The sequence below is a fragment of the Salvelinus fontinalis genome, chromosome 42 (genome assembly GCF_029448725.1).
Source record: "Salvelinus fontinalis isolate EN_2023a chromosome 42, ASM2944872v1, whole genome shotgun sequence".
In the NCBI taxonomy this organism is placed as follows: Eukaryota; Metazoa; Chordata; class Actinopteri; order Salmoniformes; family Salmonidae; genus Salvelinus; species Salvelinus fontinalis.
Genome location: NC_074706.1, coordinates 23,518,557 through 23,662,735, shown reverse-complemented (window position 1 = coordinate 23,662,735; position 144,179 = coordinate 23,518,557). Strand labels below are relative to the sequence as shown.

Here is a 144,179-nt window from a genome sequence, read left to right as displayed (position 1 = left end):
TTAATAGGATGTCAGTGGGCGGAGCCAGGAGGGTCGTCAGCGAAATGGGACACACCTGGGTTCGGGTGTGACCCGGAATAAATACACCTTTTCCCCATTCATTGAGGACTCTCCATGCAGACACACTGTTGTATTTTGTTTGTGGCGTTTTTTGTGGTCGTTTTTGTTTGCTTTGGCACCTTTCAACACCCCTCATTATCACATCTATGCACACAACCACTCACTTACACTACTGATTACTGACTACACACACCATTAATTGTATTTAGGTTACTTCAGTTAACAAATATACTTTTGTTATTCCTTATCTACCTTTTTGTTACGGACTTCGAGCCGGTTCGTGACAACTTAGCACATCCATGTTTTATTTCTTTCTTAGAGTCTTCGGTGGTTTATCTTTCTTGAGGTTTCTTGTTGCTCGTAGTGTTCATAGCTCTTACTTATACTCAGGCATACCTACCCCAGAAATGACTGTTTCATATACAAGATCCCTAAACAGCAGAGCAATAAGTTCACTACAAAATTTCACAACTCTTTCAAATGTTCAAACACATACCAGAGTTCAACAAGGTCACTACACATCAATCACCAGGACAGATTTATTGCAAACACATGCTTTATCCAAAACAGCGGCACTATCAGGTCACATAATAAGGGAATTTATATGCTTAAAGGTAATGATTAAAGAATTCCACCCTGAAACGTAACTATTAGTGATTATTAGTTTATGTAGCATGTATAATGAATAATTAAAGTACTAAACGTAAGTCTAATAAGGTTCGGTAGAGACATGTGAGGGAGAGAAATGTGTGTGTGTGTGTGTGACTAAGGAGATACCGAGAACAATTCAACTGTGTATGACCTGACCTGACTAGAACTCTGAGAAACTTACGATAGGACAGGGAGTCCTTTCAAGGTTCCTCTAATCTCGGGGGAATGGAACTGTCGGCTTGGTAGTGATAAACAATGGATACAACTCACCTACTGTTCGTGTGTATGCATGTGCGTAGGACATCTATTGTTTGTGTGGAGGTATGTGCGTAAGTAGGGAGTGAGCTATAAAATTGATATCTTTGTATTATGGACTTCAGAGCGCTCTCGGAAATAAACTGTACAACCCTTTTGCATAAGCTGAGTCTTTGCCTAATTATTATTAAACCCAGGGTCTTACAAACCTCGGGGATTGGTCAAAGCTTATTGATTGTTAGTTATTATCATTGGGATTGAAAATTCTCGTGACACATAAGCACTCACTCGATAGTGTGAGAACATCCGGACAGGATGTACATAAATGGGCATAACCACGTGACACATAAAATAGGTCATCAATCACTTTCGGACACATGCCGTCTACTGTATTCTCTCTGATATATCTCAAAGCAATGGCTGGAATTCCATAAAATGTGTTGTGCACAATCAAGACCTCAAGTGGAAGAAACCTATTGATTTGGTGACCACTTGACCTTTCCTCTCGCGCCACCAACATTTCCATTTCCACTTTTACAGCTGCTAATTTTGTAGTTGGTATGTATACTTCAAATCTGCTACTGATTTTATTATTTTGTTTGTTATATTCTATAGATGATCATCTTCATTTATTTTAATTGAAGAGGTTAATGTTTAATATTTAAGATATCCATTAATGAGAAAATTACATTTAAATTACATTTAGACTGTAAAAGATGACCTTTAGCACATTTCTTATAGAGGGTATCAGTCTTGCATCAAAGTGAATTCCACTGTATGCAGAATGTTGCATGCATGTCTGCACAGTGTTATATTTTCACAGCTCACTGTCAGTAAATATCATACAGTAAATATTGGACTCCAAGAGAGTTGCAAGCCTGCAAAGGTAGAGTTATTTAAAGCTTTGAATGGGTCGATTGGGTTCTGGAGGTGTGGTTACAGCAATTGCGCAGGGTTGGTGTGGCCTGTGGTGGTGGGGCCCAATGTGATATATCTTCATGGGGCCCAAAATCCCTGGCGGCGCCCCTGCCTCGACCTATACAGAGGAATGGCAAGAGGTACATTTTGCAGAAAGCAGAGGCTGCGCTGCCTGTCGCAGTCAATATATCTCAGTGCCTGTCACCCATTCTCCTCTGCACGTGTTGAGATGTGTTAACCAGGCCAGAATTGGATCTTGGTTAGTTTTTGGATAGTATGGAATAATTCCCCTGATTCGATAGCTATCTTGCGCAAAGACACAATACCATTGTGTAGCGATTGTACAGTCATTGCATCCCTATGCTCACCCTGTTTGTGTGCGTGTGTTGGCACGTCCCCTGTAATCCTATTGGCTACTGTTGTTCATGGGTATTTCATACAGTGGGCATTTGCCCGGTGATTGTCAGTTCATAAAGGGATCAGAAGGCAGATTTCAACTGACCCAGGTTGATTAAAAAAAAACAATGTCAACAGAAAAAATATTGCTACAGGCGTAATGAAATGGCAGATATAGGACAAACTTTCTAAATACAATTTTTATCCGTTCGACAGGGGTGGATTTTTTTTTAGTCTAACTTTCTTTATTGTGGCAAGTTATGATGGAAACTGTATTTTTCAAATAAATGATGATAGCCAAATGATTTTGAAGGAACACGGGAGCACGTGACATCACTGCGTAACTATAAAGCTCCACTCCACATTTAATTATAAATGCCTACTGCTTGTAAAATCCTTATTTTTTATTTATTTTTTCAACTAGAAAATGTTTCTATGTAGGACAGAGATTGTCCTGACTTTCAAGAATGCATGAATAGCTTCCCTTTGCTTTTCTGGTTGGCTGGCAAGTTTCACAATCCAATTTTTTCAGATCTACAGGAGTTAAAGTCTTGGTATGGACGGTAGCAATACATTGGCACATGATAATTATTATAATATGGCAAATATTAGTAAATTCTTGCATTCTATACATGCTGGTTTTCGAGGGCTATACATAACGCATGAAACAGATTGGTGGGAGGGCATACAGCTGTTGCTAATTTATTAATGTGCAATTTGCTTAAATGGCTAATGGAAACACTTCAACCACTACATTTGTATTCGACACTGTAGGTGTAATCTAGTGACAAATCAAGAAGCCAAACCAATTCTAGACAGTGTCAATAGTGTACAATACCGTTTTGCATTGAAAGTAGCTAGCCTAACCACCTCTTTATCCCCAATAATTTTTTCAGGTGAAGGACATCTCACCGGAGGCCACAAGAGCTTTGTGAAATCAGCAGGACAGAATACATGGTGAGATGACCAACCAATCACTGCTGATGACTGGAACCTTAACCCAACAGGTTATCGTGATAGAGGTTAGTGTAATAGTGTTGCATAAAAAATGTGTTACTTTGTAAATCAAATGTGTCCCGTTTATTTCAGAAATACTCCCCTTAGCTATTCACTTGCTTGCGATAGGGGAGCTTGTGAGACTTCCCTATGACGTTGTTATCCAATTCAACTCATGTACCAGTAATAACCTCCCATCTTCTTGTGTCAGTCCGCAGATGTAGAGGCTGCAGGTCCTGGGGTCAAGCAGGAGAAGTTTGAAGGAGTTTGCTCGCCCGCGGCAAAGCAGAGACACCCAGACTGGAGTTGCTGGAGTGCCCCCTGTTGTCAAGGAGGACCCGCAGCATCACGGAGGTCAGTAATTAACTGTAACACACAGGATCTGACCACAGATTAGACCCAGAGATACTGGGCTGGCCTCCTGCTCCCGGCTCAGAGTATTTTCCACTATTTCACCAGAGCCAAAAGACAGTTCATTCCTGTGGAGATGGTGATTGTGACGCGTTAGACACTGACGTTGATGATCCGTCTTGTTCTTACGCTACAGAGATGGACCCTGGAAACATGCCCTTGAGTTAAGAAACACAGACTGATCATTCTAGAGGGGACTGGAACCGGTACAGTAGTAGTGTATACACTGAAGGGGGCTTAAATAATAAAGGGGAGGTTATAGTGGTAGATGAGGTGACTACAAGTGGAGGGCGACGCTCGTCCCACATGGAATGCAGACAGTCGCCTACAGGGGTTAAAGTTCTCTGTCAATGAGACAGATTTCCGTCATATGGATTCTGGTTTGGAGATGACATGGCCTTATACAGACAAGCATGTCTGTTCTACGAAATATATTCTCAAATCAGGCCCAGCGGCAGGATTAACTCGGCAAGGGGGCACAACTATTTTCACTTGCTGATAACACAGGATGGATAATAATCGATAGTACAATTACACACAATGTATTTGCAGCCACGCACTGCTGTCTTGCCGCAGAAATACAGACTACTGCACCGCTTTACAAACATGGACAATTCATAACTTGGTCGAGAAAATGCAGTTATGACAACGCTACACAGCTACATGCACAAAATGCAATGCAAAACAGTTGCCAATTACAGTAATAACACTTCCCCATGCCAATACAATGCATTTCCAATCGCGGAAAGCAAACAATAATGTACAATGCACTACCACGACTTATCGGTACAATGCAGCTTGGACGCAGCTACCAAGTTGTCTTCCCACAAGAGTGCTGTACTACGCTGCGTATGATAAGAGAAATTAGTATTCCATAGCAACAAGTTGTTTATGGCAACACTAGAGCTACATCGTTACTCAACCATTGGTCAAGGTCTGCCCACCCTCATCAATGTAATGCAAAGCACCTCTTCTAACATATAACACATTAAAAACAATCAGATTATATTATAAACTAAACATTTCCAATCCAATCACAGAAATCAAGCAGTAGACTTGGCAACAACGCCAATAAAGACAATCACATCTACGCCTATTTCTGACATTTGCCACGCATTTCCAAAAACTAGCAAACAACAAAATAATAAAAGCCCAGCCAGGCTGACTGTTCTTACCTAGATTCAAAAGAGTTGCAGCCACCTTGATGCTGTGTTGAACCTCCTCAGCAGTCTCTCATTCCACTCCCCACGGAATTTGCTTGTAAGATCCCTCTCAAAAGCCAGTTGAAAGCTACGCTTTCCTGCTGTGCAACATGCTCCGTCTGTGCTCACAGAACGTTTTTCAATGTTGAAAAAGAGTTCTCGCACATTGCCGTGGATGCTCCAAATGAACATCCCAAATGAACATCCCAGATTCAATGCCATCAGCACAGGCATTGCTGTTGGAGGCCGGGAGTATCTATCCAAAATGTAGTCCATTTTCCTTCTCCAGATCGGCCGATTTCAGTCTGTAACTGCCATGCAACAGTAAACTCAGCTTCCACAACGTCCAGCAGTCATTTCACCTTTTTGACATCCATAAAGGTTTCATTCTCTGGGTGCAAAGCACACAGGGCCTCAACAAGTTGGCTGTTTCGTTAGTTAAATATTGCTGACATTTCTCCCAGTACAGCATCCAGAGTGCTGAAAAACAGTATTTTGCACTCCCTCTCATTACCCTCTTCTTGCTTGTCCATTGTTGTTTTGACCACATATTCTTTCAGATTACTATTCACTACTCTTTGCCGTTTGCTTGGAGCGGGAGTGTCCGTGTGCTTTTATTTCCTTGCAGGAATATTCAAGCCACTCTCTGCCTTTGGACCACATGCTACAAAATGCTGGTTTTCTCCCACAGAACAGGCAGGTTGGTTATTTCCCCATACAAACCTGCACTGGCTCCTCATCACCAAGGTTGTCAGGCACTGATGGAGGCGTCGGTGCTTGTAATATCCTAGTGGTGCTGCTGCTAGGTTCGGTCTTGGAGGCTGCAGGCCCCTCCTCGGGTTGGTTCCCTCCTATGTCACCAGGCTGGAAGAACGTTGCGCAGGTGCCTTTGCTGCTGGGCTCGACGGCCTTGGCCTCTGTGATTAGTGTTGGCTCAGCGGCAGTCTTTTCCCCATTCCGCCGCTTTGATTCGATGCTGCCGTTGTGCCCTGGCAAAGCCACTTTCTAATATCCATCATGCTATCAGTTACCAAACTAACTGTTAGCTTTAGCTAAGTTCCATCCATGAAAGTAAACCTAAAACGGTCAAATTGACCCCGCCCTTCTACTGTGAAGGCCAATCAAAGTTAAATGTGAATGACGTATATATGATGCGTGCAAGGGAGTAGCATGAATGAAGCATTCACAACAAATCTGTTTGGCATAATGGAGGGGACAGATTGTGGGACAGAATAGGGATACAAAACTGAGGGGGAACAATATTTCAACTAAGGGGGCATTGCCCCCTTTTGCCCCCTCGTGGCACCGGGCTTGTCTCAAATATGTTATTTTCTCTTTAAGCTCTGTGCACTGAACAAACATGCATAATTGTTGATGACACTCCGATGTTCAGATGAATGGAATGAAATGGTCTATCAAAGGGCACCACAGCAGCGCTTAACTCAGACTGCGGTGTGTAGCTGCTGGCAAAGTATTTCAAAGCCGCTACTTTATCACTCAGGATGCAACTTTCCAGTGCTACTATTTTGCCTTGTAATGTTATTAAAACAAAATCAGACAAGCCCATAGTAGAATAGTTGACCTATTTACCTACTCGGCTTGTTGTTGTGTGGTCTATGCAGATACAAATATTCCTCTCGAAGCGCATTCAAGTTAGGAGAGTGAAACATGTATTGACAGTCAATGCACAACAATTCTTAATGCAATCACGGGAAAACACTTTTGAAAGCAGTTTTGGCATTTGTAAAAATAAATAAAAAATAAAAAAAAATAGGGGGATTCCAGTTTCCCATTACTACCACATTTGTTAATCTATTCATTGAATTGCGTGTCTGGCATCGTTTTACAAATGCAGTTTTACAACACGAGTTTCAAGCATGGTTTATATGTGGTGGGCCGAAGCCAAAAATAGGAGCGTATTTGTTTTGTAGTTGTCATTAAAACATTTTTATGATGACTATACAATTCGTTGGTACTTTCAATTTTGACAAATTTTCTCATGAAAAGTATATTTCGACACTGTCTGCTCAGACTAATTTGCCAAACTTGGAATCAATCATAACTCGTACATACCACTCTTTATGAAAGCAGCTGATGACCTGCTTCTTATCTACGACGTAAACACTGCCTCTTGTGAAAACGCGAGCAACAGATATAGCTAACTCCCAAAGACTGAAATATGATAAACAGATATTTAAGTGCACTTGAAATATGCAGCATGCCACACAAACTGTTTTGATCGTACGAAGAGTTAACCTCGTTGACCATTTAGCCAATGTATTGAAAGCTAGCCAATGTTTGACTAGCCCAGCCAGCTACTGTAAAATGTGTGTTTCATTAGCTAGTGATCTCTCGGTTAGTGAATTACATGTTTAAATTTGTTTTGGCATGATTATATGTCTCATTTTAAGTAACTAGCTGCAGGCTTAAAGAAACATCCAATCATATAATTTGCATAGAAACCCAAATAAATGTATATAGAAAAATATGTGTGTCATGTACTTTAGAATGGAGGTTTAAAAACGACAGCAGAATATGCATATTCGCCCATACATATGGCATATCCTTACACATATAGCATACCTTGCAATACAATTTCTCTAGAAACAGTTGTACAATGTGCTCTTCATTAAGAAAACCAGAGTTTGATTTCTATACCAGATGAGTTCTCAAATAGCAGGTACCCAATATCATGGTGGACATGCATAATGTTGGATGCATTGGAATATAAGGTATGGCGAATGATAAAGAGCCTGTAGGATTATACAAAAAGCAGTTGGGAAATTAATGTTTGAGTTTTAAACACAATGTTCAGTGAATGTGAGTATACTTAGGTAGTTTACATGATTAACTTTCCTACTAACCTTCTAAAAGTTGACGATGACATGCTTTTCATCATGTATAATGCGTATAAATTTGAACAAAATACAGTGTTTCACCATTTATTTGTATTTATCTTGAATAACAATCTGGCCTTAATGGCCATGTACTCTTATCTCCACCCGGCACACCCAGAAGAGGACTGGCCACCCCTCAGAGCCTGGTTCCTCTCTAGGTTTCTTCCTAGGTTCCTACCATTCCAGGGAGTTTTCTTAGCCACCGTGCTTCTACGTTTGCATTGCTTGCTGTTTGTGGACTTTTAGGCTGGGTTTTTGTATACTCACTTTGTGACATCTGCTGATATAAAAAGGGCTTTATAAATAAATGTGATTTATTGAGTACGGAGACAAATAGCAAAGGTACATCAGGCAGTATTTGGAGTATGTAAATATAGTGTAACCTACCAATCAATGTATATCAAGTGCTGTGGAGGGCACAATCTTACAATGTTGCAGTCCAGACATGAGAGCTTTACCATCTATACCAAAAGCCTGGGCCTCTGATGGAGACTGTAGAACTGTTATCGCCGCATTCTTCAGTATTACCCCTTCTTTCTAGGCGCATGTGTCCAGGCCCTATATGTATATTGAAAGGATCCCACCCTGGTCACCAATGTAGCTGGCCGATGTAGAGAGAGGCAAGGACCTTAGCAGAATGCAATCTAAAGCTTGTGTGGTCCAGAGACAAACTCTACCATCTTTGGCAAAAGCCATAGAATTGTCCACATTCCATGTTAAAATAGTAATATAAAACAAATTTGTCACCTGTCAGACGCGAGCTGCTGTGGAAGAGGAACAGATATAGCTAGCTCCCAAAGACTGAAATAAGATAAATATCTGTTTGAGTGCACTTGAAATATGTAGCATGCAATTCGAATTGTTTTGTTCGTATGAAGACTCCATTGACAATTTAGCCAAATTATTGAAAGCTAGCCAATGTTTGACTGACTAGTCAAGCCAGCTACTGTAAATGCCAATTTGTGTTTCATTAGCTAGCAGTCAGTGAATAGCAGTGGTGGAAAAAGTACACAATTATCATACTTGAGTAAAAGTAAAGATACCTTAATAGAAAAGTACTAGAGTAGAGGTGAAAGTCACCCAGTGAAGTACTACTTGAGTAAAAGTATTTGGTTTGAAATATACTTAAGTATCAAAAGTTAAATGTAATTGCTAAAATGTTACTTAATTATCAAAAGTAAAAGTATAAATCATTTCAAATTCCTTATATTAAGCAAACCAGACGGCATTATTTCCTTGCTTATTTTAATTTACGGAAAGCCAGGGGAACACTCCAACACTCAGACATTATTTACAAACGAAGCATGCGTTTAGTGAGTCATCAGATCAGAGGCAGTAGGGATGACCAGGGATGTTCTCTTGATAAGTGTGTGAATTTTATCATTTTCCTGTCCTGCTAAGCATTCTAAATGTAAAGAGTACCTTTTGGGTGTCAAGGAAAATGTATGGAGTAAAAAGTACAGAATTTTCTTTAGGAATGTAGAAAAGCAAAAGTTGTCAAAAATATAAATAGTAAAGTACAGACACCCTCAAAAACTACTTAAGTAAAAATACTTGAAAATATTTCTTAAGTACTTTAAACTACAGGTGAATTGCACTTGGTTGATCTCTTGGAGCAGGACACAGGAGAGCTGAATAGATCATGTGAGACAAGAATTAATCAAATAAATCGCAGCAAAGCAATGTAGTTTGTGATAGAAAATGAATATCCTGACAGACTGAGGCAGGCTGCTCTGCAATCATCCTGTTATTGACAGGGATAATGTGGCATTTCTTATTTGTCAGTATGAATGAAATTAGTGGGTCCTGCCTTGATGACTGTATTAGATTTACAGTACTTGTCCTATAGATTTTTGTCTTCTTAAACTATTACCTAGAATAAACTGATAGCTGTATTGCTAGCACATCATGCCAGGAAAGGGGCGTTTTAGCTATCTTCTCCTGCTAGCTACATCTAACGGTCTGGGAGGAGAGAACACTACCACTCAACACCCCCTACAACTGTTCTGCAGTAAAACCTCGCAATCCCAAATATTTCTCTGCCGCTGCCACCATAACCTCTATTTTCTGCGACTTTAGATCAATTTATGCAGTACAATTGACAACCATAGCTATGAATGCCAAGAAACCTACCTTACTGAAGCACATATTATTTCCAGCACTCTCTTAGTTTCTACCTACTCACAGAAATCCTCTCAGGATCCCTCACCCTGTACCCATCTTCCTCAGCCACTCTCTTCACTGCTTCAGCATGTTTTTTTTTAATGTAGGAATGTAGGGATTTGACAGCAGAGGCATTACAAGGAATCCTGTCGATTTAATGCTCCATCCTCACAGGCACCTGAGCCTTTTAAGGGATGGGATTTGAACTGTGACTGAAAGAGTGGAGTGGTATCTTGATGTATTTTTTGTATGATCTCAGTTTACCCCCTTCCCGCAGTGGCGTGCCGTGGGCCTGGGGCCTTCAGTGAGGTCCTACACAGTCCCACCCGAATTAATCCACCTCTTATTACCATCATTATGATGCCATGGCTCTAGACACTATACATTTAGACAGAAACACAGTATAACCAGGCGTTGCGTCACCTTGAAATTGACAAAAATTGACATTTTTGGGTAAACAGTGTTTACCCAAAAACATGACACAATCAATGAGTCTTTTCAATATTTCCCTATTTTTCTTCACCTTTTCATTGTGCAGCTCCGTTGCCCTGCACGCTTGTTCGTTGAGCTGTAGATCCACTCGGGTGTCCCCAAAAGTTTTCAAAAGCACCATTGCTTGTAAGTACTTTGGTGTCTCGTTGCTGCCTTGGTTAGACAACTCAAGTTTGCAAAGCCAGAGTGGCTCCAAACACAAAATCGATCACTTGCAAATAATAGGCATTCCCAGCAGTACAGTTTGCAGTGCTTCTCGGAGCCTGTGAGCCATTGATAGCGCTTGTAGTTGGAACTTTGAAAGTGGCGAACAAACCCCTTTCCCGCCTGTGACAGGCTTTGTAGCGTCGGCGTCGGGCGACCTCTCCTTACAATGTCTAACTTTTCTTGAAAAGTTCGTCTTGAGAATGGCGTTATAATTATATCCTCGACCAAATCGATATCTTCTCCTCCTTCTGCCATTGTGGGTTGAAAAAACAGCTTAGTAGTACGCAAATTAATTTGTTTATCAAATTCAGTTTCCTAGTTCTGAGGTTCTGCATAGACCTGCCCATAGGACCTGCCTCTCAATATTGGTAATCCAATCAAAAGACGTGCACGCACTACGCCTGCTAGCTGGCTCCTGTGTAACACTGGAGCCAGCCAGCAGGCGTACAATAGCCAACTCTAAAGCTGATTGGTTGACACTAAATTTTCATTTCCATTCACTTTAAGCTACAGCACTGTTGATTCTGAAGGCCTGAGGGCAGATTTTAGACCCCTGGCAACACACGATGACTGAATATGATTGGATAAAAGATCTAACATAAAAACCAGCCCTCCAAATCTCAACCTGGGGCTGGAAGCAGTGCAACCAAGAGGAAAGCTATGAAATGAAGAGTATAACTCTTACTCTGGGGAATAATTTAATACATATTTGTGGGAAAATATATTTAAAATTGTTTTATATTCTGATGATGTTTAGGCCAGCAGAGAAGGCCACCACCACTACCTTCCCGCAATGGAATATTTTGTTTCAATACCCCGTACAGTAGGTGGAGGTAATGTACCACAATAGGTGTAGTTTGCTATAAAACCTTAAAGAAGAAGAAGATTTGATGTGTAACATAATAAGCAGTACCGTAATTCAAAGACCAGCGCGCATATCCTTCTCATTTAGCCACACCCTTTGAGCTATTACGCCACCCAATAACATCCTTTCTCTTCAGTGTAAACGGAAGTGAACAGTGACCAAGAAGAATTTCCACATTAGCATTTTTATTGTTCCTATTAAGACGTTTATTGACAACATGGAACTCAAAATATGACTCATTTAACTGCACAGCATCACATACTTACCCCATGTAGTCTTTAATTCGCGTTGGAGGCAGGACTTGGTTGATATAATTTTTTTTAGGTAACGCTAGTTAGCTGCTAACAATGGCTGACTGTATGGTTTTTCACACTCAAATAGCCTCCATCATGGAGGTGCTAGCGAATGCAGCCGTAGCAGATATCTGTAAGCTCGTAGACGATGACTATGCAGTGTTTCGTTTGGAAATAACTCATAGCCAGAAAGAAAACAGGGCATTGCGTAGGAAACTACAGCTTCTGGAACTGAAGGTGTCACGGGAGCGCGCAGAGAGGACAACGCGAGAGCGCGTTCTCGCCAGTCGTCCCAGTAGTGTCAAGATCCTCGACCGATACAGAGGAATGGCAAGAGGTACATTTCGCAGAAGGCGGAGGCTGCGCGGCCTGTCGCCATTCATATATTTCTCAGTGCCTTTCGCCATTCATATATTTCTCAGTGCCTGTCGCCATTCATATATTGCTCGGTGCCTGTCTACATTCATATATTGCTCGGTGCCTATCGCCATTCATATTTAACTCAGTGCCTGTCGCCATTCATATTTAACTCAGTGCCTGTCGCCATTCATACATAGTTGAAGTCGGAATTTTACATACACCGTAGCCAAATACATTTTAACTCAGTTTTTTTTTACAATTACTGACATTTAATCCTAGTAGCAATTCCCTGTCTTTGGTCAGTTAGGATCACCACTTTATTTTAAGAATGTGAAATGTCAGAATAATAGTAGAGAAAATAATTTATTTCATCTTTTATTTCTTTCATCACATTCCCAGTGGGTCAGAAGTTTACATACAGTCTATTAGTATTTGGTAGCATTGCATTTAAATTGTTTAACTTGGGTCAAATGTTTCAGGGAACCTTCCACAAGCTTCCCACAATAAGTTTGGTGAATTTTGCCCCATTCCTCCTGACAGAGCTGGTGTAACTGAGTCAGGTTTGTAGGCCTCCTTGCTCGCAAACGCTTTTTCAGTTCTGCCCACAAATGTTCTATGGGATTAAGGTCAGGGCTTTGTGATGGCCACTCCAAAACCTTGACTTTGTTGTCCTTAAGCCATTTTGCCACAACTTTGGAAGTATGCTTGGGGTCATTGTCCATTTGAAAGACCCATTTGCGACCAAGCTTTAACTTCCTGACTGATGTCTTATATATATCCACATAATTTCCCTCCCTCATGATGCCATCTATTTTGTGAAGTGCACCAGTCCCTCCTGCAGCAAAGCACCCCCACAACATGATGCTGCCACCCCCGTGCTTCACGGTTGGAAAGGTGTTCTTCGGCTTGCAAGTCTCCCAATATTTCCTCCAAAGATAACGATGGTCATTATAGCCAAACAGTTCTATTTTTGTTTCATCAGACCAGAGGACATTTCTCCAAAAAGTACAATCTTTGTCCCCATGTGCAGTTGCAATCCGTAGTCTGGCGTTTTTATGGCAGTTTTGGAGCAGTGGCTTCTTCCTTGCTGAGTGGCCTTTCAGGTTATGTCGATATAGGACTCGTTTTACTGTGGATATAGATACTTTTGTAGCTGTTTCCTCCAGCATCTTCACACGGTCCTTTGCTGTTGTTCTGGGATTGATTTGCACCTTTCGCACCAAAGAACGTTTATCTCTAGGAGACAGAACGCGTCTCCTTCCTGAGCGGTATGACGGCTGCGCGGTCCCATGGTGTTTATACTTGCGTACTATTGTTTGTACAGATGAACGTGGTACCTTCAGGCATTTGGGAACTGCTCCCAAGGATGAACCAGGCTTGTGGAGGTCTACAATTTTTTTCTGAGATCTTGGCTGATTTCTTTTGATTTTCCCATGATGTCAAACGAAGAGTCACTGAGTTTGAAGGTAGGCCTTGAAATCCATCCACAGGTACACCTCCAATTGACTAAAATTATGTCCATTAGCCTATCAGAAGCCTCTACCGCCATGACATAATTTTCTGGAATTTTCAAAGCTATTTATAGGCACAGTCAACTTAGTGTTTGTAAACTTCTGACCCACTGGAATTGTGATACAGTGAAATAATCTGTCTGTAAACAATTGTTGGAAAAAATACTTGTCATGCACAAAGTAGATGTCCTAACCGACTTAACAAAAATATAGTTTGTTAACAAGAAATTTGTGGAGTGGTTGAACCTAAGTGTATGTAAACTTCCGACTTCAACTGTATATAACTCAGTGCCTGTCGCCCCGTACCCTGGAATTGGGTCTTGGTCAGTTTTTGGATAGTATGCAATAATTCCCCAGATTACTATCTTGAACAAAGAAACAATATCAAATCCTAACCAGATTAATTAACTGCATTTACTATTATTTAATCAATGAAGGCAATGTGTTGTATGGAACATAATACATTGATCAATAAAAAGTATATCAAGCAGTTATGCTAAGTGTTACCTTACATCCTTACCAATTCTAGACAGTGTCAAAACTGTCAATAGTGTTCAATATAGCGTTGAGCATTGACAGAAGCTGACATAACAACCTTTCCCCCCCATTCACTTTCTCAGGTGAAGGACACCTCACTGGAGGTCACAGGAGCTTTGTGAAGCCAGCGGGACACAATACATGGCGAGATGACCCACCAATCACTGTTGATGAGCTGAGTGGAACCTCAACCCAGCATGTTATCGTGATAGAGGTGAGTGTAGTATTACATAAACGTCTACAATTAAATTGTAAACTAAATTTGGCCCGTTTATTTCAGAAAAGCGCGCCTCAGCTATTTACTTGCTTACATGTACATCTGCCATATGGGAGCTTGTAAGACTTCCATACGACATTGTTATACAATTCAACTGTAGTACCAGTAATAACCTCCTCTCTTCTTTTGTCAGTCTGCAGAGGCTGCAGGTTCTGGGGTCAAGCAGGAGAGATCTGAAGGAGAGGAGGACACACGTCACAGCAGAGACATCCAGGCTAGAGCGTCCCCTGTACCCACGGAGGACCCTACCACCGCCCCAGCGCAACCCAGGACCCGACGCAGGATCACGGAGGTCAGTGGAACGCTGAACGCCGTTCTCAAGACAGAGACAGACACAGAGACTTTAACTGAAACACAAAGGCTAGACACAGGATCTGACCACAGATCAGACCAAGGGAGACTGGTCTGTCACACAGGATTTGATCCTGCTCCTGGCGCAGAGTATTTACTTCATGGTGACCCGAGCCTGAAGATGGTTCAGTCCCATCGGGACTCAGGTGACACGTTCGATGATCCGTCTTGTTCTTACACTACAGAGATGGACCCTGGCAATATGACCTTGGGTTTAGAGATTGATCTATCTAGAGGGGACTGGAACCGGTACAATAGTAGTGTATACTCTGAAGGGTGCCTAGATAAGAAAGGGGAGGGTTTGGTCATAGATGAAGTGAAAGTGGCGTGTGAGGTTCCTTCCACATGGAATGCAGATAATCACCTAGGATACGGACTCTCACAGGGCAGAGGTTTCTTAGATTACAGGAAAAGCTCAGAGACAAATCCAAATGTCGCAACCCACTCCCCTTTACATTCGCTCAGGGATCGTGACACAGTGTCCACGTTGATTGGGCCTTCCGATTCTCGCGGCCACATCCTTTTCGATCAGGTATCGAACTCAAACGACAAGGCTAGAGCTCAGGGAGGGGGAGCCACATCAGGCAATAGTAAAGAGAAACGGTACCTCTGCATGTTCTGTAACAAAGGCTTCAGCTGCCCCCAGAAGGTGGAGATCCACCAGAGGGTCCACACGGGGGAGAAACCCTTCAGTTGTACCCAGTGTCACAAATGCTTCGCCCAGGCTTGTGACCTGAAGAGGCACCAAAGAGTCCACACAGGGGAGAAACCCTACAGCTGCCTCCAGTGTGAGAAGAGGTTCTCCCACCAGCACCATCTGAAGAGGCACCTGAAGGTTCACATGAGATAGACTAGGTGGAGGGCCGAAAAATGTGAAGTTTATTGCTCCCCGTCTAGGGAGGAGCTGATTTTTGTATATGACAGTGTTGGGTTCTGAGAATATGAAAATATACTTATTCATGTCACTGATGGAGTGCTGAGGTTTAGAGGGTCGACACCAGAAGTTAATGGTTATAGGAGGAAGGTATATAGTGTGTGCAATTAAGCTTGGAATGTGTTGAGTGCAGGGAAGCGAATACATGTGGCAGGCATTGATAAGGGAGGAGAGCCATGGATTAGTGATGAAGGGGGGTTGAGGTCAGGTCAAGTCACCTTAAAGGGAAAAATTAAAGTTTATGGCCCGTATCACTGGTGTCCTGCCTAGCAGTATAGAACGATGTTTGTACAGATGGGTCGGAGGAGACTCAGCCTATGAGGAACAGTTAAATATCAGTGCTTGTGTGAAAATGTTTTTGTCTAATGCAGCTGTATTGATCCTCTGGGAAGAATAAACTTGGTTAAGCTTTCATAATGTTCGTTGAGTGTTTTACTCTGAGAATTAGAACCTAACAACAGTAAAACATTATGATGACTATTACATTTGTTGGTACTTTAAATTCTCATAAGTATATTCCATAATTTTGTTGGGCAAATTTTAGAAACTGCTAAACTTTGAACTAATCACATACCCATGGTGATGAAGGCAGCCAATGGCCTGCATCTATCTACGACTGCGTCTATCTAAACACTGCCTCTTGTGAAAACGCAAACTGCTGTATGATATAGAGGAACAGATATAGCTAACTTCCGAAGACTGAAATAAGATAAATATCTGTTTGAGTGCACTTCAAATATGCAGCATGCAACACCAATTGTTTTGATCGTATGAAGAGGTAACTTCAATGACCGTTTAGCCAATTTATTGAAAGCTAGCAAATGTTAGTTTGACTAGCCTAGTCAGCTACTGTAAATGTCAATTTGTGTTTCATTAGCTTTCTTTGTCAGTTAATCCAATTTTTTAAATAATGTTTTGTCTCATTTCAAGTAACTAGCTGCAAGCTTAAATAAACAATCGTATAATTTGCATAGAAACCCAAATAAAAGCATGTAGATAGAAAAATGTGTGTGTCATGAATGCTAGAATGGAGGTCTAAAAATGACAGCTGCATATGCATATTAACCAATACATATAGCGTACCTTTCATTACATCTCCTCTAAAAACAGTTGTACAATGTGCTTTGCCAGAAGATAACCAGAGTTTGATTTCTAAACCAGATGAGTTCTCAAATTGCAGCTGCCCAATCTCACGGTGGGAATGCATAATGTTTGATCCATTGGTATGGAGAATGATAAAGAGCTTTTAGGATTATAGAAAAAGCAGTTGGGAAATATGTTTTAGTTTTTTATAAGTTTCAGTGAATGTGAGTATATTTAGGTGGTTTAAATGATTAACTTTCCTACTAACCTTCTAAAAGTGGACAGTGCCAAAATCTTGCCAATCCATTCATTATTCTACTAACTATGATTGAATGTGAGACAAATTTTCCATAATGTATGTTTCGTGCATATACAGTGCCTTCGAAAAGTATTCAGATCCCTTGAGTTTTCCCACATTTTGTTACGTTAGCCTTATTTAAAAATATATTGAATTAATGTTTTTCTTCATCAATCTACACACAATACCCGATAATGAAAAAGCGAAAACAGGTTTTTATACATTTTTGCTAATAAAAAAATTTAAAAGCTGAAATACCTTATTTACATAGGTATTCAGACCCTTTGCTCTGAGACTCGAAATTCAGATCAGGTGCATCCTGTTTTCAATTGATCATCTTTGAGCTATTTCTACAACTTGATTGGCGTCCACCTGTGTTAAATTCAATTGATTGGACATGATTTGGAAAGGCACACACATCTATATAAGGTCCCACAGTTGTTAGTGCATGTCAGAGCAAAAAACAGAAATTTCCAGAAGGACAACCATCTCTGCAGCACTCCACCAATCAGGCTTTTATGGTAGAGTTGCCAGACGGAAGCCACTCCTCAGTAAAAGGCACATGACAGCTCGCTTGGAGTTTGCCAAAAGGCACCTAAAGACTCTCAGACCAAGAAACAAGATTCTCTGGCCTGATGAAACCAAGATTGAACGCTTTGGCCTGAATGCCAAGCGTCACATCTGGAGGAAACCTGGCACCATCCCTACGGTGAAGCATGGTGGTGGCAGCATCATGCTGTGGGGATGTTTTTCAGCGGCAGGGACTGGGAGACTAGTCAGGGTCGAGGGAAAGATGAACGGAGCAAAGTACTGAAAGATCCTTGGTGAAAACCTGCTCCAGAGTGCTCAGGACCTCAGACTGGAGCGAAGGTTCACCTTCCAACAGGACAACGACCCTAAGCACACAGCCAACCCGATCGAACATCTCTGGAGACCTGAAAATAGCTGTGCAGCGACACTCCCCATCCAACCTGACAGAGCTTGAGAGGATCTGCAGAAAAGAATGGGAGAAACTTCCCAAATACAGGTGTGCCAAGCTTGTACCGTCATACCCAAGAAGACTCGAGGCTGTAATCACTGCCAAAGGCGCTTCAACAAAGTACTACTTATGTAAATGTGATATCTTTTTTACATTTTTTTTATTTTAAAAAATAAAAATGTGTAAACATTTCCAAAAACCTGTTTTTGTTGTCATTATGGAGCGTTGTGTGTAGATTGATGAGGGGAAAAATAATTTCATCAATTTTAGAATAAGGCTGTATTGTAAGAAAATGTAGAAAAAGTCCAGAGGTCTGAATACTTTCTGAATGCACAGTACACCCGAACAAAGAACACCGTCACAAATAGTGTTCCACCATTTATTGATTATGGAGACAAATAGCAAAGGTGTCTCAGTATCTAAATATAGTGTAACGTATCAATCACAGACATACAATGTTTGTCCAGAGATCTTTTACCATCTATGCCAAAAGCCTGGGCCTCTGGAGACCGTAGAACTGTCATCAACACATGCTTCATTATTACACCTTCTTTAGAAGCATTTGTGTCCAGCCAATTTATTGAAAGCTAGCCAATGTTTGACTAGCCAAAGCGTATCGAAATGATCCCACCCTGGTCACCAATATTGCTGAATCAAATCAAATGTTATTTGTCACATGGTTTGTAAACAACAGGTGTGGACCAACAGTGAAATGCTTACTTACAGCCCTTCCCAACAATGCAGAGAGAGAAAATAGAGAGCTAATAGAAAAATAACGGAAATGTGTTAAAAGTAATAAATATACACTCTGAAAACCAGCTCCTCCCTCGACAGAAGATACTGTAGTTTGCTAAAGCCCATCACATGTACGCACTTTGGGAAGAGGTTCTGGGAGACGAGCTACCTCAGGATACACCAGCAGAAAACATTCCACTATATAACATAGAAAGTAGGGCTGGGAATTGCCAGGGACCTCATAAGATATTATCACAATACTTAGGTGCCGATAAAATATTTATCACGCTTCTCACAATTCAATATGTATTCCGATTCGATATTGCGATTTGATGTTCCAAACGTATTGCTCACTATATGTCTGCTGCAGAGATAGGAGAGAGCATGAGAAATTGAGTTCTGATGAATCAGGGAAATAAGTGCTGAAAACATGTTGGCTCACTATTTAAAAAGAAGATGGAGAACAAGCTATAGGATGAAAAATATTGGGAGTTTTTGCGCAGGTACAGCCGACTAGCGCCAGCTGAAGCTACCTACAGTAGCAAAAAATGTATAATAATAATAAAAAATATTCTTTTTTTATTTATTTTTAAAAATCAGTAATTGGAGTCAGATATTGATATAATATTGTCCCAAAATTATATTGCAATATGTAACTGACATGTTAAGCAATATGTAACGTGATTTGTAATCATTCCAATCATTAAAGGACAAATGTTAATATCTATTGTTGTCAACAGAAAAGATCCACAGATGCATTTGGAATAATGAGAGTAACAGATTTCAGTGTTGAATATTCCTGAGTAAAATATTGCGTCCAGACATTTTGTGATATATAAGCCAGCGGTCTATGGCACTGCATCTCAGTGCTAGAGGCGTCACAACAGACAGTTCGATTCCAGGCTGTATCACAACCGGCCGTGATTGGGAGTCCCATAAGGCGGCGCACAATTGGCCCAGCATTGTCCGGGTTAGGCCATTATTGTAAATAAGAATTTGTTCTTAACTGACTTGCCTAGTTAAATAAAAATCTATTAACACTAAAAAGTCTGTTACATCAAATAAAAATCAAATGTATTTATAAAGCCCTTTTTACATCAGCAGTTGTCACAAAGTGCTATACAGAAACCCAGCCTAAAGCCCCAAACAGTAAACAATGCAGATGTAGAAGCACGGTGTCTAGGAAAAACTCCCTAGAAGGGCAGGAACCTAGGAAGAAACGTAGAGAAGACTGAGGGGTGGCCAAGCCTCTTCTGGCTGTGCCGGGGGGAGAGAGTACATGATCATTAAGGCCATATTGTTCTTCAAGAAGTTTGTACTGTGTAGGCTATATGATACTCACAAATGCCTTTATCATTACTTCTATTCAACTACTTTATTTTTATGTGTAAATGAATGCAGTTTCATCAAGTTCATGCAGATTTTTAGTTGAGACATTGGTGTGGTTTATATATTGTGTATTTAAAACTTTTCATTCTAAGACATTCATTGAGACTCTCTTTAGTATACATCACACCCTATTCTGCATATACCCGACAGTGCTTTTTAACCAATATATGCTTACTAAATATACCCACACACTAACAAACACCTACTGTACACGTCAAAATAGTTTAGTCAGGTTTGTCTGATAATGACTTATCATAGCTGACTTTTTTACCCACAACGTCATATTTATGTCCACCATAATGGGTTTAACAATGAAGTCATTCTGTAACTACAGTACATGTAGTGAGGATGGGTAAACACTCCATGTTGAAAGTGTCTGTATACGTACCTGAAGGAGTGTATGTCTGTGTAATCTGTATCACCTGTCTCTTCTAGGAGGAGGAGGGTCCAGAGGTGCTGCTGGTGAAGAAGGAGGGGTGTGAGGAGGGTCTGGGGAACCCTGAGGGGAACATGGTCATGGAGGACAACCAGACTACACCTCCTCCTGAAACCACAGAGGAACCAGCTGAGCAGCACAGGACCACACACAGTCTCACTGAGGTGAGCCCACTGTGAACTACTGTCTGAATGATATTAGGTCAGAGCTCGTATCCACAAAGCCTCTCAGAGTAGGAGTGCCGAACTAGGATCAGTTTTTCCTTTTAGATCATAATGAATAAGACAATATAGACAGATGGGGACCTGATCCTCGATCAGCACTTCTACTCTGAGACTACCCTGGGGCCGTAGCCACAAAGCGTCTCAGAAAAGGGCATAGGGATTTGGTTAAAACCTGTTTTAAGACAACAAAAAACCTCTAAGCTCAGAATAGTTTTTAGGATGATGTTTAAACACTGGTAAGACCAACTCTGAGCCAGGAGTAAAATCAACTCTTAAAAGTTTCTCAGCTGGTAATCATGACAGTTTGAGGTACCATAATGGAAAGATAGTGGTGACGCTCATTGACATTGTTATAGGCCCTTCCCAACAATGCAGTGAGAAAGAAAATAGAGAAATAATAGAAAAGTAATAACAGAATAATAATAAATACAGAATGAGTAATGATACATGGGGTACCAGTACTAGGATAATTGAGGTAGATATGTACAAATAACTAGGAATGAAGTGACTAGTCAACAGGACAGATAATAAACAGCAGCGTATGTGATGAGTCAGAAAAGTTAGTGCAAAAAGGTCAATAAAGATAGTTCAGGTAGCTATTTGGTTAACTATTTAACTCACTATTTAACAGTCTTATGGCTTTATGGATAGAAGCTGTTCAGGGTCCTGTTGGTTCCAAACTAGGGCTGTGGCGGTCACGAAATTTTGTCAGCCGGTGATTGTCAAGCAAATAACTGTCGGTCTCACGGTAATTGACCATTAATTAACATAAACGCTCGTCGGATGTGGCAGGGCTTGCAAACTATCACAGACTACAAAGGGAAGCACAGCCGAGAGCTGCCCAGTGACACGAGGTTACCAGACGAGCTAAATAACTTCTATGCTCGCTTCGAGGCAAGTAACACGCATGAGAGCATGAACTGTTCCAGATGACTGTGTGATCACGCTCTCCGCAGCCGATGTGAGTAAGACCTTTAAACAGGTCAACATTCACAAGGCCGCTGGGCCAGACGGATTACCAGGACGTGTACTCCGAGCATGCGTTGATTAACTGGCAAGTGTCTTCACTGACATTTTCAACCTCTCCCTGTCTGAGTCTGTAATACCAACATGTTTCAAGCAGACCACCATAGTCCCTGTGCACAAGAACACTAAGGTAACCTGCCTAAATGACTACCGACCCGTAGCACTCACGTCTGTAGCCATGAAATGCTTTGAAAGCCTGGTCATGGCTCAACACCATTATCCCAGAAACCGTAGACCCACTCCAATTGTATTCTGCACCAACAGATCCACAGATAATGCAATCCACACTGCCCTTTCCCACCTTGACAAAAGGAACACCTATGTGAGAATGCTATTCATTGACTACAGCTCAGCGTTCAAACACCATAGTGCCCTCAAAACTCATCACTAAGCTAAGGACTCTGGGACTAAACACCGTCCTCTGCAACTGGATCCTAGACTTCCTGACGGGCCGCACCCAGGTGGTAAGGGTAGGTAACAACCCATCCGCCACGCTTATCCTCAACACGGGGGCCCCTCAGGGGTGCGTGCTCAGTCCCCTCCTGTACTCCCTGTTCACGCATGACTGCACGGCCAGGCACAACTCCAACACCATCATTAAGTTTGCTGATGACAACAATGGTAGGCCTGATCACAGACAACGATGAGACAGCCTATAGGGAGGTCAGAGACCTGACCATGTGGTGCAAGGACAACAACCTGTCCCTCAACGTGATCAAGACAAAGGAGTTGATTGTGGACTATAGGAAAAAGAGGACAGAGCACATCCCCATTCTCATCGACGGGGCTGTAGTGGAGCAGGTTGAGAGCTTCAAGTTCCTTGGCGTCCACATCACCGAACAAACTAACATGGTCCAAGCACACCAAGACAGTCGTGAAGAGGGCACGACAAAACCTATTCCTGTTATTATCTATGCATAGCCACTTCAACAACCCTACCTGCATGTACATAATTATCTCAATTACCTCGACACCGGTGCCCCCGCACATTGACACATTGACTCTGTACTGGTACCCCCTGTATATAGCCCCACTATTGTTATTTACTGCTGCTCTTTAATTTTTTGTTTTTCTTATCTCATACTTTTTAAAACTTTTATTTTTTTAGGTATTTTCTTAAAACGGCATCGTTGTTTAAGGGCTTGTAAGTAAGCATTTCACTGTGAGGTCTACAACTGTTGTATTCGCCGCATGTGACAAATACAATTTGATTTGATAAACACATTTAGCATCTCCTGGCTTCCACACAAGGCACTGATGCAGACCTTTGGAACATCTACATTTTAAAAAGTTGAATAAATTCATGTAATATAGCCTACACCTTCACAACCAATCCATTATTTATTTTAGACAGGTCAAAAGAAGTATGATATGAAGAAAATGTAGTGTATTTCAGAAGAACAGAATAGCATGTCCTTATGTTAGGTCCTGATCTGGATATGCCAAATGGCTGTGGGCTACACTAGTTCATTTAGCAGGCAATATTTGCTTAGAATTCCATGGCATTATTTTATAGTAACAAGAATACAATTGAACAAAGCTGAATAAAATAGAAAGGATATTTTCTCCAAACGATTTGAGGGAGTGCGCACATGCGGCTATTCTGTGTTGAGCTGTTAACAAATTAATAGGTACTCCTCTATGCTTAATTTAGAGTTATTAATGTATCTTTAGTTGTTCTACAAACGTTGGGCTGTATGTTTTGATTTGTAATACATTGTAAGGCTGCATGATACGACTCTAACGATGATATGAAAAAAGTTGCTTGAAAGGCATGTGCTCTGCTTTGTTTTTTTGCGCAGGCTGTACACACTTCGTCAGTCTCTTATTCACAATTTGAGAAGCAACTTGTAATGCCTCGAATTTCCCGGTGGCATCCCCTTTGTGTGGCCATAATGCGCCCTAACAAAAATCCATGCCTTTTGCAGCCCTTCTCCCTGAGTGCTGCCTGCTCTGAATCACTCACACGGCTCTCCATCACCTGATCTGGTCTTTCTCACAGGCTACAAGTGAAGACAGACACGTCGGGGACGCAACTTCGCACGTCCTTATCCAATTCGGAAGTGCATATTGAAGATATTGGAAGAACTGTCCACATTTACTTTTCGTCAGCTAACAAGATGAGTAGGCCTAACGTACAGCAAAAGCTCTAGCCTATGTCAATCTACTATCGCCCATAGTACAAAAGTTGGTCTATTATATTCTCTGCAAGAAATAAATATTCCAAACATAGTCTGGGACAGTTGTGGGATGCGATAGATCACAAATTAATACAACCACTAGCATCAAAAAACTTTAGGTAATGCGTACACGGCAGTAGGCTATAAGCACAAATGTTACATTAGCGGAAAACACCATTATCAAAAGTGATCACAAATGCGATTATGCATGTAATGCTTTTTATTTTTATATTTTGTTATTATTATTTTTTTTACCCCATTTTCGTGGTAGTTAGTCTTGTCTCATCGCTGCAACTCCCGTACAGACTCGGGAGAGGCAAAGGTCGACAGCCGTGCGTCCTCCGAAACACAACCCAACCAAGCCACACTGCTTCTTGACACAATGCCCACTTAACCCGGAAGCCAGCCACACCAATGTGTCGGAGGAAACACGGAGGAAACTTTCACACATTAACAAGTCCACTACAGCAAATGAAAGATAAACTTCTTGTTAATCTACCCATTGTGTCCGATTTCAAAAGGGCTTTACAGTGAAAGCACAACATATGATTATGTTAGTTCAGAGCCAAGTCAAAAAAACACACAGACATTTTTCCAGCCAAAGAGAGGAGTCACAAAAAGCAGAAATATAGATAAAATGAATCACTAACCTTTGATGATCTTCATCAGATGACACTCACCGGACATCATGTTACACAATACATCTATGTTTTGTTCGATAATGTGCATATTTATATCCAAAAATCTCAGTTTACATTGGCGTGTTACGTGCAGTAATGTTTTGATTCCAAAACATCCGGTGATTTTGCAGATAGCCACAGAAATCCCAGAAATACTCATAATAAACATTGATAAAAGATACAAGTGTTTTACATGGAACTTTAGATAAACTTCTCCTTAATGCAACCGCTGTGTCAGATTTCAAAAAAACTTTACGGAAAAACTACACCATGCAATAATCTGAGTACAGCGCTCAGAGACCAAAACAAGCCATACAGGTACCCGCCATGTTGTGGAGTCAACAGAAGTCAGAAATAGCATTATAAATATTCACTTACCTTTGATGATCTTCATCAGAATGCACTCCCAGGAATCCCAGCTCCACAATAAATGTTTGTTTTGTTAGATAACGTCTATAATTTGTCCAAATACCTCCTTTTTGTTCGCACGTTTAGTTCCAAAATCCAAATTGATGACGCGCAGGCCAGATGAAAAGTCAAAAAATTCCATTACAGTTCATAGAAACATGTCAAACGATGTATAGAATCAATCTTTAGGATGTTTTTAACATAAATCTTCAATAATGTTTCAACCGGAGAATTCCTTTGTCTGTAGAAATGCGATGGAACGCAGCTAACTCTCACGGGGGCGCGCCTGAGTGAGCTCGTGGCACTCTGCCAGAGCCCTGACTCAATCAGCTCTTATTCCCTCATCCTTCACAGTAGAAGCATCAAACAAGGTTCTAAAGACTGTTGACATCTAGTGGAAGCCTTAGGAAGTGCAATATGACCCCATAGACACTGTATATTGGATAGGCAAAACTACAAACCTCAGATTTCCCACTTCCTGGTTGGATTTTTTTCTCAGGTTTTTGCCTGCCATATGAGTTCTATTATACTCACAGACATCATTCAAACAGTTTGAAACTTCAGTGTTTTCTAATCAAATCTACTAATAATATGCATATCTTAGCTTCTGGGACTGAGTAGCAGGCAGTTTACTCTGGGCATCTTATTCAAGCTACTCAATACTGCCCCTTGCCATAAGACGCTAAAGGCACAGTCAACATAGTGTATGTAAACTTCAGACCCACTGGACTTGTGATACAGTGAATTATAAGTGAAATAATCTGTCTGTAAACAATTGTTGGGGAAATGACTTGTCATGCACAAAGTAGATGTCCTAAACGACTTGCCAAAACTCTAGTTTGTTAACAAGAAATTTGTGGAGTGGTTGAAAAATGAGTTTTAATGACTCCAACCTAAGTGTATGTAAACTTCCGACTTCAACTGTATATCATTCACAAGTGATAGGCTAATATTGTCACTCATCAGTCTATTCTTGATATAATATTGTCTTTACATATACTAAATAAAATATGTGTAAAATTTGTTTTGATTTAGAATGGACCATTATCATGCACCTGTATCAAAACAGGGGCAGCGGAAAAAATACATGTCATCTATGCACTTAAATAGCGAATGGAGGACGTTTTTCCCCGTGGTTTATTTTCATGCCAGCCACATAAGCTATACTCCTGTTGTAAATATTAGCAATGTGCCTAATATTAGGAAAGTTAAGAAATAAATATAGTAGGCCTAGCCTATAGAAAGCTGATGGGATCCTCCTCTTTTTATGAGGCCATCACTGTTTTCTCACAGTCTGCTTTAAACATGTAGGTATTACAGACTGGGTCAGGGAGAGGTTGAAAATGTCAGTGAAGACGCTTGCCAGTTTGTCAGTGGATGCTCTGAGTACGCGTCTGGTAATCCATCTGGCCCTGCGGCCTTGGGAATTTTGTGAATTTTCTTGTTTGCTTATGGCTCTATACAGCTCGTTGAGTGCGGTCTTAGTCCCATCTGTTTGTGGTGGTAAATAGACAGCTACAAAAAATATAGATAAACTCTCTTGGTAAATAGTATGGTCTACAGCTTATCATGAGATATTCTAATTTAGGCAAGCAGAACCTCGAGACCTTAATTTTAGAGATTGCACCAGCTGTTGTTAACAAAGAGACATACACCTCCCCCTTGAGCTTACCGGATGCTGCCGTTCTGTCCTACTGCTGCATGGAAAAACCAGCCAGATGTATATTATCCATGTTCTTCTTTAGCCAAGACTCAGAGAACCATGGGTTATTACAGTTCTTCAGGTGCCGTTGATAGGATAGTCTCGAACGGAGCTTGCCCAGTTTGTTTTCCAGTGATTGTACGTTCGCCAATAGAGCGGAGGGTAGTGGTGGTTTATGTACTCGCTGACGTAGTATGTCAGGGTGCCCGCATGTTGGCCACTCTTGCACAGTCTATTTATTTTCCGAGTCTCCGGGATTAGGGCCTGGCCTGGGGTGAGCAGTATGTTCGGCTCCTCTGACTCGTGGAAGTAGAAATATTCATCCAAATCGAGGTTAGTGATCGCTGTTCTGATATCCAGAAGCTCTTTTCGGTCACAAGAATTAGAATTATGGGGAATAGCACATCGCGATAAGGCATTGCCAGTTTTGGAATATAGAATGCTTCAGACAACCATCAAATGTTGGTAAAATGTAAAATGTTTAATATAATTTTCACCTAATACAATTACTTTGCCTAAACTTAATTCTTGCCTAATATTTTGGCATGCATAACTTTTTTTAACCAATTCTGATGGTTGTTAAAAGCGGAATTATATTAATAGCCTATTACCGTTATATCAATACACACTCGTCACTACCGTTTAACAACTCTAAATCGCTTTGGCACAGTAGGCATCAACTCACTTGCCGATAATGTTGCATAAAACGTTTGAATAGTCTATAATTTCCATCAAACATAATCAAAGTTAACGTAGGCCTTATCATGTGAAAATTCTAGACCTTTCCAACGTTTTGTGCAACATCATCTAGATGCTTTCAATCTCCAAACCTAAAGGCATACCCAATTTAAGTATATTTTTTAAAGCTAGACTGAATGTCTATCAAGATGAAGATGAAATAACAATGTAGGTTATTGAAATAATCAAAAGAAAATTGGGATTATTTATTAGCCTAGGGCTTAAAACAATTTCGGTTTATCATGTGAAATCATTGTCAAAAGCGCAAGAGATACTGTTGCAGGTAGGTCTAGATTATTTCTGGATTGATCATATAGAAATATCAACACATTCTTTCAACAACTCCAAAGTAATTACATATGGTGCAGGAACCACTGACTCGCTGCCCTTTTCTATTATCTAGACACTTGCTGGTAACTCAACTAGTTAGAACAGCTCATGAGTTCTCCTAAATATCTGTAGACTAGGTAGGACTCTTATGACTAAAGATTCTTCAAGCATAGCTTTTATTTTTACCCATAAGAGTAGGAGAACTTTTACTCTGAGACACTTTGTGGATGCGGGCCCTGGTCTTGATTAATTTTGTCTTAAGTGTGGGACCATGTTTTCATTTATTAAACCATTAAAGAGTATCAAGTATTAAACTCAACTAACATGTTTGTATAGTGCTCATAGCAAACTCTCATTGCCCAACCAGAAGATGCTTCATGGCAGGGTGCTCGTATCAGATTTCTTGATCCAACATCCTCTCACTCTGTATCTCTTACAGCCAGTAGACATGGAGGATGGGAAGCCTGATCTGCTGCTAGTCAAAGAGGAGACAGTAGAAGACGTACCAGAGAGCATTGACCTGCTGAGTGGACTAAAGATGGGGGAGCAAGGTAAGAAATAAATACATATAGCCTACATACAGTAATATATCTTCAATGGGAATAGTGATGTGCCTGGCTATTATTTTTTCAGAAAATTAAATCAATACAACAAAACACACAATGTATGAATTTGACCAGGTAATTGACGAAAAAAAATCCATATGTAGAGTTTTCTCTGCCATGTTTTAAAAAAAGTATATTTTGTAACCTCTTCCTTCAGGTGGTTGGCTGGAGGTTAAAAGAGGAGACTGGGTGGCCATCTTGGATTCCCAGACCGGAGCAGCCAAGGGTCGAGGGGACGACATCACCGAGCTGTCCAGGGCCAGAGGCGACATAGTGGAGATCATTGGATGGGACAGAGTCCCTAATGTCGAACTGGGGAACAACACTGTTAACCACAACCCAAAACAGACAGTTGAACGCAAAACAACAGCCAAACTTAATTTCCATGACAACAGACTGGCTGGGACCAGGGTGAGGCGTAGATTTGGTCTACGAGGACGAGGTGGTGTCTGTATGCGGCAGGAGAGAACAGACACAGACTCTGCTAGCGATGCTCCGTCCTGCTCCTATAGTTGTGATTCAGAGAGACTGATGGCGCCTCAGGTTAACCACCTAACAGATGCTGCCTTCAGCCTGCCTTCTATAGGATCTATCAACTGGAACATGGACCCTGCAACAACACAGACACTCCCTGGCCTTCATCCTCCTCACACTCCCCTAATGTTAAACCAGACCTCAGACAATGCCAGTGCCTCAACACTAAATGGCTACACAAGCCCATTGACAAATGACAGTAGTAGAGATGGAATCAGTAAAGGTGGTGGCGCCAAAGAGAAGCGATTCCCATGCTCGTTCTGTGGGAAAGCGTTCAGTTTCCCCCAACAGGTGGAGATCCACCAGAGGATGCACACAGGGGAGAAACCGTTCAGCTGCAACCTGTGCCGGGTCAGTTTCTCCCACTCATCCAGCCTGAAGAGGCACCAGAGGGTCCACACAGGGGAGAAACCGTTTGGCTGCCACCTGTGCCGGGTCAGTTTCTCCCACACGTCCAGCCTGAAGAGGCACCTGAAGGTCCACACGGGAGAGAGGCCGTTCGCCTGTACGCACTGCGAGAAGAGGTTCTCAGAGAGGAGCTACCTCAGGTTACACCAGCAGAAAATGCACACGGGCCATGTATAGTGACATATAATGTAGTATTAGTTTGTTTGTAGTTAATTATGTTGGTTTTGGATGTAGTGGGGAGCTGGATGGGGTGACATGAGGGAAGAATGAGTATGATAAGGCAGAGTAGATGATATTGTGATGGTTGGTGTGATAGTGTCTGTAAAAATGTTTCACTGATGAAGAGTGACAACCTTATCATGGTGTTTGATAATGAGGAAATGATAGTGCCTTAATTCATGTTTACTTGGCATAAAGTAATGCAGCTGTGTGTACTGTAATGTTGAACCTTTTCCAAAGTATTCTCAAATTCATTTTATCAAATAGAAGGGTACCAGATTTACAGAAAATGTCAACTGTTACCATAGTGATACAAGTTATTCTCCATGTCACTAGGGCTGTTGCGGTAATCCAGCATTCATGCGTCATGACCGCAATAAAATTCTATGTGACCAGTCATGGTAATCTCCTTTTAAGTGCTCTGGACATATGTTCGTAGTACCCAACTCGGTAACGATCATCAGGTCGCTAATGGCCTGGTACTCAGGGCTCTATTGCCCTTCTAGCCACTCTGACATCAATGCAAATGTAATCGAAAATCACATTAAACACTTATCATCAAAACAGTATGTGCTTTTAAAACTCACCTCACTGTGATTGATTGATCAATTTGAATAAATTAGTTCAACAACAGGTTGAATCTGAGTGGAAACATTTTTCATAAAAAACTGATAAGATATCTTTGGTACAAAATTGGCCTAGCCTAAATAAAACAAATTCAGAGTCTACATTATAGTGAATTTTTATTTGATTTTGTATAGCCTAGTAATAGTTTTATATTTTTCATAATTAATAGGCTGATATGTTAGCTTTAGCTACAGAATATCTCACCACCATGCCTTTCCATCTCCTCCCCGCTTTCCTTCATGCCATTCTTCAGCGCACAGAGAGGGGAGAGGGGGGCTGTCAACAGTTTAATGAAATACAGCAGACAGTTTCGTTGTGAAAATATGTTACTATCGATGTTCCCTGACAGATTTCACTTGGTTTTCCAAATTAAGCACTGGGTAGCTGCAGGAACAGGATTGGAGTGCCCATGGCATGCAGAGTTTGGGCAGAATATCTATCACATGAAGTAGTTTCCCCGAAATGGGACCAAGCTGCGGGAAAGTGACCTCCATTCGCTATTCGATACGGATGATATGCATTTTCTTCTCTTGCCCCTGTTTCTGCAAATGTGATAAATGGGCCCTTCTAAATCAAAACTCATTTTACATATTAGTTCAAATTAAATTGAGAATAGTCTGTTGAAATAATAATCACTTGATGAGAGCTGGCGAGAACAGCATGTGCAGCCTGAGGCAAGGAACAGAGCACAAGCTTTTTTTTGCGACTTTCTCAAAATCGTCAATAGCCTATCGTCGCATCATGCAGCCCATACCTTTTGATTTCTAAGGCATTCTAAGGTTTGTATCATTCACAACTAAAGTTGCCAAATTACAGAAAAAATGGCATATAGGACCTGTTTCAAATGATGACTTTTATGCTCAACATAGACACTTCATATGCGCACTCATCCGGAATGGGAAAAATATAATTTCTATTTTAAGTTAAATTATAATCTTCTTACTATAAAATCATATAATATAAAATAATGGCATGGGACTTATAAGCATATATTGTCTGCTAAATGAACAAGCCTACAGCATAGCCATAAAATGATTTTTATTTTTGACAGTATACAGTAGGGCAACTCATTCTATTCTGAAATACATTTTCTTCACATCATGTTTCTTTAGACTGGCCTAAAATAAATCATGGCTTTGTTGTGATGGCGTATATTCAATTGATTTATTCTGTATTTTTAAATGTAGATGTTCCCGAAGTTCATTAGCAGCTTGTATGCATGGAGGGCTGGAGATGCTCAATGTGTTTATGTTCATTACTGGTCAATTACCATGAGACCAGCAGGCTTTTGCATGACAACCAGCTGACAAAATGTCATGACCACCACAGCCCTACTCATTGTTTTGTGCAATAAAAAGTACTGTACTTTACATTGTGAGTGTATTACCATTTTGTTGAAATAAAATACAAAATTGACTCTGTGCTGACTGACTTGGTTATTTTTATATTATTGCAGGGACTGAGTTTCCTTTATTTCAGTCGAACCAAAACATACTTAATTCTCGAATTAACACATATGTAAATGTTTTAAATAATTAACTCCAATGGCTCCATATTGTTAGGTACTTGAGTCACAGTGTTAGAGAGAGGCTTGACTGTGGTTTAACATTTTATTATATGTCATGTTTCTGTGTCTACAGCAGAGTTTCTTATATGAACCTTTTTATATGCTCTTTTGTACAATTTGTGTTTAGTCTGTAGTCCATGAGGATCTGCTGATATCTGGTGTTGCTGGCAGGAGAGAGTGGACCTCTGAAACGGCTGGTCACAAACCCAGACCCAGCACCCTGGATCAGGAGCCATCGATCTTCCTTCCCGAGTCGGAACCAGGACCAACCCACGAGGAACAGAGATTCCACCACTACACAGAACACAACCAGTGGACAGGTGACCTGAACAACAGTCCTGGTGGTCATCAGAGAGACGGAGGCTCCAGTCAGGGATCCAGTCCGCAGCCCAGACCCTTCTCTTCACAGTCTCAGTGCAGGGATGGAGCAGGGCTTGGGGCTGATAGAGATAGACCCTCCTGTTCCTATGATACAAACACCACAGTATCCATGATGAACAGAGCAGGTCACCTTAGGCTTCAGCCTTCACTGAGAGTAGTGGGAGACCCCCCTGATGGTAGTCTATCAGGAAGTCTTTATTTTCCTTCAGAGTCTTGTCTAATGCCTGGTGAAGGGGTTCATAGAAGGTCTGGGCTTGGACCTGGGTCTAGCCTTCCTCAGCTACCTCATGGTTACCTCACCAATACAGACAGGGTCAGGATGGGTGGTCACCACAAGAGGTTCCTAGCCTATAACACAGCACACAATCCCAACACCCAAACAATGGCTAGAGGGAGCTCAAAGACTAACCACCTGATGGTGGTGGCTCCTGCTTCTACCCCCTCTTGTGTCATAGGGTCAAAACTTAAGAGGCTAAGCAATAGGACAGATGCTGACAAGCCGTATTCCTGCCCCACATGTGGGAAGAGCTTTGCTGAGGCAAGGTATGTGAAGCAGCACCAGACTGTTCACACCAAGGAGAGGCCCTTCAAATGCAAACTATGTTCCAAGAGCTTCTCCTTCCTGAGTTACCTCATCAGACATAGGTGTGCCCACTAAAGAATTGCTACGAGAAACCGTAGCAATTCTTTAGCTGAAATATTATAGTTATCATGTGAAGTGTCCTGGGCTAAGAGTTTTTATTACTAGGTGCCTCAGTTGAGCATCTGGGTATGCTAACATTCTTACATAATACAGATTTGTTGTTTGGTGTGCTGGCATAGCCGAAACACTATCCTTGAAGTCTAACACTATATGAAAACAGTGCATTCGGGAAAGTATTCAGACCCTTTACTCAGTACTTTATTGAACCACCTTTGGCAGTGATTACAGCCTCGAGTCTTTTTGGGTAAGACGCTACAAGCTTGGCACACCTGGTTTTAGGGAGTTTCTCCCATTCTTCTCTGCAGATCCTCTCAAGCGCTGTCAGGGCGTCATTGCACAGCTTCTGGGACTGAGACTGAGTAGCAGGCAGTTTACTCTGGGCATCTTATTCAAGCTACTCAATACTGCCCCTTGCCATAAGACGCTAAAGGCACAGTCAACATAGTGTATGTAAACTTCAGACCCACTGGACTTGTGATACAGTGAATTATAAGTGAAATAATCTGTCTGTAAACAATTGTTGGGGAAATGACTTGTCATGCACAAAGTAGATGTCCTAAACGACTTGCCAAAACTCTAGTTTGTTAACAAGAAATTTGTGGAGTGGTTGAAAAATGAGTTTTAATGACTCCAACCTAAGTGTATGTAAACTTCCGACTTCAACTGTATATCATTCACAAGTGATAGGCTAATATTGTCACTCATCAGTCTATTCTTGATATAATATTGTCTTTACATATACTAAATAAAATATGTGTAAAATTTGTTTTGATTTAGAATGGACCATTATCATGCACCTGTATCAAAACAGGGGCAGCGGAAAAAATACATGTCATCTATGCACTTAAATAGCGAATGGAGGACGTTTTTCCCCGTGGTTTATTTTCATGCCAGCCACATAAGCTATACTCCTGTTGTAAATATTAGCAATGTGCCTAATATTAGGAAAGTTAAGAAATAAATATAGTAGGCCTAGCCTATAGAAAGCTGATGGGATCCTCCTCTTTTTATGAGGCCATCACTGTTTTCTCACAGTCTGCTTTAAACATGTAGGTATTACAGACTGGGTCAGGGAGAGGTTGAAAATGTCAGTGAAGACGCTTGCCAGTTTGTCAGTGGATGCTCTGAGTACGCGTCTGGTAATCCATCTGGCCCTGCGGCCTTGGGAATTTTGTGAATTTTCTTGTTTGCTTATGGCTCTATACAGCTCGTTGAGTGCGGTCTTAGTCCCATCTGTTTGTGGTGGTAAATAGACAGCTACAAAAAATATAGATAAACTCTCTTGGTAAATAGTATGGTCTACAGCTTATCATGAGATATTCTAATTTAGGCAAGCAGAACCTCGAGACCTTAATTTTAGAGATTGCACCAGCTGTTGTTAACAAAGAGACATACACCTCCCCCTTGAGCTTACCGGATGCTGCCGTTCTGTCCTACTGCTGCATGGAAAAACCAGCCAGATGTATATTATCCATGTTCTTCTTTAGCCAAGACTCAGAGAACCATGGGTTATTACAGTTCTTCAGGTGCCGTTGATAGGATAGTCTCGAACGGAGCTTGCCCAGTTTGTTTTCCAGTGATTGTACGTTCGCCAATAGAGCGGAGGGTAGTGGTGGTTTATGTACTCGCTGACGTAGTATGTCAGGGTGCCCGCATGTTGGCCACTCTTGCACAGTCTATTTATTTTCCGAGTCTCCGGGATTAGGGCCTGGCCTGGGGTGAGCAGTATGTTCGGCTCCTCTGACTCGTGGAAGTAGAAATATTCATCCAAATCGAGGTTAGTGATCGCTGTTCTGATATCCAGAAGCTCTTTTCGGTCACAAGAATTAGAATTATGGGGAATAGCACATCGCGATAAGGCATTGCCAGTTTTGGAATATAGAATGCTTCAGACAACCATCAAATGTTGGTAAAATGTAAAATGTTTAATATAATTTTCACCTAATACAATTACTTTGCCTAAACTTAATTCTTGCCTAATATTTTGGCATGCATAACTTTTTTTAACCAATTCTGATGGTTGTTAAAAGCGGAACTATATTAATAGCCTATTACCGTTATATCAATACACACTCGTCACTACCGTTTAACAACTCTAAATCGCTTTGGCACAGTAGGCATCAACTCACTTGCCGATAATGTTGCATAAAACGTTTGAATAGTCTATAATTTCCATCAAACATAATCAAAGTTAACGTAGGCCTTATCATGTGAAAATTCTAGACCTTTCCAACGTTTTGTGCAACATCATCTAGATGCTTTCAATCTCCAAACCTAAAGGCATACCCAATTTAAGTATATTTTTTAAAGCTAGACTGAATGTCTATCAAGATGAAGATGAAATAACAATGTAGGTTATTGAAATAATCAAAAGAAAATTGGGATTATTTATTAGCCTAGGGCTTAAAACAATTTCGGTTTATCATGTGAAATCATTGTCAAAAGCGCAAGAGATACTGTTGCAGGTAGGTCTAGATTATTTCTGGATTGATCATATAGAAATATCAACACATTCTTTCAACAACTCCAAAGTAATTACATATGGTGCAGGAACCACTGACTCGCTGCCCTTTTCTATTATCTAGACACTTGCTGGTAACTCAACTAGTTAGAACAGCTCATGAGTTCTCCTAAATATCTGTAGACTAGGTAGGACTCTTATGACTAAAGATTCTTCAAGCATAGCTTTTATTTTTACCCATAAGAGTAGGAGAACTTTTACTCTGAGACACTTTGTGGATGCGGGCCCTGGTCTTGATTAATTTTGTCTTAAGTGTGGGACCATGTTTTCATTTATTAAACCATTAAAGAGTATCAAGTATTAAACTCAACTAACATGTTTGTATAGTGCTCATAGCAAACTCTCATTGCCCAACCAGAAGATGCTTCATGGCAGGGTGCTCGTATCAGATTTCTTGATCCAACATCCTCTCACTCTGTATCTCTTACAGCCAGTAGACATGGAGGATGGGAAGCCTGATCTGCTGCTAGTCAAAGAGGAGACAGTAGAAGACGTACCAGAGAGCATTGACCTGCTGAGTGGACTAAAGATGGGGGAGCAAGGTAAGAAATAAATACATATAGCCTACATACAGTAATATATCTTCAATGGGAATAGTGATGTGCCTGGCTATTATTTTTTCAGAAAATTAAATCAATACAACAAAACACACAATGTATGAATTTGACCAGGTAATTGACGAAAAAAAATCCATATGTAGAGTTTTCTCTGCCATGTTTTAAAAAAAGTATATTTTGTAACCTCTTCCTTCAGGTGGTTGGCTGGAGGTTAAAAGAGGAGACTGGGTGGCCATCTTGGATTCCCAGACCGGAGCAGCCAAGGGTCGAAGGGGACGACATCACCGAGCTGTCCAGGGCCAGAGGCGACATAGTGGAGATCATTGGATGGGACAGAGTCCCTAATGTCGAACTGGGGAACAACACTGTTAACCACAACCCAAAACAGACAGTTGAACGCAAAACAACAGCCAAACTTAATTTCCATGACAACAGACTGGCTGGGACCAGGGTGAGGCGTAGATTTGGTCTACGAGGACGAGGTGGTGTCTGTATGCGGCAGGAGAGAACAGACACAGACTCTGCTAGCGATGCTCCGTCCTGCTCCTATAGTTGTGATTCAGAGAGACTGATGGCGCCTCAGGTTAACCACCTAACAGATGCTGCCTTCAGCCTGCCTTCTATAGGATCTATCAACTGGAACATGGACCCTGCAACAACACAGACACTCCCTGGCCTTCATCCTCCTCACACTCCCCTAATGTTAAACCAGACCTCAGACAATGCCAGTGCCTCAACACTAAATGGCTACACAAGCCCATTGACAAATGACAGTAGTAGAGATGGAATCAGTAAAGGTGGTGGCGCCAAAGAGAAGCGATTCCCATGCTCGTTCTGTGGGAAAGCGTTCAGTTTCCCCCAACAGGTGGAGATCCACCAGTGGATGCACACAGGGGAGAAACCGTTCAGCTGCAACCTGTGCCGGGTCAGTTTCTCCCACTCATCCAGCCTGAAGAGGCACCAGAGGGTCCACACAGGGGAGAAACCGTTTGGCTGCCACCTGTGCCGGGTCAGTTTCTCCCACACGTCCAGCCTGAAGAGGCACCTGAAGGTCCACACGGGAGAGAGGCCGTTCGCCTGTACGCACTGCGAGAAGAGGTTCTCAGAGAGGAGCTACCTCAGGTTACACCAGCAGAAAATGCACACGGGCCATGTATAGTGACATATAATGTAGTATTAGTTTGTTTGTAGTTAATTATGTTGGTTTTGGATGTAGTGGGGAGCTGGATGGGGTGACATGAGGGAAGAATGAGTATGATAAGGCAGAGTAGATGATATTGTGATGGTTGGTGTGATAGTGTCTGTAAAAATGTTTCACTGATGAAGAGTGACAACCTTATCATGGTGTTTGATAATGAGGAAATGATAGTGCCTTAATTCATGTTTACTTGGCATAAAGTAATGCAGCTGTGTGTACTGTAATGTTGAACCTTTTCCAAAGTATTCTCAAATTCATTTTATCAAATAGAAGGGTACCAGATTTACAGAAAATGTCAACTGTTACCATAGTGATACAAGTTATTCTCCATGTCACTAGGGCTGTTGCGGTAATCCAGCATTCATGCGTCATGACCGCAATAAAATTCTATGTGACCAGTCATGGTAATCTCCTTTTAAGCGCTCTGGACATATGTTCGTAGTACCCAACTCGGTAACGATCATCAGGTCGCTAATGGCCTGGTACTCAGGGCTCTATTGCCCTTCTAGCCACTCTGACATCAATGCAAATGTAATCGAAAATCACATTAAACACTTATCATCAAAACAGTATGTGCTTTTAAAACTCACCTCACTGTGATTGATTGATCAATTTGAATAAATTAGTTCAACAACAGGTTGAATCTGAGTGGAAACATTTTTCATAAAAAACTGATAAGATATCTTTGGTACAAAATTGGCCTAGCCTAAATAAAACAAATTCAGAGTCTACATTATAGTGAATTTTTATTTGATTTTGTATAGCCTAGTAATAGTTTTATATTTTTCATAATTAATAGGCTGATATGTTACCTTTAGCTACAGAATATCTCACCACCATGCCTTTCCATCTCCTCCCCGCTTTCCTTCATGCCATTCTTCAGCGCACAGAGAGGGGAGAGGGGGGCTGTCAACAGTTTAATGAAATACAGCAGACAGTTTCGTTGTGAAAATATGTTACTATCGATGTTCCCTGACAGATTTCACTTGGTTTTCCAAATTAAGCACTGGGTAGCTGCAGGAACAGGATTGGAGTGCCCATGGCATGCAGAGTTTGGGCAGAATATCTATCACATGAAGTAGTTTCCCCGAAATGGGACCAAGCTGCGGGAAAGTGACCTCCATTCGCTATTCGATACGGATGATATGCATTTTCTTCTCTTGCCCCTGTTTCTGCAAATGTGATAAATGGGCCCTTCTAAATCAAAACTCATTTTACATATTAGTTCAAATTAAATTGAGAATAGTCTGTTGAAATAATAATCACTTGATGAGAGCTGGCGAGAACAGCATGTGCAGCCTGAGGCAAGGAACAGAGCACAAGCTTTTTTTTGCGACTTTCTCAAAATCGTCAATAGCCTATCGTCGCATCATGCAGCCCATACCTTTTGATTTCTAAGGCATTCTAAGGTTTGTATCATTCACAACTAAAGTTGCCAAATTACAGAAAAAATGGCATATAGGACCTGTTTCAAATGATGACTTTTATGCTCAACATAGACACTTCATATGCGCACTCCTCCGGAATGGGAAAAATATAATTTCTATTTTAAGTTAAATTATAATCTTCTTACTATAAAATCATATAATATAAAATAATGGCATGGGACTTATAAGCATATATTGTCTGCTAAATGAACAAGCCTACAGCATAGCCATAAAATGATTTTTATTTTTGACAGTATACAGTAGGGCAACTCATTCTATTCTGAAATACATTTTCTTCACATCATGTTTCTTTAGACTGGCCTAAAATAAATCATGGCTTTGTTGTGATGGCGTATATTCAATTGATTTATTCTGTATTTTTAAATGTAGATGTTCCCGAAGTTCATTAGCAGCTTGTATGCATGGAGGGCTGGAGATGCTCAATGTGTTTATGTTCATTACTGGTCAATTACCATGAGACCAGCAGGCTTTTGCATGACAACCAGCTGACAAAATGTCATGACCACCACAGCCCTACTCATTGTTTTGTGCAATAAAAAGTACTGTACTTTACATTGTGAGTGTATTACCATTTTGTTGAAATAAAATACAAAATTGACTCTGTGCTGACTGACTTGGTTATTTTTATATTATTGCAGGGACTGAGTTTCCTTTATTTCAGTCGAACCAAAACATACTTAATTCTCGAATTAACACATATGTAAATGTTTTAAATAATTAACTCCAATGGCTCCATATTGTTAGGTACTTGAGTCACAGTGTTAGAGAGAGGCTTGACTGTGGTTTAACATTTTATTATATGTCATGTTTCTGTGTCTACAGCAGAGTTTCTTATATGAACCTTTTTATATGCTCTTTTGTACAATTTGTGTTTAGTCTGTAGTCCATGAGGATCTGCTGATATCTGGTGTTGCTGGCAGGAGAGAGTGGACCTCTGAAACGGCTGGTCACAAACCCAGACCCAGCACCCTGGATCAGGAGCCATCGATCTTCCTTCCCGAGTCGGAACCAGGACCAACCCACGAGGAACAGAGATTCCACCACTACACAGAACACAACCAGTGGACAGGTGACCTGAACAACAGTCCTGGTGGTCATCAGAGAGACGGAGGCTCCAGTCAGGGATCCAGTCCGCAGCCCAGACCCTTCTCTTCACAGTCTCAGTGCAGGGATGGAGCAGGGCTTGGGGCTGATAGAGATAGACCCTCCTGTTCCTATGATACAAACACCACAGTATCCATGATGAACAGAGCAGGTCACCTTAGGCTTCAGCCTTCACTGAGAGTAGTGGGAGACCCCCCTGATGGTAGTCTATCAGGAAGTCTTTATTTTCCTTCAGAGTCTTGTCTAATGCCTGGTGAAGGGGTTCATAGAAGGTCTGGGCTTGGACCTGGGTCTAGCCTTCCTCAGCTACCTCATGGTTACCTCACCAATACAGACAGGGTCAGGATGGGTGGTCACCACAAGAGGTTCCTAGCCTATAACACAGCACACAATCCCAACACCCAAACAATGGCTAGAGGGAGCTCAAAGACTAACCACCTGATGGTGGTGGCTCCTGCTTCTACCCCCTCTTGTGTCATAGGGTCAAAACTTAAGAGGCTAAGCAATAGGACAGATGCTGACAAGCCGTATTCCTGCCCCACATGTGGGAAGAGCTTTGCTGAGGCAAGGTATGTGAAGCAGCACCAGACTGTTCACACCAAGGAGAGGCCCTTCAAATGCAAACTATGTTCCAAGAGCTTCTCCTTCCTGAGTTACCTCATCAGACATAGGTGTGCCCACTAAAGAATTGCTACGAGAAACCGTAGCAATTCTTTAGCTGAAATATTATAGTTATCATGTGAAGTGTCCTGGGCTAAGAGTTTTTATTACTAGGTGCCTCAGTTGAGCATCTGGGTATGCTAACATTCTTACATAATACAGATTTGTTGTTTGGTGTGCTGGCATAGCCGAAACACTATCCTTGAAGTCTAACACTATATGAAAACAGTGCATTCGGGAAAGTATTCAGACCCTTTACTCAGTACTTTATTGAACCACCTTTGGCAGTGATTACAGCCTCGAGTCTTTTTGGGTAAGACGCTACAAGCTTGGCACACCTGGTTTTGGGGAGTTTCTCCCATTCTTCTCTGCAGATCCTCTCAAGCGCTGTCAGGGCGTCATTGCACAGCTATTTTAAGATCTCTACAGAGATGTATGATCTGGTTTAATTCCGGGCTCTGGCTGGGCCACTCAAGGATATGCAGAGACTTGTCCCGAAGCCACTCCTGCGTTGTCTTGGCTGTGTGCTTAGGGTCATTGTCCTGTTGGAAGGTGAACCTTCACCCCAGTCTGAAGTTCTGAGCGCTCTGGAGCAGGTTTTCATCAAGAATCTTTTTGTACTTTGCTCTGTTCATCTTTCCCTCGACCGTGACTAGTCTCCCAGTCCCTGCCGCTGAAAAACTGTAGGGATGGTGCCAGGTTTCCTCCAGACGTGACGCTTGGCATTCAGGCCAAAGAGTTCAATCTTGGTTTTATCAGACCAGATAATCTTGTTTCTCATAGTCAGTCTTTTATGTGCCTTTTGGCAAACTCCAAGCGGGCTGTCATGTGCCTTTTACTGAGGAGTAATTCCTTCGACCTCATGGCTTGGTTTTTGCTCTGACATGCACTGTCAACTGTGGGACCTTACATAGACAGGTGTGTGCCTTTCCAAATCATGTCCAATCAATTGAATTTATCACAGGTGGAGTCCAATCAAGTTGTAGAAACATATCAAGGATGATCAATTTAAATCGGATGCACCGGAGCTCAATTTCGAGTCTCCATAGCAAATGGGCTGAATACTTGTAAATAAATAAGGTAAATAAAGGCATTTGTTTTTTATTTGTAATAAATTTGAAAAAATGTCTAAAAACCTGTTTTCGCTTTGTCATTATGGGGTATTGTGTGTTGATTGAGGAAAAGAATGAATTTAATAAATTTTAGAATAAGGCTAAAGTAACAAAATGTGGGAAAAGTGAACACTTTCCAAATACACTGTATATTCCCCCTTTGAATTTGGGTTTTACCTTTGTTCTAGTCAACAAATATAATGTCCCTCCCAACATTATTTTGCATAATCAGGTGGTACCTGTTCCTTTATGTACTATAATTAGGTGATCAAATCTGTTAATGAGAAATCATGTCCTTTTGATATGTTTACTTTTTATGTACTTGTTTATCCTTTAGATCAAAACGTGGCCTCATTTTCCTTCGAACCTATGAAAGGGTTTCGGCTAGATTCCACAGCCACTGTCAAAATTGGCTATATCGTAAAATTGAATGAAAACAAATATGAGCTTTTTGGTCTTAATTTATGGTTCGTTTTAAAATCAAATGTTAATAAGATACATTGTAGAAATAGGCAGGGTTTAGACATAATTACGACTTTGGCTGTGGATACCAGTGACAACTGCTTGAAAGATCCTGATCATGATTCGGTTGGACGTGTAATGTAATAAGCAGTACCGTAATTCAAGAACATCGCGCATACCCTTTATTTAGCCACACCCTTCTATGACGCCTACCAATAACATCATTTATCTTCTGTGTAAACGGAAGTAAATTACGAATAACAATTTACACGTTAGCGTGTTTATTGTTGCTATTTAGACGTTTATTAACACCATGGCACTTAAAATGATTCATTTAACAGCACAGAAGCACATACTTACCCTATGTAGTCTTTAATACACGTTGGAGACAGGACTTGGTGATATCTAGTTAATGCTAGCTGCTAACAATGGCTGACGGAATGGTTTTCCACACTCAAATAGCCTCCATCATGGAGGTGCTAGCGAATGCAGCCGTGGCAGAGATCTGTAAACTCGTAGACGACGACTATGCACTGTTTCGTTTGGAAATAACTCAAAACCAGAAAGAAAACAGGGCATTGCGGAGGAAACTACAGATATTTGAACTGAAGATGGCACGGGAGCGCGTCCTAACCAGTCGTCCCAAAAGTGTCAAGATTCTCGACCGGTACAGAGCAATGGCTAGAGGTATATTCTGCCGAGGCTACGCGGCCTGTCGCGGTTCATATATATAGCTCAGTGCCTGTCTTCTCGTTCTGCACGTGTTGTTGGATAGTATGCAATAATGCCCCTGATTACTTAGCTATCTTGTGCAAAGACACTATCATATTCTAATCAGATTCTTGATGTGCTGCATTTCCTATTATTTACTCAATGTAGACAATGTGATACATGGAACATAATACAACAATAAATAATTAGTATGTCAAGAAGTTATGAGAAGTGTTACCTTAAAATAGCTGCCAATTCTAGACAGTGTCAATAGGGTACAATATAGCGTTGAACATTGACCCTACCGAACTTAACCCCATCTTTCCCCCAATCACTCTCAGGTGAAGGACATTTCACTGGAGGCCACAGGAGCTTTGTGAAGCCAGGGGGACACAATACATGGGGAGATGACCAACCAATCACTGTTGATGAGGGAAGTGGAACCACAACCCAGCATGTTATCTTGATAGAGGTTAGTGTAATAGTGTTGCATAAAAAAATGTTAATTTGTAAATCAATAGCCCGTTAATTTCAGCAAGGCTTTCTTCAGCTATTGACTTGCGTACATCCACATCTACCATAGGGGAACATGTTTGACTTCCCTACGACATTGTTATCCAATTTAGGTAATAGCCTCATCTCTTCTTGTGTCAGTCTGCAGATGCAGAGGCTGCAGGTCCTGGGGTCAAGCAGGAGAGGTCTGAAGGAGAGGAGGACCCACGTCACAGCAGAGTCATCCAGACTGGAACGGCTGAAGTGCACCCTGTAGCCACGGAGGACCCCGCCACAATGCAGCCCAGGACCCAACGCAGCGTCACGGAGGTCAGAGACAGACACAAGTCAGAGACAGACACAGAGACTTTAACTGTAACACAAAGGCTTTTACACACAGGATCTGACCACAGATCAGACCCAGAGCGACTGGGGCTGGGGACACTGGGCTGTCCTCCTGCTCCCGGTTCAGAGTATTTACTTTACGGTAACCCAAGCATGAGGGCTGTTAATTCCAATCCGGACTCAGTTGACGCGTCAGAGACTGGCAATGATCCGTCTTGTTCTTACGCTACAGAGATGGACCCTGGCAACATGCGATTGGGTTTAGAGACACACACTGATCTGTCTACAGGGGACTGGAACCGGTACAGTAGTAGTGTATACTCTGAAGGGTGCCTAGATGAGAAAGGGGAGGGTCTGGTTGTAGAGGAAGTGACTGTGAAAGTGGAGGGCGACGTTCTTCCCACATGGAATGCAGATAGTCACCTAGGAGACTTACACTCACAGGGCAGAGATTTCTTAGATTACAGGGGAAGCTTAGAGACCAATCAAAATGTTGCCACCCACTCACCTTTACAGGCACTAAGGGATCACGAACCAGTGTCCACGTCGATGGGGCATTCTGATTCACACGGCCGCGTCCTTTTCGATCAGGTATTGAAATCAAACGACAGGGCTAGAGCCCAGGTTCAGGAAGGGGGAGAAACATTAGGCGGTAGTAAAGAGAAACGGTTCCTCTGCAGATTCTGTAACAAAGGCTTCAGCTGTCCCCAGAAGGTGGAGATCCACCAGAGGGTCCACACAGGGGTGAAACCCTTCAGTTGCATCCAATGTCCCATGCGCTTCGCCCAGGCTGGCAACCTGAAGAGGCACCAGAGGGTCCACACAGGAGTGAAACCCTTCAGCTGTACCCAGTGTCCCATGTGCTTCGCCCAGGCTGGTGACCTGAAGCGGCACCAGAGGGTCCACACAGGGGAAAAACCCTACAGCTGTACCCAGTGTCCCATGCGCTTCGCCCAGGCTGGTCACCTGAAGATGCACCTGAAGGTCCACACGGGAGAAAAGCCATTTGCCTGTACACACTGCGGGAAGAGGTTTTCGGAGAGGAGCTACCTCAGGATACACCAGCAGAAAAAACATTCCACTCTATAAAATACAAAGTTACCATTCCAATCGATAGCTTCTGATGTTTAGATCCTACCCTTCATTAAAGACAAAGATTAATTGTCATTGTTGTCAACGGAAAAGACCCACAGATGCATTTGGAATAATGAGAGTAACAAATTTCAGTGTTTAATATACCTGAGTAGAATATTGCATCCAGACATTGTGTGATACATTGTATAATACTGTATGAAATACTGTATAACCCTAAAAAAAAGTATGTTACATAGTGTTTGTACTGTGTAGGATATGATGTTCACAAATGCCTGTTTCATTACTTCCATTCAACTACTATTTCTTTCCCCAAGACACTTTTAATGAGAAAACGAATGCAGTTTATTAAGTTCATGCAGAGGTTTAGTTGAGACGTGTATGTGTGGTTTTCATATGGTATATTTAACGATTTCCTCCCGTGATTGATCTTTTTCTGTTGTAAAGTGATATCCCAAGTATAAATACAATAGAAAATGTTGAGCAAAAGTTTTTTGGAACACAACTGCAAACTTCAAGGAGTAGGGCATTCAATGAGTTGGTTTGATAGGAAGTTGTGATGCTATCGGCCTAGTGAATAAAAGAGGAAAGGCCCACCCACTTGTGCTATGTCCTGGACCACCTATTGAGATGTGCCTTTTTAGTAAATCTGCTGTTAAATGAGGTGAAAAGGAGACTGGATTGCCACCTTAACACTTGTTCATGTTTAATAAACACAAAAGTAGACTTTTCATTCTAAGACTCATTGAGACCCTCTTTGGTATACATCACATCCCATCTCACCCTATTCTGCATACACCCGACAGCGCTTTATAACCAGTATAGACTTACTTACTATAGGCAGACTTACCCGCACACTAACAAACACCTACTGTATACGTCAAAATAGTTTTCAGGTTTGTCTGATGACTTTTGATTTATCATAGCCAACTTATTTTTACCCACAACATATTTATGTTCACCATGCTGGGTTTTACAACAATGAAGTCATTCTGTAACTACAGTATAGGACTCAAACATAGTGGGGATGGGTAAACACTCCATGTTGAAAGTGTGTTTATTATCTGTGTGTACGTACCTGAGAGAGTGTATGTCTGTGTAATCTGTATCACCTCTCTCTTCCAGGAGGAGGAGAGTGTGAGGTCTAGACTACACCTCCTCCTGAACCCACAGAGGAAACACACAGTCACACTGAGGTGAGCCACTGTAAACAATTGTCTGCATGGTATTAAGTCAGGTCCAATATCAACAAAGGAACTCAGAGTAGAAATGCTGACCTAGGATCAGATTTGCCTTTTAGATAATTATGAATAAGACTATGTAGACAGGTGGGGACCTGATCCTTGATCAGCACTTCTACTCTGAGACTCTTTGCGGATATGGGACCATGCTTTTGAATGATCAAACCATTAAAGAGTGTCAAGTAATCAAATCATCTATCACTTTTCCAAATCAACTACCATGTTTGAATAATACTCATAGCAATCCCTCATTGCCCAAACAGAAAATGCTCCATAGCAGGGTGCTCATATCAGATTTCTTGATCCAACATCCTCTCACTCTGTATCTCTTACAGCCAGTAGACATAGAGGATGGGAAGCCTGATCTACTGCTAGTCAAAGAGGAGACAATAGAAGACGGTCCAGAGAGCATTGATCTGCTGAGTGGACTAAAGATGGGGGAGCAAGGTAAGGGAGAAATACATATAACCTACATAGAGTAATAGAGCTTCAATGGGATGCCATCTTGGATTCCCAGACCGGTGCAGCCAAGGGCCCAAAGCACATCAGCAAGCAGGCCAGGACCAGAGGCGACATAGTGGAGGGGGGGATGCGGTGGGGTTATTTAAGATACTCTTTGAAGAGGTAGGGTTTCAGATGTTTTCGGGAAGATGGGCAAGGACTCTGCTGGCCTAGCTTCAGGGGGAAGCTGGTTCAGGGCATAAAATTAACACCTGCTACACCAGTAGATTTAGGCATTGGCGGGTAAGAATTTCTATTTCACCAGCCACATTGGCGGGTGGTCAATTTCCAGGGCTCTACAGTGCCAGCATTACATTTACAAATAAAAATAGTCAAACGTCAAGTATGAGCAGATCTGTTTTGTTTCATAGCTGCTAATCGCACAAAGAAATAGGAATCCTATATCCCACCTCGCGCAGAAACACTGCCTGGCTGGGGAGCTGTGTGCACTGACTGAAGTGCTGAGAGATTCATTTTTAGAGGCGCCGCACACGGTCATAAAAGTGTCTAATTTACTCAAAGGTCTACAAAGTGAGACTTTGTCCTCGTGTTTCTTGGCTATTTACATTGTTTTGTTCACAAGCTAGGTTGTTTTTCAACATTACTTTGATTCCGCTACTTCAATTGATAGTGAAGAGACACCCTAGTCAGATCCCAAATCTCACACGCACACAGACACACCTGGCACAACTCGAGTGGCCCCAATACCACGGTAACCTCCCCCCTTAAAGCGGCAGCTGAACATTTTGTCTCTGATGTTTTGGTTAAAAGACTCAGGTCACAAAATGTTGTATGAAGTTGAGCAAAATACCACATTACTTCATACTAATACATTTCTTGTTTTGAAACATCACAAAGCATGGTCATCCATTTTATTGTTGTTGATGTATTTGTATCCTGTTGCACAAACTCAAAAAGGTTCTGGGACACTGTAGAGTCCATGGAGAATAAGAGCACCTCCTCCCAGCTGCCTACTGCACTGAGGTTAGGAAACACTGTCATCACCGATAAATCCACTATAATTGAGAATTTCAATGAGCATTTTTCTACAGCTGGCCATGCTTTCCACCTGGCTACCCCTGCCCCGATCAACAGCCTTCCACCCCCCACAGCAACTCGCCTAATCCTCCCCACTTTTCCTTCACCCAAATCCAGATAGCTGATGTTCTGAAAGAGCTGCAAAATCTGGACCTCTACAAATCAGCCGGGCTAGACAATCTGGACCCTCTCTTTCTAAAATTATCTGCCGAAATTGTTGCAACCCCTATTACTAGGATGTTCAACCTCTCTTTCATATCGTCTAAGATTCCCACAGATTGGAAAGCTGCCGTGGTCATCCCCCTCTTCAAAGGGGGAGACACTCTAGACCCAAACTGCTACAGACATATATCTATTCTACCATGCCTTTCTAATGTCTTCGAAAGCCAAGTTAACAAACAGATTACCGACCATTTCAAATCCCACCGTACCTACTCCGCTATGCAATCTGGTTTCAGAGCTGGTCATGGGTGCACCTCAGCCACGCTCAAGGTCCTAAACGATATCATAACCGCCATCGATAAGAGACATTACTGTGCAGCCGTATTTCATCGACCTGGCTAAGGCTTTCGACTCTGTCAATCACAACATTCTTATTGGCACACTCAACTGACTTTGTTTCTCAAATGATTGCCTCACCTGGTTCACCAACTACTTCTCTGATAGAGTTCAGTGTGTCAAATCGGTGTGCCTGTTGTCCGGACCTCTGGCAGTCTCTATGGGGGTGCCACAGGGTTCAATTCTCGGGCCGACTCTCTTCTCTGTATACATCAATGATGTCGCTCTTGTTGCTGGTGATTCTCTGATCCACCTCTACGCAGACGACACCATTCTGTATACCTCTGGCCCTTCTTTGGACACTGTTAACTAACATCCAGACGAGCTTCAATGCCATACAACACTCCTTCCGTGGCCTCCAACTGCTTTTAAATGCAAGTAAAACTAAATGCATGCTCTTCAACCGATCGCTGCCCGCACCTGCCCGCCTGTCCAGCATCACTACTCTGGACGGTTCTGACTTAGAATATGTGGACAATACAAATACCTACGTGTCTGGTTAGACTGTAAACTCTCCTTCCAGACTCACATTAAACATCTCCAATCCAAAATTAAATCTAGAATTGGCTTCCTATTTCGCAACAAAGCGTCCTTCACTCATGCTGCCAAACATACCCTCGTAAAACTGACCATCCTACCGATCCTCGACTTCGGCGATGTCATTTACAAAATAGCCTCCAACACTCTACTCAACAAACTGGATGCAGTCCATCACAGTGCCATTCGTTTTGTAACCAAAGCCCTATATACTACCCACCACTGTGACCTGTACGCTCTTGTTGGCTGGCCCTCGCTACATACTCGTCGCCAAACCCACTGGCTCCAGGTCATCTACAAGTCTCTGCTAGGTAAAGCCCCGCCTTATCTCAGCTCACTGGTCACCATAGCAACACCCACCCGTAGCACGTGCTCCAGCAGGTATATCTCACTGGTCATCCCCAAAGCTAATTCTTACTTTGGCCACCTTTCCTGCCAGTTCTCTGCTGCCAATGACTGGAACGAACTGCAAAAATCACTAAAGCTGGAGACTCTTACCTCCCTCACTAGCTTTAAGCACCAGCTGTCAGAGCAGCTCACAGATCACTGCACCTGTACATAGCCCATCTGTAAATAGATCATCCAATCTACCTCATCCCCATACTGCATTTATTTATTTTGCTCCTTTGCACCCCAGTATCTCATCTTGCACATTCATCTACTGCACATTCTACCATTCCAGTGTTTAATTGCTATATTGTAATTACTTCGCCACCATGGCCTATTTATTGTCTAACCTCCCTTATCCTACCTCATTTGCACATGCTGTATATAGACTTTTCTACTGTATTATTGATTGTATGCTTGTTTATGCCATGTGTAACTCTGTTGTTGTATGTGTCGAACTGCTTTGCTTTATCTTGGCCAGGTCGCAGTTGCAAATGAGAACTTGTTCTCAACTAGCCTACCTGGTTAAATAAAGGCGAAATTAAAAAAAGAAATAAAATGTAAGAAATTGTAAAAAATCAGTGCCTGGTACATTTTTTAAATCTACCTGCCACTGTGGCCGGTGGTCCAAAAACTACATTTTAAGCCCTGTACTGGTGCCACCATTTGGGTTTCAGGACAAAGAAGAGCTTGGACTGGGCTGATCGGTTGCTGCCCTCCCGTAAGGGTGGGAGGACCAAGAGACCAGAGGTGGCAGAACAGAGTACTCCGGTTGAGGTGTAGGGTTTGAGCATAGCCTGAAGGTAGGGAGGGGCAGTTCACCTTGCTGCTCCATAGGCAAGTACCATGGTCTTGTAGTGAATGCTATCTTGGACTGGAAGCCAGTGGAGTATGCAAAGGAGTGGTGGGACATGGGAGAATTTGTGAAGGTTGAACACCAGGCCTGCTGCCGCGTTCTTGATAAGGATTTGATGGCACAAGCGGCGAGCCCCGCCAACAGAGAGTTGCAGTAGTCCAGACGGTGCATAGATCAAGGACGATGAGAACAGAGGAGAGAGAGTCAGCTTTGGCAGTGCAGAGAGCTTCCGTGATATAGAGAAGGGCAGTCTCGGTTGAGTGACCCATCCTTCTGAGAGGGATAGCGAGAGAGTTCGTCAGAGACAGCACACTAGTGTTTTGGAAAGAAAATAAGGAATAGCAGTCTGTAGTTTGACGTCTAAGGGGTCGAGTGTCAGTTTCTTGAGGATGTGACGACTCTGGCCATTTTGAAGTGAAGAGGGGACACAGCCAGTGGTCAGGGATGAGGGAAGTGAGGAATGGGAGGTCTTCAGAGATGGTCTGGAGAAGGGAGTCGAGCGGGCAGGTTGTCGGGCGCCCGGACCTCACTAGTCGTAGAATTTCATCTGGAGAGAGAGGGGAGAACGAGGTCAAGGAGTAGGGTAGTTCTGTGTGAGTGGGACCAGTGGACTCAATAGACTGAGTGAATGAGGAGCGGATGTCATCAACCTTCATTTCAAAGTGGTTGACAACGTGGTTGACAAAGCAAGGGAGAGGGTGGACAATTGAGGGAGGAGACGGTGGAAAAGAGTTTCCTAGGGTTAGAGGCAGAAGCTTGAAATTTAGAGTGATAAAGTGGCTTTTGCAGCAGATACAGAGTAAGAGGGAGTGAAAGGATGATACGTCCTCCGGAAGTTTAGTTTTCCTCTATTTTTGCTCAGCTACCCACAGACCTGTTCTCTAAGCACGCAATGAGTCACTCAGCCACGGAGCAGAAGGAGAGGACCGAGTCTTCCAGGAGGATCCTATGCAAGTCATAGGATGCGGAAAGGGAGGATAGAAAGGGTCAAAGAGGCAGAATCAAGAGACCGGAGGGAGAAGGATTTAGCAGAAGGGAGAGATGATAGAAGATGAGAGAGTTGTGGGAGAGAGAGAATATTGTGACAGCGCATGACCATCTGGGTAGGGGCTAAGTGACTAGGGTTGGAGCAGAGGGAGATAGAAAAGGAAACAAAGTAGTCAGACCTGGAAGGGGGTTGCCGTGAGATTTGTAGGTGAACAGCCTCTAGTAAATATGAGGTCAAGTGTGTTGCCTGCCTTGTGAGTGGGAGGGGACTGAGAAATGGTGATGTCAAAGGGAGGGGAAAGAAATTAATCGAAGGCAGACGTCGGGAGGTTGAAGTCACCCAGTACAAAGAGTGGTGAGCCATCGTCAGAAAATGAGTTTATCAAGGTGTCAAGTTCATTGAGGAACTCAAAGGGCACCTGGTGAGCGATTGATGACAACAATGTTATTGTTGCACACAGGGGAGAAATCCTACACCTGTCCCCAGTGTGAGAAGAGGTTCTCCCTCCAGCACCACCTGAAGAGGCACCAGAGGGTCCACACAGAGGAGAAACCATACATCTGCCCAGAGTGTGAAAAGAGATTCTCCCACCAGAAACAGCTGCAAATGCACCTGAAGGTCCACACAGGAGAAAGGCTGTTCACCTGTATGCATTGCGGGAAGAGGTTCTCAGAGAGGAGCAACCTCGTGACACACCAGCAGAAAATGCACACAGCCCATGAATAGTGTAATATGTAGTACTAGTTTTTTTTGTTTAATTCTTTTGGATGTATAGAGAACTGGATGAGGTGAACTGAGGAAAGAATGAGTGTGATGAGGCAGAGTCAATGATATGGTGATGGTTGGTGAGATGGTGTCTGTAAAAATGCTTCACTGATGAAAAGTGACAACCTTGTCCTGTAAAAGTGACAACCTTGTCCTGTTGTTTGATGCTGGTGTTTTATAATGAGATGATAGTTCCTTAATTCATGTTTACTTGGGATAAAGTAGTGAAGCTGTGTGTAACATAATGTTGAATTTACAGAAAATGTAAAGTGTTACCAGTGAGAGAAGATATTCTACTTGAGGTCCCTCAATTTGTAAGGTCCCTCAACCGAGCAACCATTTTGTTGAAATTAAATACAAAATTGACTCTGTGCTGACTGACTTGGTTATTTTTGTATAATTGCAAGAACTGAGGAACCCTTCTCAGTCAAACCAGAACATGATACTTAATTCTTGAATCTGTCACACCCTGATCTGTTTCACCTGTCTTTGTGATTGTCTACACCCACCTCCAGGTGTCACCTGTTTCCCCATTTGTCACTAGCCTACACACAATATACCACAATGTCAAAGTGGAACTATGTTTACACATTTTTATAAATTAATTAAATTAAAAGAATAAATGTCTTAAGTCAATAAGTATTCAACCCTTTTTGTTATGGCAAGCTAAATAAGTTCAGGAGTAAACATGTGCTTAACAAGTCACATGTGTTGCATGGACTCTGTGTGCAATAATAGTGTTAAACATGATTTTTGACTGACAGCCTCATCTCTGTACCCCCCCCCCCCCCCCCCCCCCCCACACACACACACAATTATTTGTTTAGGTCTTTCAATCGAGCAATGAATTTCAGACACAGATTCAACCACAAATACCAGACCAAGGAGGTTTTCCAATAACTTGCAAATAAAGGCAACTATTGGTAGATGGGTAAAAATGTAAAAAGCAGTATTCCTTTGAGCATTGTGCAGTTATTAATTACACTTTGGATGGTGTATCAATACACCCAGTCACTACAAAGATACAGGCGTCCTTCCTAACTCAGTTGCCGGAGAGGAAGGAAACCGCTCAGGGATTTCACCATGATTCCAACTTTAAAACAGTTAAGAGTTTAATGGCTGTGATATGAGAAAACTGAGGATGGATCAACAACATTGTAGTTACTCCACAATACTAACTTAATTGACAGAGTGAAAAGGATGCCTGTGCAGAATAAAAATATTCCAAAACGTGCATCCTGTTTGCAATAAGGAAAATGTGGCAATTTTTTAAACTTTTTGTCCAGAATACAAAGCGTTATATTTGGGGAAAATCCAACAACCCATCACTGAGTACCACTCTTCATGTTTTCAAGTATGTTGGTAGCTGCATTATGTTATGGGTATGCTTGTCATTGGCAAGGACTAGAGTTTTTTTTGTTGATAAAAAGAAACAGAATAGAGCTAAGCACAGGCAAAATCCTAGAGGAACACCTGGTTCAGTCTACTTTCCAACAGACATTTGGAGACAAATGTACCTTTCAGCAAGACAACCTTCAACTCAAGGCCAAATATACACTGGAGTTGCTTACCAAAACAACATTTAATGTTCCTGAGTGGCCTAGTTAGTTTTGACTTAAATCAACAACTTGGTTGAAGAATTTGTTAAAGAATAATGTGCAAACATTGTAGAAACCAAGTGTGCAAAGCTCTTAAGCTTGTTCACACTGCAGGCCTTAACGCTCAAATCAATTTTGTTTTTCAAATCCGTTTTCAACTACTGACTGTCCAAACAGCAAGTTACAATTGACCAAATTGGATGTGTGTGTGTGTTCAGACAGCAGTCATTTGCTGACAAGGCTACACTAGTTGTCATAGTAACAACGGGTGTGTGTGCAGTGATGTAGGCTGATTGGTTGTGGTGCTTGTGCTGATGTAGCAAGCTAAGGTGACAACAATGCTTGCCAAGGACGTTTCCCAATTGTTTTGAATGTTCAAAATCATAGTGTAAGAACATGTTTAAAGCCTCAAAGGATAAGATGATCCAACTTTCAAAACGAGTCCTTTTTTGGCGAACCCCAGCAGTCAACTAGCTAGTTTACATAGCTTTTTAGCACATTCACTTATTTGTATGTAAACAATGAACAAGCTAGTTAGCTAACATGCCACATGTTTTTGTCAAATTGTCAGAGCAGCCAGCAAGCAACAAGATATGCCGAATAACAGTCTAAAAACCATTTGAGGGAAAGTAATCAGATGTGACTTGTGTCTGAACGGTCAAATGGCCAGGAATCAGATTTATATCCGACTGACTTCACACCACCTACGAAATGTGGCTTGAAATATCAGATTCCATGTGCTTTTTGGCTGTTCAGAATACAGGAAATAACAGATTCTAATGGATATGCAAAGAAATTAGATTTGCTTCATTTCAAACTGCCAATGTGAGCATGACTTTAGAGATTTACCCAGAAAGACTCCGCTGTAATGGCTGCCAAAGGTGATTCTAATATGAATTGACTGAGAGATGTGAATACTTATGTAAATGACATTATCTATATTTTATTTTCAATACATTTGAAACAATTCTAAAAACATGTTTTCACTTATCTATTATGGGTTATTGTGTGTAGATGGGTGAGGGAAAAAAAGATTGAATACATTTTGAATTCAGGGTGCAACACACAAAATGTGGAATAAGTCAAGGAGTATAAATACTTTCGGAAAGCACTGTATGCTCTGATAATGTAACCTCTACAAAATAAATGCTTTTCTTATAGTTTCACATGTTTTTTATATGTTGACATAAAAACAATGACAATTACTATAAGAAAATACAATATTTGTATATACATGTTCAGGTATGAGTTTTCATGGTTAAGGATGGGTAGCATTTCCTACTGGACAGTTTATTTATCTACAGCTACAGATTCTACAGATTGGTCTCCCATCCTGGGTTTTAACCAAGCCCTGCTTAGTTTTGATATTTGTCACGAACTACTAGCAATGCGAATGAGAATAATTGTTGAGAGATCTCCATTTAATAATGAAATAGAATCACTGCTATCAATCATTCCTCCTCTCCTTCTACTGCCCCTCCTTCAGGTTTTCCCCTTTCCCCTCCTGGCGGCAGACTTTGATTCAGTCTCAATAAGTGTGACGTTGCATGCTTCAATGATGTCAGACAGTGGTATGCAAGTGCTTGGAAATGTCTCACATACATGGGACATACCTTAAAAGGCTTAGCTTACATGTCTCGTGTGTTTTTTTATACAATCCAAGCAAAGCTAGTTATTACTATGGTCCAAGTGTTTTGAAATTCAAAATGTCCCATGTACTGTATATCTCCCATATTTGTTGTGTGTATTATTGCTATGAATCCCCCATGGCTGGAGCAAACATTGCCACTAAGCAATTGACTTACTCAGCCACACACTGTTGGCTGTTTTTATACTGATGTACGTCACCATGTCACCGTTTTTAGAGATAGTAAACCTAGGCTCGAACAAGGACAGAGTTGTAATCATTAGTCCAAAACAGTTGTGCAAGTAAAACGAGAGTTTCTAATGGACAAATGCAGGTATGTCCCCATTCTTTTTACAGTCCATGTAGGTCCCTCCGTTTCGTTCCATTTGCTTCCATTTAAGAAACGTTTTGCAACAGAATCGGCATAATGAATATAATAAAATACAAATTAATACGGCCCAGCTGAATATTTACCTTACTGATTGATGTGATGTATATTGAATCAAGTAATTCATTGTATTCTACTATATTCTTGCTAACACACTGTTCTTTATAAACAAGTCTGCTCTGCGTTTGAAAGATACTGATCATAGGAAATGTGATGTGTAATAAGCAGTACCGTAATTCAAAGAACAGCGCGCATTGGTTTTTCATTTAACCACACCCTTTAACTATGACGCCAAACCAATACGATCCTTAAACGGAACTGAACAGTGACCAATAATAATTTATTCACTTAACGTTTTAGTTATTTAGGCGTTTGTTAACACCGGGGAACTCAAAATATGACTTATTTAACTTCCCAGCATCACATATTTACCCCCAAGTAGTGTTTAATTCGTGTTGGAGAAAGCACTTGTTGATATAGGTCATCTAGGTAATGGTATTTAGCTAGCTGCTAAGAATGGCTAACTGTAACGATATGGTTTTTCACACTCAAATAGCCTCCATCATGGAGGTTCTAGCGAATACAGCCGTGGCAGAGATCTGTAAACTCGTAGACGACGACTATGCAGTGTTTCGTTTGGAAATAACTCAAAGCCAGAAAGAAAACAGGGCATTGCGGAGGAAACTACAGCTACTGGAACTGAAGGTGGCACGGGAACGGCGTCCCAGTAGTGTCAAGATCCTCGAGCGATACAGAGGACTGGCAAGAGGTACATTTTGCAGAAGGCCGAGGCTGCTGTCGCCCCGTTTTCCATGTGTTCAAATGGCTTACCAATAATTGGGTCTTGGTCAGTTTTTGGATAGTATCGAAAAATTCCCATGATTACTTAGTTACCTATCTTGCGCAAAGACACTATCGTATTCTAACCAGATGCGCGAGACTTTTGGATGAAGAATTAAAGCAGTTAGCGAGCTTCCACGAATACACGTTCATAGTTGTAACCAAAACCATATATTTTGGGAATGCTTACAATGTTTAGATTATAGTTTGACCAGACATTAATAATATATTTGGTAGGGATCTTTGTAACATATCTATTTTGGATGCATCACTTGTTAACTAGAATGCTAACGCTCATTGACATCTGCTGTAGTAAAGTTGGCCAAAGAGCCATTTTACTGTTTGAAGTGTTTTGAAAAAGTGTAATACAGTTGATTTGTGATGAGACAACCATTATATTAAAAAGGTCCAATGCAGCCGTTATCTTAATATCAAATACTTTCTGGGTAACAATTAAGTACCTTACTGTGGTTGTTTTAATTTAAAATGGTAAAAATAGATTCTTAGCAAAGAGCAATTTCTCAAGCAAGGATTTTGCCAGGACTGTCGGAGTGGGGAGAGAAAGTGAAAATGAGTTATTGGCAAAGCGGTTTGGAACTCAACTTCAGATTGGTCGAAAGGAAAGATCCACCCAAAACCACTCATTCTTATAATTGAATATGTGAGAACAATATTTGTGAACAAATGTTTCATTTTCCCATTATAATAAGATTGGTAGCAACATGTGAAAATCCTTGTGGAAATCTGTTACAGCTCAAGTGAACTACAAAACTCAAAATGCAATGCTCTCTCTATGGCTGGCTAGCTAGGTAGCTAGTAAGTGTAGCTACACACAATAATACCAAAGTCATTATCATGTGAAGTAGTTAGTAAGCTGTAAAATCTCCTAAACAAACTGCACAATTTAGGAGTCCACAATCTCACTTTATTAAACCTGCAGATCGTTGTGACACAGAGTGGAGTCTGACAAACAACGGCACCATGCAATGCACCCAGGACTGAAGAGGCAGAAAAATAGGATACATTTGGTAAACCCTCTGTTAAATAAAAAATTTGAGAGAAGACAACCTCCCGCGTTTACATCTAACAGTATTGAAATCTGACATGCATGATAAGTTTTCGCAATCTAAAAGTCGTAGTCCTATTAACTTCCAGTGGAGTGACAGCGGCTTTATCGCAATGCTAAATCATACTGGCCGAATTGCTGCCTGCTTGAATGGCAATAGCTCAGATACACATGAAAAGATACAGGGAATGGATAGAATATCGCTCAGAGATGCACAAAAACAATATAACATTCAAAATGGGTTAATCTTTACTTTAACTAATGTTACCAGGCAGGCCAAAACTCCATCCCACCAAAACATGCTGAACATTTCAGGTGGTCTTTTCAAATATCTATTCAACTAAAAGGGATTATCATAATTTTCACAATTTTACAGGACCATTCTAACCTCAGTGTGGATATACAGTACCAGTCAAAAGTTTGGACATCTACTCATTCAAGGGTTTTTCTTTATTTGGAATACTTTCTACATTGTGGAATAATAGTGAAGACAAACTATGAAATAACACATGGAATCATGTAGTAACCAAAAAACAGCTTTGAACCCTCTTGGCATTCTCTCCACCAACTTCATTAAGAATTATTTTCAAACAGTCTTGGAGTTCCCACATATGCTGAGCACTTGTTGGCTGCTTTTCCTTCACTCTGCGGTACATCCCAAACCATCTCAATTAGGTTGAGGTTGGGGGATTGTGGAGGCCAGGTCATCTGATGCAGCACTCCATCACTCTCCTTCTTGGTCAAATAGGCTTTACACAGCCTGGAGGTGTGTTTTGGGTCATGGTCCTGTTGAAAAACAAAATGATAGTCCCACTAAGCGCAAACCAGATGGGATGGTGTATTGCTGCAGAATGCTGTGGTAGCCATGCTGGTTATGTGTGCCTTATTCTAAATAAATCACACACCGTGTCACCAGCAAAGCACCATCACACCACCACCTCCATGCTTCACGGTGGGAACTACACATGCGGAGATTCTCCTACTCTGCGTCTCACAAAGACATGGCGGTTGGAACCAAAAATCTCAAATTTGGAATCGTCAGATCAAAGGACAGATTTCCACTGGTCTAATGTCCATTGCTTGTGTTAATTGGCCCAAGCAAGTCTCTTCTTATTATTGGTGTCCTTTAGTAGTGGTTTCTTTGCAGCAATTTGACCATGAAGGCCTGATTCACACAGTCTCCTCTGAACAGTTGATGTGGAGATGTGTCTGTTGAACGCTGTGAAGAATTCCTTTCGGGCTGCAATTTCTGAGGCTGGTAACTAATGAACTTATCCTCTGCGGGACTTATCCTCTGAGGTGACTCTGCGTCTTCATTTCCTGTGGCAGTCCTCATGAGAGCCAGTTTCATCATAGCACTTGAGGATTTTTGCGACTGCGCTTGAAGAAACGTTCAAAGTTCTTAATTTTCCGGATTGACTGACCTTCATGTCTTAAAGTAATGATGGACTGTTGTTTCTCTTTGCTTATTTGAGCTGTTCTTGCCATAATATGGACTTGGTCTTTTAAATATAGGGCTATCTTCTGGATACCACCCCTACCTTGTCACAACACAACTGATTGGCTCAAACACATTAAGAAGGAAAGAAATTCCAGAAATTAACTTTTAACGGCACAACTTAATTGAAATGCATTCCAGGTGACTACCTCATGAAGCTGGTTGAGAGAATACCAAGAGTGTGCAAAGCTATCAAGGCAAAGGGTGGGTACTTTGAAGAATCACAAATAAAAAATACATTTGGATTTGTTGAACCCTTTTTTTGGTCACTACATGATTCTATATGTGTTATTTCATAGACTTCACTATTAAATAGTAAAAATAAAAACCCTTGAATGAGTAGGTGTGTCCAAACTTTTGACTTGTACTGTATATATATATAAAACAAATAAATATTGTTTTTGACTTCACTGGGCCTTTAAACAGGACATTCATACAAGACTTAAAATCCAATTATGATCCAAAAGTAGTGTGAAATACAATCATGAAATATGTAAATATTTTTATGTTTGTATTCTGAAAACTCCCACGTGTTCAGTAATCAAATTGCACTAATTGCCCTTGTGTGGCATTGTTTGCAAACACAGAAAGAGGTCTATACCACAGTAGTTAACCTAACCACCTCTTTTCCCCCAATCATGCTCTCAGGTGAAGGACAACTCACTGGAGGTCACAGGAGCATTGTGAAGCCAGCAGGACACAATACATGGAGAGATGACCAACCAATTACAGTTGATGAGGGGAGTGGATCCTCAACCCAGCATGCTATCGTGATAGAGGTCAGTGCAGGGCTCTCCAACCTTGTTCCTGGGTGGCTGCAGTCCTGTAGGTTCTCACTCTAACCCTAATCTAGCGCACCGGATTCTAATAATTAGCTGGTCAATAAGCTGAATCAGGTTACTTAGAACTGTGGTTGGCATGAACCTACACAAGGGTATCTCTCCAAGGACAAGATTGGAGAGCCCTGGCTTCGTTTAGTGTTGCATTACAGTTACTTTGTAAATCAAATGTGGCCAATTCATTTCGGAGAGGCACCCTTAAGCCATTCACATGTACATCTGCCATAGGGGAGCTTGTGAGACTTCCCTAAGACATTGTTATCCAATTCTACTTATGTACCGGTAATAACCTTCTCTCTTCTTGTCAGTCTGCAGAGGCTGTAGGTCCCGGGGTGAAGCTAGAGAGGTCTGAAGGAGAGGAGGACCCACGGCACAGGAGAGACAGCCAGACTGAAGTCGAGGACCCTACCACCGCCGCAGCGCAGCCCAGGACCCGACGCAGCACCACGGAGGTCAGTGGAACGCTGAACGCCGTCCTCAAGTCAAAGACAGACAACAAGACTTTAACTGTAACTCACAGTCTCTTACATACAGGACCTGACCAAATATCAGACCCAGGTCTGGGGAGACTGGGCTGTCCTCCTGCTCCCGGCTCAGACTATTTACCGGTATTTCACCAGAGTCAGAGGCCTGTTCATTCCCGTGGGGATGGAGACACGTTAGATACTGGTGGTGATGATCCTGCTTGTTCTTACACTACAGAGGACCCAGAGGACCTCAACATGCCCTTGGGTTTAGAGACACAGACAGATCTGTCTATAGGGGACTGGAACCAGTACAGTAGTAGTGTATACTCTGAAGGGTACTTAGATAAGAAAGGGGAGGGGCTGGTCATAGATGAAGTGACTGTGAAATTGGAGGGTGACCTTCCTCCCACATGGAATGCAGATCACCTAAGAGAAGGACACTCGCAGGGCAGAGATTTCTTAGACTACAGGGAAAGCTTAGAGACAAATCCAAATGTTGCGACCTACTCCCCTTTACACACGCTCAGAGAGCGCAACCCTGTGTCCACGTCGATGGGGTCTATTGATTCACACGGCCACATCCTTTTCGATCAGGTATTGAACTCAAACAGGGATAAAACCCAGGCATGGGGAGGGGGAGCAACATCAGGCAATAGTAAAGAGAAACGGTTCCTCTGCATGTTCTGTAACAAAGGCTTCAGCTGCCCCCAGAAGGTGGAGATCCACCAGAGGGTCCACACAGGAGAGAAACCATTCAGCTGCACCCAGTGCCACATGCGCTTCACTGAGGCTGGCACCCTGAAGCGGCACCAGAGGGTCCACACAGGGGAGAAACCTTACAGCTGCCCCCAGTGTGAGAAGAGGTTCTCCCGCCAGGACAAACTGAAGATGCACCTGAAGGTCCACACGGGAGAGAGGCCGTTCGCCTGTACGCACTGCGGGAAGAGGTTCTCAGAGAGGAGCTACCTCAGAATACATCAGGAAAAAACCCATTCCACTCTATAACATAGAAAGTAACTATTCCATTTGATAGCTTCTGACTTTTAGATCAAAGCCGCATTAAAGGTAGACTTTCAATTTCCGCAACAACTAAGAGCGTTGGAAGTGCAAGGCCCAGACATTGGAATATACACTGAGTGTACAAAACATTAGGAACACATGACATGGACTGACCAGGTGAAAGCTATGGTCCCTTATTGATGTCACCTGTTAAATCCACTTCAATTAGTGTAGATGAAGGGGAGGAGACGGGTTAAAGAAGGATTGTTAAGCCTTGAGACAATTGAGACACGGATTGTGTATGTGTGCCATTCATAGGGTGAATGGGCAACACAAAATATTGAAGTCCCTTTGAATGCTGGATGCAAATGACATCCAGCCAACTTGACACAAACTGTGGGAAGCCTTCGAGTCAGCATGGGCCATCATCCTTGTGGAATGCTTTCGACACCTTGTAGAGTCCATGCCCCAAAGAATTGAGGCTGTTCTGAGGGTAAAAGGGGGTGCAACTCAATATTAGGAAAGTCTAATCAAATTGTGTTTGTCACATGCGCCAAATACAACAGGTGAAATGCTTACTTACAAGCCCTTAACACTTATTTTTCTTAACTGCATTGTTGGTTAAGTAAACATTTTTAAATAACAAATAATCATTAAAGAGCAATAGTAAAATAACAGTAGCGAGGCTGTTACTAACCAGTGCGGGGGGCACAGGTTAGTCGAGGTAATATGTACATGTAGGTAGAGGTAAAGTGACTACGCATAGATATATAAACAGAGAGTAGCAACAGTGTAAAAGAGTGGGTGCAAATAGTCTGGGTAGCCATTTGATTAGCTGTTAAGAAGTCTTATGGCTTGGAGGTAGAAACTTAAGAAGCCTTTTGGACCTAGACTTGGTGCTCTGCTACCGCTTGCTGTGCGGTAGCAGAGAACAGGCGTACCTAATGTTTTGTACACTCACTGTATAAGACATGTATAAGCCTAATGCATTTTTCATTACTTCCATTGAACTACTTAATTTTCCCCCCTGATATTATTTTAATGTGAAAATGAATGAAATTCATCAGGTTCATGCAGCTCTGTAGTTGAGACAACATGTGTGTGGTTTTCATAATGGTGTATTTAAAACTTGTTTGTTTAATAAACACAAAATGGGACTTTTTAAGTCTGACTTTTGTTGAGATTCTCTTTCGTATACATCACATCTGATCTCACCCTATTCTGTGTAAACCCGACAGCGCTTTATAACCAATATACACCAACTACATATACCGACACATTACCACACACTAACAAACACATACTGTACACGTTAACATAGTTTAGTTAGGTTTGTCTTACTTTTGACTTTTACCCACATATTTATGTCCACCATGATGGGTTTAACAACAATGAAGTCGTTCTGTAACTACAGTATAGGACTCAAATACAGTGGGGATGGGTAAACACGCATACTTGCGAACATAAGCAACCATTTAAGTTTCTCTGGCTCAAAATGCGTATCAGCCAATTAAAACCTTTGATTTACTTGCACGTGACAGAACGCTGAATTGTAGCTGAGGTGCATTCATTTCTCTTGAACGGTTTGTACTGAACGACACGTTTCCCAAAAACGTTATTGTACGTTATTTAACAGACTGTTTGGTGGGTGTGGCTTGAAGCAATGAGTGACTTATTTAAAGGGCAGCCCCGTTTTTTAACTGGCCGCCAACCCCGTTTTTTAACTGGCCGTTCAGTACAGCATCGTTTCCGTTCAACTGTACGTTCCAGAATGTAAAAACGTTGTGAATGCAGCCTTGGTCCCATCAGATAACATGGCACACGTTAGCCATATGCTTATCTCACCAGGTGGCAGTGATTATATCCTGTAACAAATTCTTCATAAGATCTATAAAGATCTTATACTTTAAATCCCCCAACCAATATTATTTCTTAAATTAGGTCAACCTTGGCCACTTAAGGGATATTATAAACCTACAAATTCAAGGTTTGCTTCTGTTCCACTGGTCTGTAACAAAATGTTCTGTGCCAATATTGCATTGATTAATCCTTGACTAGGCTACTACTAACGTTAGACATTTTCACGTTTTCACATATGCCAAAATCCCACGTTTTTGTTTCAGTTTCACACACATCCATGTGCTTTTATGGAAAATTTGAAATAAGGTCCTCACAACATGTGTATTTATAGTACATCATAAAAAAAAAACAATAGCCTTATGGATTTGTCTAGTAGCAGTCATGTAGGCTACCATTATCATCATCACTTCCAGGCAGCACACACTGCTAAAGCGTTTGACTCTAAATCAATAGTGCACTTTCACCATGAGCCCCCCGCATCAATATTTTTTGTTAGGGGGGAAAAAACTGTCCACCGTTGGTTCTTCATGCTCGATTCAAAACGCATGTGACGAAGTGGATGACTATAATAATGTATAGCCTATAAAACGTTATAGGCCTTCATAGGAATATAGCCTACACTAATGTGTCCTAACCAGCTAAGCTCCACTAGTCTTTAACCTCACCGGCCTGGAAGCCGAGGCTACATATGGAATAGGACCTAGGTAGTTAATGGAGTTCATCATAAATTGAAGTGTACCATGCAAAGTCCCATATGATTTAATAGGTTATAGCATAAGCAGGACACTATCTGATGGGAATTAATGTAGGTTATAGCTCTACTGTTGATTGGACGTTGTCTGGGTGAGCCTATTCTTGTTTGCTTATGGCTCTATACATCAGCATCTGTTTGTGATGTGTGGTGGTTAATTTCTGTATTACCAAATGAGGAGAAACAAACTTCACACACCAGTCAGAGTTATACTTAAACTACATCTTTAATAATAAGAGCTTTGCATTAGCAATGACTTTCAATGATGCACCATTTCTAATGAACCATTGCAAGTGACAACACAAAAGTACAAAGATCTTTTATAGCCAAGATACAACCTCTCAACCTACATGACGAACCACAGATTTGTAGAATGGTCACAAGGTTAAGATTTGTATGAAAGGTATCTATAATACATAGCAGACAGCAACTGCTGTGTCAACAGTTTTCATTGTATAGACCAGTGTCTGGTCCTCCTACTCCAAACTGGAACCGACTCTACCGTACCATGGTGAGCACAAAAACATTACCTCATGTTATCTGGAATGCTCTTTAGGTTTTATCACCCAAAGACATCGTAAATCTCCTCTGTCAGTGCTATCTCATAGAGGCCCTCTTCAGTAGAACACACACACAATAGTTAACAGAATACTCTATTCTGTCAAATTAAACAACCATTATAATGCAATACAAGCATTATAACATAATCTTGCAATTTCCACGACAGATGGTACATAAATGGCTATGAAAATAATGGATAAGGTAAATCTAGGTAAATCTACTGGACAAACATATAAATGCAACATGCAACAATTTCAAACATTTTACTGTGTTACAGTTCTCTGTCAATTGGAATAAATTCATTAGGCCCTAATCTATTAATTTTCACATGACTGGGAATACAGATATGCATCTGTTGGTCACAGATACCTTTAAAAAAATGTGCCTCACACTGGGCCTCAGGATCTCGTCACTCTATCTCTGTGCATTCAAATGACCATCCATAAAATGCAATTGTGTTTGTTGTCCTTACGCCTCCCCATACCATAACCCAACTCTACTATGGGGCACTCTGTTCACAACGTTGACATCAGCAAACCGCTCGCGCACACACACAACGCCATACACGTGGGTAGAGAAATTAACATTCAATTCTCTGGCAACAGCTCTGGTGGAAATTCCTGTAGTCAGCAAGCTAATTGCACACTCCTTCAAAATTTGAGACATCTGTGACATTGTGTTGTGTGACAAAACTACACATTTTAGAGTTGCCTTTTATTGCCCCCAGCACAAGGTGCACCTGTGTAAATAGCATGCTATTTAATCATCTTCTTGATATGCCACACCTGTCAGATGGATGGGTTATCTTGGTATAGAATAAATGCTCACTAACAGGGATGTAAATAAAACATTTGAGAGAAATAAGCTTTTTTTTAATGGAACATTTCTGGGATCTTGTGCTTCTACACCTGCATTGCTTGCTGTTTGGGGTTTTAGGCTGGGTTTCTGTACAGCACTTTGAGATATCAGCTGATGTAAGAAGGGTTATATAAATACATTTGATTTGATCTTTTATTTCAGCTCATGAAACATTGGACCAACACTACATGTTGTGTTTATATTTTTGTTCAGTTTAGTATGGACTACAGCAGGGCTGCCAACCCTCTTCCTGGAGATCTACCATCCTGTGGGTTTTCAGGCCACACCTGATTCTACTTATTAGCTGCTCAACAAGACCTTAACTAGCTGAATCAGATGTGCTAAATTAGGGTTGGACTGAAAACCTACAGGACATTAGATCTCCAGGAAGAGGGTTGGGCAGCCCTGGTCTACAGCATGTCTTCAACCCTGTTCCTGTCACGCCCTGACCTTAGAGCAGGGGTGTCAAACTCATTCCACGGAGGGCCTAGTGTCTGCAGGTTTTTGGTTTTTCCTTTCAATTAAGCCCTAAACAACCAGGTGTGGTGAGTTCTAACTAATTAGTGATGTTAATTCATCAATCAAGTATAAGGGAGGAGTGAAAACCCGCAGACACTCGGCCCCCCGTGGAATGAGTTTGACACCTGTGCCTTAGAGAGCTTTTTTATGTCTCTATTTGGTTTGGTCAGGGTGTGATTTGGGGTGGGCATTCTATGTTCTGATTTCTATGTTTTTGTATTTCTATGTGTTGGCCGGGTATGGTTCTCAATCAGGGACAGCTGTCTATCGTTGTCTCTGATTGGGAATCATACTTAGGCAGCCTTTTTCCCTTTTGTCATTGTTGGGAAGTTATCTTTGTTAGTGGCACTATAGCCCTGTTAAGCTTCACGGTCATTTCTTTGTTTCTTGTTTTGTTGGCGACATTTAAATATAATAAAGGAAAATGTACGCTCACCACGCTGCACCTTGGTCTCCTTCCGACAACGGCCGTGACAGTTCCTGGAGAGAGACCGTCCTGTAGGTTTTCGCTACAAGCTCAGCTGCAACTAACCTGGTTGAGCTTACCAACCAACTAATTATTAGAATCAGGTGCGCTAGATTAGTGTTGGAGCAAAAAACCTACAGGACTGTAGCTCACCAGAAACAGGGTTGGAGAGCCCTGGTCTACAGCTTATCATGAGGTATTCTAACTCAGGCGAGACTTCCTTAATATTAGAGATTGCGTACCAGCTGTTGTTAACAAAGAGTCACACCATACCCCTTGTGCTTTCCCGATACTGCTGTTCTGTCCAGCCGATGCATAGAAAAACCCACTAGAATATTATCCATGTCCTTGTTCATCCAAGTTTCAGAGAAACATAGGATATTACAGTTGTTCAGGTCCTGTTGATAGGATAGTCTCGAACGAAGCTCATCCAGTTTGTTCTCCAGTGATCGTACATTAGCCAATAGAACAGAGGGTAGAGGTGGATTATTTCCTTGCGTCCGTAGTTTCATCTGGGTAGCCGCATGTCGGCCTCTACATCGCTTTCTCTTTCGAGTGTCGTGGATTATGGCCTAGTCTGGGGTGAGCAGTATTTCCTGTGCCACCGACTCATTGAAGTAGAAATCTTCATCCAAATTGAGGTTAGTGATCACTGTTCTGATAACCAGAAGCTCTTTTTCAGTCATAGGAATTGATGGCGGAAACATTATGTACAATTCTTTTTATTAAGATCAGCGCCAAAAAACACAAAATAACAGAATTGGTCAGGAGCCTGTAAAACGTCCGCTATACATTCCACCGCCATTTTCATGACAGAGCCATGACCATGTCTGTGACAATTATGTGGACTAGGCACTTTACACAGAGAGCAATTTAACCAGTCAGTCAAATACACGCGATAGTTGCTTTGATGATGTTGGACTGAGGTACGTTAAGGATGCTTCCATGAACAAGTGTAGGAAAACCAACAACTATGTCAACGACTTGAATTGGCTGATGCAGAACTTGTTCCAGGTTATAGTCACTGCCACCTGGTGAGGTTAGTATAGGTCTAACGTGTGCTACAATTTAGCGCTCTGTCAACTGCAAATAAATCAACGTTCTGAATTGACTGATACACATTTTGAGCCAGAGAAACTGGTCACATTTATATGGTTGCAAGTATGGCCAAGCAATGTTTAAAGTGTTTAATATTGGCGTGTACGTACCAGAGGGAGGTGTATGTCTGTGTAATCTGTATCTCCTCTCTTTTCCAGGAGGAGGAGGGTCCAAAAGGTGCTGCTGGAGGACAATCAGATTACACCTCCTCCTGAACCCACAGAGGAACCAGCTGAGCAACACAGGACCACACACAGTCTCACGGAGGTGAGCCCACTGTAAACTTAATGTTATGACTATGACTACTGTTTTTTGAAGGAGGTGATATGATGTACAACATACATATGGCGAGTCGCACTCTCGCGACTTTGGTTGAAGGATCTACTATCACGCCAGACAAGGCCAATGAACTCCATGCCTCACTGGAACCCCCGCCTTCCACAGGTGATAAGTGTGAGGCTAGGATTCATGCTCTACAACGAGTCCAGGAATGGGCAGCGCAGGGCCAAACAGGTGTTGTATCTCGTTTGCCTCCTTCAGGGAGCAGTAGTTATATTCATAATGTTACGTTCCCTTTCAGTCTGTCAACTTCGGTACAACATACTATGGGGAAATATAATCACGCCACAAGACGACCCCAACGGATACTAAATAAAATGGTCCATGGCAGACCACCCAGATGCGTCAGTCTGGGTATTGCGCAGATGCCACGGTGTCTAGTGACTTTCCCTTGTCCCAGCTGTAAGCACACTGGGAGCAGTGACATCCAAGTGATAAAAGCTTACAAAAGTGTGTGGTGATGCCCAACTCACCACGGCACATATCTCCTATAGTCAACCCTTTAAAACAACGCCCAAGACGCTGCCAGACCCCTGGTGGAGTGGGTGTGTACACAGGTAGGTAACACTTAACCCTTGCTGCTATATGCCAGGGAGATAGCCTCCACAATCCAGTGGGAGAGATGCTGCTTAGACAGCGCCCTCCCGTGACCTGGATTAGCAAAACAGACCAAAAGCTGGTCACATAACCGGATATCCCAGGTCCGTTCAATGTACAAGCGTAAAGCTTGCACCGGACACAGGACACGTAACCTCTGTTTCTCTTTAGAAGCAAAAGGAGGAGGCAAAAAGGGAAATAGCTCTTAAGCTAAGGACCTGTAGGACATAGCCATGACTTTCAGGGTTAAGGCTGTATTTGGATGCAACGAGTCGCCTGGGGCGAACTGAATACAGGAAGTGTGTACGGATAACAGGGTCCCCAACACGTTTAGCCAAAGCCAGGAACAGGGATGTTTCGTAGGAGAGGATTGTCAGATCCACCGACTCCAGAGGCCCAAAGAGTGCCTCCAAAACCAGTGCCAAGTCCCATGTGGGCGGAATAGGTTAAGAGACCCGTCTGAGACGGCATACAACTTAGAGGAACCCCACTACCAGGGGGTGGGTCCCTGGTGAGGCTCCGTCAATTCCCACATGACATGCTGGGATATCGGCCATGTCCACTTTTAACGTGGAGAATGCCCGCCCCTGCTAAAAAAGCTCCTGTAGTAACATAAGGATGTCCCTCACAGAGCACTGAAAAGGAACAAGTCCATTATCTTAGCACCAGAGCTCAAACGCTTGCCACTTATACTCATACAACCCTTTAGTGGAGGGCGCCCTTGCAAACTGAATGGTAGCAATAACATTCAGAGGTAAACCTCTAGCCATCAGATTGGCCCTCTCAGGGACCAGGCCCATAGGAACCTAATATCCGGCCTCCCGTGCCAAACCTGCCTGTGTGCCTGGGACAACAGGTCCCCGCCTAAAAGGTGATTGATCTCTGAAAACCAAGGCTGCCTGGACCAACGGGGAGCCACAAGAATCAATGATCAACCCTCCCGGCGCACCCTCCAACGTGGGCTGAATCAGAAACACTGGTGGAAACACGTAAAGTAGGGTACGAGGCCACTGGTGCGCCAGAGAGTCTGTTCCCAACAGGGCACCTTGGGTCCCTCTTCAAGAACAATACAACAATGACACTTCACATTCTCACAATGCGTAAAGATCTAGATCGGCTCTGCTAAAAATTCCCCATACCTGGGAGACCATCAAGGGGTCTAACGTCCACTCATGAAAGAGAGAGGGTCCAACTTGGATAAAATATCTGCACCGAACTCCTTGTGGTGTGCCGGGCGCCTGCAGGCTGACTTCGGTCATCAGTTGAACAGTGTTTCCTCCGAAACATTGGTGCAGCTGACTTCCGGATTAAGCAGGCGAGTGTTAGAATCGCGGTTTGGCGGGTCATGTTTCGTAGGACGCATGACTCAACCTTCGCCTCCTGAGCCTGTTGGGGAGTTGCTGCGATAAGACAAGATCGAAAAAGGGGTTAAAAAAATATAAATAACATCTGCACCGGAGAGGCAACCGAGAAATGCGCTGCCCAAAGCGAGAGCATGTGCGTATTTCTCCCCAGCAATAGGAAGCGAGCCAAGGTTAGGAGAGAGAGAGACAGTCTCTCTCACCATCTGTTGATGCACGCTACCACTGACATATTGTCGATTCTAACAATACCAAGCCGACCTGACAAAAGCAGGGTGAAGCGCCTGAGTGCCACATACAATGCAATTAGCTCCGGTTAATTGATATGCAGTGCGCTCCACACAAGTGTCCATACCCCGTCACGATCCCCCCTGTCATGATCACCTTGCAGGATACAACTCAGCCCATGGGAGCCCCCTGACAATAGCAGAGGGTCCAACCACTGGTCCATGGCCTGTATGCCTGACAGGGACACCCGACACGACTGGCTTAGGCTGCGAGATGCGTCCAGGTGAGTGGCTAGCATTCAGCACCGGAAGGGCCGCATCAACAATAGGGGAACGACTTCCATCACAGAAGCCATCATCCACAGTAGGCGTAGGCACTGGCATAAACGCACTGAGTGACCCAGCCGAAATGTGGACCCGGACACCCTCTGTGAGGATAGAAAAGAACGATACGCCAATGACCCAGAAACAGAATGCGCTGAGGAGTCAGACAGCTCTTTTCCTGGTTTCTTATGAAGCCTAGAGACTGAATATGGGACAGTTGCATGGATGTGAGCTTTCTGAGTTTGTAGACTCTGAGGTGCTTGTTGGGGGCACGTAGATCTAGAATGGGACGCAAAGTCCCATCCCTTTTCCCAACCAGGAAATTCCGGCTGTATCAGCCGCTACCTAATCTTCAATATGCAGTAGGAACCACTCGGATTGCCTGCTTCTGGAGACAAGAGGGTATTTCTTCCCTCAAAATGGGCGCTGAGGCCTCGGGAACAGTCAACGTGATGACGCTGCAGAAGTGTGGGGGGACTCACAACAAATTGTAGCCTGTAACCTGACATCACTGTTCGCATGATCCAGGGCGACACTGCGCATGCACGCCATAGGTCGGAGTAGATAGCGAGCCTGCTATCGGAAGGGGCGGTACGCCACCTTATGTACTGGGAGAGATTGGTTATTTTTTCATTTCCACCACTCTTGACAACTGTGTGTCAACGTGGAGATGGGACACTTCATTGAACTCACATGCGGGAGACAACACTTGACACCCTTTGTGTCAACCCTTTGAACACTGGAATTTGGTTACCAAAAAAAAGTTTATATGCTAAGGCTTGCCTAAAGCAAACGTACCACGATTGGCAATGCCACCTGGTACTGAAATAGTATATTTTGAAAGATAGCAGGGATCAAAATGGCGTAGCAGTCAGACGTCTTCGTCTTTGTCCTGTCCCTTGTATATATATTTTTACATATTTTTCTTCGTATATCTTTTAAAAATATTTTCCTAAACATCAACTTCTAAATACTCTCCTGCAACCCACCTCACCCAATGTGGCGTGGATCTGCTTTTTTCTAAAGTATTTCTATTTACTTCGGATCTGGAATTCCTCAACTGAAAATAGCCTACTAACTACCTACTAACTACCTACCTATCAGTTAGCAAACCATTGCTAGCGGTCATCAGCTAACCTTTAGCTTGGAAAGCTCTCACCAGTTCGAACAACGTGACTCACACCAGAGCATAACGGACCTATTTCTCCCCATATCCCCGGATTCCTACTGCAAACTCTGAACATTTTCATCTGGACCTTCGCAACTAGCTAACCGCAATCCCGGGTGACCACTCCTGGCTAGCTTTTCAATCCCGGAGCAAGCACCAATTAGCCTGAAGCTAGCCCGGGCAGGGCTCCTGTGCTACCAACGAAGCCTACTCCTGGGCGACAATATCCGGACCCCTTCTACTGCCGGTACGGGGCATGGAACCCGCCGATCCTCTACGACTGGAATACCGACATAATCTGCCAGAGGACTCCCAACAGGCGCGACGCCCGCTGAAGTTTCATTCTGCTAACCTGCTAGGCCTGCTAGCTACCTAGAGCTACCTGGAACCCTACTAATTCCACAACTGGTCTATCGACGTCACCGCACGAAGAGGCAAAAACAGACATACCCCCACCGCGACGTCCCCCAAAGGCTAACTTACTAGCCCCAGTCTGCTAACTGCTAGCTTGCCTGCCCTGGTCTGCTAACTGCTAGCTTGCCTGCCCCAGTTTGCTAACTGCTAGCTTGCCTTCCCCGGTCTGCTAACTGCTAGCTTGCTAACCCGGTCTGCTAACTGCTAGCTTGCCAGCCCCGGTCTGCTAATTGCTAGCTTGTTTAGCCCCGACCTACTAACTGTTAGCTTGTTAGCATCGGCCTGCTAACTGTCTGAATCGCTGTGTCCCCAGTCAACCCAACCACTCACTGGACCCATATGTTCACTTGGCTCTCTAATATCAATATGCCTCGTCCATTACTGTCCTGGTTAGTGATTACTGTCTTATTTCACTGTAGAGCTTCTAGCCCTGCTCAATATGCCTTAACCAACCATGTTGTTCCACCTCCTACATATGCGATGACATCACCTGATTTAAACGTCTCTAGAGACGTCTCTAGAGAAGTTCTCTCTCATCATTACTCAATGCCTAGATTTACCTCCAATGCACTCTCTTCCTACCATACCTTTGTCTGTACACTATGCCTTGAATCTATGCTATCGAGCCCAGAAACCTGCTCCTTTTACTCTCTGTTCCGAACGTGCTAGACAGCCAGTTCATATAGCATTTAGCCGTACCCTTATCCTACTTCTCCTCTGTTCCTCTAGTGATGTAGAGGTTAATCCAGGTCCTGCCGTGCCTAGCCCCACTCCCACTCCCCAGGTGCTCTCATTTGTTGACTTCTGTAACCGTAAAAGCATTGGTTTCATACATGTTAACATTAGAAGCCTACTCCCTAAGTTTGTTTTACTCGCTGCTTTAGCACACTCTGCCAACCCGGATCTCTTAGCCGTGTCTGAATCCTGGCTTAGGAAAACCACCAAAACCCTGAAATCTCCATTGCTAACTATAACATTTTCCGCCAAGATAGAACTGCCAAAGGGGGCGGTGTTGCAATCTACTGCAAAGATAGCCTGCAGAGTTCTGTATTACTATCCAAGTCTGTACCCAAACAATTCGAGCTTCTACTTCTAAAAATTCACCTTTCCAGAAACAAGTCTCTCACTGTTGCCGCTTGCTATAGACCTCCCTCTGCCCCCAGCTGTGCCCTCGATACCATATGTGAATTGATTGCCCCCCATTATCTTCTGAGCTCGTGCTACTAGGTGACCTAAACTGGGACATGCTTAATACCCCGGGCCATCCTACAATCTAAGCTTGATTCTAATCGATCTGGCCGGGGTATCCTGGAATGACATTGACCTCATCCCGCCAGTAGATGATGCCTGGCTATTCTTTAAAAGTGCCTTCCTCACCATCTTAAATAAGCATGCCCCATTCAAAAAATGTAGAACTAGGAATAGATATAGTCCTTGGTTCACTCCAGACCTGTCTGCCCTTGACCAGCACAAAAACATCCTGTGGCATTAGCATCGAATAGCCCCCGTCATATGCAACTTTTCAGAGAAGTTAGGAACAAATATACACAGGCAGTTAGGAAAGCTAAGGCTAGCTATTTCAAACAGAAAAACAGCATCCTGTAGTACTAACTCAAAAAAGTTCTGGGAAACTAAAGTCCATGGAGAATAAGAGCACCTCCTCCCAGCTGCCCACTTGTTATGGGATTTTTATGAATAATGACTAAATTATGTATACATTTAATGTAGAACTATAACTAAAATCAAATCAAATGTATTTATATAGCCCTTCGTACATCAGCTGATATCTCAAAGTGCTGTACAGAAACCCAGCCTAAAACCCCAAACAGCAAGCAATGCAGGTGTAGAAGCACGGTGGCTAGGAAAAACTCCCTAAAAAGGCCAAAACCTAGGAAGAAACCTAGAGAGGAACCAGGCTATGAGGGGTGGCCAGTCCTCTTCTGGCTGTGCCGGGTGGAGATTATAACAGAACATGGCCAAGATGTTCAAATGTTAATAAATGACCAGCATGGTCAAATAATAATAATCACAGTAGTTGTCGAGGGTGCAGCACCTCAGGAGTAAATGTCAATTGGCTTTTCATAGCCGATCATTAAGAGTATCTCTACCGGTCCTGCGGTCTCTAGAGAGTTGAAAACAGCAGGTCTGGGACAGGTAGCACGTCCGGTGAACAGGTCAGGGTTCCATAGCCGCAGGCAGAACAGTTGAAACTGGAGCAGCAGCACGGCCAGGTGGACTGGGGACAGCAAGGAGTCATCATGCCAGGTTGTCCTGAGGCATGGTCCTAGGGCTCAGGTCCTCCGAGAGAGAAAGAGAGAATTAAAGAGAGCATACTTAAATTCACACAGGACACCGGATAAGACAGGACAAGTACTCCAAATATAACAAACTGACCCCAGCCCCCCGACACATAAACTAATGCAGCATAAATACTGGAGGCTGAGACAGGAGGGGTCAGGAGACACTGTGGCCCCATCCGATGATACCCCCGGACAGGGCCAAACAGGAAGGATATAACCCCACCCACTTTGCCAAGGCACAGCCCCCACATCACTAGAGGGATAACTTCAACCACCAACTTACCATCCTGAGACAAGGCCGAGTATAGCCCACAAAGATCTCCGCCACGGCACAACCCAAGGGGGGGCGCCAACCCAGACAGGAAGATCACGTCAGTGACTCAACCCACTCTAGTGACGCACCCCTCCTAGGGACGGCATGAAAGAGCACCAGTAAGCCAGTGACTCAGCCCCTGTAATAGGGTTAGAGGCAGAGAATCCCAGTGGAGAGAGGGGAACCGGCCAGGCATAGACAGCAAGGGCGGTTCGTTGCTCCAGAGCCTTTCCGTTCACCTTCACACTCCTGGGCCAGACTACACTCAATCATAGGACCTACTGAAGAGATGAGTCTTCAATAAAGACTTAAAGGTTGAGACCGAGTCTGCGTCTCTCACATGGGTAGGCAGACCATTCCATAAAACTACCCTGTCATTGTATGATTGTATGAAATGTATTATAATCATACATCTATAAATCTGACTTTTTGTTCCTTTTTAGTATGTAAGCAGGATGCAATTGTGAGACAATGTATGAGATAAGAGAAGCTATCGACAGACAAGCTCTACTACTGTGTTCCTTACAGGACATTCTGTCCCCACCCAGGGAGGGGAGAGACCTTGGGCTTGTAGTAGATTGTATAACAGGTGGCAGACAATGTGTGAGAAGAAGACTTGTGAACTATATTGTCATTGTTTCTGAGAGGAGGGACATTTATGATGAAATGTGAGGTATATAGACCAATGTACAGGAAATGATAGGCAGAACGTTCCCGTAAATAAACATTTGACTATTGTAGACTGGGCCTCTGTCTGTTTTTATTTCTATCAGTATCCTACAAATCTTGATATAGAAGACTGAGTAATTTAATTTAATTGGTTAAAGAACATGAGAACTTAATTCTCCTAACAATTGGTCCTTCGAAGCCGGAACTCAAAATCTGTCCATGCTGTACGAAGGTACCGTGCCGTAATACCGTGCACGGGCGGGTCATTGACCCGTAAATTAAAGACCTGTCCCCTGACATTGGGGTTCCATAACAGGCCGGTATATACCTAAGGTCGGCAGAGACGGTGACGTGATCCAACCTACGTTGCTTTTCCCAGTCTACAAGACAGGTCAGTAAATCTTTATTTACGAATTTGGGGGGAATGATTTAAGATATCTTGGATTTGATGTTCTAAAAATGCTTAGAATGAATCAATAATAGGTGTGCTGACAAACTGCCTGGGAGCTCCTCAGTGGTGAAACTCCTCCTCCTTCAATCAGTGGTGAACCAGGTGGAACAAATCTTCCAGGCAATCTGGGCGTGACAGCACCTGGCTCTGCTGTTGTCTTTAGACCGCAGTGAAAGGAGCATTTGAAAAACCACAAGACCAAGGAAACTTCATCTTTGTGATCAAGGTGACTGTGCAAGTCCAAGCCCTCCACAAAACTGTGAAAGACAGCCGGTAAGCGCCATATTGGCCATGTTTGGTTAGACTGACTTAAGCAGTGCACTGCTAATGATACTCTGGAAAATATAGACTCTTAACTCTTAACTTTGATAGATCTTTTGCAGTGGTTTTATAACTTCAAATGTCTGTTGGGTATAAAGGAAAAGTAAGAAGAGCCAAATTCATTGTTGACAAAGAACTTGTTTGAAATGGTTAAAAGTAATTTAAACTTTGTAGAAATCTTAGTAAACCAAGTTCTTAATTCAGTAACAAATGTATAGTCTAAAAAATCTTTGGCTAAAAAATGTAAGATTTGTCTGCTTAAAACTACTGATTAGAAAATAAATGTAATTTTTTACTACTAAAAATATTTTGAATGTATTTGGCTAAAATGCAAATTTAGATAAAAATATACTGATTCTGCTCATTTGATTAAAAAATGGTGGGTTTCTATTTTGGGAAACATTTGCTTAAAAGTGGAAACCTTGTATTTTATAATGGCAGAAATGTGTTTATCTGAGGTGAATGTGGATAATTTTGTGTATTTAATTAGTCTGTCAACTCAAATAACAACTTGTATTTGTCATCTCTTTTTTGAGGTTTTTCAACTGTTTACTGCCAACCAAAGAGTGGTAAATAAAAGACAAACAACTGATTCTATGGCTGTTTATTGAGTGAAATCCAGTTAAAATCTTAATGTGGAGGGATTGTCCTTTTCAAGTGGGGAATTGCACAAGAAAGAGGTCAACTTGACAATAGGTGCTTGATTATTCTAAACAGATTCACTAGGTTTACTTTGTGTTGTAACCAAAATCGATAGGAGACAGGTCCGCAATGACCTGAGGTAAGGTTCACTATCACAAATAAAACTAACTTAATAGATCCGGCCACCTTTGTGACGGCCTGCAAGGTTTGTTAAGTAGGGATATTAAATAAGTGTTAGATAGGACGGTTGTTTTGTACAAATAGGATAACTTATGGTTAACTGGCATAAACTCGCCATAACCCACATTCAAAAGACATACCTAAATAAAGTCCTAATACCTAAATAGTCTATCTGTATATGGGAAGTAGTCTGAGACTATGAAAAGTAGCGATATATATATTAAAACAGGTGTGGGTATAAACTAGGCTTGGTAAGAAAGGAAGGTGATTCTATGCGAACAAGATAACTTAACCTATTCAATACTGAAATAAAGTCCAAAAATGGAGAAAGGAAGGGAAACCTAATATAGCGGAGTGAGACACGAGATATTGACGTAAAAAGAACAAGCAACAACCAAAAAAATAGGCTGCTGGCTAGGGATTTATGACCCCTGGAAAATAGCTTATAGGTTGTAAACGGTGAGACCTAATGTCTGATCGACAGTCAACTCTATAGATAAAGTTTCCAGAAAGGAGAAACACACATCAAACATCACATACAAATAGAATGTGTAAATATACCCTAGAACAGAACTATAGATACACATAGGTTAAAGAGATACACATAGATTGTGAGCATAAAGAGACACACATATAGTCAGGAGAGCAACTCTTCAAAGGGGGTGACACTCTAGTCCCAAACTGCTACAGACCTATATCTATCCTACCCTGTCTTTCTTAGGTCTTCGAAAGCCAAGTTAACAAACAGATTACTGACCATTTCGAATCCCACCGTACCTTCTCCGCTATGCAATCTGGTTTCAGAGCTGGTCATGGGTGCACCTCAGCCACGCTCAAGGACCTAAACGACATAACCACCATCGATGAGACATTACTGTGCAGCCTTATTCATCGACCTGGCCAAGGCTTTCGACTCTGTCAATCACCACATTGTTATTGGCCGACTCGACAGCCTTGGTTTCTCAAATGATTGCCTCGCCTGGTTTACCAACTACTTGTCTGATAGAGTTCAGTGTGTAAAATCGGAGGGCCTGTTGTCCGGACCTCTGGCAGTCTCTATGGGTGTGCCACAGGGTTCAATCCTCGGGCCGACTCTCTTCTCTGTATACATCAATGATGTTGCTGGTGATTCTCTGATTCACCTCTACGTAGACGACACCATTCTGTACACTTCTGTCCCCTCTTTGGACACTGTGTTAACTAACCTCCAGACGAGCTTCAATGCCATACAACTCTCCTTCCGTGGACTCCAACTGATCTTAAAACGCAAGTAAAACTAAATGCATGCTTTTCAACCGATCACTGTCCGCACCTGCTCGCCCGTCCAGCATCACTACTCTGGACGGCTCTGACTCTGAGAATACGTGGACAACTACAAATACCTAGGTGTCTGGTTAGACTGTAAACTCTCCTTCCAGACTCACATTAAGCATCTCCAATCCAAAATTAAATCTAGAATCGGCTTCCTATATCGCAACAAAGCATCCTTCACTCATGCTGCCAAACATACCCTCGTAAAACTGACCATCCTACCGATCCTCGACTTCGGTAATGTCATCTATAAAATAGCCTCCAACACTCTACTCAACAAACTGGATGCAGTCTATCACAGTGCCATCATTTTTGTCACCAAAGCCCCATACACTACCCACCATTGCGACCTGTACGCTCTCATTGGTTGGCCCTCTCTTCATACTCGTCGCCAAACCCACTGGCTCCAGGTCATCTACAAGTCTCTGCTAGGTAAAGCCCCGCCTTATCTCAGCTCACTGGTCACCATAGCAGCACCCACTCGTAGCACGCGCTCCAGCAGGTATATCTCACTGGTCACCCCCAAAGCCAATTCCTCCTTTGGTCATCTTTCCTTCCAGTTCTCTGCTGCCAATGATTGGAACGAACTGCAAAAATCTCTAAAGCTGGAAACACTTATCTCCCTCACTAGCTTTAAGCACCAGCTGTCAGAGCAGCTCACAGATTACTGCACCTGTACATAGCCTATCTATAATTTAGCCCAAACAACTACCTCTTCCCCTACTGTATTTATTTATTTATTTTACTCCTTTGCACCCCATTATTTCTATTTCTACTTTGCACATTCTTCCACTGCAAATCTACCATTCCAGTGTTTTACTTGCTATACTGTATTTACCTCGCCACCATGGCCCTTTTTTATCCTTTACCTCCCTTATCTCACCTCATTTGCTCACATTGTATATAGACTTATTTTTCTACTGTATTATTGACTGTATGTTTTGTTTATTCCATGTGTAACTATGTCTTGTTGTATGTGTCAAATTGATATGCTTTATCTTGGCCAGGTCGCAGTTGCAAATGATAACTTGTTCTCAACTAGCCTACCTGGTTAAATAAAGGTGAAATAAGGTGCATAGTACTCATAGCAAAAATAAGGTGAAATAAAAAAATAAAAAATAAAAATCAATACACATGAGCTGAACTACTAGTTTTAAGAGCTAACCTGTTTGACATACTCTTCAATTCTATCCCAAAACAGGGCCTCCCGGGTGGCGCAGTGGTCTAGGGCACTGCATCGCAGTGCTAACTGCGCCACCAGAGTCTCTGGGTTCGCCCCCAGGCTCTGTCGCAGCCGGCCGCGACCGGGAGGTCCGTGGGGCGACGCACAATTGGGCCAGCGTCGTCCGGGTTAGGGAGGGTTTGGCCGGTAGGGATTTCCTTGTCTCATCGCGCTCCAGCGACTCCTGTGGCGGGCTGGGCGCAGTGCACGCTAACCAAGGGGGGCCAGGTGCACGGTGTTTCCTCCGACACATTGGTGCGGCTGGCTTCCGGGTTGGAGGCGCGCTGTGTTAAAGAAGCAGTGCGGCTTGGTTGGGTTGTGCTTCGGAGGACGCATAGCTTTCGACCTTCGTCTCTCCCGAGCCCGTACGGGAGTTGTAGCGATGAGACAAGATAGTAATTACTAGCGATTGGATACCACGAAAATTGGGGAGAAAAGGGGATAAAAAATAAATAAAAAATTGTATCAGAAAACATTTACTGAGAAATGTTATTTGACATCCCACCTGAATTGTATAACAACTGGCATGACAACATTTCATTGGCCTTGTCATGCTTAATTGTAGATCCTTCAACCGAAGTCAAGAGTGCGACTCCTCATAGTATGTTGTACCAAAGTTGACTGACTGAAAGGGAACTTCTGTCTGTATGGTATTAGGTCAGTGCCATTTAAGATTAGGGAGGGCAATAAAAAAAAAGCATGGCCTTATTTCTATTACAGCATTTTGGATGACTGTCATTCATATTCCATTCACCCAGCTCAATGTAACATCGACAGGTTTAGGCTACTACGTCATACTCAAATTTGCCCTATACCCATCATGAGGTTGCTACAAACTAGCCTACAAATTAAAGTTTATAACATTAGGTTCACAGGTTGACAGACAAATTGGAGTAGTCAAGGTGACAGACAGTGACACATCCAATACCACCTTGCATACTCTTGCCTACATCTAGCTGATCTAAAGTCTAATCATTAGTCCAAATTTAAATAAGTTTATTGGACAAAATTCAGGTAGGTCCATCCCCGTTTCGTTCCGTTTGCTTACGTTTATTAAAAAAAAAAAGTTTTGCAAAGGAATTGGCGGAATGAATACGCTCCTGATCCCCCGCACACACAGTTCACTTTCATAGCAGCCATACAAACTGCATCATCACATTTACGTGCTCTCCTCCTCTCACATTTTCGCTTCGACTGTGGACTTCAATGTGCAACACAACAGCTGTCTGTGACCTCTCCAAGCCAAACCTTAATACCATAACCACTACACACAGCCTACATCGTTGTCCCCATATTAGCTAATGTCAGTCAACATAGCTACTACAACTAACGCATTATTAAACCAACAAACCAATCCATGTGTACAAATACGCAGTACAGTGTACCGCAAGCAGTTTAGCAGTTACACTGGCGGGCCCCGGTGACAAATTAATACAACTGAAAGCTTTAGCCAGCTAGCTAACATAAATATCATTCCTCTCTGAGTCAGGTTGTTGAGTATGCTAAATTAGCTGCATTAGGTATCGTAAGTGAAACTGAAAATGTATCTTTGCTGCTTCTCAATGTTTGAAGAAATTAACCTTTGTCTTTCTCCCTCTTTTGATTCAACTACTCACATTTTTTTGCACTGCAGTGCTAGCTAGCTGGAAAGTATGATTTGACTACTAGATTAATTCTCTGATCCTTTGATTGGATGGACAACATGAGCTCTGATAGATTGGAGGACTTTCTCCAGAAGTCATCATAATTACTGTATAAGTCTATGGAAGGCGGTGAGAACCATGAGAATCCTAGGTTTTGTATTGAAGTCAATATACACAGGGGAGGACGGAAAATACCTGTCCTCCAGCTACACCATGGTGCTTACCTTAGAGTGCTGTTGAGGCTACTGTAGACCATTGCAAAACAGTGTTTTTTTATCAATTATTTGGTGACGTGAATATATTAAGTATAATTTTTATTTAAAAAAAATGTACTTTAATGTTTCACAATTGTTATTTTTATGTTGGTCCTCCCCTTCCTCCTCTGAGAAGCCTCCACTAGACTGTAGACAGGTAAGGACCTGATCCTTGATCAGCACTTCTACTCTGAGACTATTTGTGGGTACGGGCTCAGGTCTTAAATTTGTCTTAAATTCCTTTGAATTATCAAACCATTAAAGAGTGTAAAAAAGTATGCTCCATAGCAGGGTGCTCATATCAGATTTCTTGATCCAACATCCTCTCACTCTGTATCTCTTACAGTCAGTAGACATGGAGGATGGGAAGCCTGATCTGCTGCTAGTCAAAGAGGAGACAGAGGATGAACCAGAGAGCATTGACCTGCTGAGTGGACTAAAGATGGGGGAGCAAGGTACGGGAGAAATACATATAGCCTACATAAAGTAATAGATCTTCAATGGGAATAGTGATGCATCTGGCAAGAAAAAAAATATTAATCAAATCAATACAACTTGTGTTTACATACAAAAACACACATGATATGTATGAACTTGACCAGGTAATTGACAACAAAAAATCCATATAGAGTGCCTTTGGAAAGAATTCAGACCCCTTCTCTTTTTCTATGTTTTTTTACATAAATGCCTTATTCTAAAATGTATTAAATAAAACATTTCTTAATCTACACACAATACCTCATAATGACAAAGAGAAAACAGGTTTGCAAATGTATTACAAATAAATTATTTACATAATTATTTCAGACCCATTGCTACGAGACTCGAAATTGAGCTCAGGTGCATCCTGTTTTCATTGATTACCCTTGATGTTTCTACAACTTGATTGGAATCCACCTGTGGTAAATTCAATTGATTGGACATGATTTGGAAAGGCACACTCCTGTCTATATAAGGTCCCACAGTTGAAAGTGCATGTCAAAACAAAAACCAAGCCATGAGGTCGAAGGAATTGTCCGTAGCGCTCCGAGACAGGATTGTGTTGAGGCACAGATCTGGGGAAGGATATCAAAACAATTCTGCAGCATTGAAGGTCCCCAAGAACACAGTGGCCTCCATCATTCTTATATGGAAGAAGTTTGGAACCACTAAGACTCTTCCTAGAGCTGGCCGCTCGGCCAAACTGAGCAATCGGGGGAGAAGGGCCTTGGTCAGGGAGGTAACCAAGAACCCAATGGTCACTCTAACAGAGCTCCTCTGTGGAGATGGGAGAAACTTCCAGAAGGACAACCATCTGCAGCACTCCACCAATCAGGCCTTTATGCTAGAGTGGCCAGACGGAAGCCACTCCTCAGTAAAAGGCACATGACAGCCAGCTTGGTATTTGCCAAAAGGCACCTAAAGGACTCTGACCATGAGACACGAGATTCTCTGGTCTGCCGAAATCAAGATTGAACTCTGTGGCAAAGGTTCACCTTCCAACAGGACAATGACCCGAAGCACACAGCCAAGACAACACAGGAGTGGCTTCGGGACAAGTCTCTGAATGTCCTTCAGTGGCCCAGCAAGAGCCCGGACTTCAAACCGATCAAACATCTCTGGAGAGACCTGAAAATAGCTCCCCATCCACCCTGACAGAGCTTGAGAGGATCTGCAGAAAAGAAATGGGAGAAACTCCCCAAATACATGTGTGCCAAGCTTGTAGCGTCATACCCAAGAAGACTCTAGGCTGTAATCGCTGCCAAAGGTGCTTCCACAAAGTACTGAATAAAGGGTCTGAATACTTATGTAAATGTGATATTTAAAATTCATAAATTAGCAAGAATTTCTAAACAGTTTTTGCTTTGTCATTATGGGGTATTGTGTGTAGATTGATGAGGAAAACAAACAATTGAATCCATTTTAGAATAAGGCTGTAAAATAAAATGTAGGAAAAGTCAAGTGGTCTGAATACTTTCCAAAGACACTGTATGTCTATATTTGAATCTTGCAGGTAGATGGCTGGAGGCTAACAGCGGAGCCTGGGCTGCCATCTTTGATTCCCAGATGCAGACCGGTGCAGCCAAGGGCCCGGGGGAAGACATCACTGAGCAGGCCAAGACCATAGCGGAGGTCAGCGGATGGGATAGCGTCTTCAACTCTGCGCTGGGGAACAACACTGTTAAACTCAACCAGAAACAGACAGTCGAACACAAAACAACAACCGAACTTAGTCTCTATGACGACAACAGATTGGCTGAAACCAGGGCAACGCGTAGATTTTGTTTGCGAGGATGGGTAGGTGTCCAGACAGAACAGACACCAACTTGGCTAGCGATGGTCCGTCCTGCTCCTATAGTTGTGATTCAGAGAGACTGATGGCGCTTCAGGTTAACCCCCTAACAGTTGCTGCCTTCAGCCTGCCTTCTATAGGATCTATCAACTGGAACATGGACCCCTGCGACAACAGACACTCCCTGGCCTTTATCCTCTTCACACTCTCCTAATGTTAAACCAGACCTCAAATAATGCCAGTGCCTAAACGTTAAATGGCTACACAAGCCCATTGACAAATTACAGTAGTAGAGACAGAATCAGTAAAGGTGGCAGCGCCAAAGAGAAGCGTTTCCCGTGTTCGTTCTGTGGGAAAGCCTTCAGTTTCCCCAAACAGGTGGAGAGCCACCAGAGGATGCACACGGGGGGAAAACCGTTTGGCTGGCACTTGTGCCGGGCTAGTTTCTCCAACTCATCCAACCTGAAGAGCCATCAGAGGGTCCACACAGACGAGAAACCCTACAGCTGTACCCAGTGTCAAATCCACTTCACTCAGGCTGGTCACCTGAAGATGCACCTGAAGGTACACACAGGAGAAAGACCGTTCGCCTGTATGTAATGCATGAAGAGGTTCTCAGAGAGGGGCTACCTCATGATACACCAGCAGAAAAAAACATTCCACTGGATAGCTTCTGACGTTTAGATCAAACCCTGCCGTAAAGAAACTGGAATTGTCATTGTTGTCAAGGCCAATCTAAAATGAACAGTTTTGTCACATAACAATGCCACAGATGTCTCAAGTTGAGGGAGCTAATTGGCATGCTGACTGCATGAATGTCCACCAGCGCTGTTGCCAGAGAATCCAATGTTAATTTCTCTACCATAACCCCCTCCATCATTTTAAAGAATCTGGCAGTATGTCCAACACCAGACTAAAAAAAACGCAGATCACATGTAAACACGCCAGCCTCGGACCTCCACATCCGGCTTCTTCACCTGTGGAATAGTCTGAGACCAGCCACTTGCACAGCTGATGAAACCTTTGAGTATTTCTGTCTGTAATAAAACCCTTTAGTGGGGAAAAACTTATTCGGATTGACTGGGCCTGGCTCCCCTGTGGTTGGACTGGCTACCAAGTAGGCTGCCCTAGGCCCTGCCCAGTCATGTTAAATCCATAGATTAGGGCCAAATGAATTTATTTCAATTGACTGATTTCCTTATTTGAACTGGATGTTGCGTTTATATTTTTGTTCCGTATATATATATCTCTATGTTCCTAGCCCATGACTCCTCCGACCTGTGAATGGCAGCAAGCAATACGCAACACAGCGTCAAGTCTGCCGGAAACTCACACTAAGAAAAAGACGTAAACGGAAGTGAACTGTGACCACATTAGCGTTTATGTTATTTAAACATTTATTAACAACCTGAAACTCAAAATATGAGTCTTTAACTGCACAGCATCACGTACTTACCCAACATAGTGTTTAATTCGCGTTGCAGACAGGACTTAGTTGATAGATGTTATCTCTTTAACGCCAGCTTGCTAAAAATATATAACTGTATGGTTTATCACGCTCAAATAGCCTCCATCATGGAGGTTCTAGCGAATGCAGCCGTGGCAGAAATATGTAAAGTCGTAGACGACGATTATGCAGTGTTTCGTTTGCAAATAACTCAAAGTCAGAAAGAAAACAGAGGATTGCGGAGGAAACTACTGGAAATGAAGGTGGCACGGGAGCGCGTCCCTGTCAGTCGTCCCAATAGTTTCAAGATCTTCGACCGATACAGAGGAATGGCAAGAGGTACATTTTGCGCGGCCTGTCGCCCCGTTCCTCTCTACATGTGATGTGTTGCCAAGAATTAGGTCTTGCTCAGTTTTGGGATTGTATGCAATAATTACCCTGATTTATTTAGCTATCTTGCGCAAATACACTATCATATTCTAACCAAATTTTAGATTTTCTGCATTTCCTATTTTATCAATAAAAACAATGTGATTCATGGAACATAATACATTGATCAATAAGTTATGAGAAGTGTTACCTTACATCCTTGTCAATTGTGGACAGTGACAATAGTGTGCAATATACCTTTGAGCATTGGCAGTACCTAACCTAACCACCACTTTTCCCCCAATCACTCTCAGGTGAAGGACGTCTCACTGGAGGCCACAGGACCTTTGTGAAGCCGGCGGGACACAATACATGGAGAGATGGTCAACAGATCACTGTTGATGAGGGGAATGGAACCCCAACCCAGCACATTATCATGGTAGAGGTTAGTGTAATAGTGCTGCGTAAAAAAAAAAAAAATACTTTGTAAATCGATGTGGCCTGGTTCTCTCAGAAAGGCGGCTCCCCTAATCTATTCACTTGCTTACATGTACATCCTCATTTATCTGCCATAGGGGAGCTAGTGAGACTTCCCTACAACATTTATCTTCTTGGTTCAGTCTGCAGATGCAGAGGCTGCAGGTCCTGGGGTCAAGCAGGAGAGGACTGAAGGAGAGGAGGACCTACGGCACAGCGGAGACGTCCAGACTGAAGAGTCTGGAGCGCCCCCTGTAGCCACGGAGGACCCCACCACCACCCCAGCGCAGCTAAGGGACCGACGCAGCATCACGGAGGTCAGTCGCCAATACTCCAGCCGCCAAGCCATAGACTGTTCTCTCTGCTTCAGCATGGCAAGCGGTACCGGTGCATCAAGTCTGACACCAATAGGCTCCTGAACAGCTTCATTCCCCAAGGCATAAGTCTGCTAAATAGCTAACAAAATGGCTACATGGACTGAGTTCACCCTTGTATTTTATTTTTCCCCTGTCTCTATGCACACTCACAGGGCCTTACACACTCACGCACATTCCAACACACACAAACACTCAGTTCATAATTTCCTCACACACACATAATATGCACATACCTTTATACTGACTCTACACACGCACACCCACTTACATATAATCATCATATATGCTGCTGCTACTCTGTTTATCATATATCCTGATTCCTTGTCACCTCACCCCTATATATGTCACTCCAGTATCACTGCAAATTGTAGTATGGTACTGGAACTGACTATGTATATAATATGCTTATTTACTTTTTCCTTGTGTTATTTTTAGTATTACATTGATTACTGCATTGCTGGGTTTAGAGCCAGCAAAAAAGGCATTTCACTGTACTTGTGCAGTTGACATTAAAACTTGAAACAAGAAGAGGCACAAGTGGGTCCACACAGGGGAGAGGCCGTTCACTTGTACACACTGCAGGAAGAGGTTCTCAGAGAGGAGCTACCTCAGGATACACCATCAGAAAAAACATTCCACTCTATAAAATATAAAGTTACCATTCCACACATAGCTTCTGACGTTTAGATCAAGCATGACAAAGATTCATTTTCATTGTTGACAGCAGAGAAGATCCCACAGATAGTGTGATATGAGCCTAAAAAGTCTGTTTTATGTTGTTTGTGCTGTGTAGGCTATATAATGTTCACACATTTTCCCAAAACACTTTTAATGAGGAAATGAATGCTGATTTATACATATGGTGCATTTAACACTTGTTTGTGTTTAATAAACACAAAATAGGACTTTTCATTCTAAGAATTTATTTGACTCTAGACTCACACACTAACAAACACCTACTGTACACGTCAAAATAGTTTGTCTTTTGATGACTTTTGTCTTATCATAGTTGACTCATATTTACCCACATATTTATGTCCACCATGATGGGTTAACAACATTGAAATCATTCTGTAACTACAGTATAGGACTCAAACATAGTGGGGATGGGTTAACACTCCATGTTGAAAGTGTATTTTATCTGTGTGTACATACCTGAGGGAGTGTATGTCTGTGTAATCTGTATCACCTGTCTCTTCCAGGAGGAGCAGGGTTCAGATGTGCTGCTGATGTGTGAGGAGGGTCTGGGGAACTCTAAGGAGACCATGGTCATGGAGGAAAACCAGACTACACCACCACCTGAACCCACAGAGGAACCAGTTGAGCAGCACAGGACCAAACATAGTCTCACTGAGGTGAGCCCTCTGTAAACTACTGTCTGAATGGTATTAGGTCAGGTACCTTATCCACAAAGCTTCTCAGAGTAGGAGTGCTGATCTAGAATCAGTTTTGCCTTTTAGATCAAAATGAATAAGACTATTAGACAGGTGGAGACCTGGTCCTCGATCAGCACTTCTACTCTGAGACTCTTTGTGGATACGGGACCAGGTCTTGATTAAGTGTGGGGACCATGCCTTTCAATTATCAAACCATTAAAGATTGTCAAGTAATCAAATCAACTAACATGTTTGCATAATACTCATAGCAGTCCCTCATTTCCCAATCAGAAGATGCTCCATAGCAGGGCGCTTATATCAGATGTCTTGATCCAACATCCTCTCACTCTGTATCTCTTACAGTCAGTAGACATGGAGGATGGGAAGCCTGATCTGCTGCTGGTCAAAGAGGAGACGATAGAAGACGGTCCAGAGAGCATTGACCTGCTGAGTGGACTAAAGATGGGGGAGCAAGGTAAGGAAGAAATGCATATAGCCTACATACAGTAATATATCTTCAATGGGAATAGTGATGCACCTGGCTATTTTCTCTTTATTCATAAAAATTAAATCAATACAATGTATGTTCACATACTAAAACACACATTAGAATGTATGAACTTGACCAGGTAACTTAACTCATGCCATGTTTGTAAAGTGTATTTTGTAACCTCTTCCTGCAGGTGGTTGGCTGGAGGCTAACAAATACTGGGTGGCTGTCTTGGATTCTCTGACCCTGACTGGTGCAGCTAAGGGCTCGCAGGACGATATCACTGAGCAGGCCAGGACCAGAGGCGACATATTGGAGGTCAGTGGATGGAACAGCGTCCTCAACTCTGGGCTGGGGAACAACACTGTTAACCAGAAACAGACAGTTGAACACAAAACAACCAAACTTAGTCTTCATTACAACAGACTGACTGAGACAAGGATGAAGCGTAGATTTAGTCTGTGGGTACTGGGAGGTGTCGGTTTGCGGCAGGAGAGAAAAGACACAGACTCTGCTAGCGATGCTCCGTCCTGCTCCTATAGTTGTGATTCAGAGAGACTGATGGTGCCTCAGGTTAACCTCCTAACAGATACTGCCTTCAGCCTGTCTTCTATAGGATCTATCAACTGGAACATGGACATTGGTCGTGATTGACCTGAACCGCTTGGAAGAGAGGGTGGAAGGGGTCGGCAATGATCTTTTCTGCATGCTTCCTTGCCCTGGAGTCATGTGAGACCTCAATGGAGGGCAGGTGGCAGCCAATAACCCTCTCAGCAGACCGGCCAATCGTTGCAGTGGTTGAGGATGGACTCGATGATGGTCGTTTAGAACTGAATCAGTACACACAGCATTCAAAGGAGGACTGAAGAAAAAATTATGCCATGCATTCACCAAACATTGCCCTGAGAAACAGATTTGATGTATAGTAATTGTCTGATTGGGAACTATCATTTTCTATCAATTACAGAATCTTGAATGATTTCAATTTGGCATTGAATGACATGACCTCTGTCCCAATTAATCTCTGCTCAACTCCTCACCTCTACTCGCATCCTTCTCAAACCCCATTGGAGCAGGTCTGAGGCGAGGAACCTTGGGTCATCTCCTCCAATGGGGTTTTAGGAGGAGCAAAGGTCTGTCCTTGCATCCATAGCTCTGTCTGAATGAGTAGTTACATTTCTCCAGCCCCATCCACCCTCTTTTTTCCACAGAAACAGGGGTGAGGAGTATGCTTTGTTATTGTTTCAACTGCTGATTGTCGCTTTAAGAAACACATAAATTAGCATACACGTATGTTTAAGCATACATGACTGTTTGGAGTGCAGTGCCATACCTTTTAGCTCCCAAGTGCAGCAGAGCTGACACACTAAAGATGAAGTTGTCTTGACCACACCCTGGCTGTTCTCTAGTCAGCGGTAGCACTGGAACGAGTCCCAGGCACTGTTTGTGGCCACGTCATCTCCCTCTGAAGATCTCCAGGTTCTTACCGTGGGGCAGCAGCATCATCTTGAGAGGGCAGAACGATACAGGAGATGGAATTAGATTTAGTATAGAGTGGAAGTCCCAATTTACAATCTTTGTACAATCCATTAGACATTGGAAAAAAGGTAAACTCTGACCTGTCTCCTGAGTAGAAGCCTGACTCCACCTGGTTAAACGTGTGTTGAGAACTGGTTTTTGCCTGTCATATGAGTTCTGTTATACTCACAGACATCATTCAAACAGTTTTAGAAACTTCAGAGTGTTTTCTATCCAATACTAATATTAATATGCATATATTAGCAACTGTGACTGAGGAGCAGGCAGTTTACTCTGGGCACCTTTTCATCCAAGCTACTCAATACTGCCCCTGCAGCCATAAGAAGCTAAACCACAGAGTTAAACCACATATGGAACAATGAGACAGATGTTTCACCAGATGTATAAATCTGAAGCGTCCGGTTGGTATTTCTACTCACCACCAAATATGGTGATGAGAGGAAGCGCAGTGGGAGAAGATAAAGCAAGATGGATTTGGGCGTCATTCTGCTAATTTTCTCATCAATAAAACATTTGATCTCAATACAGTTTCTGTTCCCAAAATTACAATATGTTACGAACAGAGTGTACTAAGTTTTATAGACTTTATCCTCTGCCAAAGTTTTTAAAAATGGTGGTATTTAGGAGTGCAAGTGTAACAGTTTAACTTTAGTCCGTCCCCTCGCAAACCAGGGACCCTCTGCACACAACAACAGTCACCCACGAAGCATCGTTACCCATCGCTCCACAAAAGCCGCGGCCCTTGCAAAGCAAGGGGAACCACTACTTCAAGGTCTCAAAGCGAGTGACGTCACCGTTTGAAAGGCTATTAGCGCACACCACCGCTAACTAGCTAGCCATTTCACATCCGTTACACAAGGTCGAGTTGAGTTATTGCACACGTGTACTTCAGAGTAGACGATCCCTAACGGATATTTGTGAATACATGCTAGAAGTGCCAATAGGATCTCGCAAGCTCATGCTTGGCTCTGCCCACCTCCTTGCTTGTTCTACCCACTATGATTACTTTTCTCCCATTGGAAATGGCAGGCTGTGGTCCATCTTGGGTTAGTTATAACAATCTTTGGTTAAATGTTAGCGAATGTTAGCTAGTTAGCATTCTAACTAGTTGACATTTAACCTAGCTTGCCTAACCAATAGCCTGCTTTCATAACAGAAGACCAAAAAACGATCTACAATTTTAATATTAGTTGATTAGGTCACTAGTTGGTTGGTTAGTTTCTCTACTGAAAAACGATAGAACTTACCTCTGTCCACCATTGTTCACCTTTCGGGCCGAACTCAGTTGAGTGAAGGCATGATCGACTGAGAGTCAGCTTCGGGTGTCGTCAACTGGACCAACATCATGTCGGCTTTGATGATGTCGCAAGGGTTTGTGTTACGGCAATAAGAGCTCGGGCTGATCAAGGCAAATTCATGGCAGATGGAAACATTTTATACTTTAGATTTATATTGTGGCGGGGAAAGGGGTGTTTATGTCATCCCTGCGGTCAAGCTGCTGCTGGACATGTCCCTTTAGGTTGATGCTGATGTTTTATAGTGAAATAATGATAGTGCCTTAATTCATGTTTACTTGACCTGAAGTAGTGAAGCTGTGTGTAATGTTATATCGAATACTTTTCCAAAGTATTCTAAAATTCATTTTATCAAAGTGAGGGTACCAGATTTACAGAAAAGTGTTACCATAGTGAAAGTTGTTCCTGTCGCGTATCGTTTCGTACAGTAAATGTGAGTGTAATGCCATTTTGTTTAAATTAAATACTAAATTGACTCTGTGCTGACTAACTATTGTTAGGTACTTGAATCAGTGTTAGAGATGGGCTTGACTGTGGTTAACATTTTAGAGTTTCTTATATAAACCTTTATGCTTTTCTGTACAATCTTTGTTTGCAGTCTGCAGTCCATGAAGACCTGCTGATATCCGGTGTTACTGGCGGGAGAGACTGGACCTCTGAAGCGGCTGGTCACAAACCTTGGCCCCGGATCAGGACCATGGATCAGGAGCCGTCACTCTTCCTTCCCCAGTCAGAACCTGGACCGAACCACGGGGGACAGAGACTCCACCACCACCACACAGAACACAACCAGTGGGCAGGTGGACTGAACAACCTCAGTCCTGGTGGTCAGCAGAGAGACGGAGGCTCCAGTCAGGGATCCAGTCTGCAGCCCAGACCCTTCTCTTCACAGTCTCAGTGCAGGGATGGAGCAGGGCCTGGGGCTGATAGAGACAGACCCTCCTGTTCCTATAATACAAACACCACAGCATCCATGATGAATAGAGCAGGTCACCCTGGGCTTCAGCCTTCACAGAGAGTGGTGGGAGACCCCCCTGGTGGTAGTCTATCAGCAAATCTGTCTTCTCCTTCAGGGTCTCATCTAATGCCTGGTGACTGGGTTCTTAGAAAGCCTGGACCTGGGTCTAGCCTTCCTCAGTTACCTCATGGTTACCTCATGAATACAGACAGGGTCAGGATGGGCATTCGCCTAGCCTATAACACAACACACAATCCCAACAACACCCAAACAATGGCTAGAGGTCAAGGAGGGAGCTCAAAGACTAATCAACTGAGGGTGGGTCCTGCTTCTACCTCCTCTGGTGTCATTGGGTCACAACATGGGAGGCCGAGCGCTAGGACGGACACAGACATGCCGTACGCCTGCCCCACGTGTGGGAAGCGCTTTGCTGAGGCAAATTATGTGAAGACGCACCAGACCGTTCACACCCTTCAAGTGCAAACTAAACTACAAGAGCTTATCAGACATAGGAGTGTCCACAACGAGGAGAAATCGTAGCAGTGCGTTGTCAGATGTACGCAGGGGATGTCAGGGAATCATTCTTTACCTGGCATATTGTTGTTATCGTGTGAAGTGTCTTGGGGTAAGAGGGTAATTAACCACATACCCCTCATTAACCCGCTGTTTAACTTGTTTTTAAGAGACAGTAAACCTGGGCTAGAACAAGGACAGTTTAATATTTACCTTACTGAGGTGATGTAGATGGAATAAAGTTGTTCTATTCTGTTCTTTCTAAACCAGTCTGCTCTCAGCTTGAAAGATACTGATCATGAGATCTGATGTGTAATGTAATAACCAGTAGCGTATTTCAAAGAACAGTGCACATACGCTTTTCATTTAACCACACCCTTTGAACTATTACGCCAACCAATAAGATCCTTCCTCTTCAGTGTAGACGGGTGTCTTGATTTGTCTAGATCTCTCTGGGTGGGAAGAAAGGCGCAAGGCTCAAACGTCTAATGAATATATACCTAGTAATGGTGTTAAAGAATACAGATCAACTACTGAATGTGAGATCCTGTCTCCTGTTACAAGTGACATGGGGTTTGGAAGTGAGCCTGACCAGGATGAAGTACCTGCGGCGACCGGTGGGGTAGAGACTTACAACGTTTTCCCTGAAAATCCTGGGGACTTTTACATCAAACTGGCGACTGTTACATCAAAGTTTCTAAGATGACTGCTTTTGGGTGCTTCTCTGGTGCGCTGGTTTGTTTGTGTGTTTGCTTCGCGTTTATTTAAATGTTTGTTTTTAATCCAATCACTACTAGTAAAAGGCACCTAGTAGTTTACAGTGGCAAGAAAAAGTGTGTGAACCCTTTGTAATTACCAGGATTTCTGCATAAATTAGTCATTAAATTTGATCTGATCTTCATCTAAGTCACAACAATATACAAACAGAGTGTGCTTAAACTAATAACACACAAATGATTGTATTTTTCTTGTCTATATTGAATACATAATTTAAACATTCACAGTGTAGATTGGAAAAAGTATGTGAGCCCATAGGCTAATGACTTTTCCAAAAGCTAATTGGAGTCCAATCAATGAGATGTCTAATGAAATGAGATTGGAGATGTTCGTTAGAGCTGCCTAGCCTTATAAAAAACACTCACAAAATGTGAGTTTGCTATACACAAGAATCATTGCCTGATGTGAACCAAGCTTCGAACAAAAGAGATCTCAGAAGACCTAAGATAAAGAATTGTTGACTTGCATAAAGCTGGAAAGGGTTACAAAAGTATCTCTAAAAGCCTTGATGTGCATCAGTCAACAGTAAGACAAATTGTCTTTTAATGGAGAAAGTTCAGCACTGTTGCTACTCTCCCTAGGAGTGGCTGTCATGCAAAGGTGACTGCAAGAGCACATCGCAGAATGCTCAATGGGGTTAAGAAGAATCCAAGTGTCAGCTAAAGACGTACAGAAATCTCTGGAACTTGCTAACGTCTCTGTTGACGAGTCTATGATACGATAAACACTAAACAAGAATGGTGTTTATGGGAGGACACCACGGAAGAATCCACTGCTGTCCAAAAAAAAACATTGCTGCACGTCTGAAGTTTGCAAAAGTGCACCTGGATGTTCCACAGCGCTACTGGCAAAATATTCTGTGGACAGATGAAACTACAGTTGAGTTGTTTGGAAGGAACACACAACACTGTGTAGGGGGAAAAAAGGCACAGCACACCAACAGCAAAATCTCATCCCAACTGTAAAGTATGGTGGAGGGAGCATCATGTTTTGGGCTGCTTTGCTGCCTCAGGGCCTGGACAGCTTTCTATCATCGACGGGAAAATTAATTAAAGTTTATCATAACATTTTGTAGGAGAATGTAAGGCTCTATCCGCCAATTGAAGCGCAACAGAAGTTGGGTGATGCAACAGGACAACGACCCAAAACACAGAAGTAAATCAACAGAATGACTTCAACAGAAGAAAATATGCCTTCTAGAGTGGCCCAGTCAGAGTCCTGACCTCAACCCGATTGAGATGCTGTGGCATGACCTGAGCAGTTCACACCAGACATCCCAAGAATATTGCTGAACTGAAACCGTTTTGTAAAGAGGAATGGTCCAAAATTCCTCCTGACCGTTGTGCAGGTCTGATCCGCAACTACAGAAAACATTTGGTTGAGGTTCAACCAGTTATTAAATGCAAGGGATCACATACTTTTTCCACCCTGCACTGTGAATGTTTACACGGTGTGTTCAATAAAAACATGAAAATGTATACTTGTTTGTGTTATTAGTTTAAGCAGATTGTGTTTGTCTGTTGTGACCTAGATGAAGTTCAGTTTAAATTGTATGACCAATTTATGCAGAAATCCAGGTATGTCCAAAGGGTTTACATACCTTTTCTTGCCACTAACTCATGTTGTTTTTACAACCCTCCTCCTGCCTTGCTAAGAGGAATCTGAAAGTTTCTCATACCAACTGCTGCTGCTGTTTCTCCTGTCGGTGGGCACCGACGCTGTGTTTTCCCTGAAGTTCGATACACCGCGTAATCCCATGGGTGTCTTCTCCCCACTGTCAATGGAGTTCCTACTGCATCTACGCACTGCCACGGGCCCCGTTAATCCATCATGGAATATACCAGTGGAGCTGTTAAACCCCAATGATTTCCCATGAAGGATCTACTCCCAGGAGGAACCAGAGACAACAAAGGGGGAAACGAGGAGGACTGAGATGTAAATTGAGACTTACCAAAACATACTCTCCACTGCCCGCTACAAATCCTTGGAAATGTTTGCTTACTCCGTCACAAGCTGGGAGGAGTTGCAAGCAAATATGAGATACCTGCATGAATATACAGTTGAAGTCAGAAGTTTACATACGCTTAGGTTGGAGTCATTAAAACTTGTTTTTCAACCACTCCACAAATGTATTGTTAACAAACTATAGTTTTGGCAAGTAGGTTAGGACATCTACTTTGTGCATGACACAAGTCATTTCCCCCCAAATTGTTTACAGACAGATTATTTCACTGTATCACAATTCCAGTGGGTCAGAAGTTCACATACACTAAGTTGACTGTGCCTTTAAACAGCTTGGAAATGGCTTTAGAAGCTTCTGATAGGCTAATTGACATAATTTGAGTCAATTGGAGGTGTATTTCAAGGCCTACCTTCAAGCTGGGTGGGGTGGCAGGGTAGCCTAGTGGTTAGAGCGTTGGACTAGTAACCGAAAGGTTGCAAGATCAAATCCCTGAGCTGACAAGGTAAAAATTTGTCGTTCTGCACAATGCAGTTAACCCACTGTTCCTAGGCCGTCATTGAAAATAAGAATCTGTTCTTAACTGACTTGCCTAGTCAAATAAAGGTTCAATAATAAATAACTCAGTGCCTCTGCTTGACATCATGGGGAAATCTGCCAAATAACTGTAGACCACAAGTCTGGTTCATCCTTGGGAGCAATTTCCTGAAGGTACCACGTTCATCTGTACAAATGACAGTACGTAAGTATAAACACCATGGGACCACGCAGCTCAGGAAGGAGATGCGTTCTGTCTCCTAGAGATGAACGTACTTTGGTACGAAAAGTGCAAATCAATCCCAGAACAACAGCAACGGATCTTGTGAAGATGCTGGAGGAAACAGGTACAAAAGTATCTATATCCACAGTAAAATGAGTCCTATATCAACATAACCTGAAAGGCCGCCATAAAAAAGCCAGACTACGGTTTGCAACTGTACATGGGGACAAACATCGTACTTTTTGTATTAATGTCCTCTGGTCTGATGAAACAAAAATAGAACTGTTTGGCCATAATGACCATCGTTATGTTTGGAGAAAAAAGGGGGATGCTTGCAAGCCAAAGAACACCATCCCAAACGTGAAGTACGGGGGTGGCAGCATCATGGTGTGGGGGTGCTTTGCTGCAGGAGGGACTGGTGCACTTCACAAAATAGATGGCATCACGAGGTAGGAAAATTATGTGGATATATTGAAGCAACATCTCAAGACATCAGTCAGGAAGTTGGTCAGAAATGTGTCTTCCAAATGGACAATGACCCCAAGCATACTTCCAAAGTTGTTGCAAAATGGCTTAAGGACAACAAAGTCAATGTATTGGAGTGGCCATCACAAAGCCCTGACCTCAATCCCATAGAAAATTTGTGGGCAGGACTGAAAAAGTGTGTGCGAGCAAGGAGGCCTACAAACCTGACTCAGTTACACCAGCTCTATCAGGAGGAATGGGCCAAAATTCACCCAACTTATTGTGGGAAGCTTGTGGAAGGCTACCCAAAACGTTTGACCCAAGTTAAACCATTTAAAGGCAATGCTACCAAATACGAATTGAGTGTATGTAAACGTCTGATCCACAGGGAATGTGATGAAAGAAATAAAAGCTGAAATAAATCAATCTCTCTACTATTATTCTGACATTTAACATTCTTAAAAGAAAGTGGTGATCCTAACTGACCTAAGACGGGGCATTTTTACTAGGATTAAATGTCAGGAATTGTGAAAAACTTAGTTTAAAGGTGTATGTAACCTTCCGACTACAACTGTAGGAATGCGCTTGTTCTTGCTTTCACAGAGACTTGGTTGGATAGTGGAGTGAGTGACAACGGTCTTTCCATTGATGGATTTGGCGCACCAGTCCATTTGGATAGAGACAAGCTGAGACAGTAAAAGAACGGTGCGGTGGGGTTTGCATTTATATAAATAAGAACTGATGCAAAACAGTATTAGGGCCGAGACCATCTCTCTTTGCCCCTTTCATCTGCCACGTGAATTCCCCCAACGATTCTATATTATTTATATCCACCCACGCGCTAATGTTGATAAATCCACAGAGCAAACACCCTGCATAAACTTGGATACCATGTCACCAGATTCTCACCATTTTGTCCTTGGGGAGTTTTAACCATTGCACCATGGATAAGGCACAAAAAGTCGACCATCAAAATGTTAAAGAAAGGTTCAATTCAAAAAATGTGACCTGTGCTTCTCACCACAACATGATTCTGGACTTATGCTATGGCCCATTTTCAGGAGCCTATAGGTCACTCCCCCTGCCCCCCCCTCAGCTCAGCAGATCACAGTATCATTCTACTCGCCCACCTACACTCCAGTGGTGAAGTGAGTAGAGAGGGAGGTGAGAACAGTTCAAACATGGACTGCCCCAAGTATTGATGCACTGCGAGGCTGTTTTGACTGCACAAATTGGGAACTGTTCTTTGAGTCATTTATCTATCTTAAATAAGCAAGTACTAACATTGTCAAAATACATTAATTTTGTATACAAAAGCTCCTACTCCAGCTTTTGTGTTGACTCAACAATCCCAACGAAACAGATTCACATTTTTCACCTTGGGTGACCATGAGCTCAAGGGCATTCTTAATGAGGGGAAAAAAGGTATTTTTCACAGGTACAGTGGAGCAGAGAAACGGGTTAATAAGGAAGTCAAGCAAGCCATCACACAAGCAGACGTTTGAGCAGGGGAATTACATGGCAGCCTGGCAGGTTATTCAAAACATGGCTGCTGTAAACACACCGTCAGAAAGGAGGCATGTGAGTGTGGCGGGGGTAAGTGACTTTTCTCTGCCCAACGAGCTGAACAAACTCTGCTTGAGCTCCACCTCAACCCAGCATGGTATCGTGGTAGAGGTTCGTGTAATAGTGTTACATAAAAACAGTTACTTTGCAACTCAAATGTGGCCATTCCTTTCAGAAAGGCTCCCCTCAGCTATTCACTTGCTTACATGTACATATTCATTTATCTGCCATAGGGGAGCTTGTGAGACTTCCTTACGAAATTGTTATCCAATACAATTTATGTACCGGTAATAATCTGTGGGGTTGTTACGGTGACCAAATTACCATCACACCGGCAGTCATGACCGTAGTCAAATTCCACAGGACCGTTTAGTCACGGTAACTAGGCTTCTTCCAGCTCTGATGCTGCTGATGGTCACTAGTAGCACAACAAACTTGCTAACTGTCTGGTACTAAGCACTATATTGTCCCTCTAACATCAATGCAAATGTAATCAAAAATCAAATCAAACTTCATGAGCGCTCATGATGCACATATTTCTATAGGCTATATAATTGCGTGAGATATGAGTGATGGGAACCTCTTCTTTTTAAGAGGCCATCATATTTCTATAGGCTAGGCCTACTATATTTGTTTCTGACCTTTCCTAATATTAAGCACATTGCTTATATTTACAACCGGAGTATAGCCTACCTGGCTGATGAAAATGATGAAACCACAGGAAAAGCTTAATTCAATTGATTGGACATGATTTGTTAAGGCACTTGCCTGTCTATATAAGGTCCCACAGTTGACAGTGCATGCAAGAGCAAAAACCAAGCCATGAGGTCGAAGGAATTGTACTTAGAGCTCCGAGACAGGATTGTGTCAAAACACAGATCTAGGGAAGGGTACCAAAAAGTTCTGCACTATTAAAGGTCCCCAAGAACACAGTGGCCTCCATCATTCTTAAATGGAATAAGTTTGGAACCACCAAGACTCATCCTAGAGCTGGCCGCCTGGCCAAACTGAGCAATCGGGGGAGAAGGGCCTTCGTCAAGGAGGTGAACAAGAACCCGATGGTCACTCTGACAGAGCTCCAGAGTTCCTCTGTGGAGATGGGAGAACCTTCCAGAAAGACAACCATCTGTGCAGTGCTCCACCAATCAGGCCTTTATGGTAGAGTCGCCAGACAGAAGCCACTCCTCAGTAAAAGGCACATGACAGCACACTTGGAGTTTGCCACAAGGCACCTAAAGGACTCTCAGACCATGAGAAACAAGATTCTCTGTTCTGATGAAACCAAGACTGAACTCTTTGGCCTGAATTCCAAGCATCACGTCTGGAGGAAACCAGGCACTGCTCATCCCCTGGCCAATACCATCTCTACGGTGAAGCATGGTGGTAGCAGCATCATGCTGTGGGAATGTTTTTCAGCGGCAGGGACTGGGAGACTAGTCAGGATCGAGGGAAAGATGAACGGAGCAAAGTGCAGAAAGATCCTTGATGAAAACCTGCTCCAGAGCGCTCAGAACCTCAGACTAGGGCGAAGGTTCACCTTTCAACTCGACAATAACCCTAAGCAACAACCAAGTTAACGTAGGAGTGGCTTCTCACCAAGTTTTTTAATGTCTTTAAGTGGCCCAGCCAGAGCCCGGACTTGAACCCGATCGAACATCTCTGGAGAGACCTGAAAATAATGAAGAAAACGTGAAGGGGTCTGAATACTTTCCGAATGCACTGTATATTATTTAGTATATGAAAGAGAAGATTAAATAAAAAAATTGTTTGATGGGTGACAATATATTAGCCTTTCACTTGTAATATTATGTATTATCACTAGTGAATGTGGCCAGCGTGTGCAATAAAAGCAAGAAAGTGTATGCCTTTTTCCCCCAACTTTTTCAAATTAGTCACACACCTCATGTAGCCTAGCCCATATACCTATATGTTGATACGGTTTGTATCACAACTAGTGGTTAAATACCTTCTTAATATTAAGCACAACTGGCATACATAGGTGGCGCGTGAGTTTCTAGTTTGGGGTAGATCATTTTCACCATAAAAAAAAGCGCCTTTTATAATAAAGCATTACATGCATAATTGCCGCCTGTGCGCACTCCCTCAAATAGTTGAGAAAATATCCTTTCCATTTTATTCAGCTTTGTTCAATTGTATTCTTCATACTATAAATAATGCCACAGAATTCTAAGAAAATCTTGTCTGCTAAATGAACTAGTGTAGCCCACAGCCATATGGCATAGCCAGATCAGAACCTAACATAAGGACATGCTATTCTGTTCTTCTGAAATAGACTACACTTTCTTCATATGTTTCCTTAGACCTGTCTAAAATAAATTATGAATTTATTGTGGTGTAGGCTATATTAAATGGATCAGTGGAAGCCAGGAGATGCTTAATGTGTTTGTTGATTAACGGTCAATTACCGTGAGACTGGCAGTTACTTGCTTGAGAATCACCGGCTGACAAAATTTCATGACCGCCACAGCCCTAACCTCCTCTCTTGTTATGTCAGGCTGGAAGTCCTAAGGTCAAGCATGAAAGGACTGAAGGAGAGGAGGACTCACAACACAGCAGAGACATCCAGACTGGAGTGCTTGAAGCACCCCCTGTATCCATGGAGGACTTTAGTGGCGGTGGTATATTCCACATGTAGAGTTCTCTGCCATGTTTGTGAAGTTTATTTTGTAACCTCTTCCTGCAGGTGGTTGGCTGGAGGCTAACAGAGGAGACTGGGTAGCCATCTTGGATTCCCAGACCCAAAGTGGTGCACCAAAGGGCCCAGGGGACGACATCACTGAGCAGGCCAGGACCAGAGGCGACATAGTGGAGGTCAGTGGATGGGGCAGCGTTGTCAACTCTGGGCTGGGGAACAACACCGTTAACCACAACCAGAAACACAGTCGAACACAAAACACAAACTGATTTTAGTTGTCTCCATGACAACAGACTGGCTGAGACCAGAGCGAGGCATAGATTTGGTCTGCAGGGACAGGGAGGTGTCCGTATGCGGCGGGAGAGAACAGACACAGATTCAGCGCTTCCCGTGTTCGTTCTGTGTTAAAGTCTTCCGTTTCCCCAAACAGGTGGAGATCCACCAGAGGATACAGACAGGGGAGAAACGCTACAGCTGCCCCCAGTGTGAGAAGAGGTTCTCCCACCAGCACCAGCTGAAGAGGCACCACACGGAAGAAAGGCTGTTCGCCTGTACGCACTGCGGGAAAAGGTCCTCAAAGGAGGAGCTACCTCAGGATCCATCTGCAGAAATGCACACAGCCCATGTATAGAGATATTTAATGTAGTACTAGTTAGTTTGTAGTTAATTCCATTGGTTTTAGATGTAGTAGGGAACTGGATGAGGTGAACAGAGGAAAGAATGAGTATGATGAGGCAGAGTAGATGATATGGTGATGGTTGGTGTGATGGTGTCTAAAAATGCTTCACTGATGAAGAGTGGCAACTTTGTCCATTTCGATACTGGTCGAGGTAACAGATTTCTAGAAAATGTTAAGTGTTAACATAGTGAGAGGTTATTCTACTTGACACGTATCATTTTGTGCAATAAAAGTACTGTACTTCAAGTTGTCTTAGTGTATGAACATTTTGTTGAAATTAAATACAAAATTGACTCTGTGCTGACTGACTTGGATATTTTTGTATTGTCTCAGGGACTGAGTTTCCTTTAGCTCAGTCCAATCAAAACATTGTACTTGCTATTTTTTCAATGTTTTGATTCAAGAATTAACTCAATGGCTCCATATTGTTAGGTACATGAATCAGTGTTAGAGATGGCTTAACTGTGGTTAACAGTTTATAATATCATGTCATGTTTCTGTGTGTACAGCAAATAGTGTCTTATATAAACCTTTATGCTTTTCTGTGCAATCTTTGTTTGCAGTCTGCAGTCCATGAAGACCTGCTGACATCCAGTGTTACTGGTGGGAGAGAGTGGACCTCTGAGGTGGCTGGTCACAATCCCTGGACCCGGATAAAAATCCTGGATCAGGAACCGTCACTCTTACTTCCCGAGTCAGGATCAGGACCCAACCACGAAGGACCGAGACTTCACCACAACACGACAGGTGGACTGAACAACCTCAGTCCTGGTGGTCATCAGAGAGACAGAGGCTCCAATCAGGTATCCATTCTGCAGCCCAGACCCTTCTCTTCACAGTCTCAGTGCAGGGAGGAAGCAGGGCTTGGGGCTGATAGGAACAGGAGGGTCTATGATACAATCACCACAGTATCCATGATGAACAGAGCAGGTCACCCTTGGCTTCAGCCTTCACAGATAGTGGTGGGAGACCCCTCTGTGGTAGTCTAGCAGCAAGTCGGTCTTCTCCTTCGGCGTCACGTCTAATTCCTGGTGACTCGGTTCATAGAAGATCTGGGCCTGGATGTGGCCTTGCTCAGTTACCTCAGGGTTACCTCACCAATACAGACAGGGTCAGGATGGGCATTCACCATGAGCGGTACCTAGCCTATAACACCGCACACAATCCCAACAACACCCAAACAATGTCTAGAAGTCCAGGAGGAAGCTCAATGACTAAGGAGGGCTTCTCCTTCCTAAGTAACCTTATCAGACATAGGACTGTCCACAACGGGGAGAAATCATAAGTGTGGTTTGAGATGTACAGGGGATATCTGGGAACTATTCTTTCTGTAATATTGTAGTTATGATGAAGTGTCTTGTGGTCATTTTTTTTGGGGGGGGGGGGGGGGGGGGGGGGTTCCCAAACTTCTTTTGGCCCGCGACCCCATTTTGATACCTGAAAATTCTCTCGACCCCAACCATTTGAAAAAAGGTTACTTTTTCAAAAACAATTGGGGCTAAAACATTAAGGAGATGGAAGTGCCCAAAGTTGACACATTCTCTTGTGGACTTTCAACCATCTTTGTGGTACCATTTGAAAGTTGAAATGTCAATGTTATTCACATTTTAGTACATTAGTCAGCCAAAACATGACACCCACTCTGTATTCAAGAGCCTGCTGTGTCCCAACCGATGGCGGGCACAACAAACACCTCATTATGTAAAACTGTCTAAATTACAACATATGCACAAAAAAAAGTTTACACATTTTTTTATAATTGACGTCGAAGGTTCATTTCAATTTTTATTAAAAACATGTTTTTTTTCATGGTATGCAAAATGGTTCAACCTTGAGTGTCTATTTTGGCATTAAGTTCTAAAAAGTAACTTTCTGACCACTTCTACCATGGGCAAATATGGAACATTTCATTCAAATCAAAAAGGGTTGTGGTCAAAAAGTGATTGAAATCAAATGCAACGACCCTTCTGTTTTGTAGGTTATTTGAACACATACCCCTTAATAACTTGTCATTTGAAACAGGCTTGTTTTTAGAGAGACAGTAAACCTAGGCTAGATCAAAGGACAGTTGAATATTTATAGCACTGAGGTGATGTAAATGGAAAAGTAATTATATTGTATTTTATTCTACTCATCTTGCTAACACGGTTCTAAGTGATCTAAGCTTTTAAGACGGATCTTGAATAGGAGATAAGCAGTACCGTACTTCAAAGAACAGTGCGCATTCGCTTTTCATTTAGCCACACCCTTTGAGCGACAACATCCTATCTCGTCGGTATAAACGGAAGTAAACAGTAGCTAAGAATACTTTCCACGTTAGCGGTTTTTATTTATTTAGACGTTTATTAACACCCTGGAACTCAAACTATGGCTAATTTAACTGCACAGCACCACATACGTACCCCATGTAGTCTTTAATCCGCGTTGGAGACAGGACTTCGATGGTCAATAGAGGTTAGCTATCTAGGTAACGCTACCTAGCTGCTAAGTTAGTTAACAATGGCTGCTAACTGTATGGTTTTTCACACTCAAATAGCCTCCATAATGGAGGTGCTAGCGAATGCCGCAGTGGCAGAGGTCTGTAAACTCGTAGACGACGACTATGCAGTCTTTCGTTTGGAAATAACTCAAAGCCAGAAAGAAACCAGTGCATTGCGGAGGAAACTACAGCTACTTGAACTGAAATTGTCACGGGAGCGCACAGAAAGGACAATGCGAGAGCGCGTCCTCGCCAGTCGTCCCAGAAGTGTCAAGATCCTCGACCGATACAGAGGAATGGCAAGAGGTACATTTTGAAGAAGGCCAAGGATGCGGGGCATGTCGCCGGTTCGCCTCTGCGCATGTGTGATTTTAGATGTGTTAAACACATATATGGTTAACCAGAATTGGGTCTTGGTCCATTTTGGGTAGTTAGTATGCAATAATTCAGCTGATTACTTAGTTATCTTGCGCAAAGACACAATATAATTTAACCAGATTCTTGATGTACTGCATTTCCTATTATTTACTCAATAAAAACAATGTGATGCATGGAACATAATACATCAATCAATCAATAAATAGTATATCAAGAAGTTATGAGAAGTGTTACCTTACATTCTTGCCAATTCTAGACAGTGTCAATCATGTACAATAGCTTTTGAGCATTTACAGTAGCTAACCTAACCACCACTTTTCCCCCAATCACTCTCTCAGGTGAAGGAGATCTCACTGGAGGCCACAGGAGCTTTGTGAAGCCAGCGGGAAACAATACATGGAGAGATGACCAACCAATCACTGTTGATGAGGAGAGGCGAACCTCAACCCAAGACGTTATTGTGATAGAGGTTAGTGTAAAAGTGTTACATTAAAATTACAGTACATCAACTGTGATCAGTTTATTTCAGAAAGACTCCCCTCAGCTATTCACTTGCTTACATTTACATCCTTATTTATCTGCCATAGGGGAGCTTGTGAGACTTCCCTATGACATTGTTATCCAATTGAACTGGATACTAGTAACAACCTCCTTCTTGTGTCAGGATGCAGAGGTTGCAGGCCCTGGGGTCAAGCAGGAGAGGTCTGAAGGTGAGGCGGACCCACAGCACAGCAGAGACATCCAGATTGCAGTGGCTGGAGCACCCCCTGAAGCCACGGAGGACCTCGCTGCCGCGCCCCAGCCCAGGACCCAACGCAGCATCATGGAGGTCAGTGGAACGCCGAACGCCGTCCTCAAGTCAGAGACAGACACTGAGACTTTAACTGTAACACACAGCCTCTTACACACAGGATCTGACCACAGATCAGACCCAGAGAGACTGGGGCTGGGGAAACTGGGCTGTCCTCATGCTCCCGGCTCAGAGTGTTTACCGGTATTTCACCAGAGCCAGTGGATGGTTTATTCCCGTGGTGATGGTGACACATTACACTCTGGCGGTGATGATCCGTCTTGTTCTTACGCTACAGAGAGGGACCCTGGCAACATATCCTTGGGTTTAGAGACACAGACTGATCTGTCTAGAGGGGACTGGAACCGGTACAGTAGTAGTGTATATTCTGAAGGGTCCATAGAAAGAAATAAGAAAGGGGAGGGTCTGGTCGTAGATGAGGTCACTGTGAAAGCGGAGGGTGACTCTCCTCTGACATGGAATGCAGACGAGACTCACTTAGGAAAAGGACACTTGCAGGGCAACCCCAGTGACTTCTTAGACTACAGGGAAAGCTTAGAGACAAATCTAAATGTCACGACCCACTCACCTTTACACACGTTCAAGGATCGCGACCCAGTGTCCACGTTGATGGGGCCTTCCGATTCACACGGCTGTGTCGTTTTCGATCAGGTATTGAACTCAAACGACAGGGCTAGAGCCCAGACTCAGGGAGGGAGAGCAACATCAGGCAATAGTAAAGAGAAACGGTTCCTCTGCATGTTCTGTAACAAAGGCTTCAGCTGCCTCCAGAAGGTAGAGATCCATCAGAGGATCCACACAGGGGTGAAACCCTACAGCTGTACCCAGTGTCACATGCGCTTCGCCCAGGCTAGCACCCTGAAGAGGCACCAGAGGGTCCACACAGGGGTGAAACCCTTCAGCTGTACCCAGTGTCACATGCGCTTCGCTCAGGCTGGTGACCTGAAGAGGCATCAGAGGGTCCACACAGGAGAGAGGCCGTTCGCCTGTACTCACTGCGGGAAGAGGTTCTCAGAGAGGAGATACCTCAAGATACACCAGCAGAAAAAACATTAGACTCTATAACATAGAAAGTCACCATTCCACTCGATAGCTTCTGACGTTTATTATAAAGTCAGATACATTTTTATTGTCAGATGAAAAAATCCACAGATGCATTTGGAATAACGAGAGTAACAGATTTCAGTGTTGGATATTCCTGGGTAGAATGTTGCATCCAGACATTGTGTGATATACAATGCCTTCAGAAAGTATTCACATTACTTGACTTTCTCCAAATTTTGTTGTGTTACAGCCTGAATTTAAAATTGATTAAATTGAGATTATCGTTTTACAAATTAAACCCTGCATTAAAGGTAGAGTCAGCGAATGCACAAAGTAAACCGCAGGAGTGGGTCAATTTTTACAACAACTAAGAGCGCTGTAGTGCAAAGCCCAGACATTGTGGGATACAGTGCATTCAGTATTCACACCCTTTGACTTTTTCCACGTTTTGTTGTGTTACAGCCTGAATTTAAAATGGATTAAATTGGGATTTTGTGGCACTGGCCTACACACAATACACCATAATGTCAAAGTGGAATTATGTTTTTAGAATTTTTTACAAATTAATAAATGAAAAGCTGGAAGTTCTTGAGTTAATAAGTATTCCACCCCTTTGTTATGACAAGCCTAATAAGTTCAGGAGTAAAAATCTGCTTAACAAATCACATAAATTGCATGGAGTCACTGTGTGCAGTAATAGTGTTTAACATTTAAAAAATTACTCTGTACCCCACACATGTACAATTATCTGCAAGGTCCCTCATATGAGCAGTGAATTTAATGAACCGATTCAAGTGTTGTTGGAATAAGTATATACACAAATGTACAGTGTAAATGTTTGAGGTCCTGCAATCAGGGATGGGGATGGGATTACTGTATGTTTTGCCTTGCCAGCATCTCGGGCCAGTGAGTGCGAACGCACCCTCTGGGAGCGGCCATTTGTGTTGTCTGTATTGTTGTTTTAAATAAAAAAAGGAAAACATATAGTATAAAACTCGATCCTTCAGAAAGTGGAGAGCAACACTTATGCAGCTCCACTACACATGTTTTTTAAAGCCGCGTTTGACAGGATTACTAACACAGACTGACCAGCTCAAATAGACAGAAGCCCTCTATATGGCAGACCAATCCGAACTCCTCTCTCAGCATGTCCAGCCCACTCATTATCTCAGCCAATCATGGCTAGTGGGAAGGTTGCTGGCTTTCTGTGGCTTAACCAAAGTAATTTAACAATTTTATTTGTATTTACAGATGGCATACAAGTTTGTTATTAAGGCAAATGAAAGTTCACATGTTCCAGAAGGCATTTCTGCCAAAAAACGTATTTAGAAAAAAATTACCTTAATGGATCTCCTGTTAAGTCGTGACTTGCGACATACGCCTAGTTTCCTGAAACGGGTCACATATATACATTCCCACACAGTAAGTTCGGAAATTATTCAGACCCCAAAGCGAAAACAGGTTTTTAGAAATTGTTGTAAATGTATTAAAAATAAAAAACGAATACCTTATTTACATTGGTATTCCAACCCTTTGCTATGAGACTTGAAATTGAGCCCAGGTCCATCCCATTTCCATTGATCATCCTTGAGATGCAGTCCATGTCAGAGCAAAAACCAAGCCATGAGGTCCAAGGAATTGTCCGTAGAGATTCGAGACAGGATTGTGTCGAGGTACAGATCTGGGCAAGGTGGGTATCAAAACATTTCTTGGGGACCTTCAATGCTGCAGAACACAGTGTTTCAATCAATCTTAAATGGAAGAAGTTTGGAACCACCAAGACTCTTCCAAGAGCTGGCCGCCCGGCCAAACTGAGCAATCAGGGGAGAAGGGCCTTCGTTAGGGAGGTGACCAAGAACCCGATGGTCACTCTAACAGAGCTCCAGAGTTCTTCTGTCCTTCTGGAAGGTTCTCCCATCTCCACAAACATCTCTGCAGCACTCCACCAATCAGGCCTTTATGGTAGAGTGACCAGACGGAAGCCACTCCTCAGTAAAAGGCACATGACAGCCCGCTTGGAATTTGCCAAAAGGCAGCTAAAGACTCTCAGACCATGAGAAACAAGATTTTTCTGGTCTAATGAAACTAAGATTGAACTCTTTGGCCATTATCCTAAGTGTCACGTCTGGAGGAAACCTGGCACCATCCCTACGGTGATGCATGGTGGTGGCATCATCATGCTGTGGGGATGGTTTTCAGCGACAGGGACTGGGAGACTAGTCAGGATTGAGGGAAAGATGAACGGAGCAAAGTACAGAGAGATCCTTGATGAAAACCTGCTCCAGAGTGCTCAGGACCTCAGACTGGGGCGAAGGTTCATCTTCCAACAGGACAACGACCCTAAGTACACAGCCAAGACAATGCAGGAGTGGCTTCGGGACAAGTCTCTGAATGTCATTGTGTGGCCCAGCCAGAGCCCGGACTTGAACCCAATCTAACATCTCTGGAGAGACCTGAAAATAGCTGCGCAGCGACACTCCCCATCCAACCTGACAGAGCTTGAGAGGATCTGCAGAGAAGAATGGGAGAAACTCCCCAAATACAGGTGTGCCAAGATTGTTGCTTCATACCCAAGAAGACTCAAGGCTGTAATCGCTGCCAAATGTGCTTCAACAAAGTACTGAGTAAAGGGTCTGAATACTTATGTAAATGTGATATTTCAGGTTTTTATTTTTAATACATTGGCAAAAAAAAAAACTGCATTTGCTTTGTCATTATTGGGTATTGTGTGTAGATTGAGAGGAAAAAACTATGTAATCCATTTTAGAATAAGTGTAATGTAACAAAATGAGGAAAAAGTGAAGGTCTGAATACTTTCCGAATGCATTGTATGTATATATATATATACATTGGGGAGAACAAGTATTTGATACACTGCCGATTTTGCAGGTTTTCCTACTTACAAAATATGTAGAGGTCTGTATTTTTTATCATAGGTACAGTCCAACTGTGAGAGATGGAATCTAAAACAAAAATCCAGAAAATCACATTGTATGATTTTTAAGTAATTAATTTGCATTTTATTGCATGACATAAGTATTTGATACATCAGAAAAGCAGAACTTAATATTTGGTACAGAAACCTTTGTTTGCAATTACAGAGATTGTACGCTTCCTGTAGTTCTTGATCAGGTTTGCACACACTGCAGCAGGGATTTTGGCCCACTCCTCCATACAGACCTTCTCCAGATCCTTCAGGTTTCGGGGCTGTCGCTGGGCAATACGGACTTTCAGCTCCCTCCAAAGATTATCTATTGGGTTCAGGTCTGGAGACTGGCTAGGCCACTCCAGGACCTTGAGATGCTTCTTACGGAGCCACTCCTTAGTTGCCCTGGCTGTGTGTTTCGAGTCGTTGTCATGCTGGAAGACCCAGCCACGACCCATCTTCAATGCTCTTACTGAGGGAAGGAGGTTGTTGGCCAAGATCTCGCGATACATGGCCCCATCCATCCTCCCCTCAATACGGTGCAGTCGTCCTGTCCCCTTTGCAGAAAAGCATCCCCAAAGAATGATGTTTCCACCTCCATGCTTCACGGTTGGGATGGTGTTCTTGGGGTTGTACTCATCCTTCTTCTTCTTCCAAACACGGCGAGTGGAATTTAGACAATAGCTCTATTTTTGTCTCATCAGACCACATGACCTTCTCCCATTCCTCCTCTGGATCATCCAGATGGTCATTGGCAAACTTCAGACGGGCCTGGACATGCGCTGGCTTGAGCAGGGAGACCTTGCGTGCGCTGCAGGATTTTAATCCATGACGGCGTAGTGTGTTACTAATGGTTTTCTTTGAGACTGTGGTCCCAGCTCTCTTCAGGTCATTGACCAGGTCCTGCCGTGTAGTTCTGGGCTGACCCCTCTCCTTCCTCATGATCATTGATGCCCCACGAGGTGAGATCTTGCATGGAGCCCCAGACCGAGGGTGATTGACCATCATCTTGAACTTCTTCCATTTTCGAATAATTGCGCCAACAGTTGTTGCCTTCTCACCAAGCTGCTTGCCTATTGTCCTGTAGCCCATCCCAGCCTTGTGCAGGTCTACAATTGTATCCCTGATGTCCTTGCACAGCTCTCTGGTCTTGGCCATTGTGGAGAGGTTGGAGTCTGTTTGATTGAGTGTGTAGACAGGTGTCTTTTATACAGGTAACGAGTTCAAACAGGTGCAGTTAATACAGGTAATGAGTGGAGAACAGGAGGGCTTCTTAAAGAAAAACTAACAGGTCTGTGAGAGCCGGAATTCTTACTGGTTGGTAGGTGATCAAATACTTATGTCATGCAATAAAATGCAAATAATTACTTAAAAATCATACAATATGATTTTCTGGATTTTTGTGGAATTTCCTGGATTCCGTCTCTCACAGTTGAAGTGTACCTATGATAAAAATTACAGACCTCTACATCCTTTGTAAGTAGGAAAACCTGCAAAATCGGCAGTGTATCAAATACTTGTTCTCCCCACTGTATATAACACCATGGAGGTTTTCGAATGGCTCACAAAGAAGGGCACCTATTAGTAGATGGGTAAAAAGAAAAAGCAGGCATTGAATATCCCTTTGAGCATGGTGACTTTATTAATTACACTTTGGATGGTGTATCAATACACCCAGTGACTACAAAGATACAGGCGTCCTTCTTAACTCTGTTGCCGGAGAGGAAGGAAACCGCTCAGGGATTTCACCATTCCAATGGTGACTTTAAAACAGAGTTTAATGGCTTTGAAAGGAGAAAACCGAGGATGGATCAGCACCATTGTAATTACTCCACAATACTAACCTAAATGACAGAGTGAAAGCCTGTACAGAATAAAAATATTCCAAAACATGCATCCTGTTTACAATAAGGCACTAAAGTAAAACATGTGGCAAAGAAATGAACTATGTCCTGAATACAAAGCATTATGTTTGGGGAAAATCCAACACAACACATCACTGAGTACCACTCTTCATATTTTTTTAAAGCATGGTGGTGGCTGCATCATGGTATGCTTGGCATCGACATGTGGAATAAGTCAAGGGCTATGAATACTTTCTGGAAGCACGAGTATACCAAACATTAGGAACCCCCCCCCCCCCCCCAGAACAGCCTGATTTCGTCGGTGCATGGACTCTTCAAGGCGTTTTAAGTCCTTTTGGATAGTGGACCTTTCTTGATACACACCGGAAACTGTTGAGCGTGAAAAACCCAGCAGCATTAAAGTTCCTGGCACCTATTATCATCCCCCATTCAAAAGCACTTATCTTTTCTCTTGCCCATTCACCCTCTGAATAGCACACATGCACGATCCATGTCTCAATTGTCTCAAGACTTAAAAATCCTTCTTTAACATGTCTCCTCTCCTTCATCTACACAGATTTTAAGTGGATTGATCAAGTGACATCAGTAAGGGATCATAGCATTCACCTGATCAGTCTGTCATAGAAAGAGCAGGTGTTCTTAATGTTTTGTATACTTAGTGTACAGTATAAGCCTGAAGTCTGTTTCATATTGTTTGTACTGCGTAGCCTATATGATGATCACAAATGCCTGTTTCGTTACTTCCATTCAACTACTTAATTGTTTTCCCATGACACCTTTAATGAGAAAATGAATGCAGTTTGTCAAGTTCATGCTGATTTTTAGTTGAGACATGTATGTGTGGTTTTCATATGGTGTATTTAAAACTTGTTTGTTTAATAAACACAAAATGGGACTTTTCATTCCAAGACTTTCATTGAGACTCTCTTTAGTATACGTCACATCTGATCTCACCCCATTCTACACTGATAGCGCTTTATAACCAATATACACTTACTAAATATACCTACACATACCCACACACTAACACCTACTGTACACATCAAAATAGTTTAGTCAGGTTTGTCTGATGTTTACTTATCATTGCGGACTTATTTTTACATCCAACATCATATTTATGTCTATTTTTCTGTATATCTAATAGGCCGGGGCGATATCAGTATCGCAATATTCGTTTGTCGTGGCAAGGAAACAAAACACGAAGCAGATTTAACTTTGAGGAAAACAGCCCTAATATTGAAAACAAACATCATTGTGTTGTCATCCAGACTCACATTTATTTATTTTTCATAATACACACTATTTTACATACAGCAGGTTTTTAAAGGACCGAAGAGTTTTGTCTGCTTCGTGTTTTCAATTTTGCCATGAAAAACAATATTGCGATACTGTTATCATCCCGGCCCTAATATCTAAGCTTACCTCTTGAGTCTTCTGAATCCTCCTGACTGTGCCCCCTATAGACCACAATATGAGTCATAATACCCATAAAACCTTGAGGTCAAACAAGGAAATGGTTCCAATCGTTTTTCCACCATTCATTTTTCCCAAAGGGGATTTTTGAAACTTAAAATAAGGGATGTATTCGTGTAGGCTTACCCTGGCGTGACGCTTTGATAACCGTGTAAATCTCTCTTGGACAAGGTAACTTTATCAATTATATTCGCCTGTATTTACCCCCCAAAAATGAAATGCTAATTAGCTGCTAATGTAGCTATCATAAATAACTACAAATGCCATGATTATCTGGATGAGACTACCAAATCGAGGCAAAGGTAAGATTCTCTGGATTAATGTTAGCAACATTTAGTAATGAATAAATTGGCTACATTTCTTTAAATGGACAATTGTGAGCAGTCTTGTGCATATAAATTGACATAATACCCGTTAGCAAAGGTGTCAGCTAGAGATGACGTGCAGAAGTTTGCAGGGATTTGTAGTCTTGCATAATGTCTACTTTGATGCTAATTAGCATTTTCAATATCTGAGAGTAAATAGTGAGGAATATATTGTCCGAGAGACATTTACATGGTATGAAAACACAGCCCTTATTTTAAGTGTTTCTAAAATCCCCTATGGTGGAAAAACGATTAGAACCATTTCGCAGTTTGACTGCTAGATTTTATGGGTATTATGACACCTCCACCTTGGGGCTCTATGGGCATGATGCCTCTGCCCCAACCAATGGCATTTCTTAAAATAGGTCAAATTCAATAGTTCAAATTGTGCTTTTCTTCCGTTGGTCTGTAGCAAAATGTTCTATGCCAATATTGCATTGATGCATCCTTGACAAGGCTACTAGCTATTACTGTTAGATAACATTTAAAAAAATGTATGTATAGGACAAAATCCCACGTTTTTGTTTATCTGTTTCACACACATCCATGTGCTTTTATGGAACAAATAGAAATAAGGTCAGTTTATCGTACATCATAAGAAAAAACAAGAGCCTTATGGATTTGTCTAGTAGCAGTCATGTAGGCTACCATTATCATCATCACTTCTAGGCAGCACACACTGCTAAAGCGATAGTAGACTTTAACTTTAAGTGAACTTGTTCCTGGATATAATCACTGCCACCTGGTGATGTTAGCATAGGGCTAACGTGTACTACAATTTAGTGTTCTGTCACGTGCAAATAAATCAGTTTTTAATTGGCTGGTACGCATTTTGAGCCGGAGAAACTGTTTAAATGTAAATAGTTGCTTATGTTTGCAAGTATGGCCAATTAATGTTTAAAGTGTGTTTTATCATTTTGTGTGTGTACGTACACTCCCTCAGGTATGTCTGTGTAATCTGTATCACCTGTCTCTTCCAGGAGGAGGAGGGTCCAGAGGTGCTGCTGGTGAAGGAGGAGGGGTGTGAGGAGGGTCTGGGGAACCCTGAGGGGACCATGGTCATGGAGGACAATCAGACTACACCTCCACCTGAGGTCTGAATGGTATTAGGTCAGGGCCCGTATCCACAAAGCCTGTCAGAGTAGGACTGCTGATCTAGGATCAGTTTAGCCTTTAAGATCATAATGAATAAGACTACAATATATAGATAAGTGGGGGCCTGATCCTCAATCAGCACTTCTACTCTGAGACGCTAGGTAGATATAGTCCAGGTTACAATTAAAATGTAGGAAAATGCCTTTACATTATCAAACCATTATAGAGTGTCTAGTAACAAAATGTAATAACGTTTGCATAGTATCAAATCAACTAACATTTTTGCATAATACTCATAGCAATCCCTCATTGCCCAACCTGCTCTGTATCTCTTAGTCAGTAGACATGGAGGATTGGAAGCCTGATCTGCTGCTCATCAAAGAGGAGACCATAGAGGACCCACCAGAGAGCATTGATCTGCTGAGTGGACTAAACATGGGGGAGCAAGGTAAGAGAGAAATACATATAGCCTGCATACAGTAATAGATCTTCAATGGGAATAGTGATGCACCTGGCTATTATTTTTTCTTCATTTATAAAATTAAATCAATACAACTTATGTTTAAATACAAAAACACATCACAATGTATAAACTTGACCAGATAATTGAGAAGAAAAAAAACTCCAAATGTAGAGTTTTCTGTGTCATGTTTGTAACCTCTTCCTGCAGGTGGTTGGCTGGAGGATGACAGAGAAGACTGGGCGGCCATTTTGGATTCCCAGACGGGTGCAGCCAAGGGCCCGGTGCACAACATCACTGACCAGGCCAGGACCAGAGGCGACATAGTGGAGGACAGTGGATGGGACAGCGTCCTCAACTCTAGGCTGCGGGACAACACTGTTAACCACAACCAGAAAAAGACAATTGAACACAAAACAACAACCAAACTTAGTCTACATGACAATAGATTGGCTGAAACCAGGATGAGACATAGATTTGGTCCGGGGGGACGGGGAGGTGTCCATATGCAGCTGGAGAGAACAGACATTGACTCGGTTAGCGATGCTCCATCCTGCTCCTATAGTTGTGATTCAGAGAGAATAATGACGCCTCAGGTTAACCCCCCAACAGGTGCTGCCTTCAGCATGCCTTCTTTAGGATCTATCAACTGGAACATGGACCCTGCGACAACACAGACACTCCCTGGTCTTTGTCCTCCTCACACTCCCCTAATGTTAAACCAGACCTCAGACAATGCCAGTGCCTCAACACTAAATGGCTACACAAGCCCATTGACAAATGACAGTAGTAGTGACGGAATCAGTAAAGGTGTCAGCGCCAAAGAGAAGCGCTTCTCGTGTTCGTTCTGTGGGAAAGTCTTCAATTTCCCCAAACAGGTGGCGATCCACCAGAGGATGCACACGGGGGAGAAACCGTTCGGCTGCCACCTGTGCCGGGCCAGTTTCTCGGACTCGTCCAACCTGAAGAGACACCAGAGGGTCCACACAGGGGAGAAACCCTACAGCTGCCCCCAGTGTGAGAAGAAGTTCTCCCACCAGCCCCATCTGAAGAGGCACCTGAAGATCCACACTGGAGAGAAGCCGTTCGCCTGTATGCAGTGCGGGAAGAGGTTCTCAGAGAGGGGCTACCTCAGGATACACCAGCAGAAAATGCACACCGCCCATGTATAGAGTATAGTGACATATAATGTAGTACTAGTTAGTGTGTTTGTAGTTCATTCTGTTGGTTTTGGATGTATATGGAACTGGGTGAGGTGAACTGAGGAAAGAATGATTATAATGAGGCAGAGTAGATGATATGGGGATGGTTGGTGTGGTGGTGTCTGTACAAATGCTTCACTGATGAAGTAACAATTTTGTCCTGTTCTTTGATGTTGGTGTTTTTTATAATGAGGAAATTATAGTGCCTTAATGCATGTTTACCTGACAAAGTAGTGAAGATGTGTGTAATGTAATGTTGAATCTTTTCCAAAGTACTCTAAAATGAATTTGATAAATGCGAGGGTACCAGATTTACAGAAAAGTTTGTTACCATAGTGAGAAAAGTTATTGTACTAGATTTTATGTGAGTGTATGACCATTTTGTTTAAATTAAATACGAAATTGACTCTGTGCTGACTGACTAGGTTATGTTTGTATCATAGCAGGGACTGAGTTGCCCCTATCTCAGTGGAACCAAAACATTATACTTAATTCTTGAATCATGACATTTAAATAATAAACTCCAATGGCTCCATATTCTTGGATACTTGAATCAAGATTTTTTTTTATAAAGCCCTTTATAAAGTGTCGTTGTTAAGCGTTTTAAGATGTTTCAAATGTATAGTCTATTCAACCCCAAGGTCTCTGCCTTGATTTAATGCTTTGGCACAAGGCACAGAAGGGTGAAACCGCAAACAGATAAGGCAAGAATATTTAGGTCATTCCTCCCCACTGGAGGGGGAGGAGATTTTCTGCTAACCTCTTAGAGGTAAGTGTCTGTCTTCCCTATATGTCTGTATTTTCTATTAGACCTTTAAAATATAGAAGTTGTTCACCTTATATTTTACATCTAGCATTTCTCCAAACTGACCAGTTTTCAATTCATAACATTGGCGCTGCAAGCAGGGTGGGCTTCTCATCACCGGAGGACACGTGACAAAAGAGGTGAGTGCTCTATCATTTTAATTTAGAATTAGATTCATTTGATATAGTCGCACCTCACCTGTAAAGTTAATGTTAAAAGTAGTGACCACACTTGTCTCTGTATGTGACCCCACCAATTTGGCAAAGAACTGACGTGAATCGGATAACTGTTTGGTGTGGAAAGCATTGGTAAGTGTGTTTCCTTCATATATTCCTGGGTTGTGAGTGCTGCATGACTGTCTGTATGTGTATGTCACAAGAGAGCTCTTTTCGCAACTTTTGGGGTGTTGTGTATTGCTATACAATCATGGTAGCTAGAGTGAAGGATTACATTGAAGCTCCGTCTGACAGATATGGCTGAGGTGAAGGATTAAATTGTCTCAGCAGGATGAAACTCCAAATTACAGACAGGGCACTTTGACCTTTTTATGAACAGGAGGGAAGGACCTTTTGGTGAAACTGCATATGATGATGCACTGTTCTGATTATTTCATGTAAGCAGGATAAAATGGGTATGCATGTGCTGACAATGTGTGATTGACTGCATACGATTTATGGTGAAGGCAACAGTGCATGTTGCGAGAGCTGGGTGCTGCAGCCTAATGTTAAAGTGATTCCACAGCAGTGTTGGGTGTAGAGTACTCAAATTACTTTTTTTGTAGTAAAGAGTAACTTAACGCAGTAGTTTTTCAAATGAAGTAATCTGTTAATTAGTTACTTTTTCAAATAAGCAAATTGTTACTTTTTTCTTTGTTTTGTTTTTTGGGCTCCAAAAAATGAAAATCTTTTCCCAAGTTCACACACTTCCTGTTTCTTCAGGAACGTTGTGGCGGTAAGCTAGCAAGGTGCAGAGACAACAGCCGTGGAACATCGTGGAAGTATTCACATTATTTTGAATTGGTAGAATAAAAGGAGAAAAAACATAAAAACTGTGCCAACATAAAATATCAAGAAGCACCTTCAGGCCAAGCACAGCTCCACAAGACTGTTGGAGAAAGACCCACGCCAGCCGATTGCAGTTGATGCTGAGGATGACCGTGCTTGCTTCAAAACAGCAAAATCTAGATTTCTGTTCGGCTAAACCTGTCACCCCGAGAGAACTAAATAAACATGTATGCTTCTTTGATGATTGTAAGTCATTCCTTTGATTGCATGTCATTTATTTCAATGCATTATTTTTAGGATTGATCTGACAGTTTGCATTTGTGGTCAACACTTTAATGCGCAGGGTATTTTCATATTTCAAGTCGGGCTTGTTGTGACTTTAAAGCCTGTATTTAGTGGCTTTAATATGTACACTGCTCAAAAAAATAAAGGGAACACTTAAACAACACAATGTAACTCCAAGTCAATCACACTTCTGTGAAATCAAACTGTCCACTTAGGAAGCAACACTGATTGACAATAAATTTCACATGCTGTTGTGCAAATGGAATAGAGAAAAGGTGGAAATTATAGGCAATTAGCAAGACACCCCCCAATAAAGGACTGGTTCTGCAGGTGGTGACCACAGACCACTTCTCAGTTCCTATGCTTCCTGGCTGATGTTTTGGTCACTTTTGAATGCTGGCGGTGCTCTCACTCTAGTGGTAGCATGAGACGGAGTCTACAACCCACACAAGTGGCTCAGGTAGTGCAGTTCATCCAGGATGGCACATCAATGCGAGCTGTGGCAAAAAGGTTTGCTGTGTCTGTCAGCGTAGTGTCCAGAGCATGGAGGCGCTACCAGGAGACAGGCCAGTACATCAGGAGACGTGGAGGAGGCCGTAGGAGGGCAACAACCCAGCAGCAGGACCGCTACCTCCGCCTTTGTGCAAGGAGGTGCACTGCCAGCGCCCTGCAAAATGACCTCCAGCAGGCCACAAATGTGCATGTGTCAGCATATGGTCTCACATTTGATAGAAAACAAGCTATGGTTTCTAAAACCGTTTCAATTTTGTCTCTGAGTGAAACACAAGTCATTTGACAGCACTTTCCCTGAGCAAGAAGAAGATTGCAAGATGTGTATGCTCGCTTCAACGCTCTGCCTATATATGGTCACGCCACCTATGACCCGAAACACACTTCATTCGTCTTCCTCTGGGTGTCAGGAAGACGTCAGAGGAGAAATTTTTTGTTTATCTTGTACTGACGTGAAATAAGACCTATTTCTTTAGCGTGACCGACAACTTCCGGTTTTCTGAAACGCGCGTTTTAGAGGTGCAATTGTCTTTTGTTATGCTGCCGTTACGGATGAAAACTATCTCCGTCTCGAAGTTTGTTTGATACATGTGACCATATCATCTTAATGTATGTTTTTTCAATATAGTTTAATCAGATTATTTGAATTTTTTCGGGAGTTTTGCCGTGTTCCGTTCTGTGAGTTTTTTAACTTTGGACAGAACCGTGCTAGTCGACCAGTACCTACGCTAAATGAAGAGGGAAAGTTGCCATTGTGAATGGATTGAACGACTCATCAGGACTAAGGACACCTTTATCAACATTCTGATGAAAGATCAGCAATAGTAAGACCCAATTTACGATGTTATTTCATATATCTGTCGTGCATGTGAACTGGTCGGGCGCGCCCAGCTGGTTCTGGCTGGCGTGGATATGCTAATTTAGCGCTACATTTTGTTTTCGCTATAAAACATTTAATAAATCTGAAATATTGTTTGGATTCACCAGATGTTGGGCTTTCAATATCTGTACGCTGTGTATTTTTTCTGAAATGTTTTAAGACAAGTAATTAGTTATATGAAGTTGGTCTCTGTAATTGTTCTGGCTGCATCAGCACTATATCAGATTGCAGCTGCAATGTAGAACTGTGATTTATACCTGAAAAATGCACATTTAAAAAAAAAAAACTATGCTATACCATAAATATGTTATCAGACTGTCATCTTATGAATTTGTTTGTTGGTTAGTGGCTATATATATTTTCATTTAGTCGAATTAGTGATAGCTACTGACGCAGGAAAAAACTGTTGGAGTAAAAAAATGGTGTCTTTTGCTAACGTGTTTAGCTAATAGATTTACATATTGTGTCTTCCCTGTAAAACATTTTAAAAATCTGAAATGGTGGCTTTATTCACAAGATCTGTGTCTTTCATTGGGTGTCTTGGACTTGTGATTTAATGATATTTAGATGCTACTATTTAATTGTGACGCTATGCTAGCGATGCTAATCAGTGTGGGGGGGGGGGGGGGGGGGGGGGGGGGGGTGCTCCCGAATCCGGGTTAGGTACTCGGTAGAGGCAATTATGCTAATGCGAAAACAGCACCCCCTGTATTCTCAAGAAGTTAACCTTCGTTCTCCCCATGGAGAGAAAACATGGTCTAATGGTAATTTCTCAGAGTCGACTTTTATTCAGATAGCAGGAAGGGGCTGTCCTTGGATGTCTGACCCAACTGGCTCAGGGGCGGGTCCTCGGGTTTAGTTCAAATCAAAAGGGATTTGTATTTTTCTTAATTAAACAGTCCAAAATCATATTACACAATTATACAAACAGTATCATACTCACTCATTCATTTTATACAACAAACAGATGTAAACCTCATATCTGAGGTTATTATATAAACAGCGATATGGTAATGTAGTCCCACAGTCTCTCATGAGTTTCCCCCGTGGTGACCAATGGGCATGTTAATAGCTGGACTCTCCACCGATATTTTATACTTTTGCAGGAACATGAAGTTCTGTGAGGTGGGAGAAAATTCCTTTGTCCTGAAAGTTTACCCTCTCTCTTAATACTGTTTGGCCATGAGGAGATTCTAAGGAATTTACGACGTCTCTCAGTGATCACAGCATGGGTTGAAGGAGGAAAGGGAAAGGCAGGGAGAGGGGGATGGGGTTTGCAATACCCAAGCAGGCAACGTCATGACAGCACTATGTCTGTTTTATGTAATTGAATTGGATACGTTTTTTGTCAATCTGGCATGATGATTTCCAATTATTCTTTCTCAATTTGATAGTTTGAATGATATCAGAGATTTCAGTAAAAAGGTAATTTCATATAAAAAATAATGTTTCCATTCCGTGGAACACTGTCCAAAATTGAAGTAATTAGATTATAAGAAATGTTTTTAGTACCAGGGCTGTTGGGGGAAAAAAGTGCCTATAAACCAGCACCAATTTTTTTGTAGGCCCTAGCAGATTTGTTTAACAACAGGTTTCATATTGTAATGACCGGACTAGATCATAAAGGAACAATTGTCCAGACAGAGGATTGAATTTACAAATTTACGGTTTATTAACTTCACACAGGCTACTGTTTTGCCGTAGCTCACGCCAAATAAATTAAGGATACCCCACAAACCAACCGCGACCTTCTCTTGTGAGGCCCAGATGTAAGAGAAAGAACAATGGCTAAACCTGGTCTTAACTTCCAATGCTCCATCCCCCTGCCCAACCCCCCTCCACGCCACTCCGCCAACCACCAGGAAGCCCGGCATCAGAACATTCCAGGCATTCCCATGATTGGCAGATAGCAGGTTGATTGGCATGTCGTACCCCGTGAACACTGGGTACTGGTAAGTACAACACAACCAACTAATAGCCTAACACATAACACACAGCTGTCTGTCCGGGTCGCTACAATATTTTGACTAGTTGATGGCCCAGGGACAGAAAGTACAGAAGCAAGCCATATGTCAATGCAACAGGTCTAGACCATAAGATTACAAGTGAAAGGAGCTCTGGGATTGTTTACTTTAGTAGCTGCCTATTTCGCTTAATGGGACCCTGTATCATCTGATGTTTCCAGTATGATTATATGAACGCATGGTTTTATCGAGGCTTCCTAGCAAAATACAGTAAGCTTGGGGCGGCAGGTAGCCTAGTGGTTAGAGCGTTGGGCCAGTAACCGAAAGGTTACTGATCAAATCCCCGATCAAATCCCAGAGCTGAAAATCTGTCCTTCTGCCCCTGAACAAGGCAGTTAACCCACTGTCATTGGCTGTCATTGTAAATAAGAATTTGTTCTTAAATGACTTGCCTAGTTAAATAAAAATAACAAATATTTTTAAAAGGCTGGATTGGAAAAAAGGAGGGAGACCTAGTAGTACAGAATATTCCTTTTTTAGGACTGATTAAGATTGAGAATTTGTACTTTTTTTGACTGGATTAGAATGTAGCATAGTGAAAACAATATATTTTTTAAAAATCTTTCAGGACTGTTGGAATGTCCAGTACCAAGTATTCAGATGAGTTTAACAATGATTCTGTATCTCTCCCTTTGCAATTCTTCCTGAGGCCTGCTGTGTTTAGTGTGAAGGTACCCAAATCCATTAACAGAGCTCCGGAAATAAAAAAGCCCAAATACAATCTCACCAGACTGGGTCTGCTGTATTGTTGAGATTTCTCAACAGGAACTCCTTGATCCTGTAACTCTGCGGAAAGATTGCCAAATATAAAAGGGAAGTATAAGTCAACTTGCCAAACGGTTTTAAAATTGTTCTGTTATTTTCCTCGACATTTCTTTTAGACATTTGTATTAAGAATGTTGGAAAATGTAATACGCCATACAGTGAATAATTTGTCTTGAATTTCTGAATCACAAGTTTCCTAAACTGTTGTTCTGGTCTGTCTTCCTTCAAGGTCATGGTGATAGGACGGTAGCTCAATGCATGAAAGGAATTTGACCAGATCAGTGTGAAATAAACCCCATCCCCCCCAGTCTGAGCATGAAACCTGTGTCAAAGATGCCGCCTTTCTCTCAGGAGTGCTGCATGAGTTGTTGTCCGGAGACCGAGCACGTAGAGTGACCATGGAGAGATCACATCTAAACGTCTCTCATCAAATCACATTGTATTTGTCACATGCGCCAAATACAACAGGTGTGAAATGCTTACTTACAAGCCCTTAACCAACAATGCAGTTAAGAAAAATAAGTATTTAGTAAAAAATAGATAAATAAAAATAGAAAATAAAAGTAACAAATAATTAAACAGCAGCAGTAAAATGACAATAGCGAGGCTATATACAGGGGGTACCGGTACAGAGTCAATGTGCGGAGGCACAGGTTAGTCGAGGTAATTGAGGTAATATGTACATGTAGGTAGAGTTAAAGTGACTATGCATAGATAATAAACAGAGTAGCAACAGCGTAAAAGAGGGGGTGGAGGGGACAATACAAATAGTCTGGGTAGCCATTTGATTAGCTGTTCAGGAGTCTTATGGCTTGGGGGTAGAAGCTGTTAAGAAGCCTTTTGGACCTAGACTTGGTGCTCCGGTTCCCGGCTGCCGTTCAGTAGCAGAGCGAACATGTTGCTGCAGCACAGATCAAATGGACAAAGCATGGACAGTAAAGGACGGTTGTGGCGGCTCAGGTGAGAGATTGTCTGTTTGGGCAAATCAGATAATCCCCATGACATTGGGATATTATCAAGTGCCACCAACAGGCATGAGTTTCATTCATTTGTGCCATTGGGAGTATGAACTATAAGCTATCACATATTGATGTAATCAGTTAATGGTGCCACTTGCCACCTTTTGATTGTCTACACCGGTCTTAGAAATATGGGCACAATCAGAATGTGGACATGATCAGGACAAAGGACGCAAGTTAGAACCAGGTATAAACGGAGCTTATGTTACAAGAGCTTCTCCTTCCTGAGTAACCTTATCAGACATAGCAGTGTCCACAATGGGGAGAAATTGTAGCAGTGTGGCTTGAGATGTACACAGGGGATATCTGGGAACCATTCTTTAGCTGAAATATTATAGTTATGTGAAGTGTCTTGGTAAAACTGTGTGTTTTTGGGATTATTAAATCCATCGTTTGAGTGTCTGGATACACTCACATTCTTACATGATACAGACATGTTGTTTGGTGTGCTGGCATATCCAAAACACTTATGAAAGTGTAACACCATATTTCCCATCTGAATTAGGTTTTTATTTTGTTCTAATTCGTAACAAATATAATGTCCCTGTTTTTTTTTAACACCTTTATAACACCCCCTACCCCCCAACATTATTTGACATAATCAGGTGGCACCTGTTCCTTTATGTACTAAAAACAGGTGATGAAATCTGTTAATTAATGAAAAATCATGTCCTTTTGATATGTTGACTTTTTATTTGCTTGTTTATCATTTAGAATTAAAATTCACCTAAGTTTCCTTGGCTTCCTTCGAACCTAGGTGGAGGGCCAAAGCATTAAATCTGCTTAAATTTTCGAGATCATTGGTCCTTGGCGAGGGAGGAGCTGGTTTTTACATATTGTGTATATTTATTTATTCTGAACACATTTCCGTTTGTTGGCAATGTCAATCCGTGCACATTTTTTCAAAATACTTACTTTTATGTTCTCTTGCTGGCCAGGCAAATGCTGCCAAGTACTAAACAGCAAACCAATCAAAACTGGTGTAAACAGATTAACCAACCCCCCAAAACAACTAATCTCTTACAGTCTCATTGTTGTTTTGGAAAAGGAAGGAAACTCCCTTTACCAAATTATGGCTCAAGTGAATTGGTAAACACTGTACACTTAGAAATAATTAGATTATTCGGAACAATAAATGATCAACATTTGATCAAATCTGGCAAATCTTACTTGGACCATTCGGCGCTGTGAATTTGTACATTTTAACCCACTCCCAACTGTAATATTTGAATCTACCCTTGGGCGGCATTTTACTTAATTCTCCGTACTGGCCAATGATTGGCCAGATTGGTGATTCTGATCCAACCATTATTAATACATTGTTGTGTCTCTGGCCTGAGAGGATGGAAGTTCAATATTTACATTTACATTTAAGTCATTTAGCAGACGCTCTTATCCAGAGCGACTTACAAATTGGTGCATTCACCTATATGTACCTAATGTACCTAATATGTGCCTAATGTACAAGGCTAATGTTAACTAGCTTACCTTGCCCATGAATGGAAGTTAGGCTAGCAAGCAAACATTTTAGCCAGGTAGTCTAGGACAACAAAACATAAAAGTGTGTACTGTATGACAGAGTGATAAATTGTTTTGTCAACATGAGAGGAGGATGGCATTGGCGTATCTCTACAAGTAGGGTGAGTCAACATGTTTTTGTACTCGCACGCACGCACACACACACACAGAGAAATCAGAACCATGGACAACCACATCATATTTAGCCTATGTTGATTGGACTAAATTGTTTTTGGTATCTTTTAGTTGTCATTGTATTAGACTAAGCAGAGTTGGTTATATGATGTTGAAGTTTCAAATGGTGCTGGAATAGTGGAGGCAGCTCCTGATTTCTAGTGGTCTGAAAATTTCAGAAACATTAACTTGCTTGACCATGCTGTAGGTCATGTAACTGTCTGTTACTGTACATGTGATATACTTTGTGGACTTAACTGGACAGAGGTTGCTATATGGTTTTGTGATAAAACAAAAGGTGTGGTTGAATTTATTCTGCCACTGTCTTCTTATTATTTCGGCCTTTAGGCCTACAGTATATGCCTCTGAGCACGGCAGTCGTCTGCAAACTTGATGATTGAGTTGGAGGCGTGCATGGCCACGCAGTCATGGGTGAACAGGGAGTACAGGAGAGGGCTGAGAACGCACCCATGTGGGGTCCCAGTGTTGAGGATCAGTGGGGTGGAGATGTTGTTTCCTTCCTTCACCACCTGTGGGCAGCCCGTCAGAAAGTCCAGGACCCAGTAGCACAGGGTCCCATCTGGACAAGAGGAATACCAATGTAGGAATGCTGTTCATTGAGCACTGTTTTCCATCGAGAACGAATCGAGAACGAAGAGAGTATCGGCAACACCAGATTAGTTGAAGAATCTATGGCTGCGTTTTTCATAGACAAACATGCAATGTCCAGTAATAACCAAAGATTTTTGGTATCCATATCACATTATCTGGTGTACAAACTGTAGCTAAGTTGGAGTAGAATGCAGAGCACCCTGCCTCTATCGTTAGCCTAGTTGTTGTAATTGTTTTGACTGTCAGGATTTTCATTTCTAGCTAATAAACTACAATCCTTTGCTGTGATTTCTTTGATTCATTCTTATCTGTTGTCTCTCATGATCTATTCAGCTCTCCTGCCCTGTGTCCCGCTCCCAAATGCTATTCAGTAAGCATAGGCTCAGCTTATTCACTCACCTGTGAGGAGAACCATCCTTTTGCAGTTTGAACTAGCCCTGACTTCACTATTAGACATTGAGACCACATATGCATGTGCCTGTTGTCTTTTCTTTGTGGGTTTTGTCTTACACAGTGTGAGAGGAAAAATTGCAAGGTTATGTTATAATACTTTTATTGCATCATGGTTGTTTTATTTCAACAGAATAGAGTATTCTTAACTATTGTGTGTGTGTTCTACTGAAGATGGGCCTCTGGGAGATAACACTGACAGGATATTTACAATGTCTTTTGGGTGCTAAAACCTAAAGAGCATTCCAGAGCATGAGTTAATGTTTCTGTTCTATACCGTACCAGGGAGAGATGGTTCCAGTTTGGAGTAGGAGGGCCAGACACTGGTCTATACAATGAAAACTGTTGACATAGCAGATACTGTCTGCTATGTATTATAGGTATCTTTCATACAAATCTTAACCTTGTGACCCATTCTATGTATCTGTTGTTCGTCATTTAGGTTGAAAGGGGTGTATCTTGGCTATAAAAGATCTTTGTACCGGCGCTCTCAACGGATCATCAGAAACCGTGATTCGTCGACCAGCCGTTGCTATTGCAAAGCTCTCACTATTAAAGATTTGGTTTAAGTATAACTCTGACTTGTGTGATAAGTTTGACTCTCCTCATTTGATAGTAAAGAAATGAACCACCACAACAGTCTACACAGTGTAGTACATTTTAGAATTGAAGCGCACCAAATCACCAACTACAGATACACATTCTTGTTAGAGCATCTCGAAGACTAAATTCAATGTAGAATCAGTTTGACGAGGTGACAAACAGATTGTGTTTTACTGTTGTAACATGCAGTGATAATAATGATATTGTCCCTGTCAGGAGCCCAGGCTTTTGCCGTAGATGGTAGAGTTCTCGTCGCTGGACCACACAATCTTAAGCACTACCAATATACATTGATTGGTAGGTTACACTATATTTAGATACTTCAAATACTTCCCGAGACACCTTTTCTATTTGTCTTTGTACTTAATAAATGGTGAAACACTAAATGTGATAATGTTCTTTATTCGAATGTATACGCATTAAACGGACATTATGGAAAACATTCCTCACACTCAATCATAGTTAGTAGTAGAATAATAGATTGGCAAGAATTTGGCAACGTCAACTTTTAAAAGGTTAGTTGGAAAGTTAGGCTAATCCGTTAAACCACCTAAATATATTCCCATTAACTGAACATTTAGTAGATGAAGCTCAAACATTAATTTCCCAACTGCTTCTTCTGTAACCCTGCAGACTATCATTCTCCATACCGTATATTCCAATGCATCCAACATTATGCATGCCCACCATGATATTGGGCAATCTGCTGACATGAGAACTCATCTGGTTTAGAAATCAATCTCTGGTCATCTTATTCTAGAGCACATTGTATATATTTTGCCCAGCTGTTTTTAGAGAAGATTGTATTGCAATGTATGCTGTGTTGGCTAATATGTATATGCAGCTGTAGTTTTTAAACCTCCATTCTATATGACTGAACGTTTCTTTAAGCCAGCAGGTGGTTACTTGAAATGGGACATAATCGTCCCAAAATGTCCCGAGGTAGGAATATCGCAAAATATGACCAATGGCTCATTCGAGAGAAGACATCCTCCTCGAGTTACGACATCGGCCATTATTGAAATCTGACATGTATGATTGACGTGTATGATTCGCGATCTAAAAGTCGTATTGCTATTAACTTCCAATGCAGCGAGAGACTTAACACTACGTCATACCGGTCGGATTTCTGCCTGCTTGAACGCCAATAAATCAGATACATATGAAATGGCCCTTGGAATCGCTAGAACATCACCCAGAGGTGCACAAAAGCAACATAACATTCAAAATGGGTGAACCTTTCCTTTAAGAAGATACTTTTTTTAGGCGGGGTTTTGCTATAATTATGTCTGTGGAAGTTAGTGACGACCGCTTTAAGATAATGATCATGAATATAAGTTTTGATGTGTAATGTAAAGCAGTACCGTACTTCAAAAAACAGCGCGCATACCCTTTTCCATTTAGCCACACCCTTTGACCAATGATGCCACCAATAACATCCTTTCTCTTCAGTGGAAACGGAAGTAAACAATGACAAGGAACAATTTTCACGTTAGCGTTTTTATTTAGACGTTTAACAGCATGGAACTCAAAATATGACTAGTTTAACTGCACAGCATCACATACATACCCCATGTAGTCTTTAATTCGCGTTGGAGACAGGACTTGGTTGATAGATGTTATCTAGGTTACGCTAGCTAGCGAACAATGGCTAACTGTATGGTTTTTAACGCTCAAATAGCCTCCATCATGGAGGTGCTAGCGAATGCAGCCGTGGCAGAGATCTGTAAACTCGTAGACGACGACTATGCAGTGTTTCGGTTGGAAATAACTCAAAGCCAGAAAGAAAACAGGGCATTGCGAAGGAAATTACAGCTACTGGAACTGAAGGTGACACGGGAGCGCGTCTGCGCCAGTCGTCTCGGTAGTGTCAAGATCCCTGACCGATACAGAGGTATGGCAAGAGGTACATTTCCGTTCCCCTCTGCACATGTGTTCAGATGTGTTACCCAGCATTTTTGGATAGTATGCTATTACCCTGATTACTTAGCTATCTTGCACAAAGACGCATCATATTCTAACCAGATGATTGATTTACTGCATTTCCTAGTATTTAATAATCGAAAACAATGTGATGCATGGAACACCATCAGTCGATCTACAAATAGTTTAACAAGAAGTTATGAGAAGTGTTACCTTATATCCTTGCCAATTCTAGACCGTGTCAAAAAACTGTTACTAGTATACAATATACCGTTGAGCATTGACAGTACCTAACCTAACCACGTCTTTCCTCCAATCACTCTCTCAGGTGAAGGACATCTCACTGGAGGCCACAAGAGCTTTGTGAAGCTAGCGGGCCACAATACATGGAGAGATGACCAACCAATCACTGTTGATGAGGGGAGTGGAACCTCAACCCAGCACGTTATTGTGATAGAGGTTAGTGTAATAGTATTACATCAAAATTACAGTACATCAAATGTGGCCAGTTTATTTCAGAAAGACTCCTCTCAGCTATTCACTTGCTAACATTATCTGCCATAGCGGACATTGTGAGACTTCCCTACAACATTGTTATCCAATCAACTCATGTTCCGGTAATAACGTCCCCTTGTGTCAGTCTGCAGAGGCTGCAGGTCCTGGGGTCAAGCAGGAGAGGACTGAAGGAGAGGACCCACAACACAGCACAGACATCCAGACTGGAGCAGCGGCTGGAGTGGCGCCCCTTGTAGCCACGGAAGAACTCTCAACTGCTTCCACCCTCCAGTCCAGGACCCGATGCAGCATTAAGGAGGCCAGTAGAACGCCCAACGCCATCCTCAAGTCAGAGACCGTCACAGAAACACAAAGGCTCTTACAGGCAGGATCTGAACACAGATCAGACCCAGAGAGACTGGAGCTGGGGACACTGGGCTGTCCTGCTCTCGGCTCAGAATATTTACTAGACGGTAACCCAAGCCAGAGGACGGTTCATTCCCATCGGGACTCTGGTGATGTGTTAGAAACTGGTAATGATCCGTCATGTTCTTACACTACAGAGACGGACCCTGACAACATGCCCTTGGGTTTAGAGACACAGACTGATCTGTCTAGAGGGAACTGGAACCGGTACAGTAGTAGTGTATACTCTGAAGGGTGCCAAGATAAGAAAGGGGAGGTTATAGTCGTAGATAAAGTGAAAGTGGAGGGCGACGCTCCTCCCACATGGAATGTAGACGAGACTCACTTAGGAGAAGGACACTCACAAGGCAGAGATTTTTTAGATTACAGGGAAAGCTTAGAGACAAATACAAATATCACGACCCACTCCCCTTTACACGCACTCAGGGATCGTGAGCCCGTGTCCACGTCGATGGGGCCATCCGATTCACACGGCCGCATTCTTTTCCATCAGGTATTTAACTCAAACGACCAGACTAGAGCCCAGACTCAGGGAGGGGGAGCCACATCAGGCAGTAGTAAAGAGAAACGGTTCCTCTGCATGTTCTGTAGCAAAGGATTCAGCTGCCCCCAGAAGGTGGAGATCCACCAGAGGGTCCACACAGGGGTGAAACCCTTTAGCTGTACCCAGTGTCACATGCGCTTCGCCCAGGCTTGCAACCTGAAAAGGCACCAGAGGGTCCACACAGGGGTGAAACCCTTCAGCTGTACCCAGTGTCACATGCGCTTCTCCCACTCATCAAGCCTGAAAAGGCACCAGACGGTCCACACAGGGGTGAAATCCTACAGTTGCCCCCAGTGTGAGAAGAGGTTTTCCCACCAGCACCAGCTGAAGATGCACCTGAAGGTCCACATGGGAGAAAGGCAGTTTGTCTGTACGCAAGAGGTTCTCAGAATGGAGCCTCCTCAGGATACACCAGCAGAAAAACCATTCCACATAGACCATAGACATAGACCAGACATTGGTAACATAAGGCAAGCCAAGCAATTTGATAAAATGGAGTAAATCAGTGAACTTGCATTTGGTTCGAAATTGCATTGGTTTTCCATAAATAGCTATTTATTCATTGTGTTTTGTTTGGAGCGCTCCTGTCAATGTTGAGTATGGACGCTCACCTGATTACACATAGAAGTAGGCCTAGGCTACCTGGCCTGCACGCAAATGTATAAATGTGCCTATTTGGGGATGTCTGATAGTATTTCTGATTGTCTTAACTCACCACCACTAAAGAGCTGGGGAGCTTCTCAAAGTAATTTTTTTCTTCTCCTCAAACAGCAAGTAGCCTAAACAAAGTCTGTTTTTACATCCATTGAGAATGACAGTAGTTCCTCAATAACCAGGTTTCCATCCAACCCTTTTATATAAATAAAGTACATGTCAGATCAAAATATTCACTACAGGCCTGATGGAAACAGCAAGTTTGTCGGTCAACTTTCCAGATTTCGACAAATCAAAATACACTAAACAACGTGGGATCTTTGTGTCGGTAAAATGAATAATGCGAGAAATGGCGGTGAAAATGCTTTTATGCGCAAATATTGATATAATATTCATCATATCGAAGTAAACTTGGAGGCACGCAATTATATGTTGTGTGGTCCAGATTAAATAAATTAGGATGAACAGGGTGGTGCAAGTTCACGGTGATGAGCTTGATGCTCCCTTCCAATAAATATTGAGGGTCTTATTCTGGTGACATAATGATTGATGTTTGGCTGCCGTTTAACAGAAAAATAATCTTGCTCTTTTCTCCATAATAATCTTATCACGTAGACTATATACCCTCACTGTATCTGCGTGGTGTTGGCTAGAGCCAACAGTAGAGTTGAAAATAAGATGGAAACCAATTTATCGGCACATGGGAATTGAACCGCAAAAGTCATTTTTATGTGCACTACCTCATCACATACAGCTTGTTATCTGCAAAAAGAAAGGCTTTTTACTGTGTGTACGTAAAACTGGACACACCCCTCTGATGGGAAAATGTGCATATTGTTTTTATGCAGATTTTAGAATATTCACATGAAAATCTGTCGCCAATTGGATGGAAACCTAGCGAATGTATTTAAAATCTTTCCATCTCTCTCCCTTTCGAAAACAACCGAGCCTAGGCGTGACAGGGAAAAATGTAATGCTCTGATCCAGTGAAAATGGCAAATACCTGATTACTTCTTATCCCTTGCGAAAAAGCTGTCTCTGTCCGGAACTCACTGGCGCGAGAAACTCTGAGGACCCAGAATAGTTGTACAATGCTGCAAGTTTGCAAGCTGGAGCTTCGGGCCGGACCCAGTTGATAGTTGATACAATGTTTCAAGTTCTTTGCAGACAGGCGGAGTAGAGAGTTAAATACAATTGAAAGAACATGAACAAACTGCTATGCGTAGCCAATGTGATTTATAGAATATTTATTTTTATCAGGATATTTTCTACCTTCAATGTTTTTATTTTTTGGCTTTATGTAGGCTATTTTTACCTAGTTGTCATTAATAGTTACTTGCATTGGTATACGTTCTTTAGCTGCCAATGGCTCAAGGTGTATCATACAATGTGTCCATTACGCAGAGACAGGCGCTCTTGCATTAGATTCATTTGAACTTTTAGATCTGTATCATTTTCATTTCGATAGAATTTAGATTAACCACATGACAATGATTTTAATATGTTATTATCCATGAAAATGTTCATATGAAAATCATAACTTGCACGTAGACCGGTAGCTCCAGGCGTGCTGTTTGTCATGTGCCTTTTTCTCAGGAGTGGCTTCTGTCTGGCCACTCTCCCAAAAAGCTCAGATTGGTTAAGTGCTGTAGAGATTGTTGTCCTTCTGGCAGGTTCTCCCATCTCAGCCAAGGACCTCGTTGACCAAGGTCCTTCTTGCCAGTTTGATCGGACGGCCAGCTCTAGGCAGAGTCTGGATTGTTTCGTAATTTTTCAATTTCCCAATGATGGAGATCATGCTCTTGGCAACTTTCAACATTCTAGAAATTATTTTATACCCTTCTCCAGATATATGCCTCATTACAATTCTAACTCGGAGCTCTACGGACAGTTCGTTGGACTTCATGCTATAGTTTCTTCTCTGACATGCACTTCTTCTTCTTTGAAATTGGGTTGGTGGATTGCATCCAACTTTTAAAGGTGCATACTCCGCCACCGTACTGGAGTGTGAGGTCAGTCACGGCCTACCTACATTCAATTCTCTTCATTAGTCCTTTTCCTCTAAGAAAGTCTCCCCTTTCAACCCACCACTACACGAACAAAACCCCAACCCCGTCCAACCTCTCTAACCCTTTCCCACAATCTCTCGCTATCTACGTCATACAGTTCACAAAATATCAACACATGCCCCACCGTTTCCTCCACTAAACTCTCATCACACAGACCTGTTTCATGTCTCTCTATCATCCACAACGTGACATTCAAACCTGTGCGCCCAAACCGTAGTCTACTCCACACAAATAACTCTGTCCTACATCCCGTACTCCCCACCTCTTCCTTTACTGACCGATGCATGCAATACAATTGCCTCCCCTTACTACTAGCATCCCACTTCCATTGCCAAAGATTGAGCCCTTTTGCCCAGATCAAGGACTTGACTTCCCTGCGGCCCAGCAGGACCTGAATATCTACCCCCTCTCTCCTCACTACCCTCTTAGCCACCACATCAGCCTTTTCATTACCCTCCACATCCACATAGGCGGGAACCCAGTAAAAGCTTACCACCACTCCAATTCTCTCCAATCCCAATAACAGCACCATCATCACCACAAACAAGTCTCCCCTATCTGACCTGGACTACTCTATCCGACTACTCAACACTGCAGCCGAATCAGAGCAGATCCCCACTGAGTGGTTGCAACTCCTCCACCCATCTCAAACCTATAATCATGGACATCAACTCGGCCGCATACACTGACACAATCAGTTAACCGCTTACATACTCTGCACTGTATATCCCAAATTTCAATGTTAATCGGAAAGTGTTCAGGCCCTTCAGACCCCTTCGCTTTTTCCACAATTTGTTACGTTACAGCCTTATTTTAAAATATGGAGAGACTCAAGGCTGTAATCGCAGCCTAAGGTGCTTCAACAAAGTATGGAGTAAAGGGTCTGAATACTTATGTAAATGTGATATTTAATTTGCAAAAATGTTTGCTTTGTCAATATGGAGTATTGTGTGTTGATTGATGAAGAAAATAATTAATTTAATACATTTTAGAATAAGGCTGTAACGTAACAAAATGTGAAAAAAAGGGAAGGGGTCTGAATACTTTCCAAATGCACTGTACACCCCTGCTCCCACCTTACCGCTGACTGGATTATTTTCCTTTGAAGCATCTGTATATATCCTGAAAAACAAATAAAACCGGTTATCCTGACATGCACTGTCAACTGTGGGACATGATATAGACACGTGTGTTTCTTTCTAAATCATTCCCAACAATTGAATTGGCCACATGTGGACTCCAATCAAGTTGTAGTGACGTCTCAAGGATGATCAATGGAAATTGGATGCACCTGAGCTAAATGTTTAGTGTCATAGCAAAAGGGTGTGAATACTTATGTAAATTAGATATTTCTGTATTTAATTTTCAATACAATTGTTAAAATATCTAAACATGTTTTCACTTTGTCTTTATGGGTTATTGTGTGTAGAAAAAATACATATTTAATCAATTTTCAATTCAGGCTGTAACACAACAAATGTGGAATAAGTCAAGGGGTATGAATACTTTCTGAAGGCACTGTATATGATGTTCAGAAAATGCCTATTTCATTACTTCCATTCAACTACTTAATTTTTTCCCCAAGACACTTTTAATGAGTAAATGCAGTTTATCAAGTTTATGCGGATTTTTTTTGTTGAGACGTGTGTGGTTTTCACATGGTGTATTTAAAACTTGTTTGTTTAATAAACACAAAATGGGACTTTTCATTCCAAGACTTTCATTGAGACTCCCTTTAATACACATCACATCTGATCTCACCCTATTCTGCATACACACACTAACAAGCACCTACTGTACACGTCAACTACAGTTTAGTCGTGTTTGTCTGATGACAGGGTTTTTTCTGTATATATACAGTACCAGTCAAAAGTTTGGACACCTACTCATTCAAGGGTTTTTCTTTATTTTTACTATTTTCTACATTGTAGAATGATATTGAAGACATCAAAACTATGAAATAACACATATGCAATCATGTAGTAACCAAAAAAGTGTTAAACAAATAAATATGTTTTATTATCTTCAAATTCTTGATGACATTTTTGCACACTCTTGGCATTCTCTCAACCAGCTGCATGAGGTAGCCACCTGGAATGCATTTCAAATAACAGGTGTGCCTTGTTAAAAGTTAATTTGTGGACTTTCTTTCCTTCTTAATGCGTTTGGTAAAAGACCAAGTCCATATTATGGCAAGAACAGCTCAAATAAGCAAAGAGAAAGGACAGTCCATCATTACTTTAAGACATGAAGGTCAGTCAAACCGGAAAATTTCAAGAACTTCGAAAGTTTCTTCAAGTGCAGTCGCAAAAATCATCAAGCGCTATGATGAAACTGGCTCTCATGAGGACCACTACAGGAAAAGAAGACGCAGAGTTACCTCTGCTGCAGAGGATAAGTTCATGACAGTTACCAGCCTCAGAAATTGCAGCCCAAATAAATGCTTCAGAGTTCAAGTAACAGACACATCTCAATATCAACTGTTCAGAGGAGACTGCATGAAATCAGGGCTTCATGGTGGAATTGCGGCTAAGAAACCACTACTAAAGGACACCAATAATAAGAAGGGACTTGCTTGGGCCAAGAAACACAAGCAATGGACATTAGACCAGTGGAAATCTGTCAGATGAGTCCAAATTTGAGATTTTTGGTTCCAACCGCCATGTCTTTGTGAGACGCAGAGTAGGTGAACAGATGATCTCCGCCTGTGTGGTTCCCACCATGAAGCATGGAGGAGGTGTGGTGGTGCTTTGCTGGTGACACTGTCTGTGATTTATTTAGAATTCAAGGCACACTTAACCAGCATGGCTACCACAGCATTCTGCAGTGATACTCCATCCAATCTGTTTTGCGCTTAGTGGGACTATCATTTGTTTTTCAACAGGACAATCTAAGGGCTATTTGACCAAGATGGAGAGTGATGATCAGATGTCGCCCCATGGAGCCTGGGCTCGAACCCAGAGTCTCTGCTGGCACAGCTAGCACTGCAATGCAGTGCCTTAGTCCACTGCGCCACCCGGGAGGCCCTCTATAAAATATATTTTGATTTGTTTAACAATTGTTTGTTTACCACATGATTCCATAGGTGTTATTTCATAGTTTTGATGTCTTCACTATTATTCTACAATGTAGAACATAGTAAAAGTAAAGAAAAACCCTTGAATGAGTAGGTGTGTCCAAACTTTAGACTTCAGAAAGTATTCAGACCCCTTGACTTTTCCCATATTTTGTTACTTTACAGCCTGATTCTAAAATGTCCTTTTTTTCTCCCCTCATCAATTTACACACAATACCCCCCTAATGACAAAGCAAAAACATTTTAGAGATGTTATGACATTTTTTACAAATAAAAAACTGAAATATTTCATTTACATAAGTATTCAGTATCCCTTTGCTCTGAGACTCGAAATTGAGCGCAGGAGCACCCTGTTTTCATTTATAATCCTTGAGATGTTTCTACAACTTGATTGGAGTCCACCTGTGGTAAATTCAATTGATTGGACATGATTTGGAAAGGCACACACCTGTCTATATAAGGTCCCACAGTTGACAGCCATTGTTACGCACGCCTCTGAGAAGAGGGAATGCAACTCCCTGCTACAACTCAACTCTCTGAAGTGCAAGAGGTATGGACTGTAGGTGCGAGTAAGGATGACACAAAAGCAGAATTTACCGTTTACTAGAATTTATTTTCTTACACGCTAATATGGGGAAAAGGGGCTGGACGGAACCAAAGCAAAGAAAGTAAATATCAAAGTTCCCCCTCTCTTATCTAACCTGCCTACCCACTTAACTTACCTAACTTAACACCGACTGGTGCCCTAACCAAAATACAGGGGGTGGTCCGCCCAGGTCTTACCTAGTGTGCCTAGACAGTAAATATACTACGGGTATATGTATGCCCGCGGGCCTCTTGCCTAAGCACTCCCAAAGTGCCTTCTCCTTCCCCCCTGGGAACAAACGAAACAGAGTCATTATTAACGATTTCACAAACACTCACAAACACAGGACATAGAAAAACTGCTACCAACAACAACAGTACATACCACACTTTCTGATACACAACCAACACTATATCACAATCTAATTTTTCTCTCTCTCTCCTGGGCAGAACACTGGCTTTTATCTTCAGGTGGCAATGGTGATTAGAGTCAGCTGCTTCTTGACGAGGGGGCGGGGTCAGCTCCAATCACCAATTATCCTGGGGTTGACCAATCAGCTGGTTGGGGAGTACTTCAGGAAGCCATCTCCTGAAACACACACACTAAAATACAAAACAGAACACAGAAACTGGGGAACGTAACAGCCATGAAGTCGAAGGAATTGTCCATAGAGCTCCGAGACAGGATTGTGTCAAGGCACAGATCTGGGGAAGGGTACCACAAAATGTCTGCAGCATTGAAGGTCCCAAATAACACAGTGGCCTCCATCATTCTTATATGGAAGAAATTTGTAAGCATCAAGACTCTTCCTAGAGCTGGCTGCCTGGCTAAACTGAGCAATCGGGGGAGAAGGGCTTTGGTCAGGGAGGTGCTCACTCTGAAAGAGCTCCAGAGTTTCTCTGTGGAGATTTTTATTTTATTTTATTTGGATCTCTTTTAGTCCCCATTTGGACTAATCTTCCAAGAGTCCTTTTAAACATTAAAATACAATTTATAATACAAACACATTTTCACATATAACACACTATTACAAACATACATAATATACTAACATAATGACCCAAAAAATACTCAATCTAAAAAATATAGGTTCTTCATCTATTATAGTCCCACAACATTTATATGTATTATATTTAAATCGTTTTAAAATAATGCTTACATGTATATATTGAAAGGTTTCTAGTTTGCTCAGTTAATTTATTCCATTTCTTTATTGCTCTAAATCAAAATGTTCTTTTGCCTATTTCTCTTTTCTGTCTGGATAACGCATAGATCGTGGACAATCTATTCCTAGTATTTACAGAATGTCTGTCTCTTACCAACTGAATACCGTTGTGAATAGAACTTGGCCGTTTTAAATTATGTATATTATGAAATAAAATAAGCATGTTTTTTTCAATTATCTTGTCGATTGATGACCAACCAAGAACACTGCGCATGACTGCAACAGAATAACCATATCTCCACCTTAAAACAATCCTTGCTGCTTCTGTGCATTCTGCAGCCTCCTAACTTCACTTGATGATGCATTTCCCCAGACCACAGAACAGTAGTTCACCTGACTCTCAATTAATGCTTGTGTTATTTGCTGAAGAATTTTTCCTGGTAAATATTTAGCTATCCTTCTGATAATGCAAGCTGTTTTAATATATTTTTTTTACATAGATTAGTTATTTGAGACGACCATGATAAGCAGTTGTCTAGCTGCACTCCCAATAGTTTGGTTTCTGCCACGTCTTCAATTTGTACTCCTCCCATACTTAATTGTATCCCATGCTGTTTTGGCCTTTTCCTAGTTGAACAGACCAACATAACTTTGGTTTTCTTGGTGTTTAAAACAGGTTTGTTTTGGCAAACCCACTCCCTGATATTCTCCAAATCTCCTTGTAAAGCCTGCTGTACCTGTTGAACCGATTGTCTTGCTGCATAAATTGTAGTATCATCTGCAAATATAGTAGCTTGAGTTTCAACTAAGGCATAGGGAAGGTCGTTGGTATATATTAAATAAAGAAGTGGCCCAAGGCAGCTGCCCTGCGGTATTCCACAGTTTAAAGCATGAGGGGAAGAAAATGAACCATTGATATAGGTGGACTGTTTCCTGTCAGTTAGATATGACTGTACCCAATTCAATGCTACCTCCTTAAAACCATAATGCATTAATTTTGTCAAAATTATTTCATGATCCACTAAATCAAATGCTGCACTGAAATCTAAAAATAGTACACCCACAAACTTGCCATTATCCATAGCATTGAGCCACTGGTCAGTTATGTCAACCAATGCAGTGGTAGTGGAATGGTTTATGCGATAAGCATGCTGATTGGCTGTAATCAGATCATGCTTTCCATGTACTCCCAGATTTGTCTACTCACAATAACCTCCAATATCTTACTGAGTGTAGGGAGTAGACTAATTGGTCGACTATTGGCAGGAGTAATGGGTTGTTTGCAGTCTTTCGGAATAGGACACAGTTTCGCATGCTTCCATACATTTGCAAACATCCCCTTTTCCAGTGACCAATTAAATATGTATCTCAGTGGAACTGCAATCTGGGGAGCAGCACAGCGAAGCAAAAAATTGTCCATAAGGCCATAACCTGTAGATTTACCATCAGGTAATGACTTCAATAGGTTTAAAACCTGTTCAGGCTGCAGGGTGAATATTGAAAAAACTGGAAAATATGTGCACATTTTCAAACGGCCTCTTAAGAAATTTTTGATTTTACAATATGCATGTATTTACTACTGTTGGATAGATAACAGTCTATAGTTTCTAAAAAGGTTTGAATTATTTCTCTAAGTCGAACAGAACTATTTTTACAGCCATTTTCCCAGCCGAATTGAGATTTCCAAAATGCGATGTGTCTCTTTAAGACCTTGTCTATAAAAGGTCATGACACTTAGTACAGTAGAAACACATCATACGCCTTCATCTGGGTGTAATGCGGAAGTGAGAGTTGAAAGCAGTCGAATATCTCTTCCATGGACTGAATACCACACCTTCTTGTGAGACCTGCGCAGTTAAAAATCTTTTCCGGGTGGGAGGCAGAATTTGGACTCGGCTCCTGGAAGACGCTCGATAAAGGTGAATATGTTCTCTTGCTACGATATTATTTGATACATGTCACAAAATCATCCTAAAGTATGTTTTTTCAATATACTTTAATTATATTATTGCAATTTATTCTGGACTTTAGACGTGATGTTTTGGAAGAAATTTTTGAAGACAGAAAGATTAGCGCCGCACAGCCGTGGTGCTTGCTAACCAAAGAGGGAAATATTTCGTTCTGGAACCCAACTAAAGGCTGTACTGGACATTGGACCCCGTTACAACATTCTGATGGAATATCAACAAAGATAAAGACCCAATTTGGGATGCTTTTTCATATATCTGTCGAACTGTGCTATGCTAACTGTGCTAACTGTGCTACGCTAGCGCTTGACTAGAATCAATGCTGCCGTATGCTAGCTTATGTTGTTAGCAAATATAACGATATATTGTGTTTTCGCTGTAAAACACTTCAAAAATCGGAAATATTGGCTCTATTCACACGATATCTGTCTTTCATTAGCTATCCACCATATGTTTTTCTGAAATGTTTTATGAGGTGTAATTAGTAGTTGACGTTGGTGTCTGTATTTTCTCTGGCTACTCCCGTCTGATTTCAGACTGTAGCTATGCTGTAGCAATGATGGTAGCATCAATGTAAAACTGATTTATAGCTAAAATATGCACATTTTATGAACAAAACATAGATTTATTGTGTAACATGTTATAGGACTGTCATCTGAGGCGGTTTTTTCTGGGTTCTTTAGGTTGGTTTTAGGTTATTTCGGTTGGCTTGTGCATGCTACTTGAATCATAATTCATACATCATAATCATAATCATATGTGTCTGTCCACTTTTGTATTTGGTGGTGAGCTAACATAAATATATGTGGTGTTTTCTCTGTAAAACATTTAAAAAAATCGGACATGTTGGCTGGATTGACAAGATGTTTATCTTTCAAATGCTGTATTGGACTTGTTAATGTGTGAAAGTTAAATATTTTTAAAAAATAGATTTTGAATTTCGCGCCCTGCAGCTGTTGTCATTTTCGTTCCGACGTCGGGCTTGCAGCCCAAACAGGTTTACCTCCTCCACTGACACCGTTTGCAGACTAAAAGAGCAGATCTTGTTGCTCATAATATGATCATCAATCCACTGGACAATAGCTTGTTTGGAAGAATGTATGTTTACATTGTTGCTTAGTAATTTAATTGTCTTTGTAAAATAATCTGCAAAATGATTGGCAATATCAACTGGTTTTGTTATTATTTTCCCGTCAACCTCCACACTAGATGGGCATGATGAGATAGATGTACCAAGTAAGCCCTTAACTGTGTTCCATACCTTTTTAGAATCATTTTTACAATTAATAAAAGCATTGTTGTAGAATAACTTTTTTTTCTTTCGATTCAATTTAACTGCATAATTACTTAATGTTCTATAATTCTGTTCATCAATTTCTAGTTCTGATTTGGCTGCTAAGACTTTTGCCATATTTCTTTGAGAAAAAGCCTCACCCAGTTCATCCTCAATCCATGGAGATGGACGGGCACCAACTGTACTCTTTCTTACTGGGGCATGATGGTTCATTACCTCAGTGAGCAAATCAATAAAACATTCTGTAGCGTGATTTAAATCATCCTCTAGATAAATCAGCTCCCAGGGTACAGCAGCCAAATCATTTAGAAATAGCTCATGATTAAATTTTTTAAAATTGATTTTGACCACAATCCTAAGGGGTTTCTTTGGAACCTTGGTGTTCATGGTTATGGTCACAATATTATGGTCTGTCCAGCCCACTGGCATTGATCTGGCTTTTAAACATTGCAATGGCATTTTACAGAAAATCAGATCAATGCATGTGTCTGAACGATGACCCAACTTAATTGAAGATCTAGTAGTAAACATTAACCATTTGTTTCAAACCACATTTCTTGGCATATCTCATACATCTCTGTTGCTATCTGTGGCCTGGTCAAACCCAGTACATAAGTCATCCAGATAGGACAACTTAGAGCTAGGAGGTCTAGACACACATCCTACCAATATGGGTGCCTGGTGAGGCAGATGTACTTGAGCCCATAGTGCCTCTATTTGACATACATTAAGGTCATCCCTCCTCTTAAAAGGTATATGATTCTGAATATACACTGCTACTGTACCATTCCTATTCCTGGGGGAGATGGGGTTTCTGGAGGAAACCTGGCACCATTCCTACAGTGATGCATGGTGGTGGTAGCACCATGTTGTGGGGATGTTTTTCAGCAGTAGGGACTGGGAGACTAGTCAGGATCGAGGGAAAGATGAAAAGTACAGAGAGATCCTTGATGAAAATGTGCTCCAGAGAGCTCAGGACCTCAGACTGGGGCGAAGGTTCACTTTCCAACAGGACAAAGACCCTAAGCACAAAGCCAAGACAACGCAGGAGTGGCTTTGGGACAAGTTTCTGAATGTCCTTGAGTGGACCAGCCAGAGCCTGGACTTGAACCCGATCAAAACTCGCTGGAGAGACCTGAAAATAGCTGTACAGCAACGCTCCCCATCCAACCTGACAGACGTTGAGAGGATCTGAAGAGAAGAATGGGAGAAACTTCCCAAATACAGGTGTGCCACACTTGTAGCGTCATACCCATGTAGACTCGAGGCTGTAATCGATGCCAAAGGTGCTTCAACAAAGTATTGAGTAAACATGATATTTCATTTTTTTTGTTTTTATACATTAGCAAACATTTCTAAAAACCTGTTTTTGTCATGATGGGGTATTGTGTGTAGATTGATGAGGGGGAAAAACTATTTAATTAATTTTAGAATAAGGCTTTCACTTTCCGAATGCACTGTATATAGTGCCTTCAGAAAATATTCATAGCTCTTGACTTATTCCACATTTTGTTGTGTTACAGCCTGGATTCAAAATGGATTAAATATATTTTTTGTTTTCACACAATATCCCATAATGACAAAGTGAAAAAATGTTTTTTTACATTTTTGCAAATGTATTTAAAATTCTATACAGAAATATCTAATTTACATAAGTATTCACACCCCGGAGTCAATACATGTTAGAACCCAGGAACATTCAATGTCTTCTTGGTAAGCAACTCCAGTGTATATTTGGCCTTATGTATTAGGTTATTGTTGCTGCTGAAAGGTGAATTTTTCTTCCAGTGTCTGTAGGAAAGCAGACTGAAACAGGTTTTCCTCTAGGAATTTGCCTGTGCTAAGCTCTATTCCGTTTATTTTTATCTTTAAAAAAACTCCCTAGTCCTTGCCTATGACAAGCATATACAGTAGAAGCCGGACATTTACATATACCTTAGCCAAATACATTTAAACTCAGTCTTCACAATTCTTGACATTTAATCCTAGTAAAAATTCCCTGTTTAAGGTCAGTTAGGATCACCACTTTATTTTAAGAATGTGAAATGTCAGAATAATAGTAGAGAGAATTATTTATTTCAGCTTTTATTTCTTTCATCACATTCCCAGTGGGTCAGAAGTTTACATATTACCAAATACTAATTGAGTGTATTGCCTTTAAATTGTTTAACTTGGGTCAAGCCTTCCACAAGCTTCCCACAATAAGAATTTTGTCCAGTTCCTCCTGATAGAGCTAGTGTAACGGAGTCAGGTTTGTAGGCCTCCTTGCTCACACACGCTTTTTCAGTTCTGCCCACAAATTTTCTATGGGATTGAGGTCAGGGCTTTGTGATGGCCACTCCAATACCTTGACTTTGTTGTCCTAAAGCCATTTTGCCACAACTTTGGGTCATTGCTTGGGGTCATTGTCCATTTGGGGTCATTGTCCATTTGCTTGGGGTCATTGTCCATTTGGAAGACCCATTTGTGACCAAGCTTTAACTTCCTTGAGATGTTGCTTCAATATATCCACATACTTTTCCTACCTCATGATGCATTCTATTTTGTGAAGTGCACCAGTCCCTCCTGCAGCAAAGCACCTCCACAACATGATGCTGCCACCCCCGTGCTTCACGGTTGGGATGGTGTTCTTCGGCTTGCAAGCATCCCCTTTTTCCTCCAAACATAACAACGGTCATTATGGCAAAACAGTTCTATTTTTCGTTTCATCAGACCAGAGGACATTTCTCCAAAAAGTACAATGTTTGTCCCCATGTGCAGTTGCAAACCGTAGTCTGGCTTTTGTATGTTGGTTTTGGAGCAGTGGCTTCTTCAATGCTGAGCGGCCTTTCAGGTTATGTCGATATAGGACTCGTTTTACTGTGGATATAGATACTTTTGTACCTGTTTCCTCCAACATCTTCACAAGGTCCTTTGCTGTTGTTCAGGGATTGAGTTGCACTTTTCACACCAAAGTACGTTCATCTCTAGGAGACAGAACGCGTCTCCTCCCTGAGCGGTATGACGGCTGCATGGTCCCATGGAGTTTATACTTGCGTACTATTGTTTGTACAGATGAACGTGGTACCTTCAGGCATTTGGATATTGCTCCCAAGGATGAACCAGACTTGTGGAGGTCTATAATTATTTTTCTGAGGTCTTGGCTGATTTATTTGATTTTCCCATGATGTCAAGCAAAGAGGCACTGAGTTTGAAGGTAGACCTTGAATACATCCACAGGTACACCTCCAACTGACTCAAATTATGTCAATTAGCCTATCAGAAGCTTCTAAAGCCATTACATAATTTTCTATAGTTGTCCTGTTTCACTGCATGTACAAGTAGGTAACATGTACAAGTGTGAAATGGGTTTTGTGCATTTCCCAACTCCCCCTGAGCCTGGGGTCAAGGCCAGGGATCAGCCATTATTGACAGTGACCCTGGAGCAATTAGGGTTAGGTGCTCAAGGGCACATCGAAATATATATATATATTTTTTTACCTAACAACCTTTCGCTTAGTTGCCAAACACTCTTAACCGCTAGGCTACCCGCCTACCTCATGTTTACTTGACATGAAATAGTGAAGATGTGTGTAATGTAATGTTTAACCTTTTCCAAAGTATTCTACAATTAATTTTATCAAAGCGAGGGTACAAGATTTACAGAAAAGGTCAAGTGTTACCATAGTGAGAAAAGTTATTCTACTTGTCACGTATCGTTTTGTGCAATAAAAGTACCGTACTTCACGTTATGTGAGTGTATGACCATTTTGTTGAAATTAAATACAAAATTGACTTTATGCTGACTGACTTGGTTATTTTTGAAGAATTTCTCATCTCAGTAGAACCAAAACATCATACTTAATTCTTGAATCAACAAATATATACTTTTTATTTATTTTTATAGTGAACTCCAATGGCTCCATATTGTTAGGTACTTGAATCAGTGTTAGGAGATTAGATTGTGGTTAAGATTTTATAATATCATGGAATGTTTTTGTGTGTACAGCAAAGAGTTTCTTATATAAACCTTTACAGTCTGCAGTCAATGAGGACCTGCTGATATCCAGTGTTGATGGCGGGAGAGACTGGACCTCTGAAGCGGATGGTCACAAAACATGACCCTGGATCAGGAGCCGTTGAGCTTCTTTCCCGAGTTGGAACCAGGACTCAACCACGAGGGACAGAGACTCCACCACCACACAGAACACACGCAGTGGACAGGTGGACTGAACAACCTCAGTCCTGGTGGTCATCAGAGAGACAGAGGCTCCAGTCAGGGATCCAGTCTGCAGCCCAGACCCTTCTCTTCACAGTCTCAGTGCAGGGATGAAGCAGGGCCTGGGGCTGATAGAGATAGACCCTCCTGTTCCTATGATACAAACACCATAGTATCCATGATGAACAGAGCAGGTCACCCTGGGATTCAGCCTTCACAGAGAGTGGTGGGAGACCCCCCTGGTGGTAGTCTATCAGCAAGTCTGTCGTCTCCTTCAGGATCTCATC

The 144,179-nt window shown here is 42.1% G+C and overlaps 7 protein-coding genes and 1 long non-coding RNA gene across 14 annotated transcripts; 7 read left to right on the top strand and 1 right to left on the bottom strand.

Annotated features, from left to right (window-relative positions):
* Positions 1 to 11,617: 11,617 nt before the first annotated feature.
* On the top strand, positions 11,618 to 31,793 carry LOC129841191 (uncharacterized). The gene is made up of 6 exons (XM_055909348.1): positions 11,618 to 12,143; positions 14,298 to 14,428; positions 14,625 to 14,783; positions 20,696 to 20,860; positions 28,424 to 28,535; positions 28,747 to 31,793. Exons 1-6 carry the CDS (start codon positions 11,861 to 11,863, stop codon positions 29,706 to 29,708), a joined length of 1,812 nt encoding a protein of 603 aa, XP_055765323.1. The 5' UTR covers positions 11,618 to 11,860; the 3' UTR covers positions 29,709 to 31,793.
* A 4,590-nt stretch (positions 31,794 to 36,383) lies between these two features.
* On the top strand, positions 36,384 to 39,350 carry LOC129841207 (gastrula zinc finger protein XlCGF49.1-like). Its single transcript, XM_055909372.1, has one exon. It carries the CDS (start codon positions 36,600 to 36,602, stop codon positions 37,263 to 37,265), a length of 666 nt encoding a protein of 221 aa, XP_055765347.1. The 5' UTR covers positions 36,384 to 36,599; the 3' UTR covers positions 37,266 to 39,350.
* Positions 39,351 to 42,288: 2,938 nt separating this feature from the next.
* LOC129841189 (uncharacterized) lies at positions 42,289 to 92,151 on the top strand. 5 transcript variants are annotated; one of them, XM_055909344.1, is made up of 10 exons: positions 78,554 to 79,532; positions 80,509 to 80,929; positions 81,119 to 81,227; positions 82,766 to 82,884; positions 85,175 to 85,305; positions 85,481 to 85,654; positions 86,917 to 87,069; positions 87,454 to 87,565; positions 87,774 to 87,898; positions 91,013 to 92,151. In XM_055909344.1, the coding sequence occupies exons 5-10, from the start codon at positions 85,297 to 85,299 to the stop codon at positions 91,910 to 91,912; spliced, it is 1,473 nt and encodes a 490-aa protein (XP_055765319.1). In that variant the 5' UTR covers positions 78,554 to 79,532; positions 80,509 to 80,929; positions 81,119 to 81,227; positions 82,766 to 82,884; positions 85,175 to 85,296; the 3' UTR covers positions 91,913 to 92,151. The 5 variants fall into 5 exon arrangements, with proteins under 5 accessions (XP_055765316.1, XP_055765319.1, XP_055765318.1 ...); XM_055909343.1 differs by having other exon boundaries at positions 78,554 to 80,929; XM_055909341.1 differs by lacking the exons at positions 78,554 to 79,532; positions 80,509 to 80,929; positions 81,119 to 81,227; positions 82,766 to 82,884; positions 85,175 to 85,305 and adding exons at positions 42,289 to 42,777; positions 43,143 to 43,273.
* LOC129841205 (zinc finger protein 271-like) lies at positions 43,631 to 45,463 on the top strand. Its single transcript, XM_055909370.1, has one exon. The coding sequence runs from the start codon at positions 43,792 to 43,794 to the stop codon at positions 44,725 to 44,727; it is 936 nt and encodes a 311-aa protein (XP_055765345.1). The 5' UTR covers positions 43,631 to 43,791; the 3' UTR covers positions 44,728 to 45,463.
* Positions 55,510 to 62,094, top strand: LOC129841203 (Wilms tumor protein homolog). Its single transcript, XM_055909367.1, has 3 exons — positions 55,510 to 55,983; positions 59,267 to 59,397; positions 59,766 to 62,094. The coding sequence occupies exons 1-3, from the start codon at positions 55,731 to 55,733 to the stop codon at positions 60,927 to 60,929; spliced, it is 1,548 nt and encodes a 515-aa protein (XP_055765342.1). The 5' UTR covers positions 55,510 to 55,730; the 3' UTR covers positions 60,930 to 62,094.
* A 727-nt stretch (positions 92,152 to 92,878) lies between the features above and the next one.
* LOC129841211 (uncharacterized) lies at positions 92,879 to 103,232 on the bottom strand. The gene is made up of 3 exons (XR_008757293.1): positions 103,151 to 103,232; positions 99,010 to 99,082; positions 92,879 to 94,706 (listed from the first exon to the last, which is right to left on the bottom strand). It is a non-coding gene; the product is annotated as an uncharacterized LOC129841211 (long non-coding RNA).
* Positions 101,375 to 115,391, top strand: LOC129841192 (zinc finger and SCAN domain-containing protein 5B-like). Of its 2 annotated transcripts, none has more exons than XM_055909350.1 (6): positions 101,375 to 101,551; positions 103,944 to 104,074; positions 104,270 to 104,434; positions 113,070 to 113,183; positions 113,521 to 113,632; positions 113,855 to 115,391. In XM_055909350.1, the coding sequence occupies exons 3-6, from the start codon at positions 104,429 to 104,431 to the stop codon at positions 114,814 to 114,816; spliced, it is 1,194 nt and encodes a 397-aa protein (XP_055765325.1). In that variant the 5' UTR covers positions 101,375 to 101,551; positions 103,944 to 104,074; positions 104,270 to 104,428; the 3' UTR covers positions 114,817 to 115,391. The 2 variants fall into 2 exon arrangements, with proteins under 2 accessions (XP_055765325.1, XP_055765324.1); XM_055909349.1 differs by lacking the exon at positions 101,375 to 101,551 and adding an exon at positions 102,576 to 103,533.
* An 11,537-nt stretch (positions 115,392 to 126,928) lies between these two features.
* LOC129841195 (zinc finger protein 37-like) lies at positions 126,929 to 133,315 on the top strand. 2 transcript variants are annotated; one of them, XM_055909353.1, is made up of 3 exons: positions 126,929 to 127,389; positions 127,747 to 127,877; positions 128,059 to 133,315. In XM_055909353.1, exons 1-3 carry the CDS (start codon positions 127,143 to 127,145, stop codon positions 129,382 to 129,384), a joined length of 1,704 nt encoding a protein of 567 aa, XP_055765328.1. In that variant the 5' UTR covers positions 126,929 to 127,142; the 3' UTR covers positions 129,385 to 133,315. The 2 variants fall into 2 exon arrangements, with proteins under 2 accessions (XP_055765328.1, XP_055765327.1); XM_055909352.1 differs by having other exon boundaries at positions 126,929 to 127,401.
* The last annotated feature ends 10,864 nt before the right edge of the window (positions 133,316 to 144,179 follow it).

Bases quoted from the DNA above. Each gene is read 5' to 3' on its own strand.
- LOC129841192 (XM_055909349.1), top strand. From the start codon at position 103,248: ATGGCTGCTAACTGTATGGTTTTTCACACTCAAATAGCCTCCATAATG. The intron at 104,435-113,069 runs GTCAGTGGAACG...TGTCTCTTCCAG, and splicing joins CCCAACGCAGCATCATGGAG to GAGGAGGAGGGTCCAGAGGT. The intron at 113,184-113,520 runs GTCTGAATGGTA...TGTATCTCTTAG, and splicing joins AGACTACACCTCCACCTGAG to TCAGTAGACATGGAGGATTG.
- LOC129841203 (XM_055909367.1), top strand. From the start codon at position 55,731: ATGGCTAACTGTAACGATATGGTTTTTCACACTCAAATAGCCTCCATC. The intron at 55,984-59,266 runs GTACATTTTGCA...TCATGCTCTCAG, and splicing joins ATACAGAGGACTGGCAAGAG to GTGAAGGACAACTCACTGGA. The intron at 59,398-59,765 runs GTCAGTGCAGGG...TCTTCTTGTCAG, and splicing joins AGCATGCTATCGTGATAGAG to TCTGCAGAGGCTGTAGGTCC.
- LOC129841191 (XM_055909348.1), top strand. From the start codon at position 11,861: ATGGCTGACTGTATGGTTTTTCACACTCAAATAGCCTCCATCATGGAG. The intron at 12,144-14,297 runs GTACATTTCGCA...TCACTTTCTCAG, and splicing joins ATACAGAGGAATGGCAAGAG to GTGAAGGACACCTCACTGGA. The intron at 14,784-20,695 runs GTCAGTGGAACG...TGTCTCTTCTAG, and splicing joins CCCGACGCAGGATCACGGAG to GAGGAGGAGGGTCCAGAGGT.
- LOC129841207 (XM_055909372.1), top strand. From the start codon at position 36,600: ATGCGGCAGGAGAGAACAGACACAGACTCTGCTAGCGATGCTCCGTCC.
- LOC129841205 (XM_055909370.1), top strand. From the start codon at position 43,792: ATGAGGGCTGTTAATTCCAATCCGGACTCAGTTGACGCGTCAGAGACT.
- LOC129841189 (XM_055909341.1), top strand. From the start codon at position 42,519: ATGGCTGACGGAATGGTTTTCCACACTCAAATAGCCTCCATCATGGAG. The intron at 42,778-43,142 runs GTATATTCTGCC...AATCACTCTCAG, and splicing joins GTACAGAGCAATGGCTAGAG to GTGAAGGACATTTCACTGGA. The intron at 87,566-87,773 runs GTAAGGAAGAAA...CTCTTCCTGCAG, and splicing joins ACTAAAGATGGGGGAGCAAG to GTGGTTGGCTGGAGGCTAAC.
- LOC129841195 (XM_055909352.1), top strand. From the start codon at position 127,143: ATGGCTAACTGTATGGTTTTTAACGCTCAAATAGCCTCCATCATGGAG. The intron at 127,402-127,746 runs GTACATTTCCGT...TCACTCTCTCAG, and splicing joins ATACAGAGGTATGGCAAGAG to GTGAAGGACATCTCACTGGA. The intron at 127,878-128,058 runs GTTAGTGTAATA...CCCTTGTGTCAG, and splicing joins AGCACGTTATTGTGATAGAG to TCTGCAGAGGCTGCAGGTCC.